The sequence below is a fragment of the Raphanus sativus genome, chromosome 8 (genome assembly GCF_000801105.2).
Source record: "Raphanus sativus cultivar WK10039 chromosome 8, ASM80110v3, whole genome shotgun sequence".
In the NCBI taxonomy this organism is placed as follows: Eukaryota; Viridiplantae; Streptophyta; class Magnoliopsida; order Brassicales; family Brassicaceae; genus Raphanus; species Raphanus sativus.
This window is the reverse complement of record NC_079518.1, coordinates 24294517-24405431: the sequence shown is the minus strand read 5'-3', so window position 1 is coordinate 24405431 and position 110915 is coordinate 24294517. Positions and strand designations below refer to the sequence as shown.

The following is a 110915-nucleotide window of genomic DNA, read 5'->3' as shown; positions in this document are numbered from 1 at the left end:
AACCAAGGATGCTGAGAAACAAGGTGAGGAGGTGGCCATTAACCTAGATGATGAAGTGGTCATTGTTGATGAGAAGACAGATGCTGAGATCTTGGAGAAGATTGTGAAAGCCAAGGGTAAAGGAAAGGTTGGGAGAAGAGAAGAAAACAACAAAAGATGGTGAATCTGCTGCTCCAGCAAGTGAGAGCTCTCATGTCCCCCCTCCCTATGAACCAAAGCTTCCATTCCCTGGTAGATTCAAAAAGCAGCTGCTACAGAAGTACAAGGCTTTTTGAGAAGCAGATGAGGTGAAGCTCAGGTTACAATGCCCATCATTGATGCTTTCATGCTGATTCCTCAATACAGCAAACTCCTGAAAGATGTTGTAGCTGCTAAGAGAAGAGATGGAGGGCATGATGGTTCTGAGTCATGAGTGCAATGCCATCATTCAGAGGCTAGATGCTCCAGAGAAGCTAGAGGATCCAGGATGCTTCACACTCCCTTGTGCTCTTGGACCTATGGTATTTGAGAAATGTCTCTGCGATTTGGGAGCTAGTGTCAGCTTGATGCCTTTGTCTGTGGCAAAGAAGCTTGGTTTCACTCATACAAGAAGTGTAGACTCTCTCTGGTGTTGGCTGATCGTTCAGTGAAGTACCCTGTGGGCATCCTAGAGAACCTCCCTGTGAAGATTGGAAGGTATGAGATACCTACAGATTTTGTGGTGCTTTGAAATGGGTGAGGAGGCTCAAGACCCATTGATTCTTGGAAGGCATCTTAGCTACAGCAGGAGCTATTGTGAATGTGAAGGAAGGGAAGATTGACCTCCATTTGGGCAAGGAGAACATCCTCCACTTTGACATCAAGGAGAAGATGAGGAACCCCACTGTATTTGGACAAGCCTTCACCATTGAAGAGATGAATCCTCCTCCTGCTGATGATCACTTATGAGCTACCACCTGAGGAAGATGGGTGTCAACTCCACTCTCTGCACCTAGTCCGCCTGATCCAAAGGAGGCAAAGTCAAGCTAGAGACTTAAAACAAGCTCACTTGGGAGGAAGTCCCATGAGTATCCTTGTATATATTGCATTAGTATTTGCATTATCATTCTATTGCATAAAACAATGGGAAAATGAAGTTGTTGCAGGTGTGAGCAGAAGTCGGACATCAGAGCGAGGTCTCATAGAGCGAGGAGAGAAGTCGCTCCAGCTGGGATCGACTTGCACGCAGCGACCCCAGAGGTCGCTCGTGTCCTCCGGAGCGAAACTGACCATGGAGCGAGGTCCCAGCAGCGACGTCATAGGTCGCTCCAGCTGGGAGCGACCTGCCGCAGCGACCCTTCCACCTCGCTCCCGTCTCAGGTAACTGGAAACCTCCCTTCTCCCATCTTTTCTTTGTATTTCACATTTCCATTGGGTACCTCACTCACACAGAGACTGTGTGATTAAGTGTGGGGGAGGTACCAAGTATTTGATCATGTTTGTTTTCATGATTTTGAGTCTCATGCATTGCATATTACATTCTTATTTGCATAGAAAAAAAAAATTTTGAAAAACACAAAAAGAATCATTTAGTTGCATCATTTGCATTTTTAGGATTGAGTCTAGAAGCATATAGGTTGCATTCATGCATTAGGGGGATTTCAACCTTGTAAAGAGCTCATGCTAAGTACTGAATTTGTTGACCTTTGTAATCATGACAAGTAGCTTGAGCACCCTTTAGAAAGCTTGTAAACTTCGCGCCTTGAATGCTCCTCTTGAAACTCATTTGACTGTTGATACTCTCTCTTTGAAGCAAGCTCCTGTTTTAATGTCTCTTGCATATGGTCCCTTGTGTACTAAGTCATGGATATACACACTTGAGTTGTCCCATCTGTTTTACCAATCTTTTGACAAACTCAAGTGGTACTCCACTCCCAAAACCCATACCTCCTTTTTAAACCATCATTATTTGTTGAGTGAGGCCTCTTTGGAAAGCTTTACATGTGCATAATGTTGAGAGTATTGGGAACGACAATGCTTAGTCTCCATTCTTGCTAGATTAGTCACTCTATTGTCTAGCTATAGGAAGGGGGTGAGTGTTGTGATTGTGATTTGGGAATATGAAAGGTTTGACTCTTTGTGCTTAAATGATTAGTCTTTATGGGATAAGTGGAGAAGTATCTAGCTCTTATTGTGAAAAGTCTTGGCCCCCAAATAAAAAAAAAAAAAAAAAAAAAAAAAAAAAGGAATGAAAAAGGGGGCTAGCAAAGTTGTTATGAGCTATGATTTGTTTTAAAATTGTGAAAAATCCCTTATTGATTTCAAAAAGAAAGAGTCTAATGTGAAGAATGTTCTTGGGATCTTTTGGTGAGAGATGTGAGTTGGGTTTGACATTGAGGAATAATTAAATATCTTGTATGTTTGGGAAAGGGTAGAACAATGGAGATTGAGCATTGTATGCATGAGTTGATCCCTTTCTTAGATATATTATGTGTAATGTCAAAGCTACTGTGTTTTGAGAGTAAACCACCTTAAAAGATCATTTTGAACCTCTGATTTCACTTGCATTAAAGCCTTTGTCTTACCAAACCAAATGACTTGGACCAGTTGACCATTTGTGAGATGTCTATTGAGTTTGCTTCATAAATGTTAGAGAGATGTGGATTTGTGGTTTGTGGATGCATGATTAATGAGTGTAGAGATCAAAGGAGCTGGATAGGCTTAGAGAAGTTAGAGATGGATGAAATCTTTGCTCTTGCTATTTGGTATGATTATGCAAGGTTGTTAGGTTGAAAACTAAGAAGAGTTTCTTTTGGTTATGAGTCCCCACCTTCAAACCTCTTCACCTTGGTTCTTGAAAGTTTACTTGTGGACAAGTAAAGGACTAGTGTGGGGGAGTTGATGTCTTGCATATTTGCATTGTTTTAACCATTCATTCATAAGCATTTGCATCATATAGATTAGGATTTAGACATGTTTAGGTTGCATTTGGCATACATATGTCTCTATCAGGTATTGGAACACCACATGGAGTTCTTAGAGACATTTGGAAGCAAAGTGATCAAAAAGGGGTGAAAGATGAGCATGGATGGAGGCCTTAGAGAAATCTTCTGTTGCTAAGATTTTGTGGAGACACAGGAAATTGAGTTAGCTTTCTAATGGAAGTGGTTTCAAGTCATTTGGAGATGTAATGAAGGAGTTATGATCAATTTACTAGAGGCATATCCATCCTGGTCGAGAACCGCAGAGTGACCTTCTGGAGCGACCCCCTAAGGTAGCTCCCAACCAGAGCGACCAACCAGAGCGACCCACCTAAGTAGCTCGCATTTTCATCGCCCGGAGACACAAAAATGGAGTCTGGAGCGACCTCTCAGAGCGACCCCCCAAGGTCGCTCCAGCCCCTTTTGCTACACGATTTTATGATTTTTCAAGGACCTTTTTGCAATTTCTTATGCACGTTTTTACTCTGAAAAACCTAATGTTTAAGTATGTTGTAGCCACCTTTTGGCAGATAATCTTTGATCTATTGAAGAACACAAACTCTCTTAAGAAAAAAGATTTCTTTTTGGCTTGATTTGTGATTGTTCTTGTGATTTCTCTTCTATTTCTCTATATGATTCATCTGAAATCCATCATGGGTTTAAGAGGAATCATGGGGATTAGTGAGTAATCACCTTTTGAATTCATGGGTTAGGGAGATCAAGGGTGATTAGGCTAGTTCTAGGATGTTTTAGTGTAGATCATTCTTGTTCCTTGCTAGTAGAGTATTCATAATGCATCATTTGAGTAGGCCACTCAAAAGGGTGATCTCTAGGCATTTCCCACCCAAAAGGTGTTTGATGAAATGCCTGAGTCAACTCTCCTAGGCTTTTAGTGTACTTTGCCAAAGAGATTTGTTGTTAAAGATGCTAAGATAGCTAATAGACTTGTTAGTAATGATTGCTTGCATGTTATTCAACCAAAGACATTTGATGTTTGAGACATGTTAGCAAATGAGCATTCATCTAGACATAGAGCTTGCTTAGAATTGTGTCTAGGCTTAAGGTTAATAGTTTGATTGTTTTATTTGTCATCCTTAGTTCGAAACTTGATCACCCAAGGTCTAAATCCCTAAACCCATGAGTTCTCCTTTCCAATAGATTAAAAGTATCATTTTTATTGCTTTGCTTTAGCTTTAATCATTAGTATAGAAATCATCAAATCACTGATTGCACTTAGATTAGGCAAATACTTGCATTCTCACTGCATTTGAATCCCTCAGAATTGGTTCGACAAACTTACTTCCACTATACTATCATTTGATTTAGGAGCCTCAAAACTCCTAACATCAACGAACGCACAAGAGAATAGAATAGAACGAAAGAGAACGACACACAAGAAGTTTTAGAGTTCCCTCGTCAAACGACTTGGTACATCTCCTTCAGGATCGGTACCTGGAATCCACTATGCTCAGAGTTATACAAGAGCTCTCGATCTACAACAATGGTGAAATCACCGTTGACTCTCTGAACAAGAAAGGTAGGCCGTTAGGAAGTTATAAGGTGTAATCCTCTACTTCGCAACTAGCTCCCTTTTAGTAGATTAGCTCAACTTGTCGTGGGCTTCTGTTTTCCCGAAGCCCATTTAACTCATGCTCCTGCTTTGATTGATCAGGTACCAAGCCCAAACAAATTATTCTCGGCCCAATCTGTCAAACCCGTCGATCAACTGCTCTCCACAACTCACACTTTTTAGTCAATTGAGCTACAAAAAGGGCAGAATGATTGATTATATCATTTTAGACAAACAAAATTTTAGTAATTTGAGCTACAAAAAGGGAAGAATGATTAATCAATCTTTTCATAAAACAAAGAAGATGAAGAAAATTAAATAAACTCACTAGGGTCACAAAACATGCCAAGCAGTATGACATTCCGCCAAATAATTCCAAAATTTACAATACGATTTATTGTATTGATTAACTGACAAATTATGTCAAGCAGTATATGTATTATGTTAATTAAATCCAAACATTACAAAACGGTTTTATTCGATTGGTTAATTGGAGACTTTTTTGGCTATGATTAACTGGAGACTTGGATGAGTCACAAAGGTCAAAGAATCTGAATGAACAATGAGGACATGAAAGGTTCAAAAAAAAAAAAAAAAAAAAAACAATGAGGACATCTAATCTATTAAAAGTGAAGTACAAATTTGAATTAATTAACCCTGAATTTTTCTAAATAATTACAATTGAATGCCATTGATTTAAACACAATAGTTTTAGTAATAATTAAAAGCCCTTTCGTCAATTAACCAGCCCATTACGATTGACTTTCTAATTATTAACATGATTTATCTCATAACAAACAAAAATAACTCAGTTTACTATTTACTAGCCGGCAAAATTTTCCAATCTTTGCATAAATTGGTTTACAACTATTAATAAGCCAAGATTCTAAAATCAAGTGCACATAAAATTAATATTATTATTGTACATCATATTCCACTATCACCACTATCAAAGATTGGTTTTCATGCAATACACTTAATTCATACCAACCCTCATTTTATGTGTTTAGATATAAAAACATCAAACTATGAAATTTTACCAAAAGAAAAATATCAAATTGTGAAAGTGAATGTCCAATCAATGTATGGGTTCACAACTTCTAATAAACCAAAAGTGTAAAATGAAGTGCATCAAATTTACGGATCCAAATTTTATAATATACAAAAAATCATTAAAAATTCTCAAGCTGATATCATTAGACATATATATTATGAATGTTTGAAGTGTAATCAACATACTACATATAATCTTAATTAGCTCCACAAAATAATCCTAAAATCAAACACATTCCATCTACACTTAGCTAAATCATTAACCAAAAAGATGTCATATTTGAGGAAGACAATATTTAAATGAAAAAACGATATATAATATTCTTTCCTATATATCTATCACATAAATAGAAATTTCATGATTGATATTTTCTTTGAAGTTCTATTTCCTTAAAAACTTTATATGAAGTACATATTTATTAGGGCGTAAATCGTTTGTAAGATTCTTTTTTTGTTTGTAACACCGTTTGTAAGATTCTCAAACAACTAATATAATATGTACTAGATTTTGACCCGCGCTTTTCAAGCGCGGGATATTTTACGATGAAAAATTTCTCTAATAATTTAACAAATATTTTGGTAATTTTTAAAGAGTGTGTATTTTAAATATTTTTGCATTTAAATCAGTATTTTTAATTCAACCGATTGTGATATACCGGTTAATCCGAAGATCTGACAATTCAATTTATGTTTCTAAAATATTCATATTAAAAATCACTAAAACCCGGAAACTAACCGATTGAACTGATGGATAACCGATATATAATCTAATTGGATTTAAATTGTAATAGTTTCATAATTTGTAATCTTATAATCGAAATTTTAAGTTCACTATTTTGAAATTTATGAAATTATGACGTTTCTACAAAAAATTTAAAGAGAAAATGATAGATATAAAATAATTAAGATTAATTATTGTATTATTTGGAAACATTGATAGTAGTATAAAAATATTGTTTTGAAACATTGATAGTAGTATAAAGAAATAAGTATATTGTTTGAAACGTTGATAGTAGTATAAAAAAATAAGTATATTGTTTGAGAACATGGATAGTAGTATAAGAAAGGAACATTAGTGATTTAATGTATGTTTAACTATAAAGTATAAAGGTGTATTTAATTAAAAAGTTACAAAAATAAATGTTAGGTCCAACAGAATGTTTCTGTTTTAATAAGATAGATTAAACCACCTTATAGTCGAATTTGGAAAGTTGTTATTTTGTTTCTTTTAAAAAAAAAAAATATTGATTATGAAATACTTGATTTCTATTAGTGAACTCAAGAATAACTCTAATCTAACTATTTAAAAGGGAACTAACCAAATCTAAATAATTTTTAAAATATCATTATCAGTTTCAAGCAAAAAAAAATCATTATCGGTTACTAATTATTCAATCTAAGTGCATTTCACGCCAAACTAAATATTTAGTATAGATCTCCTTCTGTATCTTCACACCCACACTAACAATATATATAGAATTCTCTCTTTAACACAAAATATATAGAATTCCTATATAGTTTAATTTTTACTCATATTCAGAAAAAAACAAAACTTACTTAGTAAAACAAGTATTACTCTTATGACTGGTCGTTTAGGCTCATCGAATTTGGTTCGGTTCATACAGATTTTCAAATTTTTGGTGTGATACTCATAAGTTCAATTCGGGTTTTACTAATTATTAGATCGAGTTTGGTTCAGTTCCTTCTGTGTTCGATTCGGATCGATTATAACCAATGTTTGAAATCGTCTTAAAATATTTTTAAAAACCTAAAAATTTTGAAAAAAGCTCAAAATATATATTTTCACTAATCTAATTAAAAATTAGTTAAATTACCTAAAATAACTAAAACTATTCAAAATAACAAATAAAAAACTAAAAAATAAATTTAGAATAAAAATACATTTGTCCCGACGCACAAATCATACTCTTGAAATGTGGCTAAAACGATTGACGGTTCAAAAAAAAATATAAACTATAAAATTATTGTGTTTAGAGATTTAATATTAAACAGTTAGTTAATATAGATAAATTTTAAAATATATATTATACCATTTTTGTAAAATAAAATATTTATTTATAAAAATAAAAATAAACACCCGGGCGTGCGGGTCAAACACTAGTGAACGTTTAAAACTGGGTCCAGCTTGGTCCCAAGTTAATAGGTACTCAACAATTAGACAAGAGGTTGGACCATTCTTGATATTTCTTTTTTTTTTTTTGCTATATCCTTTTTTAACTCTAAACTATAAACTATAAACTACAGTGAATTTATTCACTCATTTCAAATAGAAGTTTTGTAGTTTTGTATCCATAAATGGGAAACGGTGTCGTAAAAGGCGTGTGAAGGAGACTGTGCGTCTCCCACTTCTCGCGACCCTACGGTCTCCAGTCAACCCTGCACTGTCTTTGTTGCACGTGCTTCTCTCTCCTTCACACGTGCTTCCCAGCTCATCTCCTTCTTCTTTTGTGTCTCTTATTATTTATTTATTTATCTTTTCTTAGCAAAACATAAAATATGCCAAAGTAAAATATGAATTATTCCCAAAATTCCTAACAATTACTGACATTGTCGGATGAGTTCCAAGGTTTCTTTTGTTTTCTAATATTGGGGTTTTCATTTTTCTTTTCGAGTTTGAATGTGATAATGATGAAACTAGACGAGGTTTGTGCATGCATGTAGATGTAAGCATGTTTATCTTGTAATTATAATCCAATAAAATAGGTCCAAACAAAGGCTATGTGATATTAAATCAATCATGCATTACGAGAAACATTAGTTGTCGTTTTTATACGAAAAGAAATTCCAGTCAAAAGTTTTCGATATTAAGTGTAAAACACATGTGAGAGCTTTTGGCGTGCCTATATGTGAGAGGGACTAATTTGATTTAACCCAAAAGTCTAAAATAAAAACCCTATTTTAAGAGACTGGAGCCAATTACGGAATGGTCCAAATCTACTTACACTGCCAGCTAATATAACCACATACTAGATCTTGACCCGCCCGACCGAGCGGGTATTTATTTTATATTTTTAATTTTTCTTTTAATATTAAACGATATATTTGTAATATATAAATATAAATTTAGACCGGAACTTAATTATTGCAGTTATAATAAAAATTACAATTAAAATTTTAGTAAAATATTCTGATATAAATTTTAAATTTCCTAACTAAACTAATATAGAAGTGGGTTATAATTTTTTCCAATTCAAAAATCTTACCATCCCTCAAAAACAAAAATACGTTTATAAATAAATAAAATATATAACCATATTTGGAACTATAATTTCTATTAAAATAATTTTGTTAAAGAAAATATTTTCTTGAGCTTGACCCGTGACTGTATAAATATTTTCTTTCACTTTAATTTTGTTCTCTGTACTATGGTATACTATATATATTTAAAATTAAAATTTATTACATAATTGTTAATATAAATTTTTAACATAATGATTTTATTTATTATTTTAAAATAATTATATTTTGTGATTTAATCGTCTATTATATCACAGTGTATCATATAAATAAATCTTATATTTATAACTAATTGGACTTATATATGGAAGCATTACTATAATATTTGAAAAAATATTTTATATTTATATGTTATATAATTGATTATGATGTGTGATTTTATTTATTATTTATTACTAATAAATATTAAAAATATATAATATATTCATACGAATATATTAGGAAATATATTTTGGTTAAGATTTATTAAGGAAATCTATTATTTAAATTAGGAAAAAACATTAAAATGTATATATATTATTTAAATTAGGAAAAGACAAACATACGTAAATATAGCTTCATTTAATACCTCAGTGGCATGACAATGTAAATATAGTGAAAACCTAATTGTGTAATCTAATTTTGTACTTCTGTTTTAATAGAATAGATATTAGGGCATATAATGGGATACAGTATGCAAGGCCATTGCGATACTCAATTATGAACACGACTAAGGTTTTTTTTTGGTCTAAATGTTATGAACACGACAAAGGTTTATCTCTAGGATGAACATTTAAATTCATCAGATTTATTATTATCAATCAAAGTGTCATCTAGATTAATAATATATATAATATATATAATATTATATATTGAATAAAAAGATGATGTCAATTTTAATGTCGTTAACGCCATTAATTAAACACTAATCTTAAATTCTAAATCTTAAACCTTAAATTTAAATTCAAACCATATACCCAAATCATAAACTCAAACTCTAGACTCTAATCCAGATCCTATATCCTAAATCTAAATCATAGACTCTAAACTCAAACCGTAAACCCTAAATCCAAATCTTAAACTTAAACCCTAAATCATAAACTCAAACTCTAAATTCTAAACTCAAACCATATACCCTAAATATAAACCCTAAACTTAAATCATATACCTTAAACTCAAACCCTATACCTTAAAAGTTTGGGTTAATGTTGATGTTGTTCCTTTAAGATTTAAGGTTTGAATTTAGAGTTTAAGTTTAGATTTAAGATCTAGGGTTAAGTTTAGAGTTTGGATTTAGGGTTTAGGATTTAAAGTTTAGAGTCTAGATCTAAACCCTAAATTTAGGATTTAGATCTAGATCTAAACCCTAAATCTAGGATTAAGTTTAGGATTTAAGATCTAGATCTAAACCCTAAATCTTAAACTTAAACCATATACCATAAATATAAACCTTAAATCCTAAACTTAACCATATACCATAAATCTTAAACCCAAATTCTATGGTTAAGTTTAGGATTTAGGTTTTAGATTTAAAGTTTAACCTTAAGAATTTAGGATTTAGGTTTTAGTTAGTTACGTGAACATCATTAAAATTGGTATCACTCCTTTTTCTATTATTTCAGATTTAAGAAAAATATTAATATATTTTATTATTAATTTAGGTGGTACTCTGATTGATGATGAAAGCTATGATGAATTTAAAATTCACCCTAGAAGATGAACCTAATTTTTTGCCTCAATTATTATTGATAAAGCAATAGAGGACGCATATCCTTTGACAAATATAAAATGAAGATGCAAATCGATTCAGGGGCATCTTTAAACTGATGTAAATTCAAAACGAATTTGTGTTTTATTTTAATAATTTTTATCATTTCTCTCTTTAAAATAGAATATTCAATATATAATCTATTATTAATACTCATTGTTAGTTATAATAATGCTTGTTATTTAAAAACTTACAATTTACTAAAAATAATTTTATTTTAATTATATGTATTATTTCATAAATTTAGTTTTCTAAAAATAAAACGACTTATATAATCTTATAATTGTATTAAGAAAGTTTTGATGAAAATTTCTAAGTATAAAACATATGATGAAAATTTCAAAGTATAAAACATAAATATAAAATTTGATATAAAACAAAATTATATAAAGTTTAAAGGTAAAATTATAAATAAAAAATTTCTAACATTAAAATGAGCTTGATGACAAAAAACATTAAAATGAAATTGTGAATAATGTTCTCTCAAATTTAAGGGATGTTACTATTTACAAACTCATTTTTTTCTTCAAATTGGTGTGTACTGTTGGAAATTATTTTCTTTCATCTTTTGATGTTTTCTCTCAAAATAAAATACCATCAAAGATAATATAAGTATACTAATTAATGTGTTCATAAATTTAATATGAATATCATGTGCTTTAATAAGACACATTGTACCTCATCCAAATTAACAATAGAAAAATATACATATATACTAGGGTAAAACCCGTCCTACGAGCGGATAAGAAAATAAACGAAAAATATAACCATAGCTTAGATTTTGATGAAATTTTAATAAATTATTTACAAACTTCTAATTTGGTTTCAATTAAATATATCATTAAATTTCACTTATTATTAGTTTGTTTCAACTAAGTATATTATTAAATTTCACTTTTTTCTGTTAGAAATCTTATTACTTATTTAATTAATATTTGTTCTCAATATTTTTTCTACTACTTTCTTAGTAAAATATTATTTTAAAATTATAGTTTTTTTGAAAATAGTATCAATTGTGTTCAACACATTAACTCGAGGATTATATATTAAAAATTTCTTTAAAATAGTTTAATATAATGATTAAACGTCTAAATTAATATAATATATAATTTAAGGTAGCTTATTGTTATGTCTTGTTGAACTTTATTTTGTTATATAATTTACATAGATTGATATAGTATATATGAAATTATATATGAAAAAATAATTATATGATATTACTCATATTTTCATAAGATATTGCTCATATGTTTATAGATCCAATAAGTTTATATAGTTCGGATATGTTATATAAGTTAATTGTTAATTTTGTGTGACAAAAATGTTCAGAAATATTGTTCAATAAGTAAACTTTTACTTAAGAGTTTGCTAATTAAATATATTATATAAAATTTTCAGTACATATTTTTTGTTGTACATATTTTAAGTAAATTGTTTAGATGATTTTGGTCAATTAAATTTTTCATAAACCTTGATATTTGATTTATTTGTGTCAAATTAAGTTAGAAGCTTCATAATTGTATTTGGATAGTTTCTTCCCTATGTATGTGTTGCTTTGAGAAGATATATTTAGTTATAGCCATTATATTTGTACACTGATACAACAACAAAAGAAGAAACTATTTTGTGAACAAAAGCTTTGAAAATCTGATATCCAAGTAAATAATAGAATTAGCTTAAACTTCACAACACAATTACTGCAGCTTCCTTTGTTATGGCGCACACATTGTGGTAACTGAGAGTTTGTATCTGACGCAGCGTTAGGGTTAGTTTGAACGATCAATCGAACAAGTAGCACTTGTAGGAGACATTTCTTTGCTCAATCAAGAGGTTCGGATGAACTTCCTGAGACCAAACTTCCTATGTTGATGAATTTAATTAAATCAAGATAAGGTGAAAGCAAAAGCTCTTAGTTTATTCAAATCAAAAGTAAATAAAACACAACACAATCGAATTGTTTATATAACCCTCACCTTTGGACAAATCCCATTAGTTAAAGGAATTATAAAACGAACTACTAATGACAAAAGGAAAACAAAGCCTTATCTAAATAACTTGTAATAAAAGCAACTAAGAAAAGGAAATTCAAATACTCGGCGCCACAAACATAGATGCCAGCTGCATCAGTATCGGATTTGGATCAGAGAAACCTTAATTGGGATGCTCTTTAGAAAAAGGGACACATAAAAAAGCAATTCGTCAGGGCTTACAGAGCCACATAATGTGTCATTCTCCCACGACAGAAGGACAAATCCGTTTCTGTCTAGACCCACCGGTGAATTATATATATGAATCATCAATTCATCATTCAGCAACATCTAAAGGCTCTTCCATGAGCTTTGGGTGAACTGAAAGCCCTTTCTTAAAAAAAAATTATCCACTAAAACGGGCACTCCAAATTACTAACAAAGACCCCAAAAAGTCACATGACAAGAATTATGTTCTCTACTCAGTTCCTCTAAGATAAAATATCATACCTCAAACAAAAGAGAGTGTACATGACAAAATTTATGTCTCTACTCAGTGTATACCTGCCAGTAATTGTTTTTTTTAACAACTCCTGCCAGTAATTGTTAATATCTAAATTTACCAACTCTCATAAGATAAATATGGCAAGCAGATTTTAGAAAACTGCAATGATAGAAAAAAATAGTTCCCACCATTAATCACTAAATCAAACAGAAAAAACAAAAAAACAGTAAGAGAATATAATATAGCTCACTATCCATGATATATATAAGTATAAGGAAGGCTAAAGACAAAGTACAGCAGGAAGCCTGGTGGTTGAGTTAAAGCAATGTATGAGCGATGAATTCTAAAATTCGTTCATTAAAGGAGAGATTGTTAGCTTAGTGACGACTGAGTTTTAGAAGATGAAGAAAACAGAATTCTTCTAAGGTGTTCTTGTACCAGTCGTGAAGTGATATAAGAAGTGCTACATGAAACGAAGCTGTGTAGCTGACTTGAAGATTGGATTTGGAGCCAGCATAGAGCTAAACTACAAGATACTTGGCGGCTAAGCAAGCTATGATTTACCTTGGAGAAGGATTTGAATTTTTTTGGAAATATTCCATAAAAGAAGGTTTGTGAATATCTCGTCCTTGAGAAGTTGGCAAGGGTAAGCCACAAAGTCTACATGTATAAGTATACAGATGCGTGCCTTGGGATAAGTACCACCTCAGAGAAGGTCGTAAGCATAAAGGTTTTGGTGTTGAATGAGAATAGACACAAAGCATGAGGGCTAAGAGTCATGAGGGGTTCTTGGATTGAGTAGATCTGGGAACGTGTTAGGCTAGTGTCTCTGTCTAAATATGACATGTTAATCAACTCGGAGAGAGCTAGTAAGGCCCTTTATCCATGTAAAGATAAACTTTCATTATTATCCTGCTCTAATACTTTGCGAAATAAAATTAAAAAGCATTGTACTTGTACGTGTACTACTCTGTATCATACCCATCTTGCACTTTCATAATCTTCCCCCTCTGGCCTTGTATATTCCCCCATTTTCCCTTGGATCCTTTGGAACCTTTGCACAGCAATAAACAGGAGGATCTTTGATCTCAAAAGTAAACAGTAGAAGATGTTTGCTCGAAAGTTGTTGTAGATGCTAAGGAATGGAAAGCCGCAAAGCCTATGAAAAAAATAGACAAAGTTTTCGTGTATACTACTATGATTAATAGTGATTTCGATTTATCTAAGTGTTCGGTTAATGGTGCGTGGAATGAAATTTCTAAATGTGCTAGGTTTTAGCTGGATATTTCATGTTGCAGGTACTTCATGTACAATTCAGAAATCAGCTACCCGAGCTTTTTTTTTGCTCAGCTCTGACGGCGGAGGCCCTGGCTATTCAGAAGGCTCTTGTCGGCATCCATGGCAGGCTTGTCTAAGCTTCACTTTGCTTCAGACTCTAGTGTCTTGGTTTCATCCCTGCGTTCATAGACATAACTGAACGAGATTGCGGGTATCCTTCACGACATCAGACACCTTGCCCTTTTCTCTACTCTATCTCTTCATTGTATTTCTCGCTCAGCAAACTGTAAATCTGATGGCTCTTACTAAGAATGCTTTAACCAACTTCGGTGTGGCAAACTCTTGACATTAAAAAAAAAAAAAAAAAAAAAAAAAAACTCTTGACATTATATTTCAGAAATAAATTTAAAACCTTTGACCAAAAAGAAAACAACAACCATGTCCACTGCTAATGTAAAGTCTTCACTTCTTCTTGGTAAGACTTGTCAAGTGCCTTTCTTATAACACGTGCCAGAAGCTTCTTCTCTTTTACAATCAACTCTGTATCAAACTCCATCACATGTGCTTTATCCCTGTGAATTCTTCTTCGCTAAGCATAATCTGCTCTTTCTATTATTTCTACTGTTCCTTAAAAAGATGTAACTAGTTAATTGAGATTTGATATCTCACAATCAACTCTGTATCAAAGATTTGATATCTTTACATACTTCCGTTAGTTTTGTTCATGAAGAATAAAACTTAGCTTCACCTGCTAAGGTGAATCTCTACATTCACCCACCAATAGAAATTAGTTAATTGAGATTTGATATCTCTTAAAAAATGAAACAAAATAATAAGAATTTAATGAAATAAAATTATGTTTTTAGATAAATAAAAAATAATAAGAACGAATATTCAGAATCTCTAGACAAGGTGTTACTATAGAGAGAGACAATCCCGTCAGATGATTCAAAACATCAGTGCATCTCTAAAGTCGATGCTTTGGATCATTTAAAGGGGTTTATGGCTTCGTTTCTCTGTCATATGTCAAGAAGGTTAATATTAGACTAATGGGCTCTAATTGATTTGTCTTGGCCCATCTCTTTTATCCTGCAACAAAGAAGAAGTCGGTTAGTAAAAACGGCAAATACGTTAAGGCAAATACGTAAAGGCAATTTGCCATATTACTTTACAATAGAAACTAGGAACTTCTTCATGTATAAATAGGACTTGATAGGCATAAGTTAATCATCCAGTCAAGAGAGCAACAGAGATTTAACGAGAGATAGAGATCAAAGAGTTGTGATTTCATCTTTCAAGTATTGTATTAAATCTCAGTTTGGTTTATTCTAATAAAGAGAATATGTTTTGGTCGTTCTTGTTCTAAAGTTATAAAGCACAAGCAAGGTTAAATCCTTACAAGTGGTATCAGAGCAATCCGGGTTACGATTGCTAGGGTGCTTTAACAGAATGAGGAACGAGAAGTACAACATGATCGATATAGATCGGTTCGATGGGACAGGAGATTTTTCGCTATGGAAAGTTCGGATGTTGGCTCACTTTGGTTTCCTAGGGCTAAAGGAAATCCTAACTGATGAGAAGCTTCTACAGGATCCACCAGTCGTTAAGGAAGAAGAAGATATTACCTTGAAGGACACGGAGAAGGAAGAAGCAGACAGCATCCCGCCCGTTGATCCCGTTAAGCTCGGGAAATCGGAGAAAGAGAAAGATCTCATTGTATTGAACGTGGGAAACCAAGTCTTGAGAAAGATCAGCCACTGCGAGACAGCTGCTGCGATGTGGACAGCCCTCAACTTGCTGTACACGGAGACGTCCTTGCCAAATCGCATCTACCTGCAACACAAGTTCTACACATTTAAGATGAACGATTCCAAAAGCATAGACGCAAACGTAGATGACTTTCTAAAGCTAGTAACAGACCTAAACAACCTAAAGGTGGAGGTTGATGAAGAGGTTCAAGCGATACTACTACTAAATTCAATGCCTCAACGTTATGACCAGCTCAAGGAGACCCTCAAGTATGGACGAGACACTCTCAAGATCAACGAAGTTACCGGAGCTGCACGATCTAAGGAAAGAGAGTTAACAGAGAGTGGAAAACTCTCAAAGTCTCAAGATGAGGGCTTATACGTTGAGGATAGAGGAAGGTCATCTGATCGGGCTAACAAAGGAGGGAACCGGAACTGGAAAGGTAGATCGAAGAGTAGATACGGACGATCTAAATCAAGACCTAAATATGATAAAAACAACAAGGGTTGCTTCATATGCGGGAAGGAGGGACATTGGAAAAGGGAATGTCCGGAGAGGAAAACGCATAAAGCTGCTAACGTAGCTGCAGAGCCTAAGCAGCCACTTGTACTAACAGTTAGTACACACGATAGCGACTCGGAATGGGTCATGGACTCAGGTTGTTCTTTCCATATCACACCAAACAAAGATGTGTTGTTTGACCTAGAAGAATTCGAAGGAGGGAGAGTTCTAATGGCTAACAACACCCACTGTGATGTAAAAGGTATTGGTAAGATCAGGATCGTGAGACCCGACGGAACCGTAGTGGTTTTTAAGGATGTGAGATACATGCCGACTATGAGCCGGAACTTGATATCTTATGGGATGCTCGAACGATCAGGATGCCATTATGAAGGAAAAGACTTTATGATCAAGTTCTACAAGGACGGGAAGGAGGTCATATCAGGGAAGTTCAACGAAGGTCTTTACTATCTACAAGGGACAGTGTCCAAAGGAGAAGCTAACGTGTCTAAAGCGGCGATCGACAAAACAACTATATGGCATTCTAGACTGTGTCATATGAGTTTAAAGAATCTGAAGGTGATGGTAGAAAAGGGATATGTACCGAAGAGAGAAGTGGATAAACTTGAGTTTTGTGAGACATGTGTCTTGGGAAAATCTCACAAACAAAGCTTTCCAGCTGGGAAACATACCACTAAGGAGATTCTCGAGTACATACATTCAGATTTATGGGGAGCTCCATCAACACCAGAAAGTCTAGCCGGGTGCAAATACTACATAAGCTTCATCGATGATTTTTCACGCAAAGTTTGGATCTACTTTCTTAAGACGAAAGATGAAGCCTTCAGCAAATTCGAAGAATGGAAGGAAGCAGTAGAAAATCAAACGAAGATGAAGATTAAATGTCTAAGAACAGATAACGGCCTTGAGTTTTGCAATCAAAAGTTTGAAAAACTATGCAAAGACTCGGGAATCAAGAGACACAAGACTTGTTCGTATACTCCACAACAAAACGGAGTTGCGGAGCGGATGAACAGAACAATCATGGACAAAGTTCGGTGCATGCTAGTGGAGACAGGATTAGGGCAAGAGTTTTGGGCCGAAGCCGCGTCAACGGCCGCATATGTGATCAATCGATCTCCAAACTCTGCGATTGATTACGAGCTACCCGAAGAACGATGGACAGGTACTAAGTGTGACTTAAGTAACCTTAGAAGGTTCGGGTGCTCCGCGTTTGTTCATAAGGTTCAAGATAAAACAAGTCCAAGGGCCATAAAAGGAGTATTTGTGGGATACCCGTTCGGTATTAAAGGTTATCGTGTGTGGATGCCAGAAACTGGTAAGTGCGACACCAGTAGGAACGTGGTATTTAACGAAGAAGAGTTATACAAGCACACAAAACACGCCAAGAAAGACGCGGAAGTTGCGAGCATGGAGGATAAAAGAAAAGAAAACCGAACGAGAAGAGTGACATTCAAAGAAGATTTGATAGAAGGCCCGACTCCATCAAACGTTGACGACGAGGAGCAAACTGCTCAAGGTGGAGGATCTATCTTAAGAGAAACATCTAACAGCTCAGAAGAAGACGTGTGGAGTGAAGAAGACGAAACTGTTTCAGAAACAGAAACAAATTTGGATGATTACATGCTGGCAAGGGACCGAGTTAGAAGGCAAATAAAACCACCATCGAAGTACGAAGACGAGGATTTCGTAGCTTATGCATTAGCAGCAGCAGACGAGATAGAAATAGATGAACCTAAGACCTTCACGGAAGCTATGACGAGTAAGAAAGGGAAGCTATGGAAGAATGGAGCTAACGAAGAGATGGACTCACTCGAACGGAATCGTACATGGATCTTGATCGAGAAACCTGAGAATGCAATGGTTATTGGATGCAAGTGGATCTTTAAGTTAAAACCGGGGATACCGGGAGTGGAAGAACCAAGGTATAAGGTGAGATTGGTGGCTCAAGGTTTCTCACAACAGGAAGGAATTGATTACAACGAAGTGTTCTCTCCGGTGGTGAAACACGTATCAATTCGCATCATGCTCTCAATCGTGGTTAACAATGACTACGAGCTCGAGCAGATGGACGTAAAGACGGCGTTCTTACACGGGGACCTAGAAGAAAGAATTCTTATGAAGCAACCAGAGGGTTTTGTTAAGAAAGGGGATGAAAACAAAGTGTGTTTGCTTAAGAAGTCTTTGTATGGGTTAAAACAATCTCCGAGGCGGTGGAACAAGAGGTTTGATTGTTTTATGAAGACTCAACAGTTCGTAAGAAGCAAGGAGGATCCATGCGTCTACATGAAGAACGTTAAGACAGCACAAGCTGTATTCTTACTCCTATACGTTGATGACATGCTCATAGCCTCAGGAGATAAGCAAGAGATCAAGAACATCAAGGAGAGTTTAAGTAAGGAATTCGAGATGAAAGATTTAGGAAAAGCATCAAGAATATTAGGGATGGATATCATACGAGATAGAGCAAAGGGAACTCTAATATTGTCGCAGGAAAGTTACTTACGGAAGGTGGTGGAGACATTCGGAATGACGGATGCTAAAGCCGTAGTAACACCAACTTCATCTCAATTCAAGCTAAGGAGTTTAAGACCAGAGCAAAAGGAAGAGGAAAGGGTGTTCATGGAAGAAATTCCCTATTCAAGTGCAGTAGGGAGTATAATGTACGCAATGGTCGGTTCTCGACCGGATCTGGGTTTTGCGGTGGGATTAATAAGCAGATATATGTCTGAACCAGGAAGAGAACACTGGGCAGCTGCTAAGTGGGTTTTAAGGTACCTAACAGGAGCTACAGGAAGGTGTCTAACTTTTACTAAAGGATCGAAGTTCAGCATAGAGGGATTTTGTGATTCTGATTACGCAACAGACCTGGACAGAAGAAGGTCTGTTACAGGTTACGTGTTTCAAATTTGGGGAAATACGGTAAGTTGGCGGTCGGGATTACAAGACGTGGTAGCTCTTTCAACAACCGAAGCCGAGTACATGGCTCTAACCGCGGCTGCGAAAGAAGCTTTATGGCTAAGAAGACTATGCAAGGAACTTGGATTTGATCAAGAAAGTGTCAAGATAAATTGTGATTCACAAAGCGCTATAGCCCTAGCAAAGAATCATGTTCATCACGAGCGAACTAAGCATGTCGACACTAAGTATCATTTCATCAGAGATCTAGTTGAAGATGGCAGTGTTACTCTATCTAAGATCCATACTAGCAAAAACCCAGCAGATTTTCTAACTAAGGCCTTACCCGGGCAGAAGTTTGATCTATGTTGTGAACTCCTCAAAATAGCCTAAGAGAACGGCACGGCAGGTAACTTAGTTATCGATCACCTCGCACAAGAAGAAGTAATTAAAGTTAGAGCACAAACTTTACTTCTTATCGATAACAAGGAAGCTCTAGGTGGAAGTTACCTGCTATGGAAGATGCGAGGCAAGGAGGTCTCAGCTCAAGGTGGAGTAGCTGAGAAAGACCAATACAGGATCTCTAGGGGACACGAATGGTTAACTGAAACATGGAGACAAAGTTATTGAGAGAACGTCTTAAACAACTAAGAAAAAAAAAGTTGAAGGGAGACGAGTACCTCAAGCGGTAACTAGGAGGCTCAATGGATCGACAGATAAGATTAACGGGGAATGTCTTAAACAGCCAAGTACGAAGCTGAAGGGAGACATGAGTCGTTGATACAGCGGAACGGAGGAGACACATCGGCTGATCCGAAGCTGGAAGAAGATCGGAAACATTGAGAGGTTACTAAGGAGTTTTCACTATCAAGTCAGGATAAAGGCAAGAGAAGTAAGGAGATGAACAGCTTAAATCAAAGAATCGAAGATCACATACCGAAAAAAAGGGGACGTCAAATTTTCGGTAAAGTCTCTCAAGTCTCTGATGGTTCAAGAGAACAATTTTCTCTGGGGAAAGAAGAAGTCACGATCTTCTGACAAGGATCAGAGATTAGAGACGCCGCCAAAGAAGCACTGGTGGTGGGATCGCGAGACTGAGATATGGAGGAGCTGGGTCGAATATTTTCGAAAGGAGAGATAGAATGGAAGATCGAAGGTCCTTGACGAAGGATATGATCAGTGGAGGCCATCATCGCCTGAAGTCACCATCATCGCAAGCGTCGCCGTCCATGGAAGAAGGAGAGCTCAAAAGACGTCTTCGGTGGTAACGAAGAGGAAGAGAAGGGAAGCAAATGTGATTAAAGCCCAAGATGGAGTTTATTAGACCAATGGGCTCTAATTGATTTGTCTTGGCCCATCTCTTTTATCCTGCAACAAAGAAAAAGTCGGTTAGTAAAAACGGCAAATACGTTAAGGCAAATACGTAAAGGCAATTTGCCATATTACTTTACAATAGAAACTAGGAACTTCTTCATATATAAATAGGACTTGATAGGCATAAGTTAATCATCCAGTCAAGAGAGCAATAGAGATTTAACGAGAGATAGAGATCAAAGAGTTGTGATTTCATCTTTCAAGTATTGTATTAAATCTCAGTTTGGTTTATTCTAATAAAGAGAATACGTTTTGGTCGTTCTTGTTCTAAAGTTATAAAGCACAAGCAAGGTTAAATCCTTACAGTTAATTTGTTTGTCAAGAGCAATGAATCCATTAGAAATTCTGAAAACTTACTGAACCATATATAAGGTGCTTTATTTATACTTGTAGAAGGCTGTCTACCAAGTTTTGCCTGAAACTAAAGAATTCTCTTAGGCAAATCGAGACGCATCTCGTTGTGTTGAATTACCTCAGTCAAATTGTTGTTTTGAAATTGTAGAAAACATAATTAAGGTTTGGCTATATGGTTATTATGTAGATAGTAGAGACAAGATAAAGGAGAAAATCATAAATATTGGAAGAAGGTCACATTTTAGAGGCTACTAAAACATGGTAAGGTTGTTTTTTTTTTTTTTTTTTGCTAAAGAACATAGTAAGGTTATTACATCTGCATATATATTTTCATAGTTTAAATTCGTAGATCTTGTTTTTAGTGTCCAACACCAGGACTAGGACAAGAGTTGTCTCTGACTCGTCCAAAGGTCTTGTATCCCATGGCTCGATAATGACCAACCCCTGGGCTTGGCCCGGACTGTTTCACTGTGGCTAGCCAAGAAACATCTTGTACAGATGACTCAACTGGTTTGGGCTTAGACATTACGCTTCCATTGTACACAGGCGAATCTCTTAACCGGGTCAAAGCTGTCGAACCATACTTGACCGGTCGTCCTTCAGTGGCTAGGAACACTGATCCCACCATAATTATCAGAACAAGGACCAATACTACGTAGTGCTCGGTGCGGCTCTTAGCCATCAGGGCCATCACCATGATTTCTGTAGTCGTAACACGAATATATTAATCTCTATATGTATTTAATATGTTGATCATGATAAAGTTTAGTTTAGGAGTATTTATAGTGTACAAGAAAGATGAGTGCGAGGGAATAATATATCTTATATATCAAAATAGAAGTCACAACTCATTTCATGTGTAACTTTTTTTAAGTTAAACAATTCATTAAAGTTTTTATTAAATATGTCTTTGTTATTACTTTATAATATCCTAACCATAAATTTTGTTCATGTGTATATTACATAAGTTACCATTAAATTTTAAATTATTCCTAGAATCTAGATAATGATAACTTCTTTCCTATTAATATTTATGTAACTAATTAATTTTGTATTATATCTAAATATTTTCATTAATTTCGAAATTTGAAATATTATTATACATTAATATATTAATTTATTGTTTAGAAAATGAAAAATTAAAATTAGATCATATTTTTATCTAATTTATAATCATAATCATGTTAGGAAAATTATATATTTTATCTAAAATGTATAAGCATTAAAAATATTCGTAAAAATAAATTCAGTTTTGAAGGTGGATCATAATTTAGCATAAATTTAATACAAAATATTTTTTAAATATATTTCTTTATGTATATATAAATTTGTTTAATAACTAAATGAAAATACATTAGGAAAAATATATAATAAAAAGAGATAAATACATGTGATGGTTTTAAACAAGTGATTAATTATAACAGGTAAATTATAAAGTTATTGTATTTGAAATAGTTATATAAGCAATTAAGTATATAATTAATGTTAAAAATATACTATTAAAGATCGAATATATATAATTGAAAACAAATACCTGTACGGTTGCGCGGATGAAAATCTAGTAATTGTTATATGACCCATAAATCTAATGTAGCTCAACATAAAAAGAAAGATAATTTCAGTTTTAAAAGTCCAATCCAATACAAAAGGACATTAATAATGGAAATTTTTAATTTTGACCTAGTTAGTAGTTGCCCACGTTTTGATATTTGTGTTTCTTTCTTTTAACTTTTGTCGCAGGCGAACAAAAAGACTATGACAAAAAAGTTCAGAAAAAGATAAAAGGTAAACTAGATGAAAATTTTGATTTCTTCGATCTAAATAGTAAGAAATTGCGAGAACATAAATTCTAGTCTTATGCTAATTTTTTTAATGTTTTTTTACAGAAACAGATTCAATGGAAAAATATTTTAAGCCTAAAAGAAAATTTCTGTCTACATCTGAAAACCATGAAGATGATTTGTCTTCTCCAAAAAAGAATGACTCTGAAGTTGTTTTGGAGAATTTACCTAGTGATCCTCGAGATAAAGAAAAGGATAACCGAATATCCTTCAAATCAAAGAGATAAGGTAAGATGCAAATATCTTATGAGATGTCCTTGTCAACCTCGTGGTCATGAATTTCCTAAAACATTGTTTCAAAGTAAACTGAGACGATGCAATCCCTCTTGGTTTGATCTCTATGGCGACTGGTTAGAATATAGTGTGAAAAGGATAAAACATTTTGTTTGTTCTGCTACTTGTTTAGAGATTACACTGAAAACAAATGTGGAAGTGATGTGATTTGTGGTCAATGGATTTGATTACTGGAACAAGACAGAGAGATTACGTGCTCATGTAGGAGCAGTGAATAGTTTTCACAATGCATTGAAAATGGCTGATTATCTGATGAAACCAGAACAATCAATTATTCATGCTTTTTATAAGCAGAATGACGCGGTCAAAAATGAATACAAGATCAGATTGAATGCTTCAATTGATGCTTGTAGGTATTTGCTAAGACAAGGACTCCCGTTCAGAGGTCATGATGAATCAGTGAATTCAGTTAACAAGGGAAACTTTTTGGAGCTTCTGAAATGTACTACAGAGCAAAATGAAGTTGTAAGTAAAGTTGTGTTGGAGAATGCTCCAAAAAACAACCAGATGGTGTCCCACAAAATTCAGACAGATATAGTTCACTGCTTTGCGGAAGAAGTGATTGAATCTGTTATCAAAGAAGTTGGTCATGATGTATTTTGTTTGTTCGTGGATGAATCTGCATATGTTTCTGATAAAGAGCAAATGGCAACGGTTTTGCGCTTTGTTGATACACATGGGATAATTAAAGAAAAGTTTTTTGGTCTGGTTCATGTGAAAGAAACTTTTTTTTTTTATCTCTGAAGTGCTGTTGATTCATTGTTTGCTAAACATGGATTAAGTATGAAGAAGTTAAGAGGACAAGGTTACGATGCAGCAAGTAATATGAAGGGCGAATTCAATGGGCTGAGAGCTCTAATTCTGAGAGTGAATGTAGTTCAGCATATTATATCCATTGTTTTGCTCATCAACTTCAATTAGTTGTTGTTGCGGTTGCTCAGAAGCATTTTCAAGTTGGAGATTTCTTTGAAAAGATTGTTGGAGCTTCTTGTAAGAGGAAATATATGGTTCGAGAAGACCACCGGAAGAAAATTGAGGAAAGAACTAAGAAAGGAGAAATTAAGACTGGAAAGGGACTGAACCAAGAGGTTTCATTTCAAAGACCCGGTAAAACTCGTTGGGGTTCTCATTACAAAATATTGCTGCAGTTGGTTGATTTGTTCGCTTCTATCATTAAAGTGCTTGAGTATGTTGAAATCTATGGAAGTGATGGTATCAAAAGACGTCAATCTAATGGTCTTCTCAAGTACTTCCACACCTTTGATTTTGTGTTCTACTTACAGTTGATGTTGCTTCTTCTTGGGATCACAAATAACTTGTCAAAGGCTCTCCAAAAGAAAGATCGGGACATTTTGAATGCTATGTCGCTTGTGAAATCCACCAGGCAACAGTTGTACAAAATCAGAGATGATGGATGTGTATCTCTGATAAATAAAATTTCTTCCTTCTTTGAGAGCTACAAGATTTGAGTTTCTAGTTATGGATGATGAGTTTGATTCAAAGAATTCAAGGAAAATAAGCAATATAAGCAACTTGCATCATTACAAGGTGGAGTGTTTTTACACTGTATTGGATATGCAGATTCAAGAGTTTAATGACTGTTTTGATGAGGTAAACACATAACTGCTTGGCTGCATTGCTTCTTTGAGCCTCAATAATTCATTTCAGGAGTTTGATCAGTTAAAAGTTATAAGATTGTCTGATTTTTATCCTGAAGATTTTAGTTCTATCGAGCAAATTACTCTTGAGCATCAATTAGGTCTCTATATTGACAATATTCGGGAAGATAAAAGATTTTCTAATTTGAAGGATCTTGGAGATCTTGCATGCATGATGGTGAAGACAAATAAACATCTTTCACATCTTCAAGTTTATCGGCTTTTGAAGCTAGTGTTGACTTTACATGTTGCCACCGCTACCGTTGAAAGATGTTTTTAAGGGATGAAGATTGTGAAGACTAACTTGCGAAATCAGATTAGTAATCAATTTTTAAATGATTGTGCTTTTGCTTTGTTGGAAAAGAGTTGTTTGAGAATTTAACAAACGAAGCAGTTGTTAAACGATTCCAAAATATGTAAGCTCGTAGGATAAATTTGTAAGGTACTTTTTAGTTATGAAATTTTTTTTTCTAAATGAGTGAGTTATTAAAGTGCCCCCAATTAATAATAGTTCTGGATTCTCCACTGGCCACCTCCATAAATTTCAACAAGGAGAGATCATATTCACGTAAATTAAAGTATTGAGTTGCGCACGTAAACTAAAAGTACACGTTGATTCGTTGAGTTTGGTTACAACTACAAGACATAATTGACATCATACAGTGATGTTGATGGTTAGAGCACTTCGAGTCATTAAGAACCTCTTTTAGAATTCACAGAATATAAAACTAATAGATTTAATAGAATTAAGTTTTTTTTCAACGTAGGTTATACTAGACTACGAAGATTCTGAATCCAAGAGCTAACACATTGGAATCGAATCAACATAAACCATACCAGAAGACTGAGTTCGAGCACTTTGTGCAAGCTTGTCAGCCAATGTGTTTTTTACCTCTGGGATATGTTGAATGCTGAAGTGAGTGAAGAATTCCTTACATCGATGAAATTCTTCTAGATGTGTAATGAAAGCGGGCCATCCGGTGTATACACTATCTTTACCAATTGATAACAATAAGTTGCAAACACCACCTCTTTGTATGACAGGGTACTTATGTATTCTATATTCACATTCAGCATGTAAAGGTGATAGGTTTCGTCAGATATTCATAGCTCCCATCATTTTTCCAGACAAATCTTTCTTTCTACAAAACCATATGTGCTCTCTAAATTTATTTTGTTCTTTCCAAAAACCATCGACAAAGCATCACATATCCTCATCCATAATTAGGGATAACTGCGTTGCATTTCGGTGAAACAATTGTGTCCAATTTTTGCGCCTATGTCTATAAATCTCCTTCAATGTTCGCTATATCGATTTAATTGAATTAAATTAAATAATAAATTTGGACATTTAAAAGAAGTCTAACTAATAATAAATGAATAAGTGGGATTTGGATATCTGGGGAAAGTTTTTCCAGTTTCTCATTTGACAAATGAGTTATACTCTCTCTTCTCTTTCTACTTTCTTTTTCTTTTAAGAGATTAGATAATTTTATTATAGCATATGCAAAGATAAAGATGAGTATATAAATGTTACTATATTATAAAAGGAAAAAAAGCAAGTAACCACATCTACGTTGGTTGTAATTAGAACTGCTCTTACCAATTAAATAATTAAAAATGAATGAAGTAAGAAGAGAAAGACGAAAACATAAACAACATGTTCTCTCCAAAAAGGTGCTCTAAGAATTTTGAAAGCTCTTATTTACATTTGGCACTCAATTAATAATTTTTATTTTATTTTTTAAATTACAAAATAAAATAATGAAAATAATATTATTTGAGATCCACAAGTGTTCTTCCAATATTGATGTCTTATGATACTAAACAAAAATATTTTCTTTTGAGAACTTTTCAGAACTCCATTGATTCACTTGACATTTTTCCATTGGTTATAATCTTTTATTTTAAAGATAAATTTTATTAGTTGATAAAGTGAACATATAATAATAATTAATGGTTTAGATACTCAACTTAAGTTTTTTTTAACTGTTGGCTATGCTTTTAGATACTGTTGAAAATGCTCTTATATAATAAACAGAAACAGTTTGCAGCCTAACAAAATTATGGTAAAAAGTGGACTTGTGTGACAAAAAATTGAAAAATGGATGATTGGTTGGGCACTGTAAGAAACTACTGTATAACTTTATCTAAAAGATTCTTTTTGATATAATTGTATACTAGATTCTGACCCGCCCTTAAAAGGGCGGGTATTTCTTTTGTTGTTTTTTCAATATAAATATTGATAATTCTTCGTTTTAATTATATAAACTGTTACATGATCAAGTCTCAATTATGCGGGTTTGTTACAGTGTGTACAGTATGACGAAATTTAAAATGCGTCACAACCATTTTATGTTTGTAAATAAATTAAATAATGGTTTTATCCAGTGTTTTGAAATCCGACCCGGACCCGCGGTTAAACCAGAAAACCCGGTGACCGAAAAAAAATTCGGGTTGGGTTTTGTAAAAAACCCAAAATTTAAAAACCCGCAAAACCCCGCTCAAACCAACTAAAACCCAAAACCCGGTACCGGTTGAACCACTGGTTGAACCAGTAGATAATTTTTTTAGTTGTATATCAAATGAAAATAAAAATATAAAAAGTTAAGTTAAGTATTCTAAATGTTTATTAAACATAAAATATATACATATCCAAATTATTATTTTATGTTTTAAAGATATTTAGAAAGTAGTAACTTTAGTTTTATATATATATTTTTATTATTATTTTATTAGCTAATATATTATTATATAATAAAACTAATTTATTTATTAATCTGCGGTTCACCCGCGGTTTACCTGCGGTCGACTCAATGACCCAGTAACCCGGTAAATCGTCAGGTTCAGTGTCCGAGTCGGTTTTCAAAACATTGGTTTTATCCGAAATACTTACTTGGACTATTATATAATTTTAAAGATTTATAATTTATATAAAATATTGCTAAACATATAAACTCACCAATAATATTTTTGATTAAGTCTCATCTTCATGTAGAATTTCAATCTCTAATATCAACTTATTAAAATTATTGCAGACTTTAATTTGTGGTATTGATATTAAAAAGTTTATGGAATTTGAATTTGATTATATAAAAACATAACTCATTTAATTAGTTAGCAAGCCCATCTAAATGTTGAAATAGGCCCACAAAATCGAAAGACCATAATGCCATTAATGAATTTTTTAGTTTGTTCATATCATTAAGGACATTTTTGGAAAATTTAAAATATTCATTAATGGTATAATTCAGGAATGATCCTATTTTAATGGTATTGATAATGTAGCTATAAGAATTAAATGAGAAAAACTAAAAATGAATAGAAATTCCTACAACCATATTTTTCTCTACATCTTATTAAATAATGGTTAGAAAATATGGTTGTTACAGATATTTTCTTTTAATTTTTGGCTTTACCTTTAAAAATTAGATAAAACATGATTGGTAACTTTTATGATTTGTAGATATAAATTAAAACTAAATAAACTTGCTACATTTCAACCAATCACCTGCAAAATCTTGTTTAACAAATAAAAAGTAATATGTTTTCGTTTAGTTAGATAAAATAAAATTTTAATTTGATTAAAAATTTAATTATATTAGCCCTAATAATTAATAAAATTAATCATTTAGTTTATATTATATTGATATAAGATGATTATACTTTCTTATAATATGTAATTAAATATAAATATGACCTAAATATTTTGGGGTTAAACTATACTAAATCTTTTTTATTTTATTTTAACCACCTAAGTACCCCTAATTTACCAGCCAATATACTATACTCTAGGTTGCACGAAGCTTCATCGGACGTCTGCTTCCCGCTATGGAACTGGAATCGGAATTGGAACCTTGTGGAAGCTTACGGAATCTCGCTTCCAAAATGGTTCTAAAATATTCTCTTCAAAACACATTGGAAGCTTATGATTTCGTTTTGGAACCACGCTTCCGTTTTTTTCTTAAAACACAATGTCATAAATCAAAAAAAAAACATAAAACCATAGTTTTTTATTTATAATAAATCCAAAATTTAATAATAATGAAATATAGAGAATAGAAATATACAAATATTAAAAGTAATACTATAAATTATCCTTATGCATTGAAGTTTTTATTAAAGATATAGCATATATTCAAATATAATGTGTCAATAAATTTATGAAGAATTAAAAATAATTATTATATTTAAAAAAATTAATTTAAGTGTTTTCACAGTTTTAATATGAAATTATTATTAATGAATAAATGCTTTGTTTAAACTTAAATCATATAATTTTTAGTCCTAAATTTATAAAAAATCTTATATTTTAATATATATTGAATATACGTTTAGAACACATACCCGCTTTATATATATATATATATATATATATCTTATTAATATTAATTAAATTTTATTTTGGCTCGGACACAATTATTAAACTTACTAAATTTATGTGGAATAGGTTTATACTGTTTATTACTTCTTTTATTTCCTCAAGAGTGTTGACTGTAAAATTTTTGCATAGACTAAAAATAATTAAAATATATTTACTTATCAATTACACTTATTTAACTAATATTATTTTAGATAAATAAAATTATTTGTAAGATCATTCCATTTTGTTATGAATATTAAGTTTAAAATAAGTGTAAATTACATTGAAATTCTAAAATAACACTTTTGTGTGAGAAAAATTTGCAAAGTTTACACTCTTTGTAAAACATTTTACACAGGAAGTATGATTTTATTTGACTTATAAACTGGAAAATGAAGAGTATTTAAACAAAAATAGTTAACTGGTTCAAGCTATAATGCGGATTAAATACAACATTTTATCTTAATCGTATGTATATAAATTTCAAAAAAAAAAAGATATTATATCCTACTTCTAATAAGTTTTGATATAAATTCATTCATTTTATATGGACAAAATCATATATAACCTATTTTAAATACTGTTCCCTAAATAGTTTCTAATATCACAGTTACAAAATAAGTTTCATTAAAGGTGTACATGACAATTATATATGGATTTTATAATTTAATTAATTTTTATTAGATATATAAAGTACATAAATATTAAAAATTCAAAAAACGAAACAATTTTGTCCAAGTTTTTTTGTCAAATTTTTATTTTCAAAAATAAAAATTTTAAAAAGGTTCTGATCTTTTTTGGAAATATTTTTAAGCAAACTTTTTTGGATGTATATAATATCTTTCTAAATTTGTAAAAAGGAATGAATTCAATGCCTTCATAAAAGTGTAACTAGACTTCTTGAATGTAATTATATGTATATTTATGAAGATCTTCCTAAATTCATATGACAATCTTTCTTAATTTGATCTATACGCATAACTAGAAAAACGTTACTGAACTAATAATAATTTTCTAAAATTACAAAGATATGTCAAAATATGTATAACATATTTAGAAAATTTAAATATCAAATTCATGAAGGCCTTCCTACAACTTTATGAAGATGTTATATGTATTCAAGAGTATCTTACTAAATATATATATATAATTCAAACTCACTATGATATTCTTAAAAATTTATGAAGGTCTTCCTAAATATATATTAAGAATTTATTTTTAAAATATGTATTTATAAAGTTGTCTAAATTTTATAAAGATATTATACATAGTTATCAATATCTTCATCAATTTTTAGTAGATGTTATACATATTGAGTAATGTTTTTCTCAATATTCATATAACTCAATTTTAGGAAGATATCATACACTTTAAGAAAAGATTTTCATAAACGATTTTAAGAAAAATTATTTTCAAAAAGAATAAAAAATAGCAACACACAAATTTCGAACAAGAAAAGTTTCAAATTTTTTTGTTGAGAAACCAAAATACTCTATTTAAATATTTATTTATATTTATAGATAGGAAATAGATATAATTGTAATTTACGTCTTTAATGAAATCTAGTTTGGTCACTTTTAACCATTGTAGTCAAGTGTGGAAACAAAATCATATTTTAAGACTATTTAAAGGTGTATTTTATAATTTATATTTGAGTTTATTTCAGAATTAATTTTAGTTATGTAAACATAATATATATATTTTACATTAAGTTAAAATAATAAGATAATTTTATTAAGCTAAATATATAATTTATTTAGCTTGAGCACACAAAACACAAAAATTGGTAAAAAATAACATCTTACCAATTTTGAAAGTTTGAAGACTTTCGAAGAATTCTTCTGGAGACGTCGAGAAGTCTCCTAAGAAGTCTGCTATGAAGTCTGATGTATTGAGATCTAAAAAAACCGGCATATCTAAATGTTTAAAATGATTTCAACCAGAGAAATATTTCAAAAATAAAAATTTAAGTTTAAATAAGGAGAAAACAATTATAATAAATTTAATATATTTTTATTTCAATTTAACGTCCAAAAAAATATTTTATAGTATTTAAAAATATAACTTTCAAAACTAAACAAATAACAAAAATATGTAATCACAATGATTTTGAATTTATATTTTTATTTTTATTTGGTTTTAACATACAAGAAATGAATATATCAAAAAATTAATGATCTATATATTATTTTTATAAAGAAATATAACCCATGAAAGATAAAATTTAAGCTAAAATAATAAGATTTTATTAAGCTAAATATATAATTTATTTCGATTGAGCACACAAAACACAAAAATTGGTGAAAAATAAAATCTTACCCATTTTGAAAGTTTGAAGACTTTTGAAGAATTCTTGTGGAGACGTCTGCCAATGAAGTCTGAAGTCCAATATTGTCCTCATGTCCGCAAAAATGCATATCCAAAATGTTAAAATGACTTTAAAATAGAGAAAAAAACTTCAAAAATAAAACATCCTATGCTTAAATAATAAATAAAACAATAACATTAGGTTAAATTTATAGCTTTTCGAATCTAAAATATAAAACACATAAAAATACATATCAAAAATTTATAAATTTACCTTTAAATGAGTGTAAGATGAAAACCATGGAATGAAACACCTACAAAGCCAAGATAAAATAGTGAGAAAGACATGAAAAATAAAATTTGGTGTCTTCAAGTTCCAAGATATTAGAGAGAGGATGAAGAGTTTAAGAATAAGAAACATTATATTTTTTGTTGTCGTCATTTGAGAGGAACAGAGAGAATGTGTAACATTTTTTGTATATGAAAAGACAAAAATTCCAATTAGGTTAACTATTTTTGGTTTGGAAGATTTCTTTGGAAGTATTATAATATAAAATGCACCAAAAAGTCTTACTAAAAGAAAACATACTTTTTACAAGGGCTATATTCCTTGTTAATACGTCGTAATAGGCGTATTATGACGAATTAACAAATAAACGTGTTTCGTTGTTTACGATCTGTAATGAAATTTTTATCGTAACTTCCTTGTTAATTTTTTATGACGAAACGGGTTCATCGTAAATGCATTGTAATGCTTTGATGTAAATGCCTCGTTATACTTCGTTGTAATATTTACGTTAAATACATGTACATGTTATGATAAATTTACAAGTATTTCGATGTAATATCGTTGTAAGTTTTACGAAGGCTTCAGAAATATTTCCTTGTAAACAACTTGTAAATCTTACAAGAATTTTACAATGTCTTCGTTGTAAATTTTTCGTAAACCTTACGTTACATCTCCAATTAATAATATATATAATATTTTATATATATATATAGTATTTAAATTTTTAAAAATTTAAAATTATGAAAACGAAATATTGAAAATTTAATAATAAAAATGAAATATTATATAAAAGTAATAAAAATTATTAAATATATAATACAAAAAAATATAAAGCTAATGCATACGCCGTCGAAGCCGTCGAAGGGGAGGCCCTCGTTTCCAAAGAGTCTCGATACGTGTATCCGGGGGAGGCTGATGCGTCCCGAGAGCCTGTCGTCTAGCATCCGACGCTCTCTGCATAATCAGGTTCCAACGGCCATAATGTCGAGCAGATCCTCAAGAGAAGCTGCTGATCCTCAAGGGAGTCCAAGCGAAGCTGCTGCTCATCTATCCGAGAAGTTTCTTGGTCATGTCTTGAAGAGTAGGACGAAGTCTCCCTTGCGATTTTGTTGACGGAACCTATTCCCATTGTCCGTACCTCCTTTCTAAGAGTTACTTTTAAAAAACATACTAGTTTAATTAATTATATTAAATATATATTTAAAAAAATTACCTCTTCGAAGATCTTGTCCACGTCTTATGTAGACAATCTGACGGGTAATCTATTGGGAGACTGCTGGGTTAGTTGTGTGTCTCCTGCTCTTGAACCCGAGCAGACACGTCGTGGAAGATTTTCTACGACCGTGGATCTACAAAAATCACGTCTGATTTGGCGTGAGTCATCTTGAATAGCTTAGACAAAGATGGTAAAACTCCCTTCTTTTCAGCCTAGATTTTTAAAAAATAAATAAATTAAATAGTAAATATAATTAATTAATAATATTTATAAAAGAAATAAATTAAATATTAAAATAAAAGTAACGTCTTCTAGACAGATTCCAACGCAGAATTTTGGCCCGGTTCTATGAACCATGGGCAAGTGACCATCCTTGTCCCTCGTCCTCCGCGAAGCGGAGCACGAACTGACCTTAAGGACCGAGGAAGGTAGCTTCCAATAGGCGATGAGGCCATCCCATACATCCTTCGTGATCTCAGTGGGATTCACATCATAACCGTAGATCTCCCATTTGTCCTTCCAATCCAAGACGGTGTTTCAAAAGCGGATCTTTTCTTTTGTAACAAATTCGGCCTTCACCCTTTCGTTGATTGCTAAGGACCAGTGCCACCTTTGCTGAATCAAAAAAAGTTTTAAGATATTAAAATAATTAATTAATTATTAAATAGAAAATTGAGAAAAGTCCAGTTCAGTTGGAATTCGACGAAATATACCTTGTTCGTCTCTGAAACTCTCTGGTCAACACGGTTTTTTGCTCCAAAACTGCAAATATGCCAACTTGTTAGAAAATGAATATGATGTAAAATTTTAAAATAATTAACATAAAAAACCTACCAATAAGTACTCTGCAGCCGATCGGGGTCCAAAATATCTAAGCCCTCTCGTCCAGGCTGTGAAAAAATATCTTCCACTGTGTATCTAGCATATGGTGCAGATGGAGGCACACACAAATCTGGATGAACTCCAGCTGGTGGGGCAGGATCAGATGCAGCAGGTGGAGCTTCTAGGGGAGAAGGTGGAGGCGTCTAAGAGGGTATCTGAGGTCCAGAAGGAGGAGGGGTCCAAGAAACTCTATGAGATGTCTGAGAGTCAGGAACTACCTTGGTAAATGATAGGCCGGGAAAAGATGTCCCGATACCATCGCCAAACATAGGTGATGGTTTCATCCTAGGAGCCATCTAAATTAAAAAAAAACATTGTAATCAATTTAAAAACCGCAACCTAATATTTGAATATAGTTTTGTTATCTAAACCAACCACCTAAACTAATAACCTAAACTAATAACCTAAACTAACCACCCAATACCTAAATATTATTTTTTATTATAAATTTTCACGTTAAAAATTAGAATAGTTAATATCAATATTATCCTTAATGAATTTTTATATTTAATTTATTATATAATTAAAACTAATTTTATATTATTAATATTAGATCTATCTGTTATATCAGATAACAGATAAATATTGTGACAAAATACTGTGAGTGGTTAATCGTGATATTACCCTTAATGGTAAAATATATAACTAAAATGAGTTTTATTTTACTAATTTTTATTTATTTGTTATATTAGATAATTAATAATAGTTTAATATAATAAACTGTCAAGAATATATTTTAAAAAGAAAGATAATTCTTAGATATATTATTTCCTTATCTGAAAATATTATTTTCTACTATAAATCTCACGTTAAAAGTTATAGCAGTTAATATCAATGTTAACATTAATAAATTTTTATATTTAATTTATGATATAATTAAAACGATTTTTATATTATTGATATTAGTTTTTTAGTTATATTAGATAATTAATGATAATTTAATATAATATATTTAAGAAGTAAGATTATTGTTAGATATAATTTTGAATATACAATTTAAGAAATTAAGATATAATACATTTTATAGTTAAAATAATAATAAATCAAAAACATTTGTATAAATATATTTTTAAAATATGTATAATATATGTAAGTGTTTTAGAAATTTGAACACAATAATAAGCTATATATTTTTGATAGATAAAAAATTGGTCATATATAGATAATTGATATTTAGTTTATACTTTTAAAACATAAATAATAACTTTTTTATTTTGTAAAAAAACATATATAAACATAAATAATAATTTATCATGTTGTTTTTTTTTGAATTAATAAGATATAAACTAATAAGTGAGGATTTTCAAGAAATCAAGTCCTGATACTAGCAACAAATTTGATAACAATTTAAACCTTAAACCTCTTCAAAATTGCATAAACTTTACTTAAACCTCTATTGTAGAATATCTCAAAGTTTAACATGCATCCTGTAAACCGCCTCAGTAAAAGAAATAAATAAAAGTTTTTGTATTTCTTTAAATAGGTCAAGCAATGGCTTTATAAGAGAAGGCAGATAAAACAAAACCTGCCTCAATAAAAGAAAGTAGTGAAATATATATCATGCACAAGTTAACGGGGAAAGAAGGTAGAACCCAATATTCAGAAATTTGTTAACTTAATTAATCTGAATGTGAAAAATAATGTATAATGCTATTGATGAAGAAAGTCTGAAAGCTTAATAAGAGACGAGGACAACAAGAATCAGATATCACAAAACCTACCACATGAAACCTCCTTGGACACATTTCGATCTAACGGCCCATCAGATATGGGTGACAACTATGAATGAAGCTCTCCACTCAGCCAATGGGAACCCAAAACTTAAATCCTCTGAACCTAACTAAAATGACAAAAGTAAAGTAACTTATACAAACAGAAGGAGGTCAATGTTAATACACATAGCTTGATATACATACACCACTAACGCTCTCCAACATAAGCAGAAACTGATATGGTATCTCCAAGAAGGTTCTCTCACACTCGCAATACTGATACTTAACAAATGGTCTGTAAATATTTATCGAAAGGGAGAGAACAACAAATGACTTGCAACATTATGAAATATTTCAGAAAACATAATTATGAAGTAAATTTCGTATCTAATCTACGATGAACAACTAAACCCATAAGAAAGCATTGTTACTATTAGCAAAAGCAGAAGACAGAAGTAAGGCAAATGTAGGAGCTACTGATATAGAAAACATTATCAAATATAGAGCTTTGCGTCACAATACTAGCAAATAGAAGCAATCAAGAGAGCACGTACCCTTAAAACCAAGTAGAAACATATAAAGCAGTATCACAACACATTATTATACCAACTAATCACATAAACTCAGAAACCTTCAACAAAAAATTATCTCAACTGAAGAAAAGAAGGGAACCTGAAAATTCTATGATGGAACAGGAAAATCTATACTCATCTTGAACGACAACCTATAACAAAGATATGTAATGTATAAATCATATTGTCTACAAGGTATGCGGGACAAGGATACGCGAGATAAAATCAAATTCCCTTGCATAAATTCTCCAAACACAGCCCTTCGATTCAAAACCTCTTCTACATCTTCCAGACACGACCTGTAAACCTTTTAAATTCAGAGAAAATCACTCCAAAACCCAATAGGACACGGATTAACCTAACTGAAAAAAAGATTGATGCCACGCGGCAACAAATGCTGCCATAACGTTCCTCTTGACCTGGCTAAAAGACCTGACAAAAAAGGCTAATATCTAAAACAGGAAAATCTCATGGACAAGAAAGAAGTAAATCATCAAGAGTTTAAGAATCCGAGTTTTTTTAAGTCGCAGAAGCTTTCATCTTAAGCCTTTAGCATTTCCCTATAATGAAGGATTAGAAAGATCATAATACCGGCTTCTCCGTTTGCCTTTTCCACATACCTATAATAATAAGTGAAGCGAGACTTGAGCTCTTGAACAAGCAAGCATATGTGACCAAGATTTAAGCTGAAATATAGACGAAAAACCCCATACAGAGAATTGAACCACAAAATCAAGATCTGAAGAGCCTTCATCAACATATTATCTCAGCTGAAGAACACAATGATCAAAATGTATCCGAAGAACCTTCATCAGCGCTAAAACAAAAAAGGTAGGTAGTGCATGAATGGATCAAATAGTGGATGTAACTGGCGATGTTCGATGTCCATCAAGAAAGCCAAATGACTTTACCTGAAATGTACAGAAAATAATCCATGTAAAATAAGATGATATCAGAAGGTGATAGGCCATCCCACATGCAAGATATTAAACAAATCCGACAGAAACTGCTTCTACAAGATTGCTGCATCAGCTGAAAATTTGATAGTTGGTGGAATTTGTTACACACTCTAATAAACATGATGTTGTCTCTAACATACCTGCTCATCTCTAACATCACTTTTGAGCTTCTTCCCTCCGAATGTTAGTTAATACGGCATGAAAACAAGTGAAGTCACTGAAAAATAACAAACGTACCTGGATACACAATAAGTAAAAACATACCTGGTAGAAGAAAAACTTGAATGCGAATGGTTTCATGAAAAAAATATCCTCAACAAGCATCTATTGACCTGCACACCATCAGTCTGGGAAGAAAATAAAGCGACAAGAAAACAGAGGTCACTTAAAAGAGAGCAGAATAAGGCTTACACACTCGGTGCCTGCAAGTTGCAATAAGCAGAGGTTTGGATCCAAGTATTGTTGTGACACATTAAACAGAAAGCTATCTTTCGACTCAAAGTAAGCACAAGGGAGTTTGTAACTTCAGCATACCTAAAATGAAGGGAAATAAATCATGTAAAAGAGAAGCCATATAAAGCATGAAATCAACAACACTAACGTATAAGGCCATCCCTGACGTTAATAACAATATAGATGATTAATGTTGTAAGAACCAAAACTTGGCGGATAAATGACATAAACAAAACAAAAGACCACCAATTCAGTTAAGAAAACTTTTAACTTGACGGTTTTGGTTCCTAATACACAGAAGCAATAACTGACATCAACAAAAGAAAACAATGAACTATAAATATACAGAAACAAGCCACCAATGCATTCAGGAACCAAAAATACAGGAAAACCAAGCGGGAACAATGCCACTCGAGCCTATTATCTTTCTTGATTTGGCAGCAAAACTTCAAAACCAAAGCTCGGTGGAATCCAAGAAGGAATTAGAGAAGTTTTATGCACTCACAATTTTTAAGGTAAAATTGAGAAAACACTCCCACAGAGAAGCAAACCGTTAAGAGCTCAAGAATCTGATCTGTTACCAACTACTAGGATCAAAGCACTGCGAGCATCTTTTGGCCTGCAGAAATATTACGGCAAACATGTCCAAAAGGAACTGCTTCTGCGTCCTCCACATACCTTTGATAGAGAGAAGTATTTCAAAAGTTATGCCATCAAAAGCAACCTAATAAAAATCAAGAAACAATAAAGGAGAGAACAGGTTCTTTCGTAACTTGAATTCAGACAAAAAAACTTGAGTACGGGGAATCCTTGAGACCATTTACTGTCAAGGAAAACAAGTAATAAGACACATTTATACCTAACTCAAACTGAGATGCAGTTTGCAGATACTGTCATATACACACAAATCAAATCAAGAGCTGACTTATCTGAAAATGGTAGCATCCAACAGAACACATCTTATGTCCTAAATGACTTTATCAGCAAATAAAATGAATATAAAAACTCAAAAAGTCTTTAGTATCACCATAAGAAAGCAGAAGAACCAAAAAACAATAACTTTAGGACCCCAAGATTTCAAATCAGAATGCCTAAAAATTGCAGGTTGGTACGATGGGCATCAAAAGTGATGAAATAACCAAACCCCTGATAGGTGATAACAGAAATAGCGGTGGCTCCAATCTGCACTTGTAAGTCGTAACTGTTATCTCCTGCACATCTGTAATTACATACGTGTAACGTAAGAAAGCCGCTATTGAAAAATAAGTAGCTAACCAGATAATCCCAAAATCATCATATCTGAGGTAAATGTTGAAGAAAAAAATACATGATCCTAAAATACAAATGAGATACCCTCGCACAAAGTAGCAAACCTCCACAGTGAAGAGCTCTGAAGAATCTGAACAAGGACCACTTCAAGCCAACTAATCAAATCACACTGCCAAATACAAAGAGAACACATAAAAATAAAAACTAAACTCAGGAGAACCCCTCGTATCACCTAATATCTAAAGCAAACAAATATCAACCACATAAACCAGAGACAAGAAGCAACCGATCTTTTGAAACCATTCCTCGAGACATCGAACGTGAATTTTTTTTCTGACCTGACACTTAAAAGGCGTTGTCTGGTTCTGTCACGGTTTGAGAAAAGTCTCCAGCTGCAATCTACAAAACAGAGTAAACAAAAAGCTAAATTAATTTAAGAAGAAGAAAGCCACCATTGCAGTTTACGAACCAAACCCCGTGTAACTAGAAAAGGCAAAAGCAAGAGTAGTGACAATGCAATTTAAGCTACTGGTAGACACGAGAACAGAAAAAGCTCAAAACCAACTAATCAAATCAAAGCACAAAGACTTGTCCACAATGAAAAGAAAAAAGCCTTCAATATTACCATAGATCGCTGGAGAAACCTTTTGCTTTACACCAAAATTATGCAGGAGTCACATAGAACTGACGCAAAGGAGGAACAATGAAAATCAGAAACCAGACCCAATCCTGAAATAAATCAGCCACAATCCATGGACAGAACAGTTAAAATGAAGAACTACAAGTCAAATCCATATAAGAGTAACCACAAAAACCTGATAATAAGTGAGCAAAGCAAACAAGGAGCTGCAAATTAAGAACAGAACATACGTGAAAGATTTCCAAATGACTTTACCTGAATCCACAGACAATACATGCAAGGCTAAGATCATATCAGAAGATGATTAAGATATTAACCAGATCCAACAAGTCCTAAGGGAGCTGCTTCTGCTTCCTTTTACAAGATTTCTGCATCAGCTAAAAAATTAGCTACAAAATCCTCTCATAGTCTTTATGTAATAAAATGAAATAGTTACAGACATTCTCATCTCTAAATCAGTGCCACATTTCCTCAGGAACCAAAACTTGAAAACGGCCGGGGTAGAAAAATGAACTTGTGAGCTTCTTCCGTCAGAATGTTAATACGAAATGAAAACAAGTGAAGTCATTGCCAGATAACAAAAAGTACCTGAATACTGGTTGAACAAAAACTTGAATACGAACAGTTTCATGAAAACTACCTCAACAAGCATCTATTGACTTGCAGAACATAACATAACATCAGTCAGTCTGTGAAGAAAATAATGAGACAAAAAACCAGAACAGGGAAAGGCTAACATTCTGGGTGTCTGCAAGTATAAATCCTATTGCATTGTGTCAAATTTAACAGAAAGCTATCTTTCCACTTGAAGAAGTCGCAAGGCAGCTTGTATCCCAGACGCATCTTCAGCATACCTAGAATGAAGGGAAGTAAATCATGTAAGAGAAAATATAACGCATGAAATCAAAAACACTTAAGCCATCCCTGATGTGGATAAGCATATCTGATTAAAGATTTTTAATCATAAAAACTCTGTCAGCGATGCAATTTAGAGACCAACACGAGGATATAAGTAAACCTGTGAAACCAGAAAGTGTTAAAAGGAAAGGGATCAAAAATCAAGGATAGGTGGGGCACCGTATCATACCTGATGCACTGAAATTAACCAAAGAAACTTAGAAATCAAACAGTGAACATAAGTTTATCTGCGAGATTGCACTGAAATTAACCTCCATCATCAACGTATTCATGACCTAACATGATCTAATTACAGTAACCATACAGATGTTCTCATTTTTTTGCTGAGAATGAATATCCTGCAAAAGAAACAAGTGATGTGACTGATAAATAGTATAATAAGCAACTCTTACCAAGTAGAAGCGAAAGGTGTGTATGTATGCTGAGGTAACTAGAAAATTTTCAAACCCTCCTGAGTCGCCTACAATGCAACCAATAAAGTTTGTCTCATTAATCAGGAAACCCAACAATAATTTATTTAAGAATTTTTTTTTTAAAAAACGATGGAGATTTGAAACCCCTGAAAAGTGTAATCGGCAAAAGGAGAAACGCTGAGAACTATCAATTGAAGAGGCAACCATCAGAGACAAGAAACATCCGTCTCCTGCATCATCCACTGTGAATAACACAAGTAATCAACATAAACAGAAAAACCAACAGATGCAATTTGGACAAGAAAAAGGTCAAAAGTAACTTAGAGGTAAAAGACAATGAAAGTTAGTCTTCAGAACCTGTTGCATTCCAGTGATATTGTTATGACACGTCGTTGAACCCTAAAAAAAATTTCTAGCACACAGATCAAGTAACGATAATGGCAGATTGTATAAGTTAACCAGCTAAATCTGTTCCAATATTCTTCAACTTAAAGCCCTAATGTGGAATATCTCAAAGCATGACATGCATCAGTGGAGCCCCAACAAAGTCAATGACATAAACTCAACGAAAGAAGTAGCGTAGTAGAATCAGAAACAAGGAAATGAGAATGACTAATGAGCTAACTGATCATCAGCGAAGAACATAAAGCTTATTTCCTACTTAAAAACCTGATTGAAGTCCCCCGAAAAGCCTGGTAGATTGTATACGTCTCAGATAGAATAAAAAAAGAGAGCTTCAGTCTCGAAATCCATCTAAAAGCACGCAAATAAAAAAACAGAGCAAAGCAATTTTAAGTTAATAGAAGGTAGTAACTTGAACAAGACAAAAAGGAACCATACGAGGTGTTTTCATAAACAACCTCAACAAGTATTTACCTGCAGAACGTCGGTTTGGAAAGAGAATAGGGCGAAAATGAACCAGAGATGTCTAAAACCAGGGCAGGTCAGACCTTATACTCTGAAGGGTTGCAAGTAACAAGCAGAGGTTTTGATCATGTTGCACAATTTAGTATAACCGGCACAATTTAGTATAATTTATGAAAAGTCTCATGTTGCAGAACATAGAAGAACTTAACTTTGAGTTAGATGGAAAGCAGGACATCTAATTCACTTAGAGAACATCAGTTTGCACAGATATCTAATTGACCTGACCATCAGTTTGGGAGAATAGAACGGCAAGGAAGAATAGATTATCAGAATACAAAACAGAGCACGCAAATTTGTACCTTTCTTGCATATTCTTAAAGGACATCTTATTGTCTCCATGCAGGAACATGGATATAACTACAGACAAACAGAGCACGCAAATTTGTACCTTTCTTGCATATTCTTAAAGGACATCTTATTGTCTCCATGCAGGAACATGGATATAACTACAGACAAGTAGACAACCATACAGACTTGTGATGTAATTTCTCCTTCAAATCAGTGGCACATTTCCTTGGTTCCCTAAAAAGAGACTGGTGGTAACTTGATCAGTCAAAAAAACGACTCCTTTGCTTCATTACATAACTTTAATAAATGATAACCTGTAGCAAATTCATGTCTTAAAACAAGAAATCCTGTGAGATTTTCAAGAAACCAAGTCCTGATTGTACTGGCAAGCAAATAGATGACCATTTAAACCTTAAACCTCTTCAAATGCCTAAATTGTACATAAATCTCTATTTATTAACTTAGTTAATTTGAATATAATGCATAATGATATTGATGAAGAAAATCTGAACGCACAATAAGAGGCGAGAACAACCGTACCTACTACCTCGTAGAACAGAATAAAGTTGCAGAGGAGAAAATAATCAGATATCACAAAAACACCTTCCACATGAAACCTCCATTGTCTCCACTCAACTAATGGTAACCCGGAACTTTAAGGCTCTGCACCGAAAAAATTAAAATGACAAAGTAAAGTAACATATATGAACAGAAGAAAGAACCACTAACGCTCTCCAACATTGTACAGTAGCAAGAACCACAAGTCGAATGTCAGAAACTCAAATGGTATCTCCGATTGCGCCACCTAGTGCAACAAACCTCGATTAGCTTGATGTTTCCAAGATGGTTCTCTCACACTCAACACTGATAAACAATATGGAAAATTACCTAAAGGGAGAGAAAACAAATAACTTGCCATCTCCTATTTCGTAATTTTGTAACAGTGAACAGGTAAAACCATAAGAAAGCATTGTGACTATTATCAAACACAAAAAGTAAAGGAAACCTACCTTGCGACTATTAGCAAGCCCAACAAAAAACATCGTGGCCGAAGCAAAGCTCGTAATAAGACACATATATGTACTGTAACTCAAATGATTTCGAAGGAAAAACCAACTCGAAATCACTTCCATAAACAGCAAAGAACAACACATAAATGAAAATTTGCGAATACCTTGGGATCACCAAGAGTGGAGAACATAGCTTTGATCTTTCCGTAAGCAGCATCTACTGATCTTAGCAAAAACATATACACCACCGTTTGATGCAAGCTACACTTCCCACAGAATCTTTCTACAAAATCTGAACATTATTCTGATGATTAAAATTTGACTCTTCCACAGAAGTTATCTGTACTGTAGCCACTTTGACAAGACGTAAAAATGTAAACCTAATTTCTGAGAGACAATTAAAAAAAAAGAGAACATGGCTCATAAATTTTGGGGAAAGAAAAAAATTAACCACCTAACGAGAAAGTGATAGTCAGAGACTCAACGAGTACCGGAGAAGTGTAGCACATGAAGCGGCGGCTAAACCAAGCAACCTTCTTCCAACGGTACTGTCAATTTTTGCATTCAGAACCTCGCTCGAACCAACCAGTTTACAAACAGAAAAGATCAGTTATTGTACACAAACCCAACTGTAGACAACAAAGTATAGTGAGAACAAGCAAAAACAAAACTCAAAAGAACCTTATATATATATTACGGCTGGGAAACCATAGGAGCCACAAGACATATCGCATACCCATGAAATCTAAAAAGGAAACAAACACAGGATATCACACAATCAGTCAGAGGTAAGTTGAGTTAGAAGAAAAGAGAAGGACATCTAATTGACCTGCCCGTGGCTACAAATTCTGAAACTTTGGTGCTGGATCCTACAAGTCACAAGATGTGTCTTATGGCAAAACAAACATTAAACAGTTCCCATAAACAGTAAAGAACAAATTCATGGAGGAAACAAAATTTGCAAATACCTTTGGGTTAAGGATCATCAAACGTGCGGAGCATAGCTTTGATCTTTTCGTGGATCGACTAATGTTTCACTAATCAGTTATATTTATTTAAAAACTAGATGGTATTTGTGTGATCATGTAAGAAAATTAATGAATTATAAAAGATAGTTGCAAACAAATAATACGGAAACATTCATACCTTTGCATCTTTAACATACTGACGGCGAAGAAAAGGAAGCAAATAGGACACCAACTACGGCAAACCAAGCACTGCGAAAGAAGAAAGTATTATATAAGAAAAGCATCATGTTCTGAACAACGGCTTCTCCACAACAAAAAAGCAAACGCCAAACTCAACAGAACCATACATTACCTTATATACACCGCTGTAAAACCATAAGAGCCTCAAAACCAAATCTTGTACACTTGTAATAGAAAAAAAGAAACATAGGATACTATAATCAATCCGAGTGCTAACTTGAGTTGGACAAAAAGGACATCTAATTGAGGCTCATAACAGAGTATCAGTCTAGAAAGAGAATTAACAAAGGAAGAAATAATTACAGACTTGTGATGTAATTTCACCTCTAAAAGAGAAGGGTGGCTCGATCAGTCATAAAAACAACCTATAAGAAAGAAAGACATGTCTTAAAACAAGAAATCCAGTGAGATTTTCAAGAAACCAAGTCCTGAACTGGCAAGAAAATTGATGACTATTAAACTGGCAAGAAAATTTATATCCTCTTCATCCCTTTTGCAACAAGAAGAACCTACCTGCAAAAGAGAGGCCAACTACGCAGTGAAAGTGAGCCGTTTCAAAATACTCTAGAAAAAAGGAATTACATCGAACATGTTAAGAACATACTTTCGAGATGATCGAGATTACGAATTTACGAGACCTAATCGTATCCCTCTGTTACACAACGTCATTCTCAAATAGCGGACCAGTGAAGAAGTTTACGAAGCAAAAACTCTAGAATACAAAAATAATTATGAAAACGTACGACGACCGATGGATTGATTTGATTGTCGTCGACATGAATGATCGATCTTACTCCGCTCCCAAATTAGACTCGATACTCTAATTTACAAACACACGTATTGGAACAAAACCAGAAACGACGACCTACTCGACTGCGAATAACGATCATCGATCCAAACCAATCTCTCTCTCTCGATCGAATCACACGTACGCTTTTATTTATAGTGAATGAGATCTCAACGGTTATATTTTAAGAAAATTCAACGCTTTTGTCCACCTGGCATATGCTTTGATTCTTTTACCGTTGGACTCCATATTGAATTCAACAGGTGTGCATCACTGATTCGTACAGGAATATAACATTCCTTGGTAACACAGACCCAAACTGCTCGTGCGTGTAAAACCTTAAATGATAATTTTTTTTCTCAGAAATTCCAAACACATATTTTAATCTAGCACGTGAAAAAACAAATTGAAACATATAGAAAAAACCCTAAATGATTCTCTTTTAACTTCAAGAATCTTAAACTAAACAAATTACTCTCTCAAAAAAAAAAACTAAACAATTACATCAACATATATTTTATTCTTTAATCAGTTACACATTGGACATTTTAACCGGATAAATAGTCTTTTATTCACACAATGTCAAAATTCGCAAAATAGTCTGTTGTTCAGAAAAAAGAAATCAAACCGGTCTTGGTTTGATGTGACTTAAAAAACAAGGAAATATTATAAGTTAATCCAACTTTAATTACTGATTAGTTTGTAAAAAGGAAATAGTCAAAGTTAATCAAATTTAATGACTGATCAGCGGATAATTAATTACAACACAAAACCTATATAACCGACCAGATAGAGATCGAGAGTGTTCACTTTGTTATCTTTTTTTCTTTCTCCAACGCGAAAAAACATTCGCACTCGAATTTGTTTAGTTTCGCCTCTGTAATTTCTAAAACTAGGGTTTCGTTTTTCTTTGCGAAGAAGAAGAAAAACAATGGTGAAAAGAGGAGGGACGAAGAGGAAGGCTGTGCTAAAGAAGATTGAGGATAAGAACTCAAAGGCTGTAACTTTCAGTAAACGCAGAGAAGGTCTGTACAGCAAAGCCGCACAGCTCTGTGTTATGGGCGAGGCTCAGATCGCGATCTTAGCGACTCCTTCTTCTTCCAACTCCAACGTCCCTTTCTTCTCCTTCGGTCACTCTTCCGTCGATTCGCTGGTCTCTGCGTATCTCTCCGGTCAAAGACCAGTTCGTGTCCCTGAAGAAAGCAAAAAGATGAGGGAGGACATAGGAATATGCATGGCTCGGAAGGAGCTAGGGCTTAGTAATTGGTGGGAGAAGAAAGAGCTTGCGATGAGTAAGAGCCTTGAAGAAATCATGCAAGCTATGGAGTCCATGGAGATACTGATGAGGGATGCAGATCGGTTGCTTGATGAGGACGCCTTTGGTTTTAGTCAAAGAGAAGGTGAGAAGAAGAAGAAGGACGACAGCAACGATGTTGTTCTCCAACAACACCACGGAACTGGTAAAACCCTAATCGATGTTGATGATGATGATTTACTACCTCAAACCCTAATCACTTCAGAGGATGATCAGATCATCTCTGTTTGTGACAGTTTCTTCAACTATAACAACGACAAGAACGCTGCTGCTTTATCAGCAACTCATGCTGAGGAAAATACTGAAGAGTGGAGCGATATGGACTTTGAGCAACTCCTCAGTGGTTTTGAAGAAGAAGATGATGATGATCATCATCATCAGATTGAGGCGGTTTCTGAAAACTCTTGCAGCAACATGAACAACAATGCTCAAAACCTGTTTGATCTTGATTTGGCTAATGTTGAATTGGATACAATTTTTGAAGGTTTGGCCACCCTTGATGCTGAGCTTGTGGCTTCTCTACTCATGTGATGATTTACTAGGTAGTAAGTACTGATGTTTAGTTCGTATGTAATTTGAGAAGAGTCCTGTTTGATCTTGCATCAGTTTCCTTCTTTTTCTCAGATAAGAGAAAACTGATGCAACTCAAACAGGTTCAACTTCAGTAATGATAAAAATTTGTATTATTCTCTAGTTCAATATTTGTAGTCCAAAATCATAAGATTCTTTCTTTAATGAAATCTTTCTGTAATCAATTGGATGACTTTTTACACTTTTCACTGTCGTGTTTGTCTATTTCTTCTGGTTATTCTGTTTGGACAGATCACATCCTTCAGTTGCAAAAGTTTCTCATATTTCTGTAAATCATTGATCTCTCTCTCTGTCTCGCATGTTGAGTTACAAAAAGTTCCAAACTATAGAAGCTGAGCAGTGAACTTACCATTGTATTACTCAAGTCTTTACAAAACCTATTCTCTTTGCTACACTTGTCACTACTAAAGCATGAAGAAGAACAATCTCAATCTTTGTTGACTATTTTGATTGGCAAATCAAATTACGTGCCTCCTTAGCCCACTTATCATATCCCTGAACTTTATCAATCTTCGTTGAAACAATTGTACTCTCTTCCCCTTCCCCTTCCCTTTCACAAACAGCAAACCTTCCTTGTCGTCCCCAAGCTCTCCTTCACTCTTCCATCTCCACGTCAGTATCCATATACTGATGTAAGCTTAGCAATCTGTAGCCAAGTGTTCTCATGACGAATGTCCTCGAATCTGAACAAGATGGTGGAAACACAGACATGGAAGCTAATCCATTCTTCAAAGAATTCATATAACGTGACTGGGATGGAGCCTCTGGCAATCCATCTTTCTACTAACTTCTATGTATTGTTTACTCACCCTTCTCTCAAACTTGAACTTTCTTGAGAAGATCAGATTCACTTGTTGTTGAAACAGCCAAATCAGTATTCTCTTTGTATATTCCCTTCCTTGAAAACAAGCATGAGCCAAGTAAAATGATGGTGAAAAAATTCATTTTTCTGCAACTTGAAACATAACCACTGCCAAAATAGCTTCACTGGGTTCCAAAACTAGGTTAAGTGAGTTAATGGTGTCTGCAGCAAGACAATGTCTTAATAATACGACATTGAAATTTCCAAGTTGTAGCAACACTTTTTTGTAACAGCAACATCACTCTCATGATAAAATCTTAAATCTGAACTTAAGAAAGAACCACTTGAATTGAGTAGTATCCTTATAGCTGCTTCATCACTTACATATAAAACTGCTGCACACCACCAAGGTCTTGTATCTTCATTGGTGATATATAGAAGAGTAGCCTTTCCTCATGCATCTTCTCAAGCGTTGGTGTAATCTCCATATCAGTTGACACTCAAATGATCCCCATGAACCAGGAATTTCACTTGCGTATTTTTGTCAAAATCGTTTTACAACCTATAGAAAACACGATAAGCTTTTGCCAATTGTAACAGCTCCACAGAGTGTCTGATAACAGAGTATGACACACTTTGTATGCAACATAATAATATCCTTTAAGATAAAGGAAAATAATCATCAACCAGTGTTTGATACAGAGTATGACCTTATCACAACACTTTTCTTGATTCCAAGACCAACCTCCTCAACAGCCAAATCCAAAGCAGCCAGTGTTACTTCACTTTCAAGCCACTCTCAAGAAGCTGCATCGCCTTGTCTCCACTCAGCAAGTAATGTTTTCGTTACGCTCTAATACAGAAAGATCTCAGAGTGTACCTTAGTTGTTCAGAAACAAGACCAAGCTCAAGATTAAACTCTACAACATACAGGACACACCCTTGGAGAAGAAACGGGTGTGACTACTGAGCTGTTCCAATACCTACACAATTACCCAATTTCAATGGTTCTTTGCACCTTCTCTAGCTACTTATTAAAAAAAAAGAACCTTGGAGGCACGAGTGAGACGATCACCAACAGCAATATAGGGAATTTTCTTCACTAAGTGGATAAAACTTAGAAGTCAAAAGTCTTTTTTTTTGTGCAAAACAGTGTAATACGACAAATGGAAGAGACGGATGTTGCTTAATTGGTTCAATGGTTAAAAAGTTTAGTCAGCTTACATGGATCAAAAATGGTAAAAAGGAATGTCAGCTTATTCTATGACCTCACTATGTTGTTAACTCTAAATAACAAACATATCCAAAGCTAAGCAAGAACCGTGAACTTAGCTATATGTCAGGCAACAAAAGATGCTCATGGGAGACATAAAAATAACAAGAGCATGCAATCTTAAGATAGAGAAACAAAAGAAGGTCAAGTTCTTTGTCGACCACTATTTCTTGAGCTATTTCATGTCTTTGAAAGCGCTCTTCTGAAGCATATCAGTGAGATTCTTGTCTCGACACATTATTTCTGACGCTTACCAAACTCATGTTTCTGATACAAATTCCAAATCTTACAGAACTCACTCAGCACCACTTGTTCTTCTGGCTTTTACTCAATAGTCAAATACTATACCAAACACCCACAAAATCGACTTCAATTACGAAACAAAGAGAGGAGAACATGTGTTTTTCCAAAAAAAGACCTGACATTTGCAGTCAAAAGGTTTCGTAATTCGAATAGATTAGCAAAACGTACAAGGCAAGCAAACATGCATTACAATTTTGATTTACCTCAGGGAGATGATTAGATGAAGAACAAAGTTATTACATGAACAAAACGAAACAGATTTTTCTTTACAAGAAGGAAGCCAAGTTTAATCAGAAAATCCAGAGCCAATTGAGGAAGGAATAATGTTATGTAAGACAAGAGATTAAAATATTTCTTTTTGTTTCAAAAAAAAAAGACAAGAGATTAAAAAGCCCTAATTCCCTAATCGAAACCCCCAGAGAGAAGAACAGAAAAAGAGAACCGGTTTGGTCCGATAATTAATTTATTTCCATCTCTCGAACCGAACATGGTACGAGTAAATAAATTAGGTTTTGATGTTACTTTAAGAAAAAAGGGAATATGGTCTAAGTTATATCCAAGTGTAATTACTGATTAGTTTGTAAAAAGGAAATAGTCAAAGTTAATTAGTTTTTAATTACTGATTAGCGGGAAATTAATGACAACAACGTAACCTATTTATACAGACCAAATAGATGGAGAGAGTGTTTACTTTGCTTTCTCTTTTTCTCTAAAGCTTCTCTACTCGAAAAGCTCTGTAATTTCTAAAACTAGGGTTTCGTTTTCTTCCTAAGCTCTGTAATTTCGCTCTGTAATATTGAAAACTAGGGTTTCGTTTTTCTTCAACAATGGTGAAAAGAGGAGGGACGAAGAGAAAGGCTGTGCTAAAGAAGATTGACGATAAGAACTCAAAGGCTGTAACTTTCAGTAAACGTAGAGAAGGTCTCTACAGCAAAGCCGCACAGCTCTGTGTAATGGGCGAGGCTCAGATCGCGATCTTAGCGACTCCTTCTTCTTCCAACTCCAACGTCCCTTTCTTCTCCTTCGGACACTCTTCGGTTGATTCGTTGGTCTCTGCGTATCTCTCCGGTCAAAGGCCAGTTCGTGTCCCTGAAGAAAGCAAAGAGATGAGGGAGGACATAGGAATATGCATGGCTCGGAAGGAACTAGGGTTGGGCTATTGGTGGAAGGATGAGAAGTTAGCAAGATCGAATGATCCTGAAGAAATAATGCAAGCGATGGAGTCCATGGAGATACTGATGAGGGATGCTGAGCGGTTGCTTGATGAGGACGCCTTTGGTTTTAGTCAAAGAAAAGGTTCGCTTGTTGTTCCCCACCACCACGGAACTGGTAAAACCCTAATCGAAGTTGATGATGATGATTTACTTCCTCAAACCCTAATCACTTCAGAGGATGATCAGATCATCTCTGTTTGTGACCGTTTCTTCAACGACAAAGACAAGAACACTGCTTTATCAGCAACTCATTCTGAGGTAAATTCTGAAGAGTGGAGCGATATGGATATTGATCAAATCCTCAACGGTTTTGAAGAAGAAGAAGAAGATGATCATCATCATCAGATTGAGGCGGTTTCTGAAAACTCTTGCAGCAACAAGAACAACAATGCTCTGTTATTACCAGGTGATGATCAAAACCTGCTTGATCTTGATTTAGCTAATGTTGATTTGGATACAATTTTTGGAGGTTTGGCCACCCTTGATGCTGAGCTTGTGGCTTCTCTACTCATGTGATGAATGATTTACTAAGTACTGTCTGTTTAGTTCGTATGTAGTAATTTGAGAAGAGTCCTGTTTGATCTTGGATCAGTTTCTTTTTTTTTAACTCAGAAAAGAGAAAACTGATGCAACTCAAACAGGTTCACTTCAGCTTCGGTAATGAATGATAAGTGTTTGTATTATTCTTTAGTTCAATATGTGTCCTTTTTGTAGTCCAGAATCATATGATTCTTTCTTTAATGATAAGATTTTGAGTTTGTATTACACCTTTCACTGTCTTGTTTTGTCTATATTCTGATTATTGTGTTTGAACGGATCACATTTTCATCTTCAGTTGCAAAACATTTCTCGACTTTTCTGTTAATTACTGATCTCTCTCGTTCGAACCTATTCTCATTTCTCACAAATTCAATTATAACCAAAGTATGTTGTTAAGTCTATATAACAAACAGATCCACTTAAAAATGTTTAGTGAGATCGTTCTTTAATCAGTGTATGCCTTTTTTACATTTTTGACAGTTGTCTACTGGGACTTGAATGTTTTTTAAGTACAAAATAAAAAGAGCTCTGTATAGTTCTTGTGGATATGTGTTTGCTATTTGTCTGGACAGATCCCATCTTCATCTTCGGTTGCAAAAACGTTTCTCATCATTCTTGTAACGGTCTCTTTCTTGCATCTTCAGTTACAAGAAATTTGAACCTATTGACCGGTTTAAACATAGGGGGGCCAACAAGCTCAGTAGTGAACTTCCCACTGTACTACTCAGTCTTACACAAATGATCCTCACCTCAAAGAGTACAAAAGGAATCTCTTCTACACTTGTCAATACAAAACATGAAGAACAATAAACACACTCATCACCTCTTAATAAGCATTAATGTATTTACTCACACAATCCAATTCTCAGAAACCTCCAAGTCTGTTATTTGAGGATTCCTATTCTTTTTATTACATAACTTTTCACCGATGGCCGAACAGAGACTCCATGTAAGAGTTTAGCAAACCCAACGAAGCTAAGTTTCCCATCTGTGTGTGTGTCTTATCCAATCATGAAGAACCGAATGTACTGTAATAGCTGGTCCAATCCCAAGTTCCTGCATACTCAAAAACAACATGTTGTCAGCTTTAAGAGGAACTTTGTAAAGAGCAAACACTGCTTAACTTACAGAAGCGAGTTCTTTAATGACGATGGCTCTGTTTCCATTCTTCTCAAATAGCTCATAAGCATGAGGTATGCTCTCTTCCAGACAATCAAGCGACTCATGTTGATGAACGTTTATTGCAGCTGCACAAACATGACAGCCATTGAAAGGAGCATTGGAACTAAACTTTTTTATAGTATCTACTACAATCTGAAAAATCACACAGAGAAACGTTTCTTACCAAAGCAAGAAGCTGCATTCCCTTGAAAGAGCCTCTGTCCAAACAGAATAAAATGCAACAGGGACTATATCACCTTTAGAGAGAAGAAAAGGGAAATTTAAAAACAGTTTAGAACCGATCTAATGTTTTCTAAACTGATGAGGCCATCTTTGTTTGGTGCAAGGAGAGAAAATTGAGTCTTGGACAATGCCTGTAGAGAGAAGGACATAATGGTTAGAACATAGTCATCAGTGTTCTTCTCAAAGTACTTAAAACATACCCTAAAAGCAGCTTTGCGGCAACGAAGAAGATCGCAAGTAAAACGTTCTGTTAAAAACTCATTCATATCAGCAGCATAACCACGGATCCAAGAATGCACCTGTAATGAACCTCATACCAAACCAGCAAAATATGTCAACTATTACTATCAACAGTTCAGTATTGTTTCACTTTCAAGCCACTCTCAAAGCCAAGCTGCATTGCCTTGTCTCCTCTCAGCAAGCAATGAGATCTCACAGTGTACAAACAAGATCAAGCTCAGGGGTTTGACCTAATCACACACAGAGACAGAACAAATAATAGGAGCAATCTTAAGACAATGATAAAGAAACAAAAGAGGGTCTAATAACAAAGAGGGGAATCCATTACTCACTGCTTCGATCTGTTGAAGCAATTTCTCGTTCTTCTTGAGCTCCTTGCCTTTGGCAATGCTCTTTGATTTTTTGCCTAAGAAAGAAAAGAATAATTAAAACATTACTCTGTTTAAAATCAGCAAAAAAGAAAAAAAAGAAGACCTCTGTCACATGTCATCCCTTACTTGATTTCAAGATAAATGACCTCAACTGTGTTCCTGTGACAGGAAAGTCACAATGTCGGTTCTTTACTAGTTTTCCATATTTCTAAGTTTTCCTTTTCTAAATTCTTATGTTAATTTTCCTTTTAATTATAAGTTTATGTTTTTCCTTTTTCATAGTTAAACCTCCTCTTGGTTTGCTATATATATGTAGCCTAAGGGCACTTTTATATTCATACAATCAATCAATAAAGCTTTCTTAAAACCTATTGCTTATCTTCCAAGTTACTTGCTAAGTTCATACAAAGAACTTCGCATCATACGAACTCTGGTTTTCGAGTTGATCCTTCTACCTCAGTGATCATCTCCTACACCTTTGTTTACCCGTTCTTCGAATCCACAGTAGGATTCCTAGTTTGGGATTTATCTATCCGGAATTCCCGTCTCAGTGGTATCAGAGCATCTCAATCCTCTAGGACCATATCATGGAAACTAGATCATCGACCGCTACGTCTGAGATGAACAAACAGCTCGACGAAATCCGTTCATCCCAATTGCAGCAGTCAGAAGAAATAAGGAAAGAGTTGGGAGGAGAAATTGCAGAACTTAAAGCAATGATTTCACAAATCCTCAAGGCTACAAGCATCGATCAAACTCAATCCTCTACGCCAAAACCAACAGACCCAACCTCATCGGACCACAGCACCATCAAAACAGCCGCACCACCCGCCGCGGAAACCCACCCTCCTCTTCCCCACGCACTCTCTTCCCGCTTAACAAAAGTCGGTTTCCCGATGTTCGACGGAACGGAGCTCAAAGAATGGATATATCGATGTGAACAATTTTTTTCCATCGACAACACATCACCAGAACTAAAAGTCCGTCTCGCCGCTCTTCATCTCACCGGAAAAGCTCTACAGTGGCACCACGGATATATCACAAATCGTTATAACATATATCCTCTCTGGCCAGACTACATTAGCGCTATATCATCACGATTTGGAGAGCTATACTATGATCCTCTCGCCGAACTCGTCAGTCTAAAACAAAGCAGCGACACTATTGACGAATACCTAGAGAAGTTTGATTCTTCAATGACTCGTCTCACGCTCCCACCGGAACATGCACTGAGCATCTTCTTAACCAACATGAACCAACATCTTGCTTTCCATGTTAGACAGTTCAACGTAACTACCGTTCCAGAAGCTGCCCGCATAGCCAAATTCCATGAGCTCTCTCTCCAGCACGCTCCTGTAAAGTCATCCCGACCTTCTTACAACTCGTACCAAAAGACAAATTCATCATCTTCATACAAATCTCAACCTGCGACCACACCGGCAACACCGAACACAAAACCTCTGCTACAAAATACAAATCAGAAACGCCTTACCTTCGACGAGATGCAGGAACGAAAGCGTAAAGGTTTATGTATGTTCTGCGAAGAACCCTTTACTCCAGGCCACCAGCTTAAACACAAGCGAGCTCAAATCTTGTATCTCGAAACCGAGAACGAAGACTCCGAAGAGGAAGAAGACATACAAACACCATCTGATACAAACCTCGAAGATACTAATAACAAAACCCCCACCATCTCTGTTCATGCTCTCAACGGCTCACCAACTTACAATTGCATGAGAATCATGGGCCAATACGGAAAAAGAAAGCTCCATATTCTCATCGATCCTGGAAGCACTCACAACTTCCTTGATCTCCAAGTTGCTAAAACTCTTGGTTGCAACCTTACATCAATCACACCGATGCCCGTAGCCGCAGCAAGTGGCGACCTGATCACCAACTACAAGTGCAGCGATTTTGTATGGAAGACACAAGGATATGAATTCAAGTCTGAAGTCCGGACCTTACGACTCGGATTTAGCGACCTTGTTCTTGGAGTTCAATGGCTTTCAACTTTGGGACCCATCTTATGGGATTTCTTAAATCTTCGTATGGAATTCAAATTCAACGGCTTAAAGCATGTCCTCCGAGGTATCACACCAAACGACTCAAAAATTATCTCCAGCAACAGCTTGAACAAATTATTGTTACAAGAACCGCAGCTAGCACTTCTCCATCTCCGTGAGAATCGCGAAACAGAGTCACCACAAGGACTCAACCCTGAGGCGATTTTATACCACATTGAAGCTAGTAATACCGAACCAGACACATCAGGCTCGTTACAACGTCTCATAGAATCTTACTCTGATATTTTTGACGACCCAACGGAGCTACCTCCCTTTCGTCAAGGATTTAATCATAAAATACCCCTGGAATCCGGTGCTAATCCAGTCAATCTCAGGCCTTATCGCTACTCGTCAATACAAAAGGATGCAATCGATAAAATGGTCCAAGAAATGCTTACGCAAGGGATTATACAGTACAGCTCCAGCCCATATGCTTCTCCAGTGGTTCTCGTAAAGAAGAAGGATGGCTCTTGGCGGTTATGTGTTGATTACAGAGGCCTAAACAAACAGACCATTAAAGATAAATATCCAATACCGCTACTAGAAGACCTCCTCGATGAGCTTGGTGGCGCCAAATACTTCTCCAAATTAGACCTCCGAGCAGGTTTTCATCAGTTAAGAATGGCACCAGAAGACATACATAAGACGGCATTTCGTACTCACTCAGGACACTATGAATACCTCGTGATGCCGTTTGGTCTCACAAACGCTCCATGCACGTTTCAAGGTCTCATGAATCACGTTTTTGAACCTGTCCTTCGGAAATTCTTACTGGTATTTTTTGACGACATCTTAATATATAGCAAAACATGGGAAGATCACTTGGTTCACTTAGACATGATCTTTGCAATTCTTCGACACCAGCAACTCTATCTCAAGAAATCTAAATGCACTTTTGGAGCAACAAAGATAGAGTATCTCGGCCACTTCATCTCCTCCAACGGCGTCAGCACCGACCCATCAAAGATCAAAGCCGTCCAAAACTGGCCTACGCCCACCAATCAGAAACAATTACGGAGCTTTCTCGGTCTTGCTAACTACTATCGTCGCTTCATTCAGGCCCATAGTATAATTGCACGACCTCTGACGTTGCTACTACGCAAGGATAGTTTCTCTTGGTCTTTTGAGGCATCTTCTGCATTTCAAACATTAAAAGATGCCCTCATCTCGGCTCCTGTTCTTGCCTTGCCTGATTTTTCCAAGCAATTTGTAGTGGAGACGGATGCTTCTAATACAGGAATCGGAGCAGTCCTTATGCAAGATAATCATCCTATATGCTTCATCAGCCGAGCTCTCGGTCCTCGTCACCAAAGCCTTTCTGTCTACGAGAAAGAACTTCTTGCTGTGGTTCACGCAGTGCAAACATGGAACCCTTACCTTGCTCATAGCAAATTCATAATTCGTACTGACCAGAAGAGCCTAAAATTCTTATTAGAGCAGAAGATAACAACACCTTTTCAGCATATGTGGTTATCAAAACTAATGGGTTACACGTTCGAGATCCATTACAAGCAAGGAAAAGAGAACGTCGCCGCGGATGCTCTCTCACGGGTCTCCGGTTCTCAGCTTCTTCACATCGCCTTATCTCAAATTCACCATGATTTTTACAAGAAGCTCAAGCAACTCTGGGATACAGATCAGAATCTTCAGAAAATCATACAGGAACTACAATCCAAGCCATCGAAACACTCTGCATATTCCTTTATCAATGGCGAATTACGCAGGAAAGGAAAGCTTGTGGTTGGTGATGATACAAACGTCAAAATACATATCTTTAAATGGCTACACGACTCAGCAGTTGGTGGTCACTCCGGCAGAGATTCAACATTGCAACGAATCAAATCTCTTTTCTTCTGGCCTAAGATGAGTTTGGAAACTCAAAACTATGTTCGCAACTGCACAACATGTCAACAAAACAAATACGATCTAGCTGCAAAACCGGGTCTGTTACAGCCACTTCCAATACCTGTAGGCGTCTGGGAGTCCGTCAGTCTCGACTTCGTTGAAGGTTTACCGCCATCCTCTGGTAAGCATTGTATTTTGGTGGTCGTTGATAGACTAAGCAAGAACGCTCACTTCTTGGCGTTATCACATCCATATACTGCAATGGATGTCGCTAAACTCTACATGGATCAAGTTTTCCGTCTACACGGTATGCCTAAGGACATCACAAGCGATCGAGATCCCACATTCTTAAGCGAGGTCTGGCGGGAACTGTTTCGCGTTCATGGCGTCGATCTTAACTTTTCTACAGCCTACCATCCACAAACCGACGGTCAAACAGAAGTTACAAATAAAACTCTCGAAACATATCTTCGGTGCATGACTTCAGACTCACCTCGTTCATGGAGCTCATGGCTTCCATTAGCCGAGTGGTGGTATAACACAACTTACCATTCTGCAATACGCAGCACCCCTTATGAGATCATTTATGGACAGCCTCCTCCGGTCCACATGCCATATCTTCCAGGAGAAAGTTCATCTTCTTCAGTCGACCGTACTCTACAGAAACGTGAAGCTGTCATCGACCTAATGAAGTTTCATCTCCTCCGCGCTCAGAATAGGATGAAGCAATACGCAGACGCTCGTCGCTCACATCGTGAGTTCAAAATTGGCGACTACGTTTACTTAAAGTTACAGCCATATCGTCAACACTCTCTTAAAGGTCGTAATATTCCTCATAAGCTGTCACCACGGTTCTACGGACCATTTCTCATTACCGATCGGGTAGGTTCTCAAGCCTACAAGTTAGAGCTTCCTCCAAACACTGCAATACACAATGTTTTTCATGTCAGTCAGCTCAAGCTTTGTCCCAACCCATCGGGTTCACCACCGACGCTCCCTCAGTATCTCAATGACGTTGGTACAGGAAAAGAACCTGAGCAAATTTTAGAAAAGAAGATGGTAAATCGTCACAACAAAGCAGTTACAAAGGTCTTAGTTCAATGGAAGGGATATACACCACAACAAGCAACTTGGGAGTTCTATCAAGATTTCATTGCGAAGTATCCAGACTTCCATCCTTGAGGCCAAGAATGTTCTGAAGAGGGGAGTATTGTGACAGGAAAGTCACAATGTCGGTTCTTTACTAGTTTTCCATATTTCTAAGTTTTCCTTTTCTAAATTCTTATGTTAATTTTCCTTTTAATTATAAGTTTATGTTTTTCCTTTTTCATAGTTAAACCTCCTCTTGGTTTGCTATATATATGTAGCCTAAGGGCACTTTTATATTCATACAATCAATCAATAAAGCTTTCTTAAAACCTATTGCTTATCTTCCAAGTTACTTGCTAAGTTCATACAAAGAACTTCGCATCATACGAACTCTGGTTTTCGAGTTGATCCTTCTACCTCAGTGATCATCTCCTACACCTTTGTTTACCCGTTCTTCGAATCCACAGTAGGATTCCTAGTTTGGGATTTATCTATCCGGAATTCCCGTCTCAGTTCCTTCACTTTCAAGCCACTCTCAAGAAGGTGCATTTGCCTTGTCTCCTCTCACAGTGACGTAACAAGCAATCTTTTCGTTATGTATGTTACAGAAAGATCTCACAGTGTACCTAAACCCTCGCTGTTCAATAAGACCAAACTCTGAATAAATTTCAATTACGAAACAAAGAGAGAAAGCTAAGACATGAACATGGCTTCTCTCAAAAAGTTACGTAAAACGTATTAAATCAAGTAAAGATGCAAAAAGCTTTGCAAATCTTGATTTACCTCAGAGCCATCTGTGGATCGGAGAGATGAAGAACAAAGTCCAGAGACTAATAATAAGACAGATTTAAAAAAACCCCTAATTCCATGATCGAAACCCTAATTCCATAATCGAAAGAAAGAAGAAGATAAGGGGCCGCTGATGCAATTTTAGGGGGAATGAAAATCTGGTTCGGTAATTTATCTCTTTCCATAAGTCGAACCGAACTTGGTACGAGTAAATAAATTAGGTTTTAATCGAACCGGTCCGATTTTGATGTTACTTAAAGAAAAAAGGGGAAATTGGTGTAAGTTAACCCATCATGTTTAATTACTGATTAGTTATAAAAAAGGAAATAGTCAAAGTTAATTAATTTTAACGATTGATTAGTGGATAAGTTAATGACAAGAACGTAACCTATTTATACAGACCAAATAGATGGAGAGAGTGCTTACTTTGCTTCTTTTTGTTCTAAAGCTTCTCTACTCGAAAAAGCTCTGTAATTTCTGAAACTAGGGTTTCGTTTTCTTCGTTAAAAAAAGAAGAGATTTGGCACTCGACTCTGTCTAGTTTCTACGCTCTGTAATATTGAAAACTAGGGTTTCGATTTTTATTCAACGATGGTGAAAAGAGGAGGGACGAAGAGGAAGGCCGTGCTAGAGAAGATTGCCGATAAGAGCTCAAAGGCTGTAACTTTTTCGAAGAGAAGGGATGGTCTCTACAGCAAAGCCGCACAGCTCTGTGTTATGGGCGAGGCTCAGATCGCGATCTTAGCGACTCCTTCTTCTTCCAACTCCAACGTCCCTTTCTTCTCCTTCGGTCACTCTTCGGTTGATTCGCTGGTCTCTGCGTATCTCTCCGGACAGAGGCCAGTTCGTGTCCCTGAAGAAAGCAAAAAGATGAGGGAGGACATAGGAATATGCATGGCTCGGAAGGAGCTAGGGCTTAGTAATTGGTGGGAGAAGGAGAAGCTTGCGACGAGTAAGAGCCTTGAAGAAATCATGCAAGCGATGGAGTCCATGGAGATACTGATTAGGGATGCAGATCGGTTGCTTGATGAGGACGCCTTTGGTTTTAATCAGAGAAAAGGTAAGAAGAAGAAGGACGACAGCAACGATGTTGTTAAAACCCTAATCGATGTTGATGATGATGATTTACTACCTCAAACCCTAATCACTTCAGAGGATGATCAGATCATCTCTGTTTGTGACCGTTTCTTTAACAACAACGACAAGAACGCTGCTTTATCAACAACTCATGCTGAGGAAAATACTGAAGAGTGGAGCGATATGGATATTGACCAAATCCTCAACGGTTTTGATTTTGACAAGGAACCTGTAGAAGAAGATCATGAGATTAAGGAGGTTTATGAAAATTTGAAAGAGTGGAGCGACATGGATCTTCAGAACCTCCTCAATGATGTTGAGAAAACTGAAGAAGAAAAAGATGAGCATCAGACTGAGACGGTTTCTGATAACTCTTGCAGCAACAACAAAGCTCTGTTATTACCAGCTGCTGCAGGAGAATTGAATGATGCGCAAGAAGAGGTGCTTGGTTTTGATATAGCTGATCTTGACTTGGATTCCATATTTGAAGGTTTGAGCGGCGATGAATTTGCAGATTCTTTTCTCATGTTATGATGAGAATGAGTCAATGATTACTAGGTACTGTCTGTGTAGTTCGTATGTAATTTGAGGACTGAGGAGAGTTCTGTTTGATCTTGGATCAGTTTTTTTTCTTTCTCATATAAGAGAAAACTGATGCAACTCAAACAGATTCAGCTTCGGTAATCATAAGAGTTTTAGTTTGTATTATTCTTTAGTTCAATATTTGTAGTCCAAAATCATATGATTCTTTCTTCAATGAAATACTTCTTTAATCAATGGATGTCTTTTTACACTTTTCACTCTCGTGTTTGTCTCTTTCTTCTGATTATTGTGTTTTGAACAGATCACATCTTCATCTTCAATTGCAAAACGTTTCTCATCTCTATTGTTAATTATAGATTTTCTCTCGCATTCTAGCACATAAACAACTCAACAGAGTACTAAAACTATCTGCTACACTTTGACACTACTAAAGCATGAAGAACAACAAACACACTCGTCTTTTTTAAGTAACTGCAAAGTCTATTAAAAGCATATTAGTGTCTTTACCCACATAATCCAATTTTCAGAACAAACTCCAAGCATATTAGTGCCTTTTAACTTTTCCGGATCTCATTACCTTTGAGAACAAAGAGAACACAAAGTCAAAATCTTTTTGAAAATAAGAGAGAATGTTTCATGTTTAAATTCCTTTATCTTTCTCTTGACTTCTTCACATAGAGTGAGAGTCAGTGTGGTTACTATTTTTATCACAACAAATCTTCTTACAACTTCTCTTGTATGAAACTTTATATTCCCTTTTACAATCCTCACTACTGATCCAAAGAATCAAAGTAAAGATCTTGACATCCTCTTTTTTTGCTTCGTCAGTGTTGGATTTTCATTAACTTCACCGTGGAGTTTTCACCGAGGGTCGAACAGAGACTCCATGTAAGAGTTTAGCAAACCCGAAGAAACTCAGTTTCCCATCTGTGTGTCTTATCCATTCACGTAGAACCGAATGTACTGTTATAGCTGGTCCAACCCCAAGTTCCTGCATACTCAAAAAACAACATGTTGTGTCAGCTTTAAGAGGAACTTGGCAAAGAAAGCAAACACTGCTTTAACTTACAGAAGCGAGTTCTTCAATGACGATAGCTCTGTTTCCATTCATTTCAAATAGCTCATAAGCATGACGAATGCTCTCCTCCCAACAATCAAGCGACTCATGCTGATGAACGTTTACAGCCGCTGCACAGAACTCTTCCAAGTCCATTCCTCTGTGTTGAAGTCCATTTAGCTGTAAGAACATTACAAGTCATTGATAGAGAGAGGTATTACAACCAAAACTGTTTATATAGTATCTACTAAACGTTTCTTACCAAAGCAAGAAACTCTGGGACTCGAGACTCCTTCATTTCTTCTGTTGCATTTCTTGAAAGTGCCTGTCCAAACAAATGCAACAGGGATTAGATTAGATTTACTACACTGTGTCTGTACCTATCAAAAGAGAAGTTTTAACCAACCGATCTAATGGTTTCCAAAGTGATGAGGCCATCTTTGTTTGGTGAGAGGAGAGAAAATTGAGTTTTCAGGTAAATAATCTCATCAGTTATCAACGTCTTGGACAATGCCTGTAGAAAGAAAGAACACAAGAATGAGAAACTACTGACTAGTCTTTAGACAGTGTTCTTCAGTGCTTTAAAACATACCCTCAAAGCAGCTTTGCGCAATGAAGAAGACCGCAAGTAGGCCTTCATCTGCCTAAAGATCAGGATATCAAACGGTATATTCATATCCCTATTATAACCACGGATCCAAGGATGCACTGTAAGAAACAAAAGTAAAAAAAGGAACTGTGACTACCAAAATAGAAAAGATATGTGTCTATAAAGAGCTGTGAGGTTAAAAAAAGGAACTGACTCAAGGCTTGGGAAGCTGACATTCTTCTCCGAGGATCCTTAAACAATAACCGCTTGACAAAGTCTTTAGCTTCAGAGGACAAGAAGGGCCAAGGAGCTTCATCGAAACTAGGGTCAGCTTTAAGAACCGCTCTGAAGATTCCAGATTCTGTTCTTGCCCAAAACGGACGGCTACCACATAGTAGAATGTATGCTATGACTCCAATGCTCCACACATCTGCTTCTGTTGTGTATGATCTGTGTAGAACTTCAGGAGCTACGTAGTACGCACTTCCAACTATGTCATTGAGTCTCTCATCTACTCAAATTAAAAGAACACAAATTAAAACGCCATTTCTGAATTTACTAACCATAATAAAAAATGATAATATGATTATGAACCTGGTTTAACAAAATCTGATAAGCCAAAGTCTATGGCTTTGAGCTGAGAGTTCTCCTCCTTGGAAGTGTACAAGAAGTTCTGATGATCAAAGAAAAAAACATTAAAAGAGATAATCTTCTTTCTGGTTCACACAAAAACTGTGACTCACCTCTGGTTTAAGATCTCTATGAACAACTCCTTGGAGATGACAGAAAGCTACAACGTTTAGGATTTGTATAATTACTTGTTTTGCATCCTCCTCTGAGTACTTCCCTCCCCTACACAACAAAATATGAAATTTCAGAACCAATCTCTAACCATATGTATTTTAAACTTAAAAATAGCACACACCTTGCTAGTATTCTGTCAAGTAGCTCACCACCTTCACAAAGCCTGCAAAATTCAAGTTACTTTAATTCTTTAAATCTAAACTGATTCAAGGGAACTTTTCTTACTCCATGGCAATGTAGACGTTAGCATTGTCCTCAAATGCATCATAGAACTGAACCAGATTCTTATGTCCAGATAAAGCCTTTAGAATCTTCACTTCCCTTCTCACATCTTCTATAGCTATTGCACTTGTCATCTATAACCACAAAATGAACCAACACACATTATATTTTGAAATATGCAATCATCAAAAAAAATAAAAAAGAGAGTTTATTGTTATACCTTAGATTTGGGGATGATCTTAACAGCAACCACATGACCTTTGAGCTCACCTCTCTTGAACTTAGCGGAGCAAGTATACCCAAAATGCCCTCGTCCAATCTCATCCCCTAACTCCACTCTGCTCTGAAAATCCTTCGCAAAGCCGAACCTTTTGTCGAGCCCCACCTCCTCCCCCTCCTCCTGCGGCGGAGCCTCCGCCGCTTCCGCCGATAAAGCGGCCTCCTTTTTAAATTTCCTCCGCCGTAGCGCCGCGCGTATGTGTTTCGCCGGAGACGGAGGGTTGAACGCGCGCCGTAACTGGCGGAGCGGCGTGCTCGTCGCGCTCTTGCTCTCTCCGCCTCCGTTGGCGACGTCGCGGCTCTTGTTGCGGCGGTGGTGGCGAGCGGGGCTGGGGGTGTAGAAGGGGAAGAAAGGAGAGGCCTTTGCGGCGGAAGGGGTGGGTTGTTAACTAGGGGGTAGTCGTTGCCGGGGAAGAAAGGGTTGTTGGGTCTGTCGGAGGTGGAGGGTTTGGAGGTGCAGCCTCCCATGATCTCCGGCGAAAGTAAAGGAAGTGACTTTGTTGAGGTATGCTATCAAAGTTCTGATTTTTAGACAGAGTGTAGAGAAGAGAGAGAGAGAGAGAGAGAACAATAGATCACATTAGAAGTGAAACTGTTGAAGAAATTGAATTTTGAATCTGAAAATGGGGTAGTGATGAGATCATTTTTCTGCCACGTATTTATTGTCTTAATTTATTACATTTTGTTAAATTTTCGATCTGTTTACTTTTATTTTTATTTTTATTTTTATTTTTATTTTTATTTTTATTTTTATTTTTATTTTTATTTTTATTTTTATTTTTATTTTTATTTTTATTTTTATTTTTATTTTTATTTTTATTTTTATTTTTATTTTTATTTTTATTTTATTAAGGTTGTTTTTTTTTTGAAACGGTACTGAGATCACTTTTTGGTTAAATTCAATTGAATGCAGTAGCAGAAACGTTTAAATAAACAAATTATAGATAACAGTTGGTGAGCATGATTAAGGATGATTAAGTATGTAACATTGTAGAAATACTCCTACATTTTGCCATTCTACTGAATATTGTATACATGTTGTGTGTGCCTTTTTTTTTTTTTTGGTCAACATGTTGTGTGTGCCTATAGTCTATATAGATAGGAAGAGAGTAACCTAGATTTGAAACAAAAATATCATAATGAATTGTATTTTTCTACCTTGTTTTTTTTTGTAACGTATTTTTCTACCTTGTTCCAGTTTAAATAACGTTATATCCAATTTTTATAAACTAAAAACTTTATTGTTTCTTTTTCACTGATCTGTTAAGATAGCTACTTAATTGAGACGTGGATTAGGATTAATCAAGAGGGGTCAAACCTTCTATTATTAGGGTGGGTTCGTCTCGACTATCTTAACCTATATGGTCTTTATTAACAGCAAAAACTTTGTATGACTGTTCCGGTAGAGTAGTGGGGTTGCTATAAGGGCGAGCTATCTCTTCTCTTCTGTTTGTTGCAATGGAACTGAACGTTCCAAATGCATCCAGCAGGAATCGAACCTACTTTCCTCTTTATTAGGTTGGGCGCTTTAACCATTCAGCCATGGATGCAAACGAGTGAACTAGGTTTTGGTATTCCTTCTCGAGCTTCAATTTCTTCCGTTATAGGAGATTTGAGAAAAGATGGAATAGGAAGACGTGTTTACAGAACAAACAAGATACGGGTTGAGAATGGGAAGTTAGCAAAGTTAGACAAGATTGGAATGGGCATAGGAACATGTATTGATGTATCAGATCGGCTAATGCTCACAGGTTAATGCGATGTATTCCACCAGTTGACTGAAGACTTTATTATTGGTATATATATCGGTCCAGCACGAATTGAAATAGAAGCCGGTTCGACAGGAAGCTTTTGAAAACGCAGTGCACCCATGTAAATAAGAAATGAGATGAATACAGAGGTCAAACGAGCATTCCACACCCAAAAGGTCCCCTACATTGGTTTTCCCCAATTTTTAACCAGTTCAAACATGTTTGATGAGTTATCTTCTTTTTAAAATGTTGATAAATAATTTTAAGAATTTTTTTTTGTAAAAAAAGTAATTTTAAGAATTGAGCTAATAAAAACAAATTCTAATGTTGAAAGATTCACCCACAGTTTTTTTTTTATTTCTCGTCGATTCACCATCAGCTAGAAATAAAACTAAAATATTTTCAATGGATTGACCATGGTTTCAAAATCTCACGACCATATAAAAATATTAGGCTCCTAAACTTTAAAAATATATGCGCTAACTACTTTCTTAAACATAACTTAAAATTGATTAAAATAATTGTCATTTTATTTCTTTTGGCAGCTACCTTTCTAGTTTATAAGTCTAACTAAATTCGATATTTTTATTTTATGAGTATGAATTAGATTATATTTTCTTGGTTTTGTGGTTTTGATTGTAATCTAACAAGATGATGTGTATAACCTAACCACTAGATGATGTACATATGCAATAATAGATTGAAAACATTTTAAAATTACCTTAAGTGATGTATTTTTCTTTGGAGTTATATATTTATGTGTATATGTTATATATATATATATATATATATATTCTTTCTTTTTTTCATTTTCCACTAACTCTCGTCTTGATAATCCCTTGAAGTCGTTGGAGAAAATTAAATGATTTTAAATTTAAGTCCTCCAACCAGTAATCAACAAACAATACCTAAAAAGTTGGTTGCTTCCATTTGGACTTGATAGAAATTCATGTCATCATTCAATGCTTAATTGCAACTTTTTAACTCATATAAACTTATTTCTCTGATAGATATATGCAATCAATTCTGATATTAAAATTTAACATTTTACCAAAAAACAATTCTGAAATTTAATTGGAGATACTTGAAATGTGATTTGTGGATTCAGGCTTGACAAATACGTATTTCATTATTTCTTTTTCAACTACATTTTTTTTTGTAAACTTAACTACATATTTTCATCATTAAATTTTTCGTTTCTTTCTAAAATTATAGTTGTATTTAATTAAGAATTATATCAAATTTAAAAACTCCAACTATGTCCAAGTGCATGTCCATTGGTGTCAACCCCATTAAAATATTTTACCGTTACAAATATAAATAATTTATTATAATTCTACTTTTAGATAAATTATAAATCAGATAAAATTTGCTGAACTAATTAATAATTGACACACGCTAGAAAGTTATCTAATTCTTTTTGTTGGATATCTCTGCAATTCTTCTTCCCATACTTTTTTCATTCTTTTTACGTTTTCATTTCTTTTTTTATATTTTTAATCTCTATACTTTGGTAGAGACTACCGATAAGGTTGCTCTACGTGTTCATTTTTTTTTTCACGTATAGATGTTTGGTTATTCTGAAAAGATAGTATATATACACACACACGTAGGACCGACCCTAAAAATTCGGGAAATATAGACGATTCAAGAAGAATTTTATAAATTTGGGGGTTGAAATGTTTTTTATAAAAATTGAAGACTTATTTATATATAAATTATTTCAAAAATTTTGGGGATTTGAAGCGAATGTTCATCCAGCTTGGCTTAGGGTCGGCCATGCACACACGTAATCACTCAATTCTTAGTTTAAATAAATATATGTAACAATTCGGAAAAGAAACGGTTTCGCAAAGTATATGTACAGTACAACTATGAGTCTAGGACTATGACGGTATGATCATTGGAAAAGAACCAAATCGAAGACAAAATACATTTCGAGTACCAAGACTATTTCATACTCCCTCTGTTTTTTAAAGATGTATGTTTTAGGAATTTTTTTTGTTTCAAAAAGATGTATTTTTCATATTTTCAATGTAATTTTTGTCAACTAATTATGAATAATTGTGAATCTCAAAAACATTAATTACATTTCTTGAAATTTTATTGGTTTAGAAATATAGGAAATATAAAATAACAAAAAACTATGCACTAATAAGTAAATTTTAATATGTTTTATTAAAAAGTGTGAAAATCTCAAAACATGTATTATTTAAAAACAGAGGGAGTATGTGGTATATAACAAGTGAGGGACTTTGACTTTTAGGATACAACAAATACTAGAAAATACATATTCCATTACACATAAACACACATACAACTCCAAGTATTTTTTGTCTATGTGATCCATCCATCATAAATACAAAAAGCTGATTTTACACCATATATGAACATACTTTATTCATTGACATTAGTCTATATGATTATATTCATATTTTTAAAGCTAGATTAATTCTACATATGTTATAGATATTGATTTGGATCGAGTGTTTACGTTCAAATTGGTCCATATAACTTAACCTGGAAATCCACACTTTGCTCTAATCACTCCGTCACTTCCGGTCATAACTCCAATATTCCCCATTTTAACCATTGAAACCGCGAAATCCCTCGAGAACAAGTACGGGTTCGCGCTGTACGACTTCACCAAAGCAGCTGCGTTGGAATCCGACATAAGGATTTGATCGGAATCAAGCAGTCCAACGTTATTCATGAGGTTCACATAATAAGCATTGTCGAACTTGACAACACTAGCTGCGTCAAGAGCAGCAAGGTTAGAGTTAGATGAGTCTACATCAGGACATGTGTCCGTTAGCTTTGAGAGAAGATCTGAGGAGGCCGCTAGGTTTGGGTCAGGCTGTCCTGAGCCCTTGAAGTTGAAGAGCCGGTGCTTGAACACGAAACATTGTGCAAATCCTATGGTATGTGCTCCTACACGTATACATATCATCAAATTAAGTCAATATAAAATAGTGCAAGTGTAAAAGAATCATATATATATACCAAATAATGAACTATCTACCTATACTACTATCATTTTTTTTTACAAAGTAAATGGTTAAACCTGGATCTATTAAAGACACAGATCTAACCCCCGGGTGAGAAGTACAGCCCGTGGATAGATCCTCTCTCGGATATTCAAATGGATCGTAAGTATGGACCCATATCCGCGTGGCCACGTGTAGAACTAATAATCTCGCACTAGAGGAGAGTTGAACTTTGGCCTGGACCATCAGGGCACTCCTCTAGTAAAGACCACTAAACCACCACAATGTGGTTATACTACTATGATTTGCTTATATTGTGTTATAAAGTCTTTATTTATCTTAATGAATAATTAGATTTGTTAGTATATAATTAGCCATAAATTAAAAACAAATATCATTGATTTAATATTTATCATTATATAAAAAACTTTTATATTGTGTTATCCAAAAATAATATTTTACATTATATATATTTTTATAAAGTTAAAAAAATCAAAGAGAAATCCCTATATATAGTTTTACATTTATGTACATATACGAGTGTTTTCGAACTTATTTTACGTAATAAAAATAATTTTATTATACTGAAATATTTTTCATATATATCGAATTGATATTTAATTTATTACTAAATATTTCAAACGCTTTAATGTGTTTAATTTTATTTTACGTTATAAAAAGTATTTATGTTATGATGATTTTTTTTGTATATATAAAGAATTTGTTTATTAATTAATTATTAAATATTTATAAATATTATTAAATTTATTATTTTCGAATATGGGCAAAACACCTAGTAATAGATTGATAATATAACGATGTTTCCTATTTTATTTTGTTGTATTTTTAAAAAAACATACAAAACAATCGGTTTTACTTATTTATTTGTAGAGTATATTTATATGTGAGTATTTAAATTGGTTAATTTTGAAAAAACAAAAATTGTAACAATCTCCTTAAACAAAAGCCTTTATTTTAATTATGTACTTTTAACCTAACCTGAGAGGACAACAACATCTTTGAAGTCGAGTCCAAGGGACACAAACTTGGCCGTTATATTCTCCAACGGCTCAAACGGTGAGGGCAGATTTGTATTAGCCGCTTGCTCACTCGCCGTCAACGAGTCCCTTCTCCCCAAAGGCACCGGCCAAAACGGCCCTCCGGTCTGCACATGACATAAGAAGCCAGACATATAATATGATTTACCTTAATCGACATCCATAATATATGTAGCATGTATATTTTTATACGATTTTAGATTAATATTAGCGATTTGAAGATCACACGTACGAGAACAACGGCTTCTCTAGCTGCAAGAGCAACTATATCGGCGCATGAGACAGTTAAGGGACAAGCACTTTCAATATCAGATTTGATGTCTTCTATAACGTCGAAACCACGAACCGAATTTCTGTTTGGCAAAGCGTTCTTCTCTCCTTTGAAATCCTCTGAATCATCTAAAAGGATTGAGCCATCACAACCCTACAACACAATTTGATTATTTATTTTGCACTATCACAGAAAAAATAATATGTTTAATAATAAAATGCAAAAATTCAGTCAAAAAATAATATGTTTAGTACAGTTATAAGTCTTGAGTAACTAGCCATTTAGACTAATAGTTTTCACTTTAACGTGTATTATGTATATAGTTTTTTTTTTGTAAACTGAATATATATATAAATAATTTGAATGGCCAGCCTTTTAGTTTCTCAGGTTTCACTAAACGCCGTATTTGTGTTCTTATACATAATAGTCATATTTTTCCCAAAAATACATATAGTCATATATAGAGTCTGATTGAAATATGATTCACAGTTACATATGTGTGAACATGAAAAGAAAACGTTGCGTAACTTACATTGACAAAACAATCGTGGAAATGGAGACGGAGAAGAGATGCAGCAATTCGAGAATCATCTTTAAAAGCTCGCCAAACTCCGGACTTGACCATCATCTGTAGACGAGGACAAGACCGGTCATAGAATCGATAGTCGAGATTGCTAATTATACCGTATCCGCGAGAACCGTGACCATTGTTATAACCATTGTTGTAACCACTATTGTAACCATTGTTATAACCATTTTTAGGACCATCGTTATATCCCGGAGGAAACGAAGGGACGACGTCGTTGAAGAGAAGGCTTAAGATTGCTAGGTGGGTAATAAACCAATACGAAAAGATTTTGTGATCCATGATGATGAAATAAATGATTGATGCGTAGATTGATTGTGTATTGCCAAGGCAATTTTAGCTTGTATTTATACACCAAAACAAGGTGTATTCTTTTGTTTTTAATATACAAGCTTTAAAGGTGCGCCTCGGAGATGCATGCACAAATTAGGAGAGTGGGAGTGCCACTATAAATAAGATAATACAGTGGGATAAATTTTAGATTTTTGTAATATTTGGTTTTTGTCAGGTAGTTCACTCACTTGTCAAATGCACTTTATTTTTTTGCCATTTGAACATGTGATTTCATATCGATCATATCATACTGTCATACAAACTTTCAATTATATTCTTAGGTTTTGAATAGTGGGAACTTCTTTTTTTCGAGAAAGGTAGGAAACTTCAGTGCAACAAATAATCTAAACTAATCATCTAATGCCCCACTTATTTTCTTAATTGATAACGTTGGGGGCATTGGGTCTGTTCAACGCAGCCAATGTTTAGTTTCTCTGTTTTATAAAAATATATCGGTTTTCTTATACATTATGTAAAAATATAGATTGGTAATCAACCGACTGTTAGTGCAGTAACGAATGAATTTTAGAAATTAAAGAAAAAAACTTCTCAACATGTTTTTGCACCAGTTATGAAATGCTATGTAAAGTAATACAAGAAATGCTACGTGAAACGAAGTTGTGTAGCTAAATTGAAAATTGAACTTGGGATGTACTTAGAGATGAACTACGGATTACTTAGAATTTAAGAAAGCTATCATTTATATTGCAGAAATGATATATCATCAAGGGAAGATTTCCAAAAATCTTTGAATAAGATTTGAAAATATTCCATAAGGGAGATTTGAGAATATTTATTCATTGTGAAGTTGGCTAGTATTACTCACAAAAACTACTTGTATAAATAAAGAAAGACTGCTTTGGAATAGGTACCAGTGTACCACTTCAGAAGAAAGCATTCGTAACCATAAATGCTTTGATATTGAATAACAGTAGACACAAAGCATAAAGACTAAAAGTCATGAAGGGGACATGATGGATTCTTGGGTTGAGGATAGATCTAGGAACGTGTTATGATAATGTCTCTGTGTGATTGTGACATGTTAGTCCTCGACTTAGAAAAGAGTTAGTAAGACATTTTTTTAAAGGAACTTCAATATTGTTTGTGTTGTAGTACTTTGTGATTATAAACATAGCATTGTACTTGTATATATTACTCTCCGTGTCGGACTCATCTTGTATTTTCACCTACGACAGTCCCATGTAAGTTTTCCCACATTAATTGATGATCGCGAGTGAGATTTCACATCAAAAAGATTGCAAAATACGCTTTCAGTTATATATCTCTCTCCTTTTTTTTTTAATGGAAACGGGAGCTATATTTTATCCTGACATGTTCTCGATATATACTTACTTGTATCCAGCAGCAATTTGTCTTGACGATATGCCACTTCTTTGTAATTGCTGATGTAGGAGAACGAAAAGCTTCGAACTCTATATGTAAATATTCGTTAAAAACACTTAATGACATTCATAACTAACACATACATGCCCTTTAGATTAGAGAAGAGCCGAGGAGGCAGTTTGGTACGGGTCTAGCTCGCGGCTCTAAGGTAGTCTTATACGAATGTCTCAGACCTGAGAGTATAACCCCATCTTTGAGGTTGAGTCAAAGAAACATGAATTTGACACATGTGTTCTCCAACGGCTCAAACGGGGATAACATATTTGCTTGTTGCACCGTCAACAAGTGTGGTGGTCTGGCCCAAATGGAAAATAGGTATGACAAAGATATGACAGACAATTCAAAGTTATGTGTACATCGCACATCAGAAGTTGGAGATAATCTTAAATAAAATATAAAAAGATATATAGACTAATCCCCTATATATTAACAGAAGCATTTAAAAGAGATGTAACTTGTAATTTGTAATAATTAAAAAAAGTTTTGTTTAGTTGTCATATATTAGGTGCTAATTAATCTTCGTGGCAACTTAAGAATGCAAATAAAAAAACGTTGGCCCAAATTCAATTAAGGGATTTGCTAGAGACATTATGTCTTTTAACATATACGACCATGATATATTATAATGTTCACAAAAAATTATAACCAGTTAATTTATAATATTATGAATCGAATGTTATAGTTTTTTTTAATTTGGTTTAGTTTAGTAAACCAATTACAATTGGTAAACCGATTTCAATTTCTAAAACAATTTTAATTTTGGGCTATTTCCAAAACTAACTCAAAATTCAAAGTCAAACACAGTACTAACCTATGATTTTTTTTGGAAATTTCATTTGCCTTATACACTCCGCAAGTTCAGATTATTCACGAAATTGCCATTAATATTTTTTCGAAAATAATATTTTTACTCTCTCAACCTCATCATCTTCAAATATTTACAAGATTGTCATTGCCATCAGTACACCAACCACCATGAACAATCAATTTGAAGCTCTTAATGCACGTCAAATCGATTTACACTCATTCTTTCTCAATTTTTATGAACTAGAAACAACATCTCTTTCATTTTCTCTCCATGTTCATAAAAAACCCCCACGATTTTGATTCTAAAGTTTTTATGGTTCATAGAGCCATTGAAACTTACGATTCTTGGTGGGTCACTTTTGTTTGAGATTCTGGGTGCGTGGAGAAGTCTCTATGTGCTAAGCAAGTTATCTCATTGTTTGAAACTATGAAATCAGTTTTTTTGTTTCCAAATCTGTTTGTCAGACGACTTTCGTGTAAGTCTTCTGACAATAAAAAACTTACACGAAAGTTTTCTGATCAATGCAGATGTTAATTTTGCAATTAATTTTTATATGTATTTTTAGAGACAACTTCTATGGAAGTCGTCCACTTTTTTTTATTAGCAAAAAAACTCGAAAATATCATAGAAGACTTCTCGGTAAGTCATCTAGGATAAACCTGTTAGTTTTACATTTGATTGGATAGTGTCAAAATCTTAACTTTTCATGGACGACTTACGTAAGTCGTCCGAAAAAATAAAACTTTAATATTTTATTATAATTAGACGACTTCCATATAAATCTTTTCAGGTTACTTTTGCAATTGAAAAATAAATTTAAATATTTACTTTTATCTGAACGACTTACACGGAAGTTTTCCAGGATTTTATTCCGAAATTCTTGACAAATCTTGGTTATTACAAAGACTTCCGTCGTGTACTTAAAAATCCAGATTTTAAGTACATTTTGCTACTACAAGGTCCATAATTCCAGGTTTTTATAATCATTGTTGTGAATGTCGTATTTTTTTTTCTAAAGCTCTTGATTTTCTTTTGGTAGGACCAGCGGTCCACAAGCACCTTCAGCCAAAATGGTCCTTCTGCCTGCATGACATGATCAGAAGCAATAACTTACATTTGACCAATTGAAATATATAATTTTGGTAATTGACATTTAACCAACCAATAATATATTTTTAGTATTTAGACGTTTATATAATCTTTTATCTTATATTTGTAAAATTTAAGTCACACTTGCTCTCGTCATAAAACAAAAGAGAAGGAAAAAACTACACTTGTTTTTACAATTCTCAAAACATGAATATCTACTATTCAATAATAAAGTAAAATCTTGACAAGAGGATTGCAACATATTCCACTATACCCATCTTGGAATCTTACTCGAAAAGTATACTCGAAGACTTGAGAACCGAATTTCTTGCTTTCATTGGTTGGCCTGAGATAACTTTCCAGTTTCCACAACCAAAGTGGATTTCTGACATTTTATGAACTACATGGGGCTGCATATCCAGATTAATGCATCTCATTTTATCAACTAGAATCATTCATACTTTTATTAAAAAAGACTAATTTATTGACTAGGATAAGTTATCGTGGAATCCTTTGTTTAAATAGTTGACCAATAGTTTTTTTCTTTCAAATATTGGATACATCGTCATATAGTTTTTATTTTTACTACAAATGATGATAAATTACCTATTGATGACCAATTTTACGAACAATTTCATACGAAGCTCTCTTTGTAACACTAGTTTAATATACTTTTATATCAAGACTGAAGTTAGATTTTGTTCGAATGTGAACTTTGTAAATTAATGGAGACAAATTATTGATTTTCAGCGTATTGTAAATAGAACTTGTGTAATCGATTATTCTTTTTAAACTGAAGTATAAAACATATTTACCTATTGATTTTCTTACGGATTTTCATTATATTTTTAATTAATTCTAACCAATTCATTTATTATATTTTCTGAATAATTTGACATCATTTATTACAGAAGTACAAAACACTACTTACTTATTTTGAAGTGTTTTAATATATCTTTTATATTCATTTTCTTACTTTTTCACTACTTCATAATTATCTTTACTATAATATTTTAACAGCATTTATTTACATATTAACCAAAATAGTTCGGCATATTTGATGAAATTACTCCATTTGTGATAAGAATTCAAAATGGTTAACAAGGAGGTCTTTTTCATCTGTTTACATGATATATTAATTAGGCATAAACATTCAAATACCCATTCAGGTACGAGTTGTTTCTTTCGGTATCAGATTTAGTTAGTTTTGAAATTAAGCTCCATTTGAATATTATAAATTTTCAGGTTTCGAGTCGGTCTTCCCAAGTCCGGAAGTATTCTATTTTGATGTATACGTATATTAACCGTTTCGGTTTGGGTATTTTGAATCCAAACTAAAAATAAACTAAAAAATAATCAAATAACCAAAAATAGCCATATTACCCAATTTGATCTGGATTCGATTCTGATGTATTAAGAACATAAAAATATTCAAATACTTATACAATTAATTATATGATGACACATATAAATATCAATTCATAAAAATGTAAGAATTAACACTTGCACAGACATGCATGTAAATCACTTGCCTATTCTATTAAAACTGAAACACACAATAATATTTTTTGGTTAAAATGTTAAGATTTATTACCAGCGTTCAAATTTTTTTACAGAAGATACAGAGACAAACAAAAAACAGATGAACATAAATAAAACTAAACACAAAACTCAAACCTAACTAAGCAGGGAATGACTCTAAGCTGAGCACCATAAGCAAAGGATACTTGAAAATCTGAACAATCGCTTACCACAAAATGAAACCCGCAGTGATAGTGAGAGTTGAACTCAGTAGAATTTGGCTTTGCCTGGTGATCAACTCTTTAAGATATGGTTTTTCAAGAACAGCTTGCGACGACATCAAGTCATGTAGCCTTCAGGAAACGACACATTCACACAAGACCAAGAACACCTGCTGAGACAAGGTGGAGCTTTATTCAGAAAGGGGCCGTCAAAACCGCCACAAACCCCTGCACCTGCACCAAAAAGACCGAGCCAACTGATATATGGTGTTTTTTCACATCATTGTATATTTGTTTTCATTTGTTTCAAGTCACTAACCCGTGTCAGTCTAGTCCTTTTTAATCTTTTACAGGTCTGGAACTGGTAGAACACTCAACAAGAACAGTCCCGAGACTGTTCTCAAGCGGAACAAGCAGACGGAGTGATCCCGAGATTGTTCCCGACGAATATGGAAACTCCTATTTCGGGAATTAAAGCCCTGTTGCCCTAATCTCTATTCTACCTATTTGCGCCTCCATATAAAAACGCCATCTATCCTATTTTTATTTTCTTACGCTAGTTTTTGCAAGACAAGTTTAACTTTTGGATTCAAGCTTTTTGTAAGGGCGACGGCTCACCTCTTCCATAGAGAAGAACAACCTGAACCCTAATTTTTATTCTTTTTAATCTGATCATGAGTATTTCAGTTTCATCTGTTGTTCTTCACTGCATCATGATTGAGTAGTCGACTGTTGATCTAGAGTGATAGAGTGCATATCGCGACTGAGCATAAATATGTTATCATTTAGTAGATCTTCATTCATTCATTGTTTCATGCCTACGCTAAACTGATCATTTAGCGTTTGATCCTAAGTAAATATGTGCATCAAAAGTATAATAGGTTGCTAGATCTTGTATGAATGAGCATTGCATCCTTAGCCACACGAAAGTAGATGTTAAGGTGCATTGTGAACAAATCGGAGTTAATCATTAATGTTCACCATCAGATCTCAGACCAAGCAACATCTTAGGAGCTGGGTCTAATCGGTGAAAGGAACAACTACACGACAGTGTGTTGTTCTAGCCAGTTCTCCGAGTTCTAGATAGAACTGCATCAAACCTGAATAGCTGTTTGGTCGTGATTGAGATCACTCGCATTCATCCTAGATTAACTCCTTTTAACTTGAATTCATTTCTTGAGCTTTTTACTTGTTCTCTACGTAATTATTAAATCAAAAACCAAATCTTCTTCTTAGCTTGATTTCGAAACTCATAGAAATAAAGTGTAGACTGGTCCTCTGGATTTGAATCTAAAGTACTATAGTTTCAACTGTTAACTTGACAGTAGCAAAGATTCATTTTTAGTGTATCACCAACAAGCACCGCCTTAAGCCAAAGCACTTAGGAGGCACCCTAATATCAAGCCCCTAAGACTTGCAGACCCAGCACACGCCGCCACCGAGCAGAGCAATCATGGTTGACAAATCCAACAAGTCGCCTCCTCGCACGCGCCCCCTCTATGGAGAACCCACAACATATTCATCTGGCTAGGAACCGATGGCAACTCCCGACGAGCAACAGAGAGTCATGAATGACCGGTTTAACAAGATAATACCAGGGACCACTGAGGAAGCAGGAGGAACACCACAACTCCACCACCCATGGAGACAAACACCACCTTCAGCCTAGCGAGACCCCTCACCTGCACCGAAAAGAGAAATAGAGGAGGCAAAGGCCCTGCTCCGATATTCATATTTTTTTTTACAAAATAATACTTGTCTATTCTTAAGTGGTTCTTTACAAGATTTCCATTCTTTGAAATAATTCCAACCACCTTATTTATGGTTTTTACTAATTAATTCGAAAAAATTAATTAAAAGTATAAAACAAAATTTATCTATTTTAAGTGTTTTATACTTTTACCCCTGTTCCGAAACTCGGTAGGCGCTATACGTGCATTCGGGTTGGGCCTAGCGCCTAATGTATAAATCGGGGATTAAGCGGAGATTACGCAGGGCCTAGTTTCAAATTTATTTTGTATTTTTTAAATAAATATATCTATAATTTGTAGTTTTTATATGTATAATGAAGAATGTTTCCGTGGTGTGGTGGTAAGTGCCCTTCTTTAAGTCATAACAAACCTGGGTTCAAGCCTCCATTATGCGTTTTCTTTTGCTTTTCAACAAAAAAAAAATGAATGGCATTTTTGTAATTATCTTATCGTCTTTGTCATAGGGTTTTCTGGGTTCTGCAAATTTTCTTCCTTAGCGACCATTGATTTTCTTTTTCTAATCTTCATTATATTCGCGTTTTAACCACGATTAACACTTTAAAGTTATAGATTAGTTATAGATTAACCGATTTCAGATATCAAAATGACAAAAAACGAAGAATTTTTGTACCATCCGCCTAGTTCACCGAATAGGAGGTATTCGCCATGGTCGGGGACCGCCGAGCGCTTAACCGCCGCGAATCCGGTCACGGCGGCCGCGTTTTAGAACATGGACTTTTACTAACTACTTTATTAATGGGGAATTTCAAGTTTACCACATTTTTGGTACCATTATTCAGGTTTACCTTCATTAAATAGACATTTTCACAAACACATTCTTCATTAAATAGGTAAAAGATCAGATCGATAACGCTTTCCTAAGGGAGTATCGATCGACGCTCAGGCTATATCATCGATCGACACTCATTCCTTGTTCACATGCAAGCACTAGAATAAAGACGTTGTCAATAGATTAGACTCACAACGAGAGCTGATTGTCTTTTGCACTAGACAACAAGTTCTAGAATCAATCCTTAGAATCTATATATTATAGTTGTTATAATTAACCTGAATGAAAACCTAAGTCTAGCAACCATCCTTCCATCAAACAAACTCACTATTGTTTACCAGCCAACTACCTTGTTCAACTGCTTTGGTATATCTATTGCTTTCATAACTTATTCACCTAGCTTAATCAAGATTGATTAAGTTTATTGTATGTTCACGCTTTTTGTGGATTCAATCCCTAAGTATTACAGCTGAACCTCTTATTTGAGAGAGTAAAATCACTCTTTAGACCATCTCCAACAATGACAACAAAACACCAAATTTGTTATAATTTCATCTCCAACAATACACCAAATTTGACACCATCCCACCAAATTTGGCGTAATGTGAATAGTGTTATACCAAATTTGGTGTAACACTATTAACTACACCAAATCTTTAAAATATATTTCATTCTATTTCATTTAAGAATATAGTTTAATTATTATTATTAATACTTATTTCATATTTGTAACTAAATATAAATATACTAAATTATTATTTTTAAATTTATTTACATAATTATTTTTAATTATTAAATTAGTAGACGAGTATTATCAATTAAGTCACATTGTAAAAATAAAATATCATAAATATATTATTTTGTTATGTAATTTTGATATTTAATAGTTATTAATTTTGAATGTAACTAATATTTTTTTATAAATAAATACATAAAATATAATATTATTAAACCAAAAATATAAATGTAAATAAACTTTATAAAACATAAAACTACAAAAATTGAACAAAATTAATATCTAAATGTCATAAAACAATTATGTATTAATCACAAATAATAAAATGCAAACATTTATTAAAATTGAAAACATCAAATAATATATAATATTAGTTTTGGTGTAGAATTTGATGTTATTGTTGGAGATAACAAAAATTATTTGACACAAAATACCAAATTTAGTGTTAAAATTACACAAATTTTGTGTCATTGTTGGAAATGCTTTCATGATAATTTGAGTGATATCAGAAAGTTCAAAGCTGAATCGGGAATACATCCAAGAGTAGAATGGTATAGAAGTATAATTTCATAAGTTAATGTTCCGTTAACTAGTACCTTAACAAACTAATAGAAGGTTTTGGTGACAAATTAAACTTTTGATCTAATTAATCTTTCGAATAAATTAATATTTGGCAAACTAGTGGTAATAGAAAAAGGTAATAAAAGTTTGTAATAAATAGTGGAAATAGTGTAAGTTTGTATTAAGTTTGTGCATTTTTCGGATTGATACATTTATTCATGTTTGGATATATTATATTACATCAATAATTTCTGAGATAGAACACGTCCATAAACGAAGACACCCAAACATGCAAGCAGAAAAGTTGCATATAAATAAATACATCATCAATTCAAGTATCATTATAATAAAATACTCATGCATTTAAAATATTTAATAGGTAATTAAATATCAATTTTTACATTTCAAAGAGTTTTTTTATTATAATAAAAAAATATCCTTTGTCTTGTAAAAATATTAAAAACACCTATGTATAGAATTGTATACAATATGTATATGGAGAGATGTATCTCTTTTATTTTTTGAAAAATGTAAAATATTATTTTTGGATAACACAATATAAACTATTTTTATATAATGATAATTAGCAAATAAAAAATCATTTTAATTTATGATAATATACATATATTAACAAATCTAGTTATTTATTAAAGATAATGAAGAATTTATAACACAATATAAATTAACTTTTAGACAATAATAATTATCAAATCAATGAAATTTCTTTTTAATTAATTTTAGTTATATACTAACAAATCTATTTATTTATTAAGGATAATAAATCCTTTACGCTTTAACTTTAAATATGAGAATTCAAAACGAAAAATCACTTTACAAATATTAATATAGATTATTAAATTAAACATAAATAAAATGATTGAGTAAAAGTTTAACTATTAAAGAAGTCATGAAAATATTAATATGACATCTATTAAAATACTAATTAACAATCAAACTATGTATTTGTAATATAATATAAAATATAACGCATGACATCGATAAAATTCATAGTTGGATAAATAAGTATTTAAATCACAGATAAATATTTTTTTACAACTTCAAGTTTAAGTTTCAATCATTAAAATTCAGTAGAAAAATATATTCTTTTACAAATTAACCATTATTTAAATAGTATGTTTGGTTGTTATCGAGTCTTCGTAATTAATCAAACCAAAATTTCATACCCGGTTTGAAGGGAAAACCATACAGTCAAGAATATAAAGCTGTGTGAAACAAACAATAGAAAGAAAGAGAGTGTAAGAGTGATAACAACAATTTGATTAACTCAGAACATTAAAACCAAATTAAAAGCAAACGTGAAAGTTACAACCGTTACGGAAAACTTAAACGATAGTGAACTTTACTGAGCCCTTAGCACCATATAAGAATGAGCAATACCCTATACATATAGAGTTCTTGATTTAGTTTATCATCATGAACCACCAACCACATGTTTCCTATTCATTTTTCTGAGAGAGAGCATGCAACCACATATCCGGATAGAAAGCTTACCATCAAGATTAAGAGGAAAAATACCAGTCAAACAGAGATAAACTTCTCCATAAGGTTCTCGACAACTGAAAATGGTCATATAACGGATGATCTCATGGAACAAACATGACCATTTTCAGTTAAACATGTGTTCCATGAGATCAGCCGTGTCATCCGTTATATGACCATTTTCAGTTGTTGAGAACTTTATGGAGAAGTTTATCTCTGTTTGACTGGTATTTTTCCTCTTAATCTTGATGGTAAACTGTCTATCCGGGTCTGTGGTTGCAGGTTTTCTCTCTGAGGAAAAGGAATAGGAAACATGTGGTTGGTGGTTCATGATGATAAACGGGATTGCTCATTCTTATATGGTGCTATGGGCTGAGGTAAGTTGACTGTCGTTTCAGTTTTCCGTAACGTTTGTAAGTTACACGTTTGGTTTTAATGTTCTGAGTTAATCAAATTGTTGTTATCACTCTTACACTCTCTTTCTTTCTATTTTTTGTTTCACACAGCTTTATATTCTTGGCTGTATGGTTTTATCTTCAAACCGGGTATACAATTTTGGTTTGATTAATTACGAAGACTCGATAACAACCAAACGTATTATTTAAATAGTTAATTTATAAAAGAATATATTTTTCTACTGAATTTTAATGATTGAAACTTAAACTTGAAGTTGTAAAAAAATATTTATCTGTGATTTTAATACTTATTTATCCAACTATGAATTTTCTCGATGTCATGCGTTATATTTTATATTATATTACAAATACATAGTTTGATTGTTAATTTGTATTTTACTAGATGTCATATTAATATTTTCATGACTTCTTTAATAGTTAAACTTTTATTCAATCAATTTTTTTATGTTTAATTTAATATTCTATATTAATATTTGTAAAGTGATTTTTCATCTTTGAATTCTCATATTTAAAGTTAAAGCGTAAAGGATCTATTATCCTTAATAAATAAATATATTTGTTAGTATATAATTAACAATTAATTAAAAAGAAATTTCATTGATTTGATAATTATTACTGACTAAAATTAATTTATATTGTGTTATAAAATCTTCATTATCTTTAATAAATAATTAGATTTGTTAATAACATATTGTTTTACATCACAACAACAAAAGGTTTATTTAGAAAATAAAACATTACAAATGAACAATTGCATCTTTTCATTGCATCTGTGTTATTATAAATGAAGAATTGTATCTTTTCTTTTTATAACTTTTTAAATAAAATTATTTAACTAAAAGTCACAACCGTTAACATAAGCCCTTTCAATAAAATCACTTACAAACCAATAGTTATACCCTTTTTCCTTTTTTTCAAGATGATGGATGTTGTTTAGAAAAATATGAGATTTAAGATTTAAGGCACGGTTAGATGGTATGGTGCAAAAGGTTACCCTAGATTTCAACATCTTACCTTGATGCAGAAGCTACCGCTCTTTCGGAGCAATAATTTGTGTTGGATAATCTTTAGTTTCAAGGAGTTTTTTTAAAGTTACTTTCAGATTCTCATTGAAACCTTTGCGGTATCAAAAAGCTTGACAAAGCTAGAGTGCTACATAATTGAATCATTACCTAAAAAATGTTTCCTCTTCCTTGTTGTATCCCTTCTTTGGTTCATACCATTTATAGAGATGAACAAACTACATATATCGAAAGTTTTATCATATGAATCAAATAACATTTAGTTAGATTAGGTATAGTTAGAGGTGTAAATTTGATTTTAAACAAGTAAATGACGTTTCACGTACTAAATTTATCTGAATTATATATATATATATATATATATATATATATATATATATATATATATATATCTTTATATAAAAATAAGAAAAAGGTAGATTTTTGAAGAAAAAACAAAATCTGAATAATATGATTTATAATATTTTTAGCCCAACACTAAAGCCCAAAAAAATGTTCCCTCCTGCGAACTCAAACCAGGTAAAGAGAAAAACCCTTGTTTTTTTTTGCTAAAAGATTTACTATTACATTTTTAAAAACCCTTGTTCGTACCCTGAAACTTTCCACTACTATAATTTCCGGCGAGATTCACCGCCGCGGGCGAGATATTGTTTGTATAAATAGCAGAAGCGGGGAAGCAACTTCGTAATCTTGAATCAAATAAAGATGTCGGAAAACACCGAAGTCTCAGCAAAGAGAGTGTTCATAGGAGCAGGATGCAACAGAGTGGTCAACAACGTCTCTTGAGGAGCTTCTGCTCTTCTTTCCTTCGGTGCCCAAAACGCCGTTGCTATTTTCTGCCCCAACGTCTCTCTCTCTCTTGAACTCCTCTTTCTAAAGATTAATTTACCCTTCAAAAGTTGATTCCTTTCTGTTTTCTTTCAGACTGCCCAGATTCTTACAACGCTCCCAGGTCACAAAGCTTCCGTGAATTGCACTCATTGGTTACCTAGTTCCAAGTTTGCTTTCAAAGGTACCTTCTTTCCTCTGTTTCTTGCTTACTTGCTGTAGTTTTGTAAAGTCACAGGCTTTCAGATTTCTATTTATAGTCTCTGTTACCGGTTTAGTTGCTGTGGAAGGTTAAGCTTTAAACTATAGATTGTAGGAGAAAAATATCCAAAGGTTAATCCATGAAATTTTTATTATTTGTTTGCAGCAAAGCACTTGGACCGGCATTATCTGCTATCAGGTGATACAGATGGTATCATCATCCTTTGGGAACTTTCTACTGTCAATAACAATGTAAAGACCTTTCCACTCTTATTCTGAGCTGAGTTTCTTTACGGTTTGTGTATTTATATGTCCTGTTTGGTTTAAACAGCAGTGGAGACATGTACTGCAACTACCACGGTATCACAAGAAAGGTGTAACTTGCATCACTGCGTATATAGTTTCTGAAACTGATGCAATGTTTGCTTCTGCTTCTTCAGATGGAGTTGTGAACCTCTCGGATGTTTCTTTTCCGTCTCAGTCCAGAGGTAAGCATTTGGTTCTTACTTCAAACTGCTTCAACCTGCAGTTGATTGACTAAACTTTTTCGTCTTCTTGCTCTTTTGCTGCAGACGGGTGTAAGGTTTTGTGTCTAGACACTCTCTCTGTTGACTCAAAAGCAATAGTGACGCTTTCGTTAGCTGAGTTGCCTCAAAGTCCTGGACGATTTGTCCTCGCCATGGGCGGATTGGACAACAAAATAAAACTTTACTGTGGAGAAAGAACGGGACCGTTTACTTCTGTTTGTGAGCTTAAAGGCCACACGGACTGGATCCGGAGTTTGAACTTCTCATTACCATTACAGTCAACAGAAGAAACCACCAGTAGTATCATGCTTGTGAGTTATTCACAGGACAAAGTCATTCGGATTTGGAAGCTTGTGTTACTCAGTGATGTCGGCTTATTGCAAAGAGAGATCACTCTAGCTTCTTACATTGAAGGTCCAGTTTTCGTCTCAGGGAAGTTCACATATCAGATTTCAGTTGAGTCTGTTCTCATTGGACATGAAGATTGGGTCTATTCCGTGGAGTGGCAACCTCCAGTCACTGACCACCAGCCGCTGAGCATTTATCAGCTTCAATGGACAAAACGATGATGATTTGGCGACCTGAGAAGAAAACAGGTGTTTGGGTGAACGTTGTGTGTGTAGGAGACCTTAGTCACTGTGCTCTTGGTTTCTATGGTGGCCACTGGAGTCCAGATGGTGCGTCGGTTCTTGCTAATGGATACGGTGGATCTTTTCATCTCTGGAGAAATGTTAGTAGCAGCAAAGAGTCTGAAAACTGGCAGATGCAGAAAGTCCCCTCAGGTCATTTTGCTGCTGTGACTGATATCACTTGGGCGAGAACAGGAGAGTACTTGCTATCCGTGAGCCATGATCAGACGACTCGTGTGTTCTCATCATGGAAGAGTGATGAGGGGAGTGAGCATTGGCATGAACTGGCTCGTCCTCAGGTTCATGGTCACGACATTAATTGTGTGGCTATGGTCCAAGGTAAAGGCAACCACCGTTTTGTAAGTGGAGCAGAGGAGAAAGTTGTGAGAGTTTTTGAGGCTCCTCTATCTTTCTTGAAGACACTGAACCACACTTGTTCCGGTGGAGAAGGAAGCTTCCCTGAGGATTTACAAGCAAATGTGCAAGTCCTTGGCGCAAATATGTCTGCTCTTGGTTTATCACAGAAACCTATCTACTTACACTGTCAGTGAACCATTTTTAGCTTTTTACCAAATGCATTCTTGAGATTCATAGTTTTTTTCCCTTTCTTGCAGCTTCTAATGAACCGATGGAGAGAAACGGAGGGGTAGAAGGTTTGGATACATTTGAAACGGTTCCAGAGGCTGCTCCAACAGAGTTGAATGAGCCTCCAATAGAAGATCAGCTTGCGTTTCATACTTTGTGGCCTGAATCTCATAAACTCTATGGTCATGGTAACGAACTCTTTTCTCTCTGCTGTGACCACAACGGAACCCTTGTTGCTTCATCATGTAAGGTAAGCTCCCCCAAATATGTTTGAACTTGTTCAATCTCCTCTGTTCAATATTGACCGAGTATGAACCACAAACTTGTTCAGGCTCAATCTGCAGCCATGGCGGAGATATGGCTATGGAAAGTTGGTACATGGAAAGCTGTTGGTCGTCTGCAATCTCACAGCTTGACAGTGACACACTTGGAGTTCTCTTATGACGATTGTCTGTCTCCAGAGATCGTCACTTCTCAGTGTTCTCTATCCAAAGAACAGGTAAAACCTCGGTTTAGTCTTGAGTGTCACTATAGTCATCTAAATCGGTATATTTTCTTCCTTTATCATCTCTATTCAGACAATGGCGAGGTTAGTCACAAACTCATTGCAAAGGTTGAAGCACACAAGAGGATTATCTGGGCATGTTCATGGAACCCAAGTGGCCACCAGTTTGCAACTTCATCAAGAGACAAGACTGTGAAGATCTGGTCCATTGAGAAAGACAGTCGCATCAAACAGGTTCTTGCCTTGCCTCAGTTTGGGAGCAGTGTCACTGCCGTGGCTTGGACGGGACTAGACCACGAGGAGAAGAGCGGTTGCATAGCGGTTGGGATGGAGAGTGGACTGATAGAGCTGTGGAACATAAAGATTAAAGAAACAGAGGAAGAAGGTACAACAGCAACTGCAGCTCTTGCTCTGAGGCTGGAACCGTTCATGTGTCATGTCTCAGCTGTGAACCGGTTAGCATGGAGACCAACTGAAAAGTCTGAGAGTAACCAGAGCTTGCTAAGATTAACTTCTTGTGGGGATGATAACTGTGTCAGAGTTTTTGACTTCAAGTTTTGAGTGAGAACACAAAACACCTGGGTAGTGTGTTAAAATCATGACCAAAACTCACTTTCTTTCCCTTTAGTAACTGCTCTATCTATTCAAATTTTTGGGTGCTAGAACTTGAAACACATGTATCAAGATGAAATTTTTTTTCCCATAGCATTAGTTGTCTGTATAAGAAAAATAAGAGAGGGGTTCACTTTACTTTTCAAGCTCTGGTCATTTTTGTCTGTTGGGAATGTAATCAGCCAGAAATAACAAAGGAACATATTAGCCTAGTGCTTTACTGATGGCTTGCGGCCTACGTTATGAAAGAATATGAGAATCAAAGAGACTTAAATGTGAAACATTATGAAAAGAGAAAGAGAGAGGATGGCGAGAGTAAGAGAGACAAATAGAATTGAGGAATTGATTTCTTTGATTTATTAACTTACTGAAGTGTTTACATATATAGGCAATACAAAATATCTTAGGAAGCTATTATTTTAGTAATTCCGAAAATAAGATTAAACTAATCAGGAAGAGTCCAACTGGTTTGGAGCAGGTACAGCAGGAAGGACCACAACAAGCTGATCGTTGAGAGTGATAGGACCTAACGGTCATATTGTGCTCCAACCTCTTAGCTCTTCACGTGATCCCATCCTTGCTACACTCCTTCTGCCTTGGCGAGTTTATGTGTATGTTTCTTCATTAATTAAACTCGCCATATTGCTTTCTTGGCTTGCACTTCACTCTTAGGTTGTATGGACTGCCTTGTTCTTCAAGATAACCTCTCTTCTTGTTTAATTCAAATCTCTAGCTCCCCGCCTTGCTTCTCATTGTATCATCTTCATATACTCACACTTGCTGCAGCTTATTGCTTCATCTCAACACTCCCCCTCAAGCTTGACCATGTAGAATAAGTCAAGCTTGGAAACCATGAAGCATTCCCTCATTAAAACCTTGATATGAAAAACCCAGTGGGACAAAACATATCAAGGAAAAAGAGTAGAACAGCTCATGGTTAGAGGATCAGTGTGATGAAAGATCCACAAGTCCAAGCTTTGAGTGGATGAACTCACAAACCTTGGAACTTGCAGCCTTGGTGAAGATATCAGCCAACTGGTCTTCACTTCTTGTGTAGCATGGAAGGATGATCTTCTGCTCAACAGTTTGCCTCACCTTATGGCAATCAACTTCAATGTGTTTGGTTCTCTCATGGAAGACTGAGTTGCTGGCAATGTGTATAGCTGCCTGGTTATCACAGTGCATGGTGATTGGAGTTGTAGCTTCAATTCCCATGTCCTTTAGTAACCCTCTGATCCAGATCAACTCGCTTGTAAGCTTTCTCATGGCCCTGTATTCAGCTTCAGCACTTGAGCATGACACAACCTTTTGCTTCTTACTTTTCCAAGTCACCAAGTTGCCTCCAATGAAGGTGCAATATCCAGTAGTTGATCTCCTATCAACTATATCTCCTGCCCAATCAGCATCACAGTATCCAACTATCCCAGTGCTCTTATTGCATCCCATCCATATTCCTTGCCCTGGTGCTTCTTTTAGATACCTTAGAATCCTCTCAACCATGCTCCAATGATGAACTCTTGGTGCTTGCATCTGTTGGCTTACTTGGTTCACAGCAAAGCATATGTCTGGTCTTGTGATGGTTAGATAGATGAGTTTCCCAACCATTCTTCTATATCTCTTGACATCCTCAAATGGCTTATCTTCAAACTCCCCCTTGCGCAGCACTTTGTAACCATCCTCCAATGGAGTCTTTGCTTTCTTTGTACCTATATCACCTGCCTCACTCAATATATCAAGTGTGTACTTTCTTTGGTTTAAGAATAGCCCCTCTTTAGATCGGCATATCTCAATCCCTAGAAAGTACTTTAGTTCACCCAAGTCTTTAATATCAAATGAGGATTTGAGGAAAGCCTTAGTTGAGATAATACCTTCCTTATCACTCCCTGTTATGATAATGTCATCAACATATATTAGTATGACTATGATGCCTTGTTGCGTGGTGAGTGTAAAGAGGGTGTGATCAGCTTCAGACTTGTTGAATCCTCTTCCATTGAGTGTTGTGCTGAGTTTATGATACCAGGCTCTTGGAGATTGCTTTAATCCATATATTGCTTTCTTTAACCTATGCACATTTCCAGGCTGTACCATATCTTCCATACCAGGAGGTGATCTCATGTAGACTTCATCTTTTAGTTCACCTTGGAGGAAGGCATTCTTGACATCCATCTGCCATAAATCCCACTCTAGGTTGACTGCCAATGAGAGAACTACTCTGATCGTGTGTAACTTGGCCAGTGGTGCAAATGTGTCTAAGTAATCTTCCCCATAGACCTGAGTGTACCCTCTTGCAACCAGTCTTGTCTTCTTCCTCTCTGGTTTCCCATTAGCTTGATACTTTATAGTGAAGAGTAGCCTGCTTGTTACTGCCTTTTTGCCTTTGGGAAGTTGAGTCTCATACCATGTGTAATTTTTAACCATGGCACCAATCTCATCACCAACAGACTCTCTCCACTCATCCAAAGCCATTGCTTCTTCATAAGACCTTGGGATATACTCCTCATCTAAGCTGATCATGAAAGCTTGATGCTTCACTGGAAATTGGGCAAGTGAGCAGACTGCTTGAATTGGGTGAGCTACTGCTTGACTGTTGAAATACACTCTTGTATTTGTCCAGTTTGATGTTGGTTTTGTCTGCCTTGTGCTTCTCCTAAGCGGCTGGCTAGTATCCATATGTTGCTCATTTCCCACTGAATCTTCCTCAGATTGTTGCATTACTGTCTCTTCTTGTCTCTCATCCTGATCATGAACCGGATGTGACTCTTCTTGATTCCCCCCTTCAGGATCAGGATGGAAGTCATCTCTAACCTGAACAACCTCTTCAATCACAGTTTCTAGACTTTGTATTCCCTCCTGGTCATGCCCACTCTCCGGATTGTTGGCTGGTCTTTCTTCTTGTTGTGATTGTCGCATACTGATGCCTATTGAATCCATGATGCGCCTCAGATTAGCTGCCCTATCAGAGGATGATTGAGAGAGATCCTTGAGCTTACCCATCTCTTCTCCTCATAATATCCCGTTGATTCCACAATCTTTACATCTCTAGAGACTAGCACCCTTCTCATGTCTGGATCATAGCACTTGTAGCCTTTTTGGTTAGGAGAATAACCCAAGAACATAACCTTAGTGCTTTTGGCCTCAAGCTTGTTTCTCTGCTCACTAGGCTGCAAAACCTAGCACAAACAACCAAATATGCGCAAGTGATTAAGAGAGGGTTTTCTTTTGTTCAATACCTCATATGGAGTGAGATCATCCAAGACCCTGGTGGGAGTTCTATTGATGAGATAGCATGCTGTCATGACAGCATCACTCCAAAATCTCTTGGGCACATTGGTGTAAAAAATCATGCACCTTGCTACTTCCATGAGATGCCTATTTTTCCTCTCTGCTACACCATTTTGTTGAGGTGTATATGGACAGCTAGTTTGGTGGATGATGCCATGTTTTGCTAGGTGGTTTTTGAAAGCATTGCTTGTCTATTCTCCTCCATTATCTGACCTGAATACTTTGATCTTAACATTGAAATGGTTAGTTATGTATGTCTGGAAGTTTATAAAAGCATCCAACACTCTATCTTTGGTTTGAATCATAGTTAGCCAAGTGTATTTCATTTTTTGGTCTATAAAAGTGACAAAATATTTATGATTCTCCCTAGATATGCATGGTGCAGTCCAGACATCAGAGTGTATGAGATCAAAGCAGTTTTCATAGATAGTAGATGACTTAGGAAAGACAGACTTGCAGTGTTTGCCAAGTATACAAGCTTCACAGCCATCATTTTGAAAAGAAACATTAGGCAGCAAAAGGTTCAGAGCCCTAGAGTGTGGATGACCTAGTCTAGCATACCATAATACATTATTTTCTACAACAGGAATATAACTAAAAGCAGAAGATAAATCGGAAGCAGGCTTGATGTCTTCAAGTAAGTATAACTCTCCCTTGCTCACACCATTGCCCAGCAACCTACTAGTTTCAATATCCTGAAACACAACTTCATTAGGACTAAAGATCACTTTGCAATTTAAATCAGTAGTGATCCTTTTGACAGATAATAAATTTGAAGCAAAGGTTGGCATGTAAAAAGCTTTAGAATCTTTTTCAAACAGTTTAAGAGTTCCTACACCTTTAATTGGTATTTTATCTCCATTTGCAATCATCACATTTCCAAGAACAGGCTCAACATTACTAATCAACCTAGCATCACTAATCATGTGGTGAGAAGCCCCTGAGTCTATTAATAGAGGCTTAACACTACTAGGAGCATCAATTGAATTAATGAGAGCAGTAGGTAATTTATATGATGAATTAAGGGAGATACCAAGTGTGTTACCAGAGTTGTCTTTGAGGACTTTGATGAGAGCCTGAATGTCTGACCTCTTGATTGTCTCATCATGTGTAGTCCCCATAGCTGAACTCCCACTGAAAGTTAAAGCCTTCCCATCACCAGTAGCCTTTGCGCGCATGGGAGTGGATGGTTCTCTTATCTCACCAGAGAAATTGGCTCTTGCATCAGCAGAAGGAGTCCTGAACTTCTGAGGCTTGAGATGAGGGTAAAGAATCCAGGACTTGTCGTTGCCATGGCCCTTCTTTTTGCAGTGATCACACACCCACGCTTTCTTTTCTTCTGGTTTGTAAGAGCCCTTATTTGCCACACCCTCTGTTTTGCTTTCTTCTTCTGCTTGGTTTGCAAGCACAAGCGCCCCTTTTCCTCCAAAGAGTCCCACTGAGCCCTTCTCCTTTTGAATCTGAGAGCATACTTCATCAAGTGATGGTAGCTCAGTACCCTTAAGATGTGCTTAATCAGGTCGCCATAGGCTGGATTGAGAGTGAACAGCAGGGCAAAGACCTTGTCTTGCTCCCTTCTCTTATTAAGCACATCAGGGTCAACAGTAGATGGCCTCAGCATCTCAAGTTCAGTCCACAAGGACCTGAACTTCCCAAAATGTCTATAAAAATCAGCATCCTCTTGGTTGAGTGTGTTGATAGCCCTTTTGACTTCAAACACTCTACTGATATTAGACTGGTTACCATACACTTTCTTAAGTGTATCCCACAAGGCCTTGGAAGTTTCACAGTAGGAGTAAGCTTCCAAGATAGAATCTTCAAGACTGTTGTGGAGCATGGACAGTACAAAGAGATCCTCCTGACTTCTCTTGTCGCTGGCAGCATCCAAAATCACAACTTCTTTACCATCCTCTCCTAGGATGGTCTTCTTTGAAGCTGTGCCTTCTTCAACTATCTCCCAGAGACCTCTGCCTCCAAGTGCTGCTTTGGTGAGTCTTGCCCAAAGCAAGTAATTAGGACCCTTCAAAGTAACTGAAATCCTCACCATTTTTGAACTTTCTGCTGAATCCATCATGAACAACTTAAGAACAGCAAGAACAATTCAAGATTAGGATGAGAAAAGAGTGTTTAAATTTTTTTTAAAAACAGAGTGTGAGTTCAGAGTGTTTAGATTTACGGAAGTAGTAGTAGAGAATAGAGAGAAGAATAGGTCTCAAGAGCTTGAGAGCTCTGATACCATGAAAGAATATGAGAATCAAAGAGACTTAAGTTTGAAACATTGTGAAAAGAGAAAGAGAGAGGATGGCGAGAGTAAGAGAGACAAATAGAATTGAGGAATTGATTTCCTTGATTTATTAACTTGCTGAAGTGTTTACATATATAGGCAATACAAAATATCTTAGGAAGCTATTATTTTAGTAATTCCTAGAATAAGATTAAACTAATCAGGAAGAGTCCAACTGGTTTGGAGCAGGCACAGCAGGAAGGACCACAGCAGGCTCATCGTTGAGAGTGACAGGACCTAACGGTCATATTGTGCTCCAACCTCTTAGCTCTTCACATGATCCCATTTGCTACACTCCTTCTGCCTTGGCGAGTTTATTTGTATGTTTCTTCATTAATTAAACTCGCCACATTGTTTTCTTGGCTTGCACTTCACTCTTAGGTTGTATGGACTGCCTTGCTCTTCAAGGTAACCTCTCTTCTTGTTTAATTCAAATCTCTAGCTCCCCGCCTTGCTTCTCATTGTATCATCTTCATATACTCACACTTGCTGCAGCTTATTGCTTCATCTCAACACGTTATATAGGGGATGGATGATTCAAAGTGGTGGCCTGTCAACCGCAATGCAGACGAAAGCAGCCAAATGATGATGAATGAATCTAATAAAATTAATTGAGTTGTATAATATTAGTGAGAGAACATTAACATAAAACACCTCGTAGTATTCTAAGATCATTGTAGAACCTAAAATCTACACTCAGTATTTTGTAGTGTTTGTAAGTAAACTAGGGAAGTGACAAAAGATGTAGGCAACGATATCATTAGAACACAACGATGTAATCGGAATTCGATTGACACAAATTGACTTTTATTGATTAAGAGGTCGATTACAAGGAATAACAAAGAGATTGATTATAACAAGGAGATCGATCAACAATAAGATCTAAGACGAAGTGAGAAATGTGAAAATGTGTGGTGTGTTCTCTCTCTAGGGTTTTCGCTGTGTTTTTAGCATTGATCTCTTCTCCCTTTTATAAGCTCGACTCCGCTATCCTTGTAACTGCTTCCGCGACCTTTTCGACTTCAGCGATCTCCTTTGCTACTTCGTTGACGTCGCTATGGGCCCTAGCTTCTCGGCCCATCTGTTTTGATCATAGAATGTTTGGTTGAAATCCAGCTCCTTCCTTGTTGACTTCGTTCGAACATATCAACATTTTTTCGCGGGCTTCTCATTCGCAGCCCGTTTCCAAAATAGGTCCAATAGTTTGAGGAACCGAAATTGGGTCCAACAATCATTACCAAAACTCTCTTTCTCTAAGCATCACTGCACTGTTTATGCAAATAGCTATGTTGAAACATTTTACCACATCACTTTTTCGTCATTGCATTAAGTTTAAAACAGTTCTGGTCAGGTCCAGTTTTGTGCCAAGAGTGAACAAATGCTTACGCAACCGACTAATTGATGAGACTGGCCTCTTTATCAATTGCATGATTCGCCATTGATTATATGTATATACAAAAGTAGATGGTTTGACTTTTCACCTTGAAACAAACAGGAATCAAACAACATCTTATTATAAAGGAAGCCAGGAAAAGCAGACACATGCATGGACAAAAAGTTTTGAATAGTTCGGCTGATAGCCAAAAAAAAGTTTGTGAAACGGAGAATCATAAGTGACAGTTGCAGATGCATACGACCAGTAGGTTTTAGATGTTTTAGCCATCGTTGTGTGATAAGCAATGTTGTACCCGTTTCAACAACATGTTTTTCTTTTGGAGATGCTATTGTGTAATTTGGTTGGTAGATGATTTTAATTTTATTATTATTTTAATAAAAATAACTAATATCAGTTGCCAAGACATCTAAACAATTAACTATTTATGATAACTAAATGAAAAAGTTTATAGAAAGAGTATATAATATTTTCATCGATTTCTTTTTTAAGTTATTATTTATAAACTATACAAAGCATTTTACTATAACTTTTTATAAAAATCAATATAGTGCGTTTATATTCTTGTGTAAATATTCTAGAGTTAGATTATATAGATCAAATAATTAAAATTGTAAATAATATTTTATATTCATTAATTATATTAGTTCTAAAAATTGAATATTAAAACGATGTGGCATTCATGAAATTGATGTTGTGTATCAATATCATAGAAAAATAGAGAAAATATTAAAATTTTTATTTTTTGTTAACATAAAATTTTTTTTCTTCATAAATATGTTTTTGTTGATGATTTTGAAAAGAATCTTTTTGGTCAACAAAGACTTTTTCTGGTCAACAAAGACCTTTCTTGTTGATATACACTTCGTTTTTGATCGACACAGATTTCTTTCTTTTTGGTCAACATAAACTTCTTTTCTGGTCAACATAGATTTATTTCTTAATTATTTGGTCAACATAGATTTTTTTCTTTGTGTTTATTTGGAGTGAAATATGGTTTCCTATTACTGTGGTATATACTTATTTTATTTTCCATTATACTGCTGATAATCAAAAATATAGAATATTACCCTGTTGATTTGCTTCCTCAAAACCCACCAGAAGATACTAATTTATAAAATATAGCTTGATTTTTATATTTATTTGGAAAAATAAAAATTGTGATAAAGTATAACATATATAGTTTTTTAAAATATTAAATAAGTGGTTCATCCGAAGATCATGAAGCAAGTAATGCAAACTATGACATCGTCACTAACTCGCATTTTTTCACATATAGTTAACAAGACTCGGCCCAAACATATTTAGGCCATTTACACAACTATATTTTTTCAAGACTCTTTCTTATATTAATCAAAAATTGAAAGCATTTTTGTATAAAATAAAAACTTAGTCCTTAAAATATAAAGAAAAATTATAACAAAAAGGTGGGACCCTGTGCAAAAGCACATTCCACACACATCCATCTGACTATATATAAAACTACACTAAACCTTGTAAATATTATCCACCAAATTCAAAATGGTGTCAGTACTTTCTGTGTTCGTGGCTCTAACCATTATTTCCATTAATTTAAAACCCTTTCAAGCCACATCTAATGTCACTTTGCATGAGCAATCCATTTTTGATTACCACCAGAAATGGATGATTCAATTCTCTAGAGTTTACAATGATGACTTCGAGAAAGAGATGAGGTTCAAAGTGTTCAAGAAAAACTTGAAATTTATCGAGAACTTCAATAATATGGGGAATCAAAGCTATAAACTTGGTGTCAACGACTTCACCGACAAAACTAAAGAAGAGTTTCTAGCCACATACACTGGTGGTCTCCGGGGCATTAACGTAACTTCACTACCCGAAGTGGTTCACCAAACGATGTCATCTAAGAAATTGAACTTTAGTGAACTTGATTTTGTCAAAGACTGGAGAAATGAAGGAGCTGTAACGCCTGTCAAAAATCAAAAATCATGTGGTAAGCTTGCTGTGATTATTTATTATAAGTAGTCTTTATGCGTACTGAACTAGAAATTGTACAATGTAGCACACTGCTAGATTGGTCCTTTAATGTCATAAGATAGAATAGTACATTCCGCATTCAAAACCTAACCCCCAAGTTAGGGCTATCAGTTTAGGTAATTTGGTTCATCAAAATAAAGTAATCGATATCTATGTGCAGGATGTTGTTGGGCGTTCTCATCTGTAGCAGCAGTAGAGGGTTTAGCAAAAATTTCTGGACAAAACCTCGTATCACTGTCAGAACAACAACTTGTAGACTGCCATAATGGTTGTAAGCCAGGAAAGTTTTCTCTTGCTTTTGACTACATGATAAATAATGGTGGTATTACTTCCGATGCGGAATACCCTTACCAAGCAGAACAAGGGCAGTGCCATTCCAACATCATACCCACCGTAAAGATAAAAGGGTATAAATGGGTCCCAAGGAACAACGAGTTTGCGTTACTGGATGCTGTATTGAGACAGCCCATCTCGGTGACCATTGATCCGACTACAGACAGTTTCATGCATTACAAAGAGGGAGTGTTCGATAATCGAGACTGTGGAATCGGACAAACTCATGAAGTGGCGATCGTTGGGTATGGGGCAACGGAGGATGGGATAAAGTACTGGTTGATTAAAAACTCTTGGGGTGAGAGTTGGGGTGAGGAAGGTTACATGAGAATCCGTAGAATGGTGGAGTGGCCTGAAGGAATGTGTGGTGTGGCTCAGTTTCCTTGTTATCCCGTTCTTTGATGATCAAAACTGAAGTGGCATTATTAGCCTGGTTAGGATTGTTGACATATGATCTAATTCTACACAGTAACTTAAGTGTGACTTTAAATATTGTAATGCAGTACATCTTATGCTTGCTCTATATAATCATAATGTATTGCCTCCCTTTTGAAATAAAATAATATTGTTTTGTCATCTTAATTTTGTTTTATAAGATATATTATTTGTAATACAAATTCTAAAAAGAAATTCTGAACTTTACCCTATTTCTTTGTTTTTAGTAACAAATATGGTATTTTGGGACATTTGATAAAATTAGAACGCTACAAAAAAATTAGCATGGCATTGCGCATTATATTAAGATTAATCCATTAAGTAAGAAAATATAAAAAGAAATGAAGCAAGCATAAAGGTATAAATTAGAAAAAAAAACTGAGCAGCTCTAAAAGAGAGAAAAATGTCTGATCTTGAAAATAAGGAGTTTTTGCAAATATAACTCAAAACTTCAAGTCAAATGAAAAAGTAACCCATGCTATTCATGAAAAATGTCATTTTTTTTCCTTTTTTTTTTGAAAATGCTTGTTTTACCCAATCATATTCATTTTTCTCTTTTATTTACAATATTGCTATTGTCATCAATACACCAACTACCATTAACAACCAATTTCAATATCTAAATGCACCTATAATCAACATCTTCATATCCTCATTTCTTACACACACAAACCATTTCTCTTTCCCTTTCTCTCTCATTTCATTCCAAAATCCCAACATTTTGTTTTAAAATTTATAAGCTCATTTCGTTAGGAATTTATGTTTGTTTAGAGAAGCTAAATATGAATCTCACCGGATCTAAGAATCATATTTGTTTTTTTTCAGATCTGTTTTGCGAAAAAGATCTGTTTCTAGAAAAGTCTTATAGTGAGTGCATATGTTAATTTTGCAATTGACTTTTTTGTGTGTTTTTATAGAGAAGTCTTTTAACTTTTTTTTGTTAACAAAAAAAACCGAAAAGTCTTTTAAGATAAACATATTAATTTTGTAATTGACATAAATTTGTTAGAAATTTGAATTTTTATTGAAGAGTTCCCGAGAAGTATTCTTGGAGAAGACTTCTTGGAGAAGACTTCTCGGGAAATCTTCTTTATTGTTACTTGAAGTCTTCTCATTGTCATAAGAAATATGCGTAGGTTAGTTTGTAATTGATAACTAGGATATAACCCGCGTTTCAAAGCGCGGAAATATTTTTTTGTTAACAAATTTATTAATATATATATTTTTGTTTACTAATACATATATTTAGGCATTATTGTTTCATTTTTGATTCGTTTCCATATTATACTTTTTGTTTTTCGTTTGGTTTTGATTCGGTTGTAATTTTTTGTTCAAAACAATGTAAAAACCGTAACGGTTCGATTATTTATGAATTTAGTTTTGGTTGTGGGATGCATGCCCATGTGGGTGATCTTTCATTTTTTTCCTTTTTTCTTAAATATGTTTTAGATAGTGTTTGTTATTCATGTAGATGTTTGATATTAAATCAAAAATGATATTATGTATATAGCTTATCTATCATATGATAAAATTATAGTTTTTTGACGGAAATATTTACTTTTTTTTTATATGTTTCTCATCTTTGTCTTTATAATAATATTTTAAATATATTAAATACTAAAAGAATATTATTTACAATTCCATATTATATGATGTGACTATATAACTAAAAATGATGAGGAAGAAATCTCTCACTTCCTGAGTCACCTGATGTCCTATCACTGCCCAATACTGCTGAAAGAAGTGTCCTGTCATACCATCACTGCCAGGGGAGCTATCACTCTTGATTGCTTTAACTGCTCGTTTAATCTCAGCATCGGAGACCGGTTTCGTCAAGTTTTGATTCATCCTATCAGTGATTCGCGGCTCCATCCCTTCAAGCAGTTCCGACGGGTCTTGAGGAGGAGAAGCCTTGAAAAGCTCAGAAAAATATTTCACGGCAATATCTCCTTTCTCATCCTCAGAAAAGCACTCCACTCCATTCACATCAAACAATGAGTGAATCTTATTCTTCATCCTTCTCGATTCAACCCAACCATGGAAGATTCTTGTATTCTTGTCCCCAACTTGTAGCCATGAGTTTTTACTTTTCTGTTTCCAGAATTCCTCTTCTTCTTGATACTCTTTCTCAAGAGCCACCCTCATGGAGAACAGATGTTGCAAGTTCGGGAATTACTTCTGACCTTCCTCTTCCAGTTTTTCCTTCAGGTTCTGAATCCTAACCTTCGAATTATTCCCTGAAGATCTCTTCCATATCGACAGCTCTTGACGTGTTGATTTTATCCTCTCTGAAACCGAGCGACGATCTTGCTTATTCCAGCCTCTACGGATAATCTCCAAAACTTCTGGTTTTGCACACCAACGCTTATCAAAACAAAACCTCCCAACGCGTCGTTGTCCCTCTGTCGCTAAGCTAGTAACCACAGGTCGATGATCAGAGCCGTATCTCTCAAGATAGCGTGAGTGAGTTCGAGGAAATAACCTGAACCATTCTGCATTACCAAATGCTCTGTCCAATCTGCACTGTATCCAAACCTTTTCCTTGATACCATTGGTTGTGATCTCGCGTACTCCTGCCCAGGATAAGAGATTCCCAGAACTCGGCGTCTCTTTGATTCTGCAGTCGCGAACCAGACCACTGAACCGGTAAAAAGAAATTTCTTCCCGCCTATGGCCCCCTAGTTTTTCCCCATTATTCATTATTTCATTGAAATCGCCAACTAGGAACCATCCTCCCAACCTACTAGTACTGTTGTTCTTCAAAATATCCCATACTGCATCTCTCTTACTTGTGACGGGATGTCCATACATGAAGGACATAAAGAACACCAACGAACCGATCTCAACTCGAGTATCAATAATTCTACTCGAAGACAGCAACACATCCGCCTTATAAGAATTCTTCCAAAAAAGTGCCAAGCCTCCACTTAGTCCCACTGGGTCTACCAAATGACAGTGATCATAACCCAACGAACTTTGAAGCTTCAAAACATGTGAACTAGAGTTTTTAGTCTCTAGGAGAAACAGAAAATCCGGGAGATGCTCACGACACATCTCCTCCAGGCGTCGAACTACACAAATTATTATTATTTCACATAATGTCAAACTACACAAATTATTATTATTTCACATTAACAACTATGGTTCAAGACTCATGTAGATCTTATAGTTTTCTCAAGAAAACTAAATCTTACGCCAAAAACTATAAAAAAATCATCAAATCAAGAAATTCATTTAAAAACATTAGACTTCTATATAAATTAAAATAATCCTGCACACAGTGCGGGTAAAGTTCTAGTTGTTCCTTATTTCATGTATCACATCATATCTAATTTATTTACCAACCACCGTTAAGGTTTTTATACAGTAATGCTATACACCATACTTTATGCTTAATAATAGACCTACAATATCTATACATCAATTACTAAAATGAGACGGATCATCCAACATATTATAATTTCGGATTGTCACGGATCCGGATTGGTTTGGGTATTTAAGACCCAAAATGACTAAAAGTACCTGAACACATAAAAATACCTGAAAACCACAAATAGTCAAAAGTCCAAAAAATACCCACAAATTATTTAAATACCTAAAAACTCCAAAATTTTAATTGATCGACCAGAGGAACCAAAAATCATACCGATCCGAATATCTAAAATATATTTTTTAAAAATTTGAAATTTTATCTAAAGCTCAAAACTATAACAAAAACCCCGAACCTGAAACTTCAAAATATGCATAATACCCAAAACATATCTAAAATACTCAAATATACCTAATATATACAAAACAAATTCACATACTTTGGATATTCAATCGGGTCTGGGGTGGGTCTGGGTAGGATCCAGACCCAAACCAAGACTAGGAAAGTCCAAAAAATACCCAGTATGTACTTTTCCTTGGACCCCAAACTGAACATGTATTTCAAATCGGTCTTGGTTCGTCTTTAAGGTTCGAGTAAAATGCTTAGATCGAAGAGATATAGTTATATAAGAGTGTGCATAATAAATTTCAAATAAACTAATTCCTAAATTATATAATGTTAAAGAAATTCCCTTCTTCGATATAATACACTTTATAAAATAATAGTGTACAACAATCCCAAGATACTTATATCAAACTTTGTTTATAATCCAGAAACCCTGCTTGCGCTTTCGAAGCGTTGATAAAAATCCAGTATTGTTTTAAAATTTTCACCTAGAAACAAGTTGGGTCCAATTTGTGCTTCTGTTTTAATAGTATTTATATTATTTTATAGCTAAGTTTTATAATTAAAATATTTATATTCGACATAAAATAACATAAAAGCTGTCAAAACGTTTCTAATGGAATTCCAAAAGTTATAATCTGAGTACTGGATTTCATTATTCTCCAACCTTTTTATTTATTTTATCCTTTTTAGTAGCTAAATATAATATTAGATACTAGCATTGGACATCTTCTAAAAATTTAAGTTTTGGAGTTTTTCTTTCATCTATTCGTTTTTCTTCTTGAATCATACCTTTTTTTTGCTTGTATGTGGTTATTATTTTGGGTGAATTAGTGGGATAAAAATATTGAGAGAAAATATTCACCGAATAACTACATAATAAAGTGAGATTCGAATGTAACAATTTTGCACATAACTAGACCAATGCTCATTCTCCGCGCGTGGCTGTGCAATAAGAGAGACATCATAAAACAAACTGTATTATACTATATTAATTACACAAATAGTATGGAACAATTGATTGTGGTTGTTGGTTCATGAGGTGAAAAAGAGAAGAGACAATGGAAGAGATGAAGAGAGAATGGATGGCAATGGTGGTGAAAAAAACGGTATAAACAATGAAACAACCGGTCGTAGTGATGGTATTTACGCTACATGTAGGATAACAATAAAAACGATGTATATTGGGTTACAAGTCTATTTTAACAGTGTGAAATATAACATAGAAAAAAAGTTTCCTGACTACACGAGGTTTACACTAATATGGTGGAAACCATCTGATGTATGAAAATTATAAATGTGTCAATCGAAGTTTATGTTAATACATGCCACATATACGAAGTAAATGATTATATGGTGGCAACATCACGGCCGGGTTTAATTGATTTAAATTTAAGTTAATGGGGTCAATCTGTAATTATTAAATTTAATAAATTTAATAATTTTTCAATTAATAAACCTAGTTGACTTTATTAATAAACTTAATAAACATAATAAACTCAAAAGTTTATTTAATTTAATAAATTTATTAAATTTAATAATTTACTAAATTTTATAAATTTATTAAACTTAAAAATAATTAATTAATAAAATAATAAATTTATATATTTTAATAAATTATTAAGTTTATGAAATTAAGTTTTAAATTTTTATTAAGTTTTAATAAATTATTATGTTTATTATGTTTAATAAATTCATTAAGTTTATTAAATTTATCAAGTTTAATTAATTTATTAAGTTTAATAAAGTATTAAGTTTACTAAATTTAATAAACTTTATTAATTTTATTAAGTTTAATAAACTTATTTATGTTAACTAAACTTAAATAAGTTTAATAATTTTTAAGTTTAATAATTTTATTAATTTTGATAAATAATTAAGTTTATTAAGATTATTAATTTTATTATTCTTATTAAGTTTTATAAATTATTAATTTTATTAAGTTTACAATTATCAAGTTTATTAATTTTATTTAAGTTTAATAAAATTATTATGTTTATTTTTTTTATTTAAGTTTAATAAATTATTAATTTTATTTAAGCTTAATAAATTATTAAGTTTCTTAATTTTATTTAAGTTTAATAGATTATTAAGTTTATTAATTTTATTAATAGGTGTAATAAGTTAAATAATGTTAGTAACATTGATAGATTTATTAAATTTGTTAAGTTTAGTAAATTATTAATTTTAATTAATTGATTAAATTCAATTAAGTTTATTAATAAAATCAATTAAGTTTATTAATCTTAATAAATAAGTTTTTTGAAAAAAAATTATTAAATTTATTAAGTTTATTAAATTACAGATCAACCCCATTAACTTAGATTTAAATCAAATAAACCCGACTGTGATGTTGCCACCATATAATCATTTACTTCGTATATGTGGCATGTATTAAAACTCATATCAATAGAATATGAAACAACAATGAACAATATTGAACTCTCCCTTTCAAACATCCAATCAAATATAACTTACTAAAAAGTACATTATATATTAATAAACATTGCAAATAAGAGAAAAGCCAGATTTGAAGGAAAGACAGTCTCTTCCATTTCATAAAATAGTATAGAAATGCTATTACCATTTCAACTCATCCATGACAAACCTGAAGAACAAAATGAAATGAAGAACATGTTAGTTTACAAGTTGGACGGAAATGGAAGCACATGAGATAAACTACTAATATATGAATTACTTTATGCTTTATGTTAAATGTTTACTTCTATCAATCCCAAATAGCCTATGCGAGTAAAGAAGTAACATATGCAATTAGAGTTGTACCATCTGATATAACATATAATTTATAGATATGGAACGGTACCAATGGTCAGATGGAATGGAAAGCGAATAATATATTAGTTTTGATATGATTCTTCAGAAATACAGACTAATGGAATGGTACATAGCCAGTCTCTAAAATTAAGATATTCCATTTCAAATAGTACAGGTTCCATAAAATATTCTATTTCAAACAAAACTATTTTTTTATCGCAAAAGAGACTTTTTCATTCCAAAATCACTATCCCCACTTCGCAGTAAACAGATGAGTAAGACGAACCGAGAAAAATTCAACTCTAAATCAATTTGTTTACCTTAGCTTACCAGATTGGACATGCAACAAAAACTATGGGTTAGATTTATCAATTTGGAATAGACTAGGGCCAAATCTATTCCAAATAGGGAAGATAACATTGTAATAATAGAATCTATGACACAAAACAGAGAACTTACAATATTACAACATAACTCACCTTAATCACTGATATGAAGGAGATCTGAGAAGAATCAACTTGGTGAAGTTAGAAAGGAAGGGTTTGTTACTAACCGCCGCTGCGAATTTAACGATGTCCGATGTCGAAGGATGGCACAAACGGAAAAGAGTACCTGACTGGAATGGGTGTACGAAGAAGACGACAAAGCTTTTGAAATCAGGCGGAGGTGACATTGTGGAGCAATTTGGTGTCAGAGGCCTTTCGACTTCGAAAAGTAAAAAAGAAAATATGTGAAGTCACGTAAGCCACAACTTTTTCTGCATAATTAATAATTAATTTTTTTTAGCAGGTTACGCTTGTTGAAAGTAAGGGTATTACAATATTATTATGTATATATGACAGCATCTATAGATCTGTTAGGTAAAATAGCTAGTATGTGAATTATGCTTTTTTCATGGTCATTGGGCCTAATTTCCCTTAAAAAAAAGAAGGGGGGAGAAGAAAGAGAATGAGGAAGAGGCGGAGTGAAGAAGGAATATGATCAGAAAGAAGAAGAGAATAAAAATGACTAGGAAGAATTGAAGAATGAAAAAGAAAGAAAGAAAGAAGAGAAGTGGAAGGAACAAGAAAATGAATTAAAAAGAAAGAAATGAAAAAAGTAGAAGAAGAGTATGAGTTAAACACGAAGAGAATGAAGAAAAGAGGATGAATAGTCTATATCATACTGAACTGAGTTTATAAAATAAAATAGTATAGTATAATATTTATAACTAGGGTGAGACCCGCGCACTGCGCGGGTGAGATAAGCATTAAAAAAAAAATTAAACTATGAAATTTTATTTTCCAGAATCTTTTTTAAATGAATTATATAGAATGTAAAAGTATTTATTTTCAAAATATGTAATATAAGATCCCTAAAAGTTTTAGAACTGTGATTAATATTATAAGACTCACCAACCAAGTAGCCCGTGTTCAGACTACCATCCTCAATGGACTCATACTTGACCGGGTCCAAACCAGTCAAGTTTGAAGGCAAAGCATCACACGTTCTTAGCCTTGTGGTCGGGAGGAACACAATTCGGTAAGGATGATTTGTGGTCCGATAAGATCCAGAAGCCATGGTGACGGTGAAAATCACCATCAACTTCGTTTCACCTTGAATGATTTTGGTCACGAATTGGCTGACCAATTCTTTCCTGACAGTACCATGAATCATATCACCCTGAAAGAAACAGTAGCAACATAAGAATACAAAATTGTGTATTATAACTATATATATACAAAACTTGAGTGCTTACTTTTGAATCAGCCAACACCATTTCCATCGTTTCTCCCACAACATATGAATACTGCCTCCAAAGACGAATCACCTTAACACGAATTTTTCACATCGACTTGAAAGGTTTCAAGTCACCAGCAAAATCTAAACATGACATTGATCTTCTGTATTGGATATCAAAGAACGTTAGATAGAAAGGAATAGAGAGAAGACGATATAGTTGATCCCCTTACATGGCTTATATTTATATACCTTACAAAATATCTTACATTAAAATGATAATGATTGCTCAAATATACGGTAATCGATACTGATTGGCAAAATTTAAGCAAAACATAATAGGGTGCTTCTTGTTTTTGAAAGTTTGAATATACAGTGCGGGTATCGTTTGAAAAGGTAGTATTAAATTCTCCTATCTACTATTACGTTTTTAAACCGATGATTGAGAAGGTAGTATAAATCACAGCAAATCAGAGTTAATTTATTCTCCATAATAATATTGTATTGCAATCAATACATTCCAATACACTATCAGATTGACCAAATCAATTACCAAAGTTGCGTTCAAATTCAATGCGTTTAAAAATATACCTAATTTATATTCTCAATCATTAATGTTTTTGATATAATTTTAAACTACAAATCACGATTATAAAACCACCCCATATTTTTATTATATACATTTTATATAAAACAATATTATATACAAAACCATTTTGATATACAAAACTCTCTTTGATATACAAAATAGTATCTTAAATAAAATACTATATAGATTTGTTCAAAGCTTTTATAAAAAATTGTTCGGAGCAAATGTCGAAATGAAAATATATACTATATAGATTTGTTCAAAGCTTTAATATAAACGATAAGCATGATGAGAAAATATATATAAGAAAATATTTCGAATTTGAAGGCAAAGAATCGCATATATATTCCTATTAGAATATAGTTGGGGTGAGTGTTTATGTAGGCGATAATAATAGAATTCATATAATATAGTTGGGGTGAGTGTTTATGCAGACGATAATAATAAAATTCATATAATATAGGCGGGGGGGCGTTTATATATATATATTCCGTATATATAAAAAACGATATACGAAACTTTGGTGAATAAACGATATGAAACTATGATATAAGTATTAAACGAATATATATGAAAGGTGTGTCGCATGGCAATAGTTGTAATTTCCTAACGTCAGTAAGGCTTTCTTCATAAACAGGCTGAGAAGCGTTCTCAGACTGCCACATTGCCATAATGGCACTTCCATTAATATACTACACTTTAAAAGTTACTCTTATTATTTGCTTACTTTTTAATAGTAAGGGGATATCCTAAAATGATTTTATATTGTTGTTGTTCTTGTTAGAGGACAACAACACAATAACAAGAATGATTTTCACTCTAGGTCACTTTGTGACTTTTAATTACATGGTAAGTCACTTATTACCACTACGGTACTTTTAAGTGGTTGTTTACTTTATTATCTCCAACTAAGTGTAACTATAACAAGTTTCTAGTTTTTTTTTTGCTTTTGATTTAATTTAAAAAAAATTGAAGCAAAGAAAAACGTGAAAGCATTTTTTCTCATCTTTGTCCCTCTGCTTTTTTCTCCTCAGAACTTATACTCTTCATGTAGTTCAAAATTATCCAGATTTGAAATTGATTTCTTTGGCTTTTGAAATGTTTCTTCAGAAATCGAACATTCTAAAAAATGTTGCTTCACAATTATTTACATTGTCCGCTTCTTCTCTCTGCCCCACTCAAACTGCAGATAAATTCGCTTCTTCTCCACCGCAACAGCACCACCGCAACGCCGCCACATCCACGTCCATGACCTCCTCCTCTCTGTCGCTATATGCTCAGATCGACGCAAATCCTCTTCGCTGTGGTTATCATACTCGGATCGAGAAACCCAGTAGCTAATTTCCTATTTTTCACATTAGGTCCCTCATATTTGTATGTCTTCTCGTTTTACCCCACAGTTTATAAATGTGTTAGATTAACCTTTCGAATTTTCCCCAACAATTCTTTTTGTGTTCTCCAATCCCCAGCTTTATGAAATTATGTATGAAAATATAATATTAACATCTAAATGCAAATAGAAATGATAAAAATAAGCTAGATGTGATGCAAAAACACTTTAATTATGATATATCATTGAGTATTAGTCATCACGGTTTTTGTGTATTTGAGTTGTGTGTTTGTGGTTAGATGTTGAAAAATAAGCAAAAGAGACGATTTAGAAAGTAACCGAAGATTGATACCTAAAAATGCATACAAAATGGTTTAAATGAACCATATATAAATGCGTAAACTCATTACAGTGATGAGATATCAAAATACAAAAGTGATGGTAAGTGTCGATTTTCTTGTGTACGGTGTTGTAGTGATATCTATGTACAACTATATTAATAATGTCCACGTGTACATATGTGTTCATGTACAGCTATTCAATGATAAGCTAACATAATACTTTTGTATATGTATATAATCAAGTGTACACAGAAAATACAATATCCACATGTACAAAGACTTTCATGTACAACATTTATTTTCCACTTTTGATATGTACAATATTTATTTTCCACTTTTGATATGTACAATGTTTCACAGAAAAACATGTACATCAATTCAGCTGTACATTGCACAAATAATAATATCTGATGATGTGGATTATTTAGAGTGTCTTGTTTTAATTGATTCAAATCATTTTAAGTTTCATTTTAGTGTGTATATTGCATATATTGCAATGTATATAGTGTATATATTTGTCATTTGCATTTGATAGGATGTAGAATTCACAACTGAAATTTTGAGGCAAAATCAAAAGGATATTAATGCACAATGGAAAGTTTGTGGGCAGAGTGAAAACCATCTAAGATACTGAAGACAATTTGTGCATTTATTAAGAGGTTTGAAATGTATAATCTGAAAGTCTGGGACTGATTGAAAGAGTATTTTTCAAGTGAAAAAGTCAGGGGCAATTTGTAAATAACCAGAAGCTATGAGAACTAATTGTGAAATAATTAAAAATCCACCATTGGAGGATCTTCCCAGCTTCTCGATCTGAAGATGGCCGCGACGGCGAGAAACGACGACTCCAGGGCTTTGGGACAGGCGGTCACGACTCGAACTGATGTTATGGTGGCGATATTTGAGCACTGTCGCAACTTCGTGGTGAACCGCGACGAGTAAAGCTTGTCGAGGATGAAACCATACAGTGGTCCAAATAAATACTGTTGCCGGAGTGAAGAGGGCAATGGTGAGTAGTGCCTCGTGGAGTCGCGATGACTTGACAACAACCGTGAGACAAGATTTCATTTTACTTTTCTAAATTCTTTTGGCTGAGTTGGGTCGTGAGGTGGTAGAGAAGGACAATGATTTATTTGAGGGAGGAATTGGAAATAACAAATCTGTAAAACCAATTTCTTAAAAAAATGAAAAAGTGATTTCAAAATGAAAAATATATGAGAGAGAAGATAGTGGGTCCTGCTACTTCTAATATAGTTTTGTTTTAACTTAAAAATCTAAACAAATTGTGATGAGGTTATTAATGTGTAAATAGAAAGTGGATTTAGTTAAAGAAAAGTTCTCTAGTAGTACGAAGTGACCTATAGTGTAATAACAAAGTAGAAAAGTGACTTTCAATGTAATTGTTTCCAACAACAAAGCAAGAGAGATAAAGTATATGTTGCATTGGATCTTGAGTTTCGTTCTTTCAGAAATCCAGACTAGTCAATTCAAAACAATGATATGCAAATGTTTCTATTAACATGAAGTCTGGTTTCTATTCTATTTGTTACAACCGAAAAATAGAATTGACTATATTACGAACAATTTTCATCTTCTTCAATTCACGACATGTTTGTAATGTAGGAACCTAATTATTTCACTACGATAGGGATAATTGATATTTATAAAAATAATAAGAACAAAAATTAAAAAAAATACAATACCGAAACATACGAATGAGGAACAAATTGCACAGTCGAGATGGTTAATCTCTTTCCTTAAATCTTTAAACGCCCGTAGTGTGACAGTTGCATAGCGCTCAGATTCCCAGGATACAACTGCAGCATTGTTTCTGTTTACCATCACCGAAAAACAGAATCTATTGATCCTAGTTTTGTGTTGTACTCTCAGACTCAAGAAATAAAAAATACTAACATGACTATTCAATATGGGAGAATGTAGTTTTTTTTTTTTTGGTATTTGATGTGTATCTTTATATCATGCTAACAAGCCATTTATATAGAAAAATAATGAGAAACACAAGTTTCATTTTCAACATAGAAATTTGACTTCCATGGTGCACTAATGGAGACTTTAATTTTTTTCAATTAATATGTGAATTTATTCCACATTTTGACCAAGGAATTAAAGAGTATAATTATTATTATTTGACTCATTCAAACAAAATAATATACTTTAAATGGATTTTTTTATATTTTATCAATATAAAAGATCACATATATTTGGTTTATAACTTATAAGATTAAGTTAATGAACATGAAGTCCAACTAACAAATCAAAACTCAAATCCAAATTCAAATATCTAATGTGCGTATTTGTTACTTTATATAAGTTTCTCAAATCACACACATTAGACCTCAATTTCTCATTCACACTAACTCGATTTTTAGCATATGAATACATTGCTAAAAAAATAGTTCCAACAATCCCCCACATGAATAGAAATGACTCTAAACACTAGACGACTAGAGATACTTGACTTCCTAGACAAGACTCAACAAGACTCAACTAAAGACTTTTGAGAGTACAAACGAAAAATCCACTGCATGATGAGTTGGTAGCAATTTTTCAGCCTTGAACCAGTCATTGTTAATAACTATCGGATTAACTCGGCCAGAAGGTTGCCATGATTTCTTGAACCTCCCGGGCTTTGGTGTAAACCTAAACAATAGTCAAAACAAATCTTCATTCTCTCATAGAACCAGGTTCTCTATTGTGTTCATTTTGGCCGTGAACAGTCCTGGTTATCATGAGTGAACTTGGAGAATATAGCATTTCCTTCATTCTCCTAGAACGGCCCCATTTCACACTCACTAGGTGATTTGCCATTTGTTTTGTTTAGAGGAGTATCATGTACTACTCCATTCATATCTCAAAACAATGGACACAAATCATTAAAAGCAAATGCTTATCATGTATTCCTTACATGTAGCACTGTTTAATCATCGTAGGAACTGAGTATAAACCGAAGTCTTACAGTGCTTTGGGCAGATTTAGCTTCACTTAGTTGTCTCCTTGAACCTATTTATTGGGATCTCCATTCAGTTAGATAGAGTTACCGCAAAACCTCATCTTAATTCACAGGCGACCCATTCCTTTTGATGATATTACAATTTAATCTCACGACACACCTTTAATATAAGGATCCTAGGTTGTCATCACAATGAACATAATCTCTTGAGATTAGGCGTGATCAATTGTCTAATGATTTTTGTCATCTTTTTCAAGATACAATTAACCATTATACACACAACTCAGTGTATGACACTAGTTTTTTTTCTTATAATAAAAAAATTATATTTTGATAACTATCTCTATGTTCATTTGACCTCTTGCCAACAACTTTATATGGTAAGCAAAATTTCCCCCACATTTCTTGAGATAGCTCAAAAACATGCATATTTACATTTAACATCTCTTAAGAGTTTAAAAAGTTAATCTACAACTCCTTTAGTTTTAAATTAAATAAAAGAAATTTTAGAAAATATTACATTTTTCTTTTAATGTATTTCATTCTCAGAAATCACATTTTACAAATAACTATTTTCATAGCTCTCTCAAGTTGATATATAAATCCAACTTGTATATGTTTTGATTTTTTCCAAAACATATTTTTTCTTTTTGGCAAATATACATATTATTTCATGATATTTTTTTATGGCATCAAAATCACCATTTTATATGATTTTTCTCAATCATATTGATTTTAGAAACTACACATGTAAGCTTCATTCAAATTGATACGAGATTTTCCATTATTTTCTACATGGTGAAATATGAATGTTTTGATTAATATCAACAGTATTATATTTCCTATGGCAAAATTCAAATGAAAAATTCACAAAATTCATTTTCATCCATACTATTTGATCTCTTAAAGATCAAAATATTATATATCAATGGTATATTTCACCATATTTGGAACTTTAATATTTTTATGCTCCAAAAAATATCTGAAACAATAAATTAAAAGATGTTACACATTCTTGATAATTAAAGCTAAATAATTATCTATAACAAGTCAAACTAACCATTAACCAAGTCAAAGCAGTAACACATTTTTGACCAATTTAATAACAAAAAATCAAGATACAAAACAGATAAATCAAACTTTTAACCAATAACAAAAGCTAATGAACAGTCTAATCTTATCATGAGACATGATTAAAAAATGATTTAGCTGCACTAATATCAACCAGAGGCGAGCAATGCTAATAATCAATGGATCATGCAAATCACAACCAGAAACATGCAAGTGCAGGAGAATTATTTTGCAAAAAAAAATGTTAGCTCAAGAACACAAGCTTTACACAATATCAAAAACTGGTTGGAGAAATCATAACTCCCGATCTTGTTAGACTGTCGATTAACATGTTCTTAA

At 34.1% G+C, this 110915-nt stretch overlaps 8 protein-coding genes, 4 long non-coding RNA genes and 2 pseudogenes across 61 annotated transcripts; 6 read left to right on the top strand and 8 right to left on the bottom strand.

Moving 5' to 3' along the window:
- Positions 1 to 21572: 21572 nt before the first annotated feature.
- LOC108820356 (precursor of CEP16) lies at positions 21573 to 21911 on the bottom strand. Its single transcript, XM_018593305.1, has one exon. It carries the CDS (start codon positions 21909 to 21911, stop codon positions 21573 to 21575), a length of 339 nt encoding a protein of 112 aa, XP_018448807.1.
- A 1282-nt stretch (positions 21912 to 23193) lies between these two features.
- Positions 23194 to 25448, top strand: LOC108820355 (uncharacterized; annotated as a pseudogene).
- Positions 25449 to 32715: 7267 nt separating this feature from the next.
- LOC108822325 (uncharacterized) lies at positions 32716 to 45376 on the bottom strand. Of its 50 annotated transcripts, XR_008937807.1 has the most exons (20): positions 44758 to 45376; positions 44546 to 44597; positions 44055 to 44442; positions 43680 to 43970; positions 41877 to 43517; positions 40407 to 41753; positions 40258 to 40328; positions 40110 to 40153; positions 39925 to 40037; positions 39655 to 39758; positions 39368 to 39428; positions 39114 to 39198; positions 38905 to 38979; positions 38534 to 38583; positions 37448 to 38438; positions 35786 to 37259; positions 34017 to 34360; positions 33896 to 33944; positions 33180 to 33797; positions 32716 to 33085 (listed from the first exon to the last, which is right to left on the bottom strand). It is a non-coding gene; the product is annotated as an uncharacterized LOC108822325 (long non-coding RNA). The 50 variants fall into 50 exon arrangements; XR_008937815.1 differs by having other exon boundaries at positions 39134 to 39428; XR_008937800.1 differs by having other exon boundaries at positions 37448 to 38583.
- A 716-nt stretch (positions 45377 to 46092) lies between these two features.
- On the top strand, positions 46093 to 47240 carry LOC108820359 (agamous-like MADS-box protein AGL97). Its single transcript, XM_056992071.1, has one exon. It carries the CDS (start codon positions 46152 to 46154, stop codon positions 47064 to 47066), a length of 915 nt encoding a protein of 304 aa, XP_056848051.1. The 5' UTR covers positions 46093 to 46151; the 3' UTR covers positions 47067 to 47240.
- A 163-nt stretch (positions 47241 to 47403) lies between these two features.
- Positions 47404 to 49865, bottom strand: LOC130498846 (uncharacterized). The gene is made up of 3 exons (XR_008937834.1): positions 48313 to 49865; positions 47936 to 48024; positions 47404 to 47809 (listed from the first exon to the last, which is right to left on the bottom strand). It is a non-coding gene; the product is annotated as an uncharacterized LOC130498846 (long non-coding RNA).
- A 353-nt stretch (positions 49866 to 50218) lies between these two features.
- LOC108820357 (agamous-like MADS-box protein AGL97) lies at positions 50219 to 51485 on the top strand. Its single transcript, XM_018593306.2, has one exon. The coding sequence runs from the start codon at positions 50332 to 50334 to the stop codon at positions 51232 to 51234; it is 903 nt and encodes a 300-aa protein (XP_018448808.1). The 5' UTR covers positions 50219 to 50331; the 3' UTR covers positions 51235 to 51485.
- A 453-nt stretch (positions 51486 to 51938) lies between these two features.
- On the bottom strand, positions 51939 to 53434 carry LOC108822321 (uncharacterized). Its single transcript, XR_001944754.2, has 6 exons — positions 53400 to 53434; positions 53235 to 53308; positions 52863 to 53132; positions 52604 to 52793; positions 52387 to 52505; positions 51939 to 52314 (listed from the first exon to the last, which is right to left on the bottom strand). It is a non-coding gene; the product is annotated as an uncharacterized LOC108822321 (long non-coding RNA).
- A 5349-nt stretch (positions 53435 to 58783) lies between these two features.
- Positions 58784 to 59185, bottom strand: LOC130498656 (uncharacterized). The gene is made up of 2 exons (XR_008937593.1): positions 59054 to 59185; positions 58784 to 58907 (listed from the first exon to the last, which is right to left on the bottom strand). It is a non-coding gene; the product is annotated as an uncharacterized LOC130498656 (long non-coding RNA).
- A 321-nt stretch (positions 59186 to 59506) lies between these two features.
- LOC108820352 (agamous-like MADS-box protein AGL97) lies at positions 59507 to 60902 on the top strand. Its single transcript, XM_018593302.2, has one exon. The coding sequence runs from the start codon at positions 59651 to 59653 to the stop codon at positions 60668 to 60670; it is 1020 nt and encodes a 339-aa protein (XP_018448804.1). The 5' UTR covers positions 59507 to 59650; the 3' UTR covers positions 60671 to 60902.
- Positions 60903 to 61272: 370 nt separating this feature from the next.
- On the bottom strand, positions 61273 to 64231 carry LOC108818704 (CDPK-related kinase 8). The gene is given in 12 exon segments (XM_018591629.2): positions 61273 to 61670; positions 61749 to 61916; positions 61999 to 62061; positions 62143 to 62250; positions 62329 to 62444; positions 62540 to 62836; positions 62920 to 62998; positions 63069 to 63177; positions 63251 to 63292; positions 63355 to 63485; positions 63572 to 64014; positions 64017 to 64231. Coding segments are annotated over 12 exon segments (1782 nt in total). The 5' UTR covers positions 64099 to 64231; the 3' UTR covers positions 61273 to 61526.
- Positions 64232 to 65144: 913 nt separating this feature from the next.
- LOC130498688 (putative cytochrome c biosynthesis ccmC-like mitochondrial protein) lies at positions 65145 to 66082 on the bottom strand (annotated as a pseudogene).
- Positions 66083 to 67658: 1576 nt separating this feature from the next.
- LOC108821574 (peroxidase 10) lies at positions 67659 to 70666 on the bottom strand. Its single transcript, XM_018594576.2, has 4 exons — positions 70230 to 70666; positions 69659 to 69850; positions 69368 to 69533; positions 67659 to 68312 (listed from the first exon to the last, which is right to left on the bottom strand). Exons 1-4 carry the CDS (start codon positions 70563 to 70565, stop codon positions 67897 to 67899), a joined length of 1110 nt encoding a protein of 369 aa, XP_018450078.1. The 5' UTR covers positions 70566 to 70666; the 3' UTR covers positions 67659 to 67896.
- Positions 70667 to 83140: 12474 nt separating this feature from the next.
- Positions 83141 to 86271, top strand: LOC108821531 (elongator complex protein 2). Its single transcript, XM_018594540.2, is given in 10 exon segments — positions 83141 to 83281; positions 83360 to 83447; positions 83631 to 83716; positions 83796 to 83952; positions 84037 to 84528; positions 84531 to 85163; positions 85235 to 85455; positions 85537 to 85651; positions 85654 to 85704; positions 85784 to 86271. Coding segments are annotated over 10 exon segments (2472 nt in total).
- An 8531-nt stretch (positions 86272 to 94802) lies between these two features.
- On the top strand, positions 94803 to 96032 carry LOC108821611 (ervatamin-B-like). Its single transcript, XM_018594611.1, has 2 exons — positions 94803 to 95253; positions 95458 to 96032. The coding sequence occupies exons 1-2, from the start codon at positions 94803 to 94805 to the stop codon at positions 96030 to 96032; spliced, it is 1026 nt and encodes a 341-aa protein (XP_018450113.1).
- Positions 96033 to 110915: the final 14883 nt, after the last annotated feature.

Coding starts and splice junctions, on each gene's coding strand:
- LOC108820356 (XM_018593305.1), bottom strand. CDS start 21,911: ATGGTGATGGCCCTGATGGCTAAGAGCCGCACCGAGCACTACGTAGTA.
- LOC108820359 (XM_056992071.1), top strand. CDS start 46,152: ATGGTGAAAAGAGGAGGGACGAAGAGGAAGGCTGTGCTAAAGAAGATT.
- LOC108820357 (XM_018593306.2), top strand. CDS start 50,332: ATGGTGAAAAGAGGAGGGACGAAGAGAAAGGCTGTGCTAAAGAAGATT.
- LOC108820352 (XM_018593302.2), top strand. CDS start 59,651: ATGGTGAAAAGAGGAGGGACGAAGAGGAAGGCCGTGCTAGAGAAGATT.
- LOC108821574 (XM_018594576.2), bottom strand. CDS start 70,565: ATGGATCACAAAATCTTTTCGTATTGGTTTATTACCCACCTAGCAATC. Junction 69,534..69,658: donor CTAGAGAAGCCGTTGTTCTC/GTACGTGTGATC, acceptor TGTCATGTGCAG/ACCGGAGGGCCGTTTTGGCC. Junction 68,313..69,367: donor AGATGTTGTTGTCCTCTCAG/GTTAGGTTAAAA, acceptor GTATACGTGTAG/GAGCACATACCATAGGATTT.
- LOC108821611 (XM_018594611.1), top strand. CDS start 94,803: ATGGTGTCAGTACTTTCTGTGTTCGTGGCTCTAACCATTATTTCCATT. Junction 95,254..95,457: donor CAAAAATCAAAAATCATGTG/GTAAGCTTGCTG, acceptor ATCTATGTGCAG/GATGTTGTTGGGCGTTCTCA.